The sequence below is a fragment of the Uloborus diversus genome, chromosome 7, assembly GCF_026930045.1.
Source record: "Uloborus diversus isolate 005 chromosome 7, Udiv.v.3.1, whole genome shotgun sequence".
NCBI classification, from domain to species: domain Eukaryota; kingdom Metazoa; phylum Arthropoda; class Arachnida; order Araneae; family Uloboridae; genus Uloborus; species Uloborus diversus.
This window is the reverse complement of record NC_072737.1, coordinates 2,852,390-2,996,568: the sequence shown is the minus strand read 5'-3', so window position 1 is coordinate 2,996,568 and position 144,179 is coordinate 2,852,390. Positions and strand designations below refer to the sequence as shown.

Sequence of the window (144,179 nt, the reverse complement as noted above, 5' to 3'; positions counted from 1 at the left end):
TATGCTTTCAAGGGCCTCTAAAATGCAATTCTAAAATAATTTTATCAAAAATATTTCTTTTACAAGCCGTTTTTATACTTTTGATGCCTTCACTTTGAGCATTGCGATCTCTTTGCATCCGCTATCGGAATCCGATTTTTCGAATTTTTGACATTTAGTACGCTTTATTAAGAGGTAAACAAATAAAATCTCTTTTTATTTTTGTTAAAACCATTGACTTTATAAGTTTTAAACGAAATTGCTATGGCTCTTTAAGAGTATTTTGGGCCAAAAAGTTAAATGCTGAACCCCTGCCTGAATTTTATTTTTATTTTTATTTATTTTTTTGTTACAATTATTTTAAATACTATACATATAACATTTCTAGAAAGATTTAACACAGAATGGTAAACAAATATTGATACTTGAGGGGTGCCCATCTCCTAGAGAGCGATGCCCCGCCCCCCAAATACCAGAAAATCACTCAATAATAATATCATCAACAGAAAAGAAGAAAACACTCAACTTATTGTTGAGTTTAACACTCAACAATACACTTCACACACAACTTTGACAACTAAACACTCAACCAAACACTCAACAACTAAACACACAACTAAACACTCAACTTTGTTTAGTTATATTGAGGAATGATTGCCGTTGTTCTTGGATATCGCATGGCATAGTTCTTGAAGAAAAGTTTCAATAGTGCAGTATTTGCGCCATCGAAATTCTGAAACTTCGTTTTTACACAAAAAAAAAAGGAAAACTTTTTGATTTTCACAAAATTAATTGCATTTTTCACAAAATTATTTGATTTTTCACAAAAAAAAACGGACCTTGGGAAAAATCCTGGGCAGACCCTTGATTCCTCGAGCTTGATCGACAACCGTGGCTTAAGATCTACCCCTTTCCTGTTGTGGAAAATCTCCATAAAAATCCTCGAGTATACCTGTGCTTGCAAGAGGGCGCTTTTCGATATGCAAATTTCCTACCTGTCGGTTCAATTTAGTGTGCTGTATTTCTGTTAATGTATCGTGGATTCGTGGCATTATAGCTTGGTTTTTGTTGATGTCAGTCGTCTCGTGGCAGTTCGAATAGCAAGGGCAATTTGGAAGCCCTTTCGTGTGTAGAATCCAAAAAAAGTTAATTTATGTTTCAGATAGTTGCCTTAGCATTTTCTTTACCTGTTTCCAGATATGCCTATTTCGGGAAAGATCAATGACTGCTTGCCCGACATAGCCCTGTGCCCCTTGAATGTTCCGAGCGACAGCCCCCAAGAGAGCCAGCCCCTCCTGAACAGGATGGACTCGGAGCCCTGCTGCAGCGTCAACGTCTTCCCGGAAGACATCCAGTTCACGTGCACCGTGCGAGAGGCAGAACACGCCATCCTGCACGGCGTCATCCCCGAGAGGATCTACCAGGTAGGAGGCCGGATCGCCATTTTTGTTGAAACTGTCTTTTTGAGTGGCAATTAGTTTAGTTATATCAAGGAATGATCGCCGTTGTGCTTGGACATCGCATGGTATAGTCCTTGAAGAAAATCGGCCACCGTAAACTAAATTTTAAGTGGTTCCAGCATAAGACACTAATACTCAGAGTCAACGAAAGACCATGTTAGCCTGGTCAGAAACCAGAAGCCAGTCTCTTGAGGATTGGAACCGGAGCAGTAGACATTTTATAATTTTTATGCTTTTGTGGGCGGGGACGGTAACGAATCTGACCAAGAGCCCTGCTGCAACGTCAATGTCTTCCCAGAGGACATCCAGTTCACGTGCACCGTGCGCGAGGCAGAACACGCCATCCTGCACGGCGTCATCCCCGAGAGGATCTACCAGGTAGGAGGCCGGATCGCCATTTTTGTTGAAACTGTCTTTTTGAGTGGCAATTAGTTTAGTTATATCAAGGAATGATCGCCGTTGTGCTTGGACATCGCATGGTATAGTCCTTGAAGAAAATCGGCCACCGTAAACTAAATTTTAAGTGGTTCCAGCATAAGACACTAATACTCAGAGTCAACGAAAGACCATGTTAGCCTGGTCAGAAACCAGAAGCCAGTCTCTTGAGGATTGGAACCGGAGCAGTAGACATTTTATAAGTTTTATGGTTTTGAGGGAGGGGGCGGTAACGAATCTGACCAGGAGCCCTGCTGCAACGTCAATGTCTTCCCAGAGGACATCCAGTTCACGTGCACCGTGCGAGAGGCAGAACACGCCATCCTGCACGGCGTCATCCCCGAGAGGATCTACCAGGTAGGAGGCCGGATCGCCATTTTTGTTGAAACTGTCTTTTTGAGTGGCAATTAGTTTAGTTATATCAAGGAATGATCGCCGTTGTGCTTGGACATCGCATGGTATAGTCCTTGAAGAAAATCGGCCACCGTAAACTAAATTTTAAGTGGTTCCAGCATAAGACACTAATACTCAGAGTCAACGAAAGACCATGTTAGCCTGGTCAGAAACCAGAAGCCAGTCTCTTGAGGATTGGAACCGGAGCAGTAGACATTTTATAATTTTTATGCTTTTGTGGGCGGGGACGGTAACGAATCTGACCAAGAGCCCTGCTGCAACGTCAATGTCTTCCCAGAGGACATCCAGTTCACGTGCACCGTGCGCGAGGCAGAACACGCCATCCTGCACGGCGTCATCCCCGAGAGGATCTACCAGGTAGGAGGCCGGATCGCCATTTTTGTTGAAACTGTCTTTTTGAGTGGCAATTAGTTTAGTTATATCAAGGAATGATCGCCGTTGTGCTTGGACATCGCATGGTATAGTCCTTGAAGAAAATCGGCCACCGTAAACTAAATTTTAAGTGGTTCCAGCATAAGACACTAATACTCAGAGTCAACGAAAGACCATGTTAGCCTGGTCAGAAACCAGAAGCCAGTCTCTTGAGGATTGGAACCGGAGCAGTAGACATTTTATAAGTTTTATGGTTTTGAGGGAGGGGGCGGTAACGAATCTGACCAGGAGCCCTGCTGCAACGTCAATGTCTTCCCAGAGGACATCCAGTTCACGTGCACCGTGCGAGAGGCAGAACACGCCATCCTGCACGGCGTCATCCCCGAGAGGATCTACCAGGTAGGAGGCCGGATCGCCATTTTTGTTGAAACTGTCTTTTTGAGTGGCAATTAGTTTAGTTATATCAAGGAATGATCGCCGTTGTGCTTGGACATCGCATGGTATAGTCCTTGAAGAAAATCGGCCACCGTAAACTAAATTTTAAGTGGTTCCAGCATAAGACACTAATACTCAGAGTCAACGAAAGACCATGTTAGCCTGGTCAGAAACCAGAAGCCAGTCTCTTGAGGATTGGAACCGGAGCAGTAGACATTTTATAATTTTTATGCTTTTGTGGGCGGGGACGGTAACGAATCTGACCAAGAGCCCTGCTGCAACGTCAATGTCTTCCCAGAGGACATCCAGTTCACGTGCACCGTGCGAGAGGCAGAACACGCCATCCTGCACGGCGTCATCCCCGAGAGGATCTACCAGGTAGGAGGCCGGATCGCCATTTTTGTTGAAACTGTCTTTTTGAGTGGCAATTAGTTTAGTTATATCAAGGAATGATCGCCGTTGTGCTTGGACATCGCATGGTATAGTCCTTGAAGAAAATCGGCCACCGTAAACTAAATTTTAAGTGGTTCCAGCATAAGACACTAATACTCAGAGTCAACGAAAGACCATGTTAGCCTGGTCAGAAACCAGAAGCCAGTCTCTTGAGGATTGGAACCGGAGCAGTAGACATTTTATAAGTTTTATGGTTTTGAGGGAGGGGGCGGTAACGAATCTGACCAGGAGCCCTGCTGCAACGTCAATGTCTTCCCAGAGGACATCCAGTTCACGTGCACCGTGCGCGAGGCAGAACACGCCATCCTGCACGGCGTCATCCCCGAGAGGATCTACCAGGTAGGAGGCCGGTTCACCGTTTTTGTTAAAACTGTCTTTTTGAGTGGCAATTAGTTTAGTTATATCAAGGAATGATCGCCGTTGTACTTGGACATCGCATGGTATAGTCCTTGAAGAAAATCGGCCACCGTAAACTAAATTTTAAGTGGTTCCAGCATAAGACACTAATACTCAGAGTCAACGAAAGACCATGTTAGCCTGGTCAGAAACCAGAAGCCAGTCTCTTGAGGATTGGAACCGGAGCAGTAGACATTTTATAATTTTTATGCTTTTGTGGGCGGGGACGGTAACGAATCTGACCAAGAGCCCTGCTGCAACGTCAATGTCTTCCCAGAGGACATCCAGTTCACGTGCACCGTGCGCGAGGCAGAACACGCCATCCTGCACGGCGTCATCCCCGAGAGGATCTACCAGGTAGGAGGCCGGTTCGCCGTTTTTGTTGAAACTGTCTTTTTGAGTGGCAATTAGTTTAGTTATATCAAGGAATGATCGCCGTTGTACTTGGACATCGCATGGTATAGTCCTTGAAGAAAATCGGCCACCGTAAACTAAATTTTAAGTGGTTCCAGCATAAGACACTAATACTCAGAGTCAACGAAAGACCATGTTAGCCTGGTCAGAAACCAGAAGCCAGTCTCTTGAGGATTGGAACCGGAGCAGTAGACATTTTATAATTTTTATGCTTTTGTGGGCGGGGACGGTAACGAATCTGACCAAGAGCCCTGCTGCAACGTCAATGTCTTCCCAGAGGACATCCAGTTCACGTGCACCGTGCGAGAGGCAGAACACGCCATCCTGCACGGCGTCATCCCCGAGAGGATCTACCAGGTAGGAGGCCGGATCGCCATTTTTGTTGAAACTGTCTTTTTGAGTGGCAATTAGTTTAGTTATATCAAGGAATGATCGCCGTTGTGCTTGGACATCGCATGGTATAGTCCTTGAAGAAAATCGGCCACCGTAAACTAAATTTTAAGTGGTTCCAGCATAAGACACTAATACTCAGAGTCAACGAAAGACCATGTTAGCCTGGTCAGAAACCAGAAGCCAGTCTCTTGAGGATTGGAACCGGAGCAGTAGACATTTTATAAGTTTTATGGTTTTGAGGGAGGGGGCGGTAACGAATCTGACCAGGAGCCCTGCTGCAACGTCAATGTCTTCCCAGAGGACATCCAGTTCACGTGCACCGTGCGCGAGGCAGAACACGCCATCCTGCACGGCGTCATCCCCGAGAGGATCTACCAGGTAGGAGGCCGGTTCACCGTTTTTGTTAAAACTGTCTTTTTGAGTGGCAATTAGTTTAGTTATATCAAGGAATGATCGCCGTTGTACTTGGACATCGCATGGTATAGTCGTTGAAGAAAATCGGCCACCGTAAACTAAATTTTAAGTGGTTCCAGCATAAGACACTAATACTCAGAGTCAACGAAAGACCATGTTAGCCTGGTCAGAAACCAGAAGCCAGTCTCTTGAGGATTGGAACCGGAGCAGTAGACATTTTATAATTTTTATGCTTTTGTGGGCGGGGACGGTAACGAATCTGACCAAGAGCCCTGCTGCAACGTCAATGTCTTCCCAGAGGACATCCAGTTCACGTGCACCGTGCGCGAGGCAGAACACGCCATCCTGCACTCCGTCATCCCCGAGAGGATCTACCAGGTAGGAGGCCGGTTCGCCGTTTTTGTTAAAACTGTCTTTTTGAGTGGTAATTAGTTTAGTTATATCAAGGAATGATCGCCGTTGTACTTGGACATCGCATGGTATAGTCCTTGAAGAAAATCGGCCACCGTAAACTAAATTTTAAGTGGTTCCAGCATAAGACACTAATACTCAGAGTCAACGAAAGACCATGTTAGCCTGGTCAGAAACCAGAAGCCAGTCTCTTGAGGATTGGAACCGGAGCAGTAGACATTTTATAATTTTTATGCTTTTGTGGGCGGGGACGGTAACGAATCTGACCAAGAGCCCTGCTGCAACGTCAATGTCTTCCCAGAGGACATCCAGTTCACGTGCACCGTGCGAGAGGCAGAACACGCCATCCTGCACGGCGTCATCCCCGAGAGGATCTACCAGGTAGGAGGCCGGATCGCCATTTTTGTTGAAACTGTCTTTTTGAGTGGCAATTAGTTTAGTTATATCAAGGAATGATCGCCGTTGTGCTTGGACATCGCATGGTATAGTCCTTGAAGAAAATCGGCCACCGTAAACTAAATTTTAAGTGGTTCCAGCATAAGACACTAATACTCAGAGTCAACGAAAGACCATGTTAGCCTGGTCAGAAACCAGAAGCCAGTCTCTTGAGGATTGGAACCGGAGCAGTAGACATTTTATAAGTTTTATGGTTTTGAGGGAGGGGGCGGTAACGAATCTGACCAGGAGCCCTGCTGCAACGTCAATGTCTTCCCAGAGGACATCCAGTTCACGTGCACCGTGCGCGAGGCAGAACACGCCATCCTGCACGGCGTCATCCCCGAGAGGATCTACCAGGTAGGAGGCCGGTTCACCGTTTTTGTTAAAACTGTCTTTTTGAGTGGCAATTAGTTTAGTTATATCAAGGAATGATCGCCGTTGTACTTGGACATCGCATGGTATAGTCCTTGAAGAAAATCGGCCACCGTAAACTAAATTTTAAGTGGTTCCAGCATAAGACACTAATACTCAGAGTCAACGAAAGACCATGTTAGCCTGGTCAGAAACCAGAAGCCAGTCTCTTGAGGATTGGAACCGGAGCAGTAGACATTTTATAATTTTTATGCTTTTGTGGGCGGGGACGGTAACGAATCTGACCAAGAGCCCTGCTGCAACGTCAATGTCTTCCCAGAGGACATCCAGTTCACGTGCACCGTGCGCGAGGCAGAACACGCCATCCTGCACGGCGTCATCCCCGAGAGGATCTACCAGGTAGGAGGCCGGTTCGCCGTTTTTGTTAAAACTGTCTTTTTGAGTGGTAATTAGTTTAGTTATATCAAGGAATGATCGCCGTTGTACTTGGACATCGCATGGTATAGTCCTTGAAGAAAATCGGCCACCGTAAACTAAATTTTAAGTGGTTCCAGCATAAGACACTAATACTCAGAGTCAACGAAAGACCATGTTAGCCTGGTCAGAAACCAGAAGCCAGTCTCTTGAGGATTGGAACCGGAGCAGTAGACATTTTATAATTTTTATGCTTTTGTGGGCGGGGACGGTAACGAATCTGACCAAGAGCCCTGCTGCAACGTCAATGTCTTCCCAGAGGACATCCAGTTCACGTGCACCGTGCGCGAGGCAGAACACGCCATCCTGCACGACGTCATCCCGGAGAGGATCTACCAGGTAGGAGGCCGGTTCACCGTTTTTGTTAAAACTGTCTTTTTGAGTGGCAATTAGTTTAGTCATATCAAGGAATGATCACCGTTGTGCTTGGACATCGCATGGTATAGTCCTTGAAGAAAATCGGCCACTGTATTAACTAAATAAGACACTGATACTCAGAGTCAACGAAAGGCCATGTTAGCCTGGTCAGAAACTAGAAGCCAGTGTCTTGAGGATTGTAACTGGAGCAGTAGACATTTTATAAGTTTTATGCTTTTGTGGGCGGGGACGGTAACGAATCTGACCAGGAGCCCTGCTGCAACGTCAATGTCTTCCAAGAGGGCATCCAGTTCACGTGCACCGTGCGCGAGGCAGAACACGCCATCCTGCACGGCGTCATCCCCGAGAGGATCTACCAGGTAGGATGCCGGTTCGCCGTTTTTGTTAAAACTGTCTTTTTGAGTGGCAATTAGTTTAGTTATATCAAGGAATGATCGCCGTTGTACTTGATCATCGCATGGTATAGTCCTTGAAGAAAATCGGCCACTGTAAACTAAATTTTAAGTGGTTCCAGCATAAGACACTGATACTCAGAGTCAACGAAAGGCCATGTTAGCCTGGTCAGAAACCAGAAGCCAGCCTCTTGAGGATTGGAACTGGAGCAGTTGACATTTTATAAGTTTTATGGTTTTGAGGGGGGGGGGCGGTAACGAAACTGACTAGGAGCCCGCTTTGGTTCTCGGCGGCCCTGCTGATACTTACTAAGTAAATAGCTAAATGTGACCGTAGCGTTCAGACTGCTTTATCTAGAATTATGACTGGCCATTTTAAGTGTCTTACCTTCGAAAGTGGCAGAAAAATCTACTCTACTTGTTAAAAATGCTGTGACCATCCTGCTTCACCAGGGCACATTCTGGGTTGCATCTGACTTTCCAAGGCAGACTTGACCTCAGATCAACCCCATGGTGATCAACTTTTTAGCAGTCTACAAACTGCTGGAGCTGATCTGACATATTTCAGATCTCTTCTCGAGGATGAGCAACAACAAGTAAATACGCTATTACAACCACCGAAAAGATAGAAAGGCGAGCACCCTGTTTTACGGGCGGATATGGACGCTTCTATTAGTTTTCAGGGGTGCCAGTTTGTTTTACAAATGTGTTTTAGCCTCTAAAGTAAATAAAGTTTGAAGTGAACTAAACACACGCATCATTTTTTTTTCCTCTCATTATGGTAGAATCGTCTAAACTGGCTGCTAAACATGGAAATAGTGGCCAGACAGTAACATGAAGGAACTATTCAATTAAATGAACTACCGATAAATTAGTGGTCAGTTAAAAATCGCCCCACTAGATCTGAAGATTCATACGCAAAGCAACAACGAAGAACAAGAAAAAGTTTTATGAAGATTCACTAGATTCAATTGCCTATGCGCTCTTTGCGTTTAAGCCGAACCAAGAAGACTATCATAGACGGATATTTTCCTGAGTTCTTATAATTTAATGTATTTTGTTTTAGTTCGTTTAATCGTTCAGTCAGATATATGCTTCAGCTCTTAATCACTTACATTTTATCAATGCAGGGATCCAGCGGGAGCTACTTCGTCAAGAACATCAACAACGTCAAGGTCGGCGTCTTCAAGCCCAAGGACGAGGAGCCCTACGGCCGCCTCAACCCCAAATGGACCAAGTGGATGCACAAGATCTGCTGCCCCTGCTGTTTCGGCAGGAGCTGCCTAGTACCCAACCAGGGCTACCTGTCCGAGGCCGGGGCCTCCCTGGTGGACCAGAAGCTGCAACTCAATATCGTGCCCAAGACGAAGGTCGTGAGACTGGTCAGCGAGTCCTTCAACTATTCCGCCATCGACAGGGCGAAGTCGAGGACTAAGAGGAACATCTGCGAGAAGTTCCCGCGGTACCGGTGCCATTTCAACCGGATCGGACTGCCGCCGAAGATGGGGTCCTTCCAGCTGTTCGTGGACGGATACAGAGACGCGGAGTCTTGGCTGAAGGTGTTCGAATCGGAACACCTGCCCGAAGACCTCCAGAAGGCGTTCCACCTGCAGTTCGAGAAACTGGTCGTGCTGGACTACATCATCCGGAACACGGACCGCGGGAACGACAACTGGCTTATCCGGTACGTGAGGCCGGGCGCCGCCGATGGAAGCAAACCCGAGATCAAGGTGGCCGCCATCGACAATGGCCTGGCCTTCCCGTTCAAGCATCCCGATTCGTGGAGGGCGTATCCGTTCCACTGGGCGTGGCTGCCCATGGCGCGAGTCCCTTTCTCCTCGGAGATCCGGGACCTGGTCCTGCCCCAGCTCTCCGACTTGAACTTTGTCCAGGAGCTCTGCGACGACCTGTACGAACTCTTCAGCGTGGACCGGGGCTTCGATAAGAACGTCTTCGAGAAGCAGATGTCGGTGCTCAGGGGTCAAGTCCTGAATCTAGTCCAGGCCCTCAAGGACGCGAAGAGCCCCCTCCAGTTGGTGCAGATGCCCGCCGTCGTCATCCAGAGGAGCAAGGGGAGGAGCAAAGGGAGGTCGAGGATAGCAGACGATCACTTCACTCAGACGTTCCAGAGCAAGGCGCCCTTCTTTTCCTGGTGTTAGTCAGAGCTTCGCAGATGAAAGAGAACACTTATTTTGTTATACTCGCTGTTGCGGACATTTACTCCTGTGTTCGCACCTTTTTTTAAGCAAAATGTTTTATTGTGTTACCGATAAGAATTTACTCAATGCCCTTGTGCACGTCTTTCTAGACCCCATTCCGGTTGTAAATCTGATTGGTTGTTGCTCTTTTGACCGTCTTTAGGTATTGGCGACCTGGGGGTTGCTAGCTTTAAATGTTTATCAGCTTTTTGGCATCGGATGGAAAATTTTGAACAATCCTGACGCAATTACTTCAACGCCAACCAACCCAGTAGTTTTGGCGAAAAAATAAGCACTTCAGCAGTTCGTATATATAGGTTTCTTTACCAATCTCATTTCACTGCCGGAGTGGTGTCTAATTAAAACTCCCCTGTGCAACGCAAATGAAAGCATTTAAATGTTAATTCATTAGTGAGAATTCTATGTATATATATTTTTTCGTTCTTTATTATACTTTTGTTATTTGAACCACGCCTCCAAATTCCTGATGGAAAATCAACATTGCATCATTCGCTCAAAAAAGTAAATGCGAGCTGACAAAATATATGGATGGAATCGGGCTTGGATCTACGTACGCGCAGTACGAGGGGGGGGTCACAACACTGAGGGGACCACAGCCCGATCCATTGGTAAGGGGTGCTGGGGATTTTTTGCAGGGAGGCCCAAAATTTGTAGATCCTGTCCTCGATGGAACAGTTATCTATCTGTGATCACTTTTCGTTAAATATCTTTGTTCAAATATTTCACATTTTAACATCCTATTAGTAGTAACGAACCTTTTGTTCTGCACTGTTTTGACGCAGTTCAATCTATTTCTAGAAAGAAATGTAATTATTATTGTTTCGAGCTACATTCAGTTTAAATCACGAGCATCATTATATTGGGCAAGTTCTCACTGCTGATGTGTTTATCAGTTTAAAGATGGCTCTACTATTGAGTATGAGATAACGAGAGGTATCGTTGGTTACATGTTGTTAAATTACGTATTTGTAACACACATCTGAGGTTTTTTATAGCTGCAAGTTAGCTTGAATATAATAAACTTTTCGTTTTTGAAAGTGCCATTTTACTTCTTCATTGCTTTTAGTGAAGTCAACCATTAGTAACGTGACCAAAATCATCAGCCATGCTGTATAACGGATTGTATCACTCCGAAAAGATTTTCCGTACTGCCTTGGGAACTGGCGATTTAAAGTCTGCATTTAGCAATTATTTTTTTAAATACATGGCTTTACACATAGAACAAAATGCGAAAAAAAAAAAGAAAGTTTTCGCTGGAATTGCTTTGACCCTTTATGTTGACGGGTGTTTTTGCTCCCCTCACATTTTTATGAAAAAATAATTATTTTCTTCACTGTAATGTGTACTTTGACCACAAATAAATGAATAAAACTCCTCAGTGCATTTTTCTGTCTAGTGTTTCATTATGCGTCTTGCTTTTGAGGTGACACAAATCGTAAGTTGAGCTAAGTGATAAGTCTGCCACTTGTCTAGATCCAATGAAAAGTGATTTTATTTTCTGCTATTTGAAGTATCCTGTCTTCTCTCTCTATCTACTATATCTATCCAGTGGCGTACAAAGGGGGTGGGCTGATAGGGCTACAGCCCCCCCCCCCCCGAAATTTTCAAAATTAATTATAAAAATTATAATAAAGAACAAGTTTTTTTTTTTATGATGTATTTTTGAAATCTTACATTCGTATTGATATCAGAAAAGCGATACATGAACTTTTCTTAGCTACAGTTCATAAGTATCCCCCCCCCAGCTCAAAGACTTTCGAGCTCAGCCCCCCCCCCCCCCCCGAACTGATTTGTCTGCGTACGCCGCTGTATCTATCTACTATCTCTATATCTTTGAATGATTACTTTTTAAAAATTTCTTTCATCAAAAATGTTAGTTTTTGATGTAAAGATTCAATTCAGACAAGGAGACCTTACGGTCTCGGAAATTCCGATCAGTATGAAAGTCAGCAGAGTAGTAGTACCCCTTGAGAGTATCCACGCAGTAAAGTAATAAAGAGCACTAGCCAGAACATTCCGAAAAACAGCCTCTAAAGTTTTATATGCAGCTTGTAGAGACAGGGTTCGTACGGGTCATGGAAATCCTGGAAAGTCATGGATAAAAAATAACAGAATTTCAGACCTAGAAAAGTCATGGAAAATTGAAATTTTCATTGAAAGTCATGGAAATTTATTTCAAGTCATGAAAAAATTTCCTGGACAAAGAGAAAAGAACAGCAGCTAAAGGAGCATTAGAAATCTTGAGTGATTTAACAGTATAGCACATAAAAGCTATTAAGAGTCGAAAATTGAACGATCCAAAAATCAAATCTGAATTTTGAAATCTCATTGCATCCACTCCTGTCGCAGCTGCTTGCCATTTTTTGCGATGTGATTTTACTGCCTGGACATCACTTATTTTGAATTTACTGTTATTTTAAACACTTCTTATGTTTCATATTCTGTAGTAGCAAAATTTCACGTTCTTAGTTTTGCCACGCCCACTCAAGAAAAAAGCAATTCAATTGCATGCGAGTTCGATTCCATCACTCGTAAGGACTTTATTATTAAATTTATCAGAGTTTATCTTAATTTGTTGAATGTTTTAAAAAATAAAGATCTTAAGTCAGGCGATAGAATACAGAAAAAGAGGAATTCTAATGCTCTAAAACAGTAGTGCCCAACATACGGCACACAAAACTAATCCAAACGACCCACTGCTACGTTCAATGTCGGGAATTAAACGTATTCTGGAATTTCTGAACCTATTAATTTATATGCATTTGAAAATATGCAAATTTGTAATTAAAACAAATATACTTTTGAATCAGAAGATTGATTCATTAATGAACGTTTTTTTTTCAAAAAAGTTCTAGTTTAGAAACATAAAGGACCAAACTATGTGGCTTTATTCAAAGAACCAAAATACTGTCAAGTTAAGTGGATGATTAAAGGCACTGTTGACACTAAAAGGTAACTTTTGAAGCAAATTTATTGAAACTTAGTGATGACTCATTCAACCTTTGTCCCATTCAATATCATTCTGCCTGTTTTTTTTTTTTTTTTTTTTAAATATCAGACATTTAAGCATCGTCATATTCGCCTCGCTGCATTTTTACTTTACTTAAATTTATATGATGAAGACAAATAAGAATAGTTTAGTTTTTTAAGTGTGCACTTATATTTTTCCCATTACGAGTAAGTGCTTCAATGAGGCTGTGGCATTCATATAGACGTTTTGCTAATGCTCATTTCCAAATATTACCAAGTTTGAGATTAAATAGTGCTATTCTCTTCGTATAACGAGGTCATGAAAATTTTCATTGAAGTCATGAAAAAGTCATGGAATTTTTTCATCCAAATAGAGTATGAACCCTGTAGAGATCTCTCACCAGCAGCAGCTCAGTGGCTAATGTGGTCAGCGTACTGGATTCCCGTACAATCCATCCCGGGTTCGATACCTCTCGAAGCATTATTTATATAAATTTATGAAGCGACTGTTACAGCTAATTGATATAGATGAGTTCAAGAAAACACTTTTATTTTTAAACTAGAAAGTCGCCCGTCACGGTATGACGGGTGAAAATTTGCTTCTATGTACATTTGAAAGCACCGATTGCCTGTGTGGTGACATTTTGGTAGTCTAAGTTAAATTTGGCAATTTAACCCTAACCCCAGTAGATGGCGGCCATTGTTGACCATTTTTACGTTTCTTTATTCTCCTAAAATGACAGTCTTACCAGTAAAACAGTTGAGGTCACCGGATCGAGTTTAGCCTTGTTACGATAAAGCATTTCATAAAGCAAATTATCATGCCAAGGCGCGAGATTCATTGTTGAAACACGCGGGTTACTTCCTCATCGGCTATTATTTAGATGAGGATACGTAATGTATTATTAATAGGGATAAATTCAATCGATTATAATTTGATTTACCACGGCAACAAAATTAGGGTAGGACGTGTTGATTTATGTATAAAATTTAACAATATAGTTTTTATTTAGGAATTAAATATTTATATACATACACCAGAATGTTAATTATCATAAAAAATAGAAAATAAAAACTATGTTGATATCTTACCCAATAGCCGCGTTCATAACGGACGTTATACCCGGTAAATCCCCGCTCTGGCTCCACAAAAAACAGATTGAAAAATTCCCCGTTTCCGTGTAAAAAGAGGTTCTCCCACCAGAGAAAGCGGTTTTTACCCAGCATCCTTAGCGGCTAGTAGACGAACTTGTTTTTGCGTAGTGCATTCTGGGTAAAAACACCGTTTTCACTCCAGAAGCTAGCAGGAGTAGAAAGATTCCACATAAACCCTGCAAATAACCGGAATGCGGTGAAAAGCAGGTTTTTTTCCTGGGGTCGAAAGTGTCCATGGAAACGGCCCTACTGTATAATGGAATATTCGTAGGAAAATATTCTTCGTTAATATTCATGAAAATTTCTCCTTTTGTCGGAAAGTTTGAAGCATACCAGGCATACCAAATGATTTTATTGAAAATTGGCGATGACAGTTGATGATGGACAGTTGAGTGTATTTTTATGCAGTTTTCACGGGTATTTATTTTTTTATTATTTTCAACGAGATACGCATAATTTTGTATACGCTATATTAGATTCTTTACCTGTCTATAAAAATAGACGTCGCAAGGTTGGACAAGTGAGGTACATTTTGGCGAAAAAGGGAATTTTTCAAGAGGTGTCGAACCCGGGATAGATTGCACGGGAATCCAGAATGCTGACCACAAAGCCACGGAGCTACTGCTGGCAAAAATCTCTACTAGCATATAAACTGCGCGTAAAATTTAAGAGGCTGATTTCTCGGAATGTTCTGGCTAGTGCGTTTTATTACTTTACTGTGTGGATACTCTCGAGGGGTACTATTAAATCTGCTGAATTTCATCCCGATCATGGGCGGATTTATAGGGGGTCAGAGGGGGGCAATGCCCCCCCCCCCAGTTTTGGAAGGACTTTATATAGTAACAACACATCTTCCAAAAATTTAAAAAAAAAAAATCATTATTTTTTCGTTTTTGAATAGTTCAGAAGAGAATGGGTGGATTTATAGGGGGGGAGGGGACAATGCCCCCAGTTTTGGGAGGAGTTTATAAAGTAACAACTTATCTTCCAAAATCTTAATAACAAAAAAAAAATCATGATTTTTTCTTTTTTGAATAGGAAATTAAAGTTTATTTTTTCTTTTAAACTTAAAACAGCCGTTTCTTACAAAGTTTGAACAATACTGTACAAGTGCATAATCTACTACTCAAGTGCAAATTATTGATAGGTTCTAAAATCCCAGAAAAGAATTGGCGTAGTATAGCCTACAAGGGCTCTTGAACCAAAAAACCAATCTAACCAACCAAATCTTGAAAATAATTAGACAAGTCTTTGAAACTCCTAAGCAAAGTGTGCTTCAATTTTATTTCTTATCAAGTGTATAAATTAAGAATTGTTCAAATTTGTAGTATGTACTCTCTTGATACCTATTCTCTAAATCTGTGCACCATTTCTTTTAAAGTATTAACTTGCATCACAAAGCACTTTTAAAGCGTAAAACTTAAAAAAAAAATTATTTGCCTATTATTTCCAATTAACCCTTATAAGACTTCAAAATGCAGAATTTTATATCCATTTTAGATAATTTCCTCCGGGGGAGTAACCCCCGGGCCCCCTAAAAACTGGAGATATTCTATATCCCACTTAAAAGGGAGCACTGCGTTACTCTCTTAATACCAGCCCCCTCTCTTTTAAGGTCAATTTAAAAAGGACAGCATGATTACACACAGTAATGAAAACGACACATAAAAAAGTAAAGAATGGCCTTATGCATCACAGAAAACAGACAAAAACATAGGAGGGGGGGGGCAATTAAAAATGTTGCTCCAAAAAAAAAAATCCTGCCCTCCCCCCCCCCCCCCCCCCCAGGAACTCAGTCCTAAATCCGCCTATGATCCCGATCGGAATTTCCGAGACCGTAAGGTCTAATTGTGATTGAATCTTTGTATCTATCTATCTCTAACTTTTCACCGATATCTTCATTTTCGCGAAAATAAAAATTTCTTCAGTAATTTAATTTATTGTTTAATAGGGGAAGAAAAATAAAATTTTGAGGAACATAGTTTTTTGCCTACTAAAGTGATCACTCGATGAAAATTACGTTTTATAACCTTTATTTTTACGGGGAACAGACGAAAAGCGCAAATGAACGACGGTTCACTGTATCACTAAAAACATAAGTTGAAGTTAAAATTTTAAAATTAATGACGAAACAAAAAAGAAATCAAGTTATAGCGTAAAGATATTGAAATCTGCGCCAGCGAGGAAAATGGATTTCCAGTTACTCCGAATGGTTGGAGAAGCTTTTCTTTTCTTTTGGAAAATACCTTCTCGCTAATACAACAAATTGGTTTTCCTCTTGACCATTTTCCTCATGAGTTATTTCATTGCTTTCAAGTTGTCATTTCTTCCTCGAAAATCGAAATATTACACCTCAATCAAAATAGTGCGCTGCTTTTTTACTTACTTTTACAAAAAACGAAGTACAGTAAAATCCCTCTAATACGGACACTATCGGGACAATTTTTTTTCGTCCGCAGTAGAGAGGTGTCCGCAGAACAGGGGTTTAATAATGTTATTTGCATTGGAACTGGGGAATTAAAAAATTGTCCGCATAAGAGAGGTGTCCGCCTTTGAGGAGTGTCCGTTAGGAGGGGTTTCACTGTATTGTATTCGCGAAAAAAAATTCACTCGAAATTCGGCCTTCATTTTCCATTTTGCTCACCCCCCGAATTGATGTTGAGTTTTTTTTTTAACCGGACCACACGCGGATAAGTGCTTAAGAACGTATAAAAACCCGAAATATCCATTTTGACATTCCCCGAGTTTAATTACAAACGACTTTTTTCGTGACGTTACGTATGTGCGAATGTGCGGAGGTGTGTATGTGCGTATGTATGTCGCATAACTCAAGAACGGTATGTCCAAGAAAGTTTGGTACGTAGACTCCTAGTGGGGTCTAGCTGTGCACCTCCCCCTTTTTTTTTGCATTCGGGGTGTTTCTAAAGGGGTCTTTTGCCCCTTTTTGGGGGGGAAAACCATTGTTAATTTCGTTGTATACTCAAGTGGTGTTATAATTTGGGGGGACACTTGGAAATATGTCGTCTTTTGGTCGCCAAGTTTTTGTCGCCAAGTTGGCGGGGTTTTTTTTTTTTTTTTTTTTTTGAGCAATCACGATTGTTTATTGTCCCTCACTTGACTGTCTTTGATGTCTGGTTCCTTTTTCGGCTTGGACCAGGGCCCTCTGCAGCACCAACCGCCCACCGTCCTCTGCAGGCGCGGCTCCTCTGGTCCTGAGTTATCCGCTTCTCCTGGTCAGAGGCGTCCATGTCCTACACACGCACGCTCACACACATACGCACACACGACTTCACACACGTCTACGTGCATACACACATGTCTGTGCACACACACACAAGCCTACACACACACAACTGTGCACACATAAACCGCCCAGGAGGAGGGACAGGAGCCGTTTCTAGAAACAATAACTCCAATGAGTAGGGTCCTATCGCAGTTCGTGGTTGCGAAATTCATAATTTGAATTCAAAATTTCAGAATTCTAATTAATTTTATTTTAATCTGGTTTCAATTTGTCCACTGTTGGTGATATTTAGAGAGTAAACAATTGAATCACATTAAAAATTGCCAGTAATGGGGAAATGACATTAAATTGGAGTAAAAGGAAGTCATGTGATGCACACATCTGCTCGTTTTTTTTTTTTTTTTTTTTGTGTGTGTGTGTGTGTGTGTGTGTGTGTGTGTGTGTGCGCAAATGTGATGGCGCATGTATTGTTGCTTATTTACTTTTTTGTGATTATTTAGGGCAGGGTTGACAAAAACCCGGGTTTTTTTTAAAAAAAGCCCATGGGACCCAGGGTTTTTTTGGGTTTTTTTTAAATAAAACCCAAAAAAAAACCCAACTAAAAGTTGGGTTTTTTAAAAGAAATGTGGGTTTTTTTGTCTTTTTTTTAGGGAAAATGTGGGGTACTTGTAGCATATTGTAGCGTAAGTATATGGACAAAGTGCAAAAATTTTCTTCGGGTAAAAAGCTGGAAAACTAGTTAAAATTCAGAGTTTTCTGAAGAAAAGTATAAAAGACGAAAAAAACCCAAGAATGTTAAAGTTTCAGATTTTTTAATTTTCATTATTACCAACAGTTAAGGCAAAGTTACTTCTCGAGTGATAAAAATCTATCGTTCGTTTTTTAATTACTACATTTTTTTTTTTGCATTTTACTTTATAGTATTTCATTTTGTTATGCAAAAACTACTGTAGAACCTCAATTAGTTTTTTAAATCCCTTTTTACTGAATTCCAGCTTAATCAAGACATTTCTTTGAATTTTATGTTGCCTGTTTTTCTATTTCTGTGTACAGGGTAAGAAATATTTAACTTTTTTTTTTGTAAAATAATGAAAATACTGTACCTGTTCTGTTTTCTGTCGACCGTTTGAAAAAATCTGTTTATTTCTAAAAAATTTACCTTGTGTTTATTCGAGATTTGTGACGTGTTGGTTAGCAGAAAATAATTTACATGAAAGCCTTTTAACTAGATTAGTTTCCCCCCCTCTGTACAATCTACAAATATTGAGAAAATCAGACGTGACAGGGACTTGGTCAAGATAATTTGAGTTATTTATTGACCAGTTAAAGAAAAAAGTTAAATACATTTATTTAAAAATCTTTCAAGTATATTTTTAATGCCGTTAAGAGTTAAGAAATACTATTAAAGCTCAAAATTCATTTTTATGTTCATTGTCTGTGGTGAAGAACAAATAAAAAAGAAGTTTAAATTGTGAAAGTATTTAAATTAATTAATTTTTTAAAAACTTCTCACAAAATTTTAAAAAAACCCAAAAGGTGGGCTAAATAATGGGTTTTTGTAAAACGGGTTTTTTCAAAAAAACCCATTGGGTCCAAACCCAATTGGGTCCAATTTGGCCAACCCCTGATTTAGGGAGGCTGTCCATAAATCTGCACTTCAGAGCCAGAGGGACCTAAGTCACATTATGGTAGTTTTATACAAGAGAGGGAAAAACTTTTTTCTGACTCATGAAAAGGATGGAACGCCCGCTCTTCTAACCCTGGTAGAAAAATTGAAAACGATTTCTTTTTAAAGAATTGCGTTAACATAGCGGAATAGGCTTCTACATACAATGCTCTAAAAAACAGAAAATCGCAATTTTTGGACTTACGTCACTCTGGCTCTGAGGTACAGGTCACACTTTTTTAAAGCTTATTCGACCCCCCTCCTCCCTTAATCACAAAGTGTCGCATTTCACCTGACCCCCTCATTTCCATTTGTCACTCGTCACACTTGATTACAGTAACATATTCTTATGAAGAATGCAGCCGAAATTTATTGCAGCCTGTATTACACATCGTTCAATTGGTCACGAAACCCACCCTGACGCCATTACGTTACTGGAAAAATTACGAAATCACTCCTCTATTTTATATACATACTACTGGTACCCTCACGGCTTTGCCCGTAATAGAAAAATTGAAAGGTCTTTTGGTTCGCCTGTGTATTTACAAATAATGTATGGTGAATTTTCTCGCCAATCGGCTTGTGCCCATGTTGCGGTTCCACGTTATGATCATTTCGTATCTCGCCGATTGGCTTGTGCCCATGTTACGGTTCCACGTTATGATCATTTCGTATCTCGCCAATTGGCTTGTGCCCATGTTACGGTTCCACGTTATGATCATTTCGTCATTTACTCGTCCACCTTATGATAGTTTTGTTCTTAAAATTGGAATAGAAAAAGAACCACATCGAATTTTCGAAAAATCGCATCAAGGTGCACACCCCCTTGCTACAAACTAACTTTGTGCCAAATTTCATGAAAATCGGCCGAACGGTTTAGGCGCTATGCGCGTCACAGAGATCCAGACATCCTACAGACATACAGGCATCCTCCGGACATCCAGACAGAGAGACTTTCAGCTTTATTATTAGTAAAGATTTGGTGGAGCTCATATTAGAGTTTGACCAGACTGAAACCAGTTTACATTTCATTTGCATTAATTTTACAATAAAACGTATTATTTACATTGAATAATAGTTTTGCAAAGACTTCTTTTCTCTCTCTCAAATGAGAAGCCTAGACTCATCCAAGATGAAAATCTTTGCTTTATAACTCAGTTTTTAGCACGCTTTTATTAGCTTCACCCGTATGTATGTATGTATGTATGTATGTATCTTGTAACGGAATCTTGCAGCTCAAATTTCGCCCACTTCCTGCGATCGGATTCTTTTGAAATTTGGCACGCGACCTCAGACCCGATGACAATGTAATATTCTATAATCAAATTAATTAATTAACTCTTTTAATTGTTAGTTTCCTCCAATTTTAATCAATATTTTTGCATAAATACAACAATGTGAAAAAGGAAAATTTTTTAAAAATGCATTAAAAAATGCTCGCAAAAATTATTGAAAAATATCTACAAAAAACCTTTAATTTTTCTGCATCAGACAAAATTTGTTCCAATGTTCCAAGGTAAGTAGAACATGAAATATGATTGTTTTTAACTCATTTCATGCCAAAATTTAGGGAAGCCTTCAATTGGAAATTCATTGCCGATCAGACCATTGTTGAACAAAACTTTTATTCAAATGCATCTCAAATTTTCAAAGTAATATAAATATGATTTTCGCAAACATACTCACCGTAGCTTCTCATCGGGGTGCCCTTGTCTTAACTTTAAGATATTACCTCGCACTCATTTTATAAATAATTTCGTCAATTAAGTCCCAATCTGATTAAAATTTTCATATACCGCACAAAAATAAATAAATAAATAAAACTTTGCCTGATCCAACATAGGACTAAAAAACAAAAACAATAAAATAATAGTTTAAAAAACTAAAAAAACACGCTTTCGTAGCAAAATGAACTAAAAAGTGAAAAATAATCTTTGGATGATAGTAGTTGACCAATCACTTCATTTTAATCTAATACAAAAAAGCGTGGGGTGCTGTCTATTTACATTTTTGCTTGGACAACAAAGGGAAGAAATTCAAGACATCTGATAAGAAGCCCCCCAAGCTTTTTTGTATTACATTAAAATGAAGTGATTGGTCAACTACTATCATCCAAAGATTATTTTTCACTCTTTAGTTCATTTTGCCACGAAAGCGTGTTTTTTTAGTTTTTTAAACTATTATTTTATTACTTCAAAATTCTGACATTTGGTACTTTCAAGCTCACTGAACCTGCGCGACATAACTTATCCCACCTGTCCACCATTTCTGCTAACTTTTCCTCCCTCTGCAACGCAAAGTGGCCCTCGAAAAGCAGAAAAGGATTCGTCAAAGAGTCCCATTTTCTTGATGGGCCGAGTCATCGGATCGTGTCCGTCTGTTGACCCACTCACTGACCCGATTCGATTGTGATACCCTTCGATCTCGCTCTTCCCCCCTCCTCAGACGATCATCTTCTAATTCTCCTCTCGAAGGGTAAGTCCAAGATATCTTTTCAATATCGATTCCTAAAAGATAACACTCTCTGTTGCACGTTTCGCTCTTTAACCCAACGGTCTCTAAACTTTTTATAAATGCAGGTCTTTATTTACGCATGAGCCAACTGGGTCCAGACACATGGACCTTCAGAGTATACTATACAGTATAATACCCTCATTCGTTTTCAAAGTTACATTACTTGTAGTAAAATGTACATATGTATTAGATTTTAAATATAATATTACTAAAAACTAGGGATGTGTCGTTCATAAACGAACGGGTCAAAAAGAACGAATCCTTAAAATGAACAAATCTGTTCGTTCACCAAAAAAATGAACGACCGTTCTTTTGAACGGTGAGCAGTTTGAAACCTTGCATTGATGCACTTGCGATAAAATCGCACTTTCTTTTTTTTTTTTTTTTTTTGAAAACATTCATCTTCAAATTTTTAACTATTTAATCAGTCATCCTTTTTCTCAGTGCAGTACAATTTATTCATTAGTAATGTTTGGTGCTTCTCACACTTTCTGTTGCGAAAATTGTTTCTAAAAGTATACCTTTTATCACTTTTCTGATGATCCTTTTTTCTTCTATAACATCCGTCCCGTCAACAACCATCTATGTTGATTTGACTTTACTTTTACTGTCTGACCACGGATTGTATGGAAAGATAAACATCCGTTTTACAACCGGAAATGGGCAAATCTATTATTTTCAGCGATGTCAGCTTTTGCAGAAGCAGAGTCTCATTCAAATAAGCGGAATACACGGATCAAATTTTTACTTTTCGCCCTCATTCAGATAGATTAGTCTCATCTGGACGTTTGAAAATTCCATACAATCCGTGGTTGGGCAGTAACTTGCCTGGCGACTTCCAAGTCGCTTAATTTTATATTCCATTTTCATTATCCAGAGGTTTTGAATAAGGATTATTACTTTTCAAGTTTCCCCCCATTTAAAAAAGTGTTGTGTGTGTGTTTTTACTTCCTTTTACAAAAAAGGAAGTATTGTATTCGCGAAAAAAATTTCACTCAAAAATCGGCCTTCATTTCCATTTTGCTCACCCCCGAATGAAGGTTTAGTTTTGTTTTCGACTCGACCACACGTGGGTAAGTGCCTAATAAGAACCTACAGACACGCGAAATACCCATTTTCACGATTTCCGAGTTAACTACAACGAGTTTTCTGTGAGTCTGTATGTACGTATGTATGTATGTGCGTACGTGCGTATGTGTGTATGCATGTCGCATAACTCAAGAACGGAATGTCCTAGAAAGTTGAAATTTGGTACGTAGACTCCTAGTGGGGTCTAGTTGTGCACCTCCTCTTTTGGTTGCATTCGGGTGCTTCCAAAGGGGTCTTTTGCCCCTTTTTTGGGGGGAAATCATTGTTAATTTCGATGTAAACTCAGGTGATGTTACAATTTGGCGGACACTTGGCGATATATCGCCAGTCTTTTGGCCGCCAAGTTTTGTCACCAACTTGGCGACAAAATTGGCGATTTTTTTTTTTTAAATCTGGTTTCAATTTGGCCACTGTTGGTGATATTTAGAGAGTAAACTATTGAATCACATTAAAATAGCCAATAATGAGAAAATGACATTAAATTGGAGTAAAAGGAAGTGATGTGATGCACACAACAGCTCGGTTTTTTCTGTTCTCATTAGTACTGTGGAATAATTTTGAAACTCCCTAATATTTAGGTGATACGTTTTTTTTTTTTTAAATTAAATTATCCGGTACTCCGGCTGATCTGCCAATTTATTTGTTGTTACTCTTTTTCGTTATACCTATTCGTTATACCTATACATAATACTATATGTATGTATAGTCCGTTCTCCACGAGAAGGCACTTCACCCCTCCTTCTCGAACGCAGAGTTCAATTTTATGCGGGGGCGTTCGGTAATTATATCCCTGTGTTTGTAAATGAGACAACTAGACAACATTAACTTTGGCGTGCATTTTAATGTGCAAAAAAGGTCTTAGTGTCCTTTACATCATTGCTTCACTACTATGTTGTTACTTTCGTAATTCTTACATTTAAACGAGCTGATGAACGAAAATCACGTGACTTCATTTTACTCCAATTTGATGTCATTTCCCCGTTACTGGCGATTTTAATGTGATTCAGTCATAGACTAATAATAAGAGTAGACCGAGCTTCCCCAGACTTGCTGATGAAAAAATGGGTTCATGGATGCATCATGTGACTGGTGGGAGGCTTGGCGAAAACTTTGGCGGCATGGTTGCTAGATGGCAACATTATCCATAGTTTGGCACTCGACATGTATTTTAAGACGTAATGTGTTTTCATTATAATTTTTTTACAGGTGCTGTGATTGAACTGTTTTTCTTTTAGTTATGCATTGTTTTGACATTAGTCATTAGTTTTTTGATCACAGTTTTCAGTAACTTTTATTTCATTCGGAACTGCTACGTCAGCGTTGGCGTAAAGGTAATGGCGTAAACGTTTTGCGTCAAGGCAAAAATGTACTAATCGGTATCTTGAATTGAAATTGCAGGTAAAAATCTTACCTTTTGCAGATTCTTTTTGGGCGCTTGCATCTTTAATTGCTTAGAGAGTTATTGATATTGAATAAAGAAAATGCACAATACTATCTAAACGAAAAACTCACTATATTAACAAAATATTTGCAACTTAGAATAACAAATTTAAAAATCACACACCATAAAAGATCATTCTTCCGTGTTCCATCAATTCTATTTATTTTATTTCTCGCGGACGTTGATCGTCTGCTATGATCGACGTCCGCTGTTGCTAGGATATCCACCAGTCACATGGTTTGGTTTATGAGCAGCAAAAGGGTTGCCATAGCTCGGTCTACTCTTATTATAAGTCTATGGATTCAGTAGTTTACTCTCTAAATATCACCAACAGTGGCCAATTTAAAACCAGATTTAAAAAAAATTAATTAATTTGAATTTTGTCATCTTGAATTCAAATTATGTTTTTCGCAATCACGAGTGTGTGTTTGTATGTGTGTGTGGAGGGGGGGTATGTGTATGTGTGTAGGCATGTGTGTTTGTGTCTGTGTGCAGTAATGAGTGTGAGGGTAGTTGTGTGTATTTGTGTGTATGTGTAAGTGTCTGTATGTATGCGTGTGTGTATGTGTTTTTGTATGTGTGTAGGGGTATGTGTGTGTATGGTGGTGTTTGTGTATGTGTGTGTATGTGTTTGTGTGTATTTGTGTGTATGTGTAGGTGTCTGTATGCATGCGTGTGTGTATGTGTTTTTGTATGTGTGTAGGGGTATGTGTGTGTGGGGGGGGGTATGTGTATGTGTGTAGGCATGTGTGTTTGTGTCTGTGTGTAGTAATGAGTGTGAGGGTAGTTGTGTGCATGTGTAGGTGTCTGTATGCATGCGTGTGTGTATGTGTTTTTGTATGTGTGTAGGGTTATGTGTGTGTATGGTGGTGTTTGTGTATGTGTGTGTATGTGTTTGTGTGTATTTGTGTGTATGTGTAGGTGTCTGTATGCATGCGTGTGTGTATGTGTTTTTGTATGTGTGTAGGGGTATGTGTGTATGGTGGTGTTTGTGTATGTGTTTGTGTGTGCGTTGGTGCGTGTGTGTATGTATGCGTGTGTGTGTAGGATATGGACGCAACCTGGAGACGGTTTTCGCTAGAGGAGCAGCATCGTGAGGCCGGCCGACGCGACGGTGGTGCTGGCAGAGGGTGGCGCCGCGCCGGTGGGAAAAATGATAGCACGCCAAAAACAATCAAATGAAAGCAATAAGCAATCGTGATTGCTCAAAAAATCGCCAAATTTGTCGCCAGGTTAAAACTTGGCAACCAAAAGACTGGCGATATATCGCCAAGTGTCCGACAAATTATAACACCACTTGAGTTTACATCGAAATTAACAATGATTTCCGCCCAAAAAGGGACAAAAGACCCCTTTAGAAACACCCGAATGCAACCAAAAGGGGAGGTGCACAACTAGACCTCACTAGGAGTCTACGTACCAAATTTCAACTTTCTAGCACATACCGTTCTTGATTTATGCGACATACATACACTCATACACACATACGCAAATACATATGATAATTCCATTTTGATATAGTGCACTGTTTTACGTAAGTTCAATTTTGCAAATTTTCTACAGTAACAAACAGTTTATTTTTTTATATAGTACTAGTGGTACCCGCACAGCTTTGCCTGTAATAGAATAATTAAAAAGTCTTTTGGTTCGCCTGTATATTTACAAATAATGTATGGTGAATTTTCTCGCCAGTTGGCTTGTGCCCATGTTACGGTTTCACGTTACGATAATTTCGTATCTAGCCAATTGGCTCGTACCCATGTTACGGTTCCACGTTATGATAATTTCGTAATTTACTCGTCCATCTTATGATATTTTTGTTCTTAAAATCGGAATAGAAAAAGAACCACATCGAATTTTCGAAAAATCGCTTCGAGGTGCACACTCCCATGCTACAAACTAACTTTGTGCCAAATTTCATGAAAATCGGCCGAACGGTCTAGGCGCTATGCGCGTCACAGAGATCCTGACAGACAGAGGGACTTTCAGCTTTATTATTAGTAAAGATAAAAGATAAAGAATACTTTTGTTAAGTTTATGTTATTTAAGGTACATAGTTTTAATAAACATTTCTTGATTCTCGTGTTTAATATTGTGACCTGTTTCTTTCTTTCTTTTTTTTTCTTCTTTTTTGAAGTTTTCTCTGTTATTTAATTCGTGATTTACATTTTTTTTTAATGTAACCTAAAGTTCAGATAAAAAATTATTTTTTGTTTTATTTTCACCTGTGACCTTACTACGCTTGGAGATATGATATTTCTATTTAGAATTAGTACACTGTTTCACGTAAGTTCAATTTTGCAAATTTTCTACCGTAACAAACAGTTTTTTTTTTATATAATAAAATTCAATAACTTAATTTTGTGACGTGATGAAATGGAACTTGCGGTTTTTTGAATGCAAAACATATTTTATTCTTATACCATTCGGCAATTGAGAAATATCTTACATAATGAACTTAGTTACTTTATACATCATAACCTGACTACAGTTTTTTTTTTATTCATTTTCATAGCCATGTTTTCCTACTTTTAGATGATTTTAGTTATTTTTCCTTCAAAAAATATTATACTGATCTAATGAAACATTTCGAATGTACGTGAGTATGTCATGAAATGAAACTAGATAAAAAAACAAACAATTAAAGTTGAGTTGGTTATTCATATTGATCAACCTAAGAACACGAATAAATAATTTGCTGATTCTAAATAGAAAATGTATTTATCGAAGTAAACTACATGGAAATTAAATTTCGATCTGGACTCATCCAATGATTATTTTCAAGAGTTTTTTGGTTTTACTAGTACCAACTTAATACCAGCTTTTATACATGTTATAAGCAAAGATCCCTAAAACTTATAAACATCGAATGTTTGTAAGTTTTTGGGAGAAGCCCACAAATACTCAACAACATCGAAAATCGCTCAGAATAGCGTTTTTGGAGCTCTAATTTAGAAAAATCACTGGCCTTAATATTACAAAATATGGCCTTACAATTTGCCTTTTAAGACTCGAGTTTAAAAAAATATTCGTGCAAGGGTCCCCGCCTTTCTTTAATCACCTTAAATTCCTTAATCACAAGCAATGGGATTTTTAAACGACACTTACAAAAAATTTAAGTTGAATAGCTCCTGAATGTAAAACATTGCTTAGATTTTTAGAACCATAATTTTAAACGATTTTCTTGGGAAATGCTCCAGATCCTCCTATCCATAAAGTCTTCAAAGTTTGTCTTAAGTTGCGTTTTTGAAACTTCAGTTTCGAAAACTTGCAGGGGGAGAAAGAATAGATTGAAATCTATTTAAAAAAATAATCGATCGGAAAGTCTCTGAGTCCCCTACCGTAACATCAATAAACATGGCCTATAATCGCACTTTTAAGGCTAAAACTGCGTTTTTAAAAACTAAAAGTTTCAAAATTTTGACCGGACAGCTTTTGATCTTTTTTCCTATCCGATCAAAAAGATTTTTTTTTTTTTTTTTTTTGAATGTGCTCCCTTAAAACTTTTTTATGGTTCACTGCACGTAGGGGCAGAATTCAAGCAAATTTCGTGAGAACTAGACAAAAGAGAAGTGCCATTTGTTTGATTTTAAACAGTTATATTCTCAGAAATTGTATCTGCTTCAATGATACAAAGGAAGCGAATGTTTTCGAGACTTAGAGAGAGGAATATTTTCGTGCCCTAGGAAAAAATAGAAAATTATTGCAATGACTCTCTATTTTGTGTGTCTATGACTGTATCTATGATATACGAAATGAGGGGGTGCCGCAAGGCACCCCTCGTGAAAATCTCGTTTTCGTGTGAATGTCGTCATGTTTCCCCTCATTTTGTGGTGCCCGGGGCGGTTGCCCCGCTCATCCCCCCCCTTGGGACGGCCCTGGTGCGCAACAGATTAGTATTAGTTGCATGGTTGAAGGATGCCTGCTGGCCATGTTTTGCATTGTGCCCCACGGTTAACAGAGCCTTGAAAAGAAACCAATTATAATAATATAAGAGTCGGCGCGGGGCCCTAGGCGTCTGCCCGGCCCTGGAGCCGCCCCTGCGCGAGACGGAACATATTTAAAATGGAAACACATTTCAATTTTGTTTTATAGACAACTGAGAAAGCACGGAAAAAGAAAGAAAGTTAAAAATCAAGGACTGTTGCCAGCATTACGAAGTTTCCATCTGTTTTCGAGAAACCAATTTAGCTTCAAATTTGCACCAATCGTTCGTAGTACCGAATGAAATCCAGTTTGGAAAGTTTCAGAACATATTTTTTGATTCATTACATTCAGGGGCGGACCGGGTCCCTCAAGAGGGTGCCAACATTCACTCGCAAAACTAAGGTGGGGGAGGCATACAAGTTCAAGAATACAAAAAAAAAAAAAAAAAAAAAAAAAAAACGAGGACGTAAAAACGAACGAATGAGCACAGATTTGAGGGAGGAAAAAAAAGGCGCACAGGTTTGCGGATGCAAAGAAAGTAAAATAATATAGAACTTAAAAAAAAAAGTTTGAGGGTAGAGAGAAAAAAAAAAAAAAGCAAGGCGCACACGCTTAAGTGCTTAAAAGAAAAGCCGACAAACCTCATGTTTGAGGGAGGGGGAAAAATCATAAAAAGAAGAAAAAGAAAAAAAAAATGTATGTGTTTGTGTATGTGTGTGTAGGTGTATGTGTTTGTGTATGTGTGTGTAGGTGTATGTGTGTGTTTGTGCGTGTATGTGTAGTTGTGTATGTATGCGCGTGTGTGTAGGACATGGATGCAACCTTGAGACGGCTTTTGCTAGAGGCATCGTGAGGAGCCCGTCGACGGTGATGGTGCGGAGGGTGGCGGTGGGAAAAATCAAAGGAACGTCAAAAACAGTCAAGTGAGAACAATAAGCAATCGTGCTTGCTCAAAAAAAAAGAAAAAAAAGAAAAAGAAAACGATGTAGCACAGGAGAGGGAGAAAAAAAAGTAAATAACGTAGGCGCACAGGTTTGAGGGCGCAAAAGGAAAAAAAAAAAACAGAAGGCGCACAGTTTGAGGGCACAAAAAACCAAAGATGCTTAGGATCAAGGGCAAAAAAAAAAAAAAAGAAAAAAGAAAAAAAAAGAGGGTGCATAGTTGAATTTTGGCACTATAGCTTGAGGACGAAAAAATAAGTAAATAAATTTATTTTAAGAAAAAAAAAACGAAGGCACACATGGATCATTTCCATATAAATATTTTAATATATAATTTCCATAATTATATAATTTCCATAAATATATATTTTTATATTTATTGTAAACATTCAAATGAAAAAATGATGTACAGTTGACTTCTAAATGTTAGTGAATGATGGATAATGTTACTAATATGAATTGAAAATCTGCAAAACTGCACGTATTTGGCGATGCAAAGAACCTCACCTTCTGCATACAAAAATACTTTCCTTGTATATTCAGTAAATTACCTCCTATTAGCCAGGGCTAAAGCAGAAATACGTGAAATACACTGCCGGATCAGTCATTTCAGCCGAGGACAACTTCGGTCACTCGTCTGGTCTGCTAATTCTATATTAGCTACCAGTTTGTTTCGCACTCTTGGCTTCCTTATTAAGAGGTTTTCCATCTCCACCTCAGTCACTCTCCTATGCTGGGCTGATAAGTGCTAGTAAGCACGAAACTGCAGTCCTCGGCTGGAAATGACTGAGCTGGCAGTGTATTTCACTTTCCGTATAGTCTCGAAACGCGTGTAAGTAAACTTACGGGCTTATGCCTTTATATAGTTGACTTTTTCATTAATTGTCTTGCCCGGCGCTTAATTTGCAGAGGAATTAGTATTTAAGGCGAATTTTAGGTTATTTAGATTTAAAAATAAGTTGTAGGGACTACTTTTTTTTGGTAGAAGTCTTGGTTTCTTAGTAGGCTTGGTTTTTGCACAGGTAACTGCTTTTCTTGCTTGCTTGAAATAGCTCAAAGATAAACATTTAGAGGAATTTTAATGAAGTGGGAACGAATTTCGGAAAAATGTGTCCCCCTCCCCATACCCCATGAGAATCGAGTGAGGCTATTTCATATTTAATACTATTGAACCTTCTTTAAACTTTCGTGTGGCATCAGTTTTTACCACGTGCGGACAAGAAGTTCGAGTTTGTTTATTTATGCACGAGTTTGACTTTACCTGTTGGTGAAAAGAAAGATTTGTCTCGTAGGTTATTTTATTTCTTTGATGAAAAGATAAAGTATTTGTCTTTACATATTCGCTGCGGAAAACGAAAATACTCGTGCAATAAAAGAAAACTTATATATCGTGGTACGAGAATTTTCGTTTAGTAATTATAACAAAACTCCGAATCGAGAATTTTCGTTTTGCGATACTTATGCGCTAGGTGATAAATTTTTGATAATAGTGTTTTGTTTTTGCATTCTCCCTTACATTTTTTAACACTCTATTTGAACAGACTGATTATTTGTTAAGTTCAACTCCCAAAACTTTTTTTTTCTCTTTAAAGAACCGCTGGTCCGAATGACATGAGTTGGACTTGAAATTCACTAAGGGGCAGTGCTTTTGCATAAAAAATACTCGAAAACAACTGAATAAACCAGAAAAGCTGTACTCCATGTAATGAAAATAGCATTGAATGGCTTTGTTGGCTACAGTCAAACACGAACTCGCTTAACGCGAAATTTCACTCGACCTTAAATCCCGGTTATCACAAATTTGCCATTTCAACTGCGCTTGCGCGCGGACTTAGCTGATTTCAAAAATCTTACTAAAATTAATTATAAACATTTTAAATTTGGTAATAAATATGGGATGGCAACAGACAAAAATTAGAAATCACTAAGTTTTCTCTGATTTAGTTTTTAGACCTCGGTAAAGATTGAATTTTGCATCTTAATTATTAATGGATTCGGTGTCTGATTTGTCTGTCCTTTTTCAGGACTAAATTTTTAACCTCAGAAGAGCGTACCAGAATTGTGGCATCACTTCTAATACAAAGCCAAACCCCATCCCAAATAAAAATGTATAATACTAAGTTGTTTAAAGCCTAACGCAAAATATCTGCAAAAGACAGATTTCTGTACTAATATTCCAATCATTTTTGAAGTACACAACGTGTTTTACATTTATTGTAAATAAATATTTCCAAGCTAATAAACATTGAAGTGTCATTTTTCTCTGAAGATTATCAGTTATTCATATCCGTAGTTTCATATTATTATCACGAATTCGCTGCGAAAATATTCTAATATCATTCATTAATTTGGTGGGACTTTCGCTCAGCCTAAATATAAACAAGCAACACGAAATCTTAAAACAAAGCACAAAAAACTAAGTCCGCGCACAAACGCAGTTGAAATGGCAAATTTATGACAACCGGGATTTAACGTCTAGTCGAAATTTTTGCTTAGCGCAAATGAAATGCCACTTCCCGTCAGATAAAACTACAAATTAGGGTTAAATCAATCCCTTAACACGAAGAGGATTTAGAAGAATACCTGCATAAGACGAAGAAAATTTTAAGGTCCTGAAGAAAAAAGGGAGAAGAAAAAATTAAAACTCCATCCTTTTACATGAAATTACTTTCAGAAGTTGAAAGATCTGCACTTAGACGCAAGCGACATAGATGGAAGCGTCAAAATTTCTCTCCTTGTTTAGGAAAATCGTGAAAATCTCGTTGCTTCAAGAAAAAACAAACTTTAGCTGTAGACTATGCTTACAGTAAAAAAATGTTCAATGAATGGTGAAATCTTTACCAAGTGGCTGATAAACCTAGATTTAAAATTTCATTGTGAAAAAAGAAAAATTTGTCTGATTTTGGGCAACTGTTCTGCCCATGTAGGTCTAAAAGCTATAAATTGTGTTTTTTTATCCTCCAACACTGCAGCGAAAATCCAGTTTTTCGATGAGATGCTTGAAAAAGCACTGTCGTAGAGAAATGCCCCGAATAGCCATTGCCTGCTTTGATTGCAGTAAAGTCTCAAAAATCCGAGTCTCGAAAGTTTGAGGTTCCGCTTAATCCGTGGTGCTCATGGTTGCCACACTTCCGTCTAAGGGACGGAATTCCGTCTTTCAAAAATTTCGGCCATCGGATTTTTTTTTCTATGTTCAAAATGTATTTTATAGATGAAACAAATCTTTACTTTTTAATCTCTCACTCTCAAAAAAGGTCTTATTCTTCTGAGGACAAAAAACCAGCCCATCTGCTAAAGTTAAAGAGATAAGCTGTTTTTTTTTTAATAATTAAATAAGTCACTCAATCTGTTGATTTCAACCATTCTTATCTTAATCTGGAAAATTTTATTAAAGTTTTTATCATAATGCATCTTATAGCCAAGAATCTCATACCTGAATTTTTTTAATTTCTATTTTTTTGTATGAAATATGAACTATTTATGTAACATGAACTATAAAATCTAAAGCCTTTTTTCTGCAATAGCAAATAGTAAGTTTTTTTACTGTATTTTATTAATAAGTTCTTTTTCTGCTTTTACCTCCTAAAAATCTTGGACAATGATGCGTTATTTTTTTATTTAGGTTTTAATTTTTACTTAATCTTACAATTTGGTTTTACTATATAGTTACAGCATCAAAAATTAGCATTATATAGTTATGTCTAAAACATCAAACAAACTAAGCGCTAACATTTTGGCTTCGCGAAATGGAGCCACGTGCATTTCAGTCCTGGCCAATTTTTAGAGTGGCACTCATGGTGGTGCTTCATTCATATTTTACATTTAATTTTTTAGTCACTCAAAAAATATTTTCCTTAAAATCTGAAAATAGGAATTTTGTTTCTGTAAAACTAATTAACTTCCAACAGGAAATAAGGAAAAGACATTGAGAAGTTTGTTTCAACAGCTCCCAAAAAGATACAATGTGTTTGACAAAAAAAAAGTACTACGACTACAAGATATGTATTCAAAGATGCCTGGTGATTATACGCAAAATTGAGATTGATTTTCGACAAAGAACGTGTTAACATCCCTTTTGGAGTATCTGTTTTGGACAGGGTTGGCAAGTTTTTGCAGGGGGCGGAAAAAACCATGGAAAAAACCACGGTTTTTACCGCCCGGCAAAAACCTATTTTTGCCAGTTTTTGCCAAAGTGGCAAAAATAGATTTTGTGTTAACAACTTACGGACAGTTTTTTTTCCTTTTATATAAAAGTAAAAGCAAGAAAAGATTTTGATAAAATTTTAATTTAATTATTTTTATAGTTTAAAAACATTTAAGGTTTAACTTACTTTTAAAGTTATGGAGCATTTTTACTTTTAAATTTTTAAATATTAACATAAAATTTCAGTTTGTAACATCTAAGACAAATAATTTACTTACAATGAAAATCTAATTAGCTTGTTTTACAGAATACTAAATATCTATATAAATTATACTTAATCAAGATGCAACTATAAAATAAAAGAAATAAAAGTAATTAAAAAGCAAAGTACACATTTCTTTAGATTGAAATATCATTAGATTGAATTTAATTTAGAATTTTAATTTAGATTGAATTAAATAGCTTAAAACTCTTAGTGGGATCAAAAAGAAAAGTGTTTAATTAAATATGTGTATATATATATATATATATAATTAGAATTCAAACTTTTTATTAATTTACTAAGCTTAAGTAAACGTTCTTTGTTTTAGCATTGAAGGAATTGGCTCATTCTGAAAAAATTGTTTTAGCAAACATTTAAAATCTTAAGTTTTGCAATCCCAACATTTATTTATTTTTCACATTATAAATTAGAAGTAACATGGAGAGACATAACTAAAATATTAAAGCGCATTATTTGTATTATATTGTCACTATTTCTTGATTAACACTATAATGCTACTTTATTTGCAATTAGGTTTTTGCCGTTTTTTCCATTTTTGCCATGGTTTTTTCCACTGTCCCGGCAAAAATACCTTTTTGCCGGCAAAAAACCCAACCCTGGTTTTGGAGTATAAAAAGTAGGTGCACAACTCGACGCCATATGAGTTTAAAAAAAAAAAAATAAATAAACCTTTCACAACTAACCGGTTTTGTATTATGCAGGATACATCTTGTACATACGCACTCTGATAGATACAGAAAACTCATTGAAATGGTATCGGGCGCAGTAAAAATGCATGTTTTGGTTGCTTAAAACAGGGGTGATTGTGTTCCGGTATTTTCATCTTGAATTCCGGTATCTTCATCTTCGAAAATACCGGAACTTCTATATTTTCAGAAAAACCCACTTCTGTAAAACTTAGGGCGATGTTTAATGAAACACCAAAAGACCAAATTGAAGACGTTTTGTTTGGTATAAAGCGTAAGCTACGGTCACATTTTGTGAACTCTATGGTAATTATCGAAGAACAGCTGGGTTGGGGGATGGAATAAAGGCTAGATAAGAAGAATCTTTGAAAAATTTCAAGAAATGAGAAAAATTAAAAGAATTTAACTCCCGCCATGCACATGGACGTATTAAGTCCAATTAAAGCTTCGAGTTTTAGCCCCAACAAATAATTATGTATATAAATTATTTATATACATAATATAATGTGTACATACACGTAATATGTATATATATATGCCCATCAAAACACTTTTTCTTCTTGGAAAAAAAAAGTTCAGGTATTTTTTCATGGAGTCACAATCACCCCTGTTAAAACTGCGCACATAAATAAGCACTGACATCGTGAAAAACTAAAATCATAATTCAGCTAATGACATCATTTGAAATTGAGTTGTGTACAGAAGTAAATATTTTAATTATTTTTTAATAGTTAAAATGATTAAAGCTTAAGTTCTTGATTAGAGAATAGCTGAATATGATTGGTTGTTGAAAGATTTCAATTTGTTTTACATAAATATGTCTATTCTGCTGTGTGCAGGTAAAAAGCAGTAACTGCACATTTTTCTTTTTTTTTTCTTCGCATTTTTGTCATATTGTACGTTATCTTTATTGTACATACCCGCTTATTTGGTTTCTGCTGAAAAAGACGCGCGAAAAAAACGTCTAATTCCAACATTTTCCCATTGTTAGTACTGAATCCACCACACATTTCTTCAAATATCTCGAAAACTAATTTCTGCAGATACTGCCGTTTACCTGCAAACGGCAGTATTTACGTAAGTAAAACTACATTACGTCCATACTTTAACTATCACTTGTTTGTTATTCTTGCAACAACAATTATACTGCTTGAAAATTCAGTTCAAAATTATTTCCATTATATTTTTTAGTTTTATTAATTATATTAGATATGTCTTTAAGAGAGGTTTTAAAAATTTCTTAGAATTCTTATATGTTATCTGGTTCCTTGTAGTAAAGTATTTGTTTTTGATTTCCTACAATATTTCTCTGTCGATAATTTAATATACTATTTTTACCAAAATAAAGGAGCATCTTTTCAAAATATATTTTTAATTAACAGCTTAAGCCGTTTTAAACGCTGCATTTTATTTAATATGCAATGCTATTCAGGTAGGGCAAAGAAAGGATACCATTATCATTGGTAACGTAAATCAGGGAAATTTGGCGAACTTAATCGGGGAAAAGTCGGGGAACTTTTTTTCCTAGTTTCTGTCGCCACCCTGAGGTATGATATCAATCTTTCAGACAACTTTTTAGGTTAGTATTTGCCCTGATAGTAGTTGCAATACTAATTGAATCATATACAGAATAACTTTGATTTATAACAATATCCTCAACTTAATGATACACTTCATTGGTCCAAATTTGACTGCATTCAATCAGTGGCGCACCCAGGATTTTTTCCTGGGAGGGGCTATAAGTTTCATAAGGAGCTCTCATTCGTGAAATGAGGGGCATATTTCGAGAAATTTTCCAAAATTGAAAGCCAAAAAAAGATATTTGATGCATTCTCTTTGGTCTGGTCCAAGGGGTTGATGACGCTTTATAAATTCCTTCTGGCTTCTGGGAGGGGCTTAAGCCCCTTAGCCCCCTCCGTGGGTGCGCCACTGCATTCAATGTCTATGTTCCACAATTTAACTCTATCCTTGATTTAACAATAACTTTTTCCAATCCCTTGGCAATTGATAAATCTGGGTTATATTGTATATCGAGATATTTTTTTATTTAACTCACTGCCACTTTTTAAAACTTTCTGCTATAAATATTCTATTTTTTGATCTGTTTAATTTTAGGTAGAATAATATAAATATATTTTCTGGGGTCTGCAAAATAGATTTTTATTCTTGAGTGGTAAACGTGTACAGTTATATACGGCATTAAATAATTCAAACTTTGGACAGATCTAACTTTTTCCCGTGAATCATCTAGTTCCACCGGTGTGCCCACCTAGGGGGGTCATGGCACATGCTGTGCCATTGAAAATTTTAGGGGGGGGGTTTAAGGGGTACTTTTCACTTTTTTTGGGGGGGTCTTTGCAATGTTTAGGTGGATGCGCCCTTGGTCTTGGGGGGGGGGCACCCCTGAATTCCAATTAACAAATGTCCACTGTAATAATTCTTCTATCTGTAATTGTTGGAGGCTCAAATGTTATAATTCTGTTGGAAATATTTTCAGGTGTTTGAAAGAATCCACGAAGGACATCATTGCTGTGTAACAATTATCTAAGAGCTTTGTATAACTTATAGGTAAGATTTAACTTTTGTCTATGTAATGTCGAATCCGGGTTGCAATAATTGCAAATTTTTTTCCTTGTAGTATTGAAACCGTGTGGTACGAGTACTGTGTTATTTGAGGGATGCCTGTACTATAGAACAATTTGAGAATTAATGTACCGTATTATCCGCGGGCGGCCTAGAATCTGCAGGTCCTAAAATCGGCCTGAAGAAAAAAAGCTGCGTATACTCCGCGGATAATACGATGTAAAAAAATAAAGTTCGAAATTCAAAAGTTCAAAAAAATTTAAGTTTGAATTTAACATACCATTTGAGCAACTAAACTAAAAACGTGAAAAGGTAATTACTTTAAAGGCAAAATCAAAATTAATCTGAAATATAATCTAAAATATAAAGATTTCTTCTTGAAATCTTGATTATAGTACGCTAATCAGTGAAACCTGTGTAAGTTGACCACTTGCGGTGCCTGAACAAAGCGGTCAACTTAGAGAGGTAGTCAACTTAAAAGGGTGGTCAACTTCACAGGTTTTACAAGAGTCAAGCAGTGGAGGTAAAGGTCTAATCTTGTGCAAATAGCTTCCTATTTCACTGTATTCTTGCTTATTTTACATGGCCTGAATCGCGTAAGAGGAACCTTCAAGCAACATAAAATAGCCAACATACAGGCAGGCAGCGAGAAAGAACTTGCAGGCATTGTAAAATAAACAACATTCAGTCGGCGTACGGCTCTATCGGTGAATCCTGTACTCTAAATATTGATGTTCAATGCGTTGGTGTTAAGAAAAAAAAAATCACAGATAATCTACGGCAGTGTATAATACGCACCTCATAAATTTTGCCTTTTTTAACAGATAATCCGCCAGGGTGGCGACAGATCAGGGAAACCAGGGAAAAGTCAGGGAACTTTATTAATCAGGGAAAAGTCAGGGAAATATCAGGGAATTTTGAAAGAATAACAAAAAATCAGGGAAAATTGATTTTATGAAGAAAAAAATTTTTTTTTGCTTTACAAAATTAAGTACTCTATTTCCCTACGCATTTCCCCCCAATTATCTGTTCAAAAAAAAAAGTAAAATTAATGAGGTGCGATTATACACTGCCGCATATTTGTGCATCTTTTTTCCTCAACGTCAAAGTATTGAATCTTAACTTATTAAACATAGGGTGAACCTCCCATGATTGCTTCTGTGTCTGTTAGGTTGTTTATTTTACCTAGCTTGAAATTTCCTTTTACGCTTTCAATGCTACGTAAAATAAACGTTCTTGCAACAATTATTATACTGTTTGAAAACTTAGTTCGAAATAATTTCAATTACCTTTTAGTTCTATCATAAATACACAAATGTTTTTAAGAGTAATTTTAATAGTTTCTTAAAATTCTTATGCTAAGTGGTTTCTGGAAGTAAAGTATTTTTAATTTTTTTTAATTTTCTATAATCTTTCCATTGTAGAAAAATTTAATATACTGTTTTGTAGACTTTTTCCCCCCAAAAATTGACTTGATATGTTTTTTTTAAAAACCATTTTATTAAAAAAGTAGCATCTTTTTAAAATATAGTTCAACAACTTTACACAACTTAAAACGTTTAAAATATACAATTTTAAAGAAAAATACAATAGATTTCAAGTAGAGCAAAGAAAGAAAACCATTATCATTGGTAACGTAAATCAGGGAAATTCGGTAAATTTAATCAGGGAAAAGTCAGGGAACATTTTTTCACAGTTCCTGTCGCCACCCTGTCCGCAGATTATATGCAGGAAAATACGGTAGTCCTTAATTTCAGTTTTGAGCTAAAAGTATTTCAAAGTGAGAAATAAATCAATTTTGTATTTGTTGCAGGCATGGCGGAATTGGTGCACTTGCGCCTGGAAGCAGCTCTGCCAGAGCTGGAAGAGATGGAGCGAATCGGACTCTTCGCTCGCAACGAAATCAGGCAAGAACGCTTTCTTGGTGGAATTTATGTCTTCCCATTGTTGTCATCTATATATATATAAAAATGAATGTTTGTATGTCATCCATGAACTCAAAAACTACCTGGCAGATTTGGCTGAAACTTTCACCGTTTGTTATTTTTGGTACTGGGAATGTTTATAGACCCGTTCGAAAAAAGTCCAATCGATAGTTCCTTTTTTATTCCAATTTAAGTCACAATCCATTGGATAAATACGAATAAAATTGCAGAAATGAATTCGCGTGAAAGATCTCATTGATAAGAAGTTGCCATTTTTCTTGAGTTTGAACAAATAAATTCTTTCTTTATTGTTTTCATGCAACGTCGGGATTTAAAACTTTTTCTATTTGATGTTTTTAGCGATGGATTGATCTTGCAAACTGCGTGAGTACAAAATTTGAGTAGAGTCACGGCTTCACTTGATACGTGTTTTTATAAGACTTGATAAGACGCGTATCGAGTGAAGCCTTGGTATAGTAAGCTAATCAGGACTTTTAGACACGCGATTTCGACACGTGTCACATGAATTTTGAAACAAAAAAAAAGCGAACGATATGTGCCATTTCGAGTCGAGAGTGAAGAATTTGTATAGATTGTGCGTATTTTTGACATTCTGAACGCATTTGCTGTGCAGTTTTTTTTTTTTGGTAGCATCGTATACCATCGGCAACTTGGCGACATCTTATAAATCATTGTCATGAAAATCAGTATAATGATGTATTTTTTTGTCGGCGTAGCAAAGCGCGTCGGGTACAGCTAATTGTTAATAAAAACTAATGATCAGAGAGCCTGTTTAGGTTATCAGGCAACCCAGGAGAAGGATTGTATGGGTTTTTTCCTCCCTGAAAAAACCTTGTCCAGTTTTTTCCAGTACATTCAAGTTTCTGTAAATTAAAAATGCTGAACTAAACAATAATGGGGTCATTTCCAAAATTTTAAAAGTATTTTTTTCTGAAAGAACATGCTAAAAACATAGGATTTAACTATTTTTTAAATAATTTAAGTTTAATATTTAAATAAAAAATACATAAATCTGTGCGCTTTTATTGTTTGCATTACTTGCCGATGACATCACAAATGATGGAATGCCATTCTGTGTTGCCATTCACAAAACAAAATATTTAATTCGCATCTTTGCTCACGTGTATTGGCAACGATATAGGGTTGATAGCAAGCATAGAGCGCAATTTTGATTCGCTTCTTGATTATCATAACGTGGAAACAAGGTACAAAGATGCGCCAAAGGGCATCATTTGTGACGTCATCAAGACCAGGCCTTGTTTGAAAAATCGGACAGTTTAGAAAATTAATTAAAAAATAATTGTTGGGAAAATGAAAAAAATTTCTGAGTCCATGTTGTTTTTTTTTTACTTATTCTATCAATTTCAGTGACTAAAAGTATTACTTTTGACCGAAGGAAACAACCCCATTGATAAAATATTCCTTTCATTTAAGAAACATTTTTTAAATCTAAATAGAACACATACATTTCTGATGTTTAGGATGTCAATACTCTACTTTTTGTTTTTGCTTATTAGAAATTGCTACTTGAAAATATCCTTTTTTTTTTGGCCCGCCCTACTATACAGACTTAACTTTAAAACTCAAATTTTTGTCTTGAAATTCGATCATGCGAAGTTTCCCCAAGTTTACACATTACGTGTGTCTAATTTTTAACTTTCAATGTTGGTTGCAATGACATAGTTTAAATCTCAACTACTCTTATATGCACACCTGTAACATGAGTGGAAGTTATCTGTCCATTGACATATTTCCATTTAAAAAGTTATTAGATAGAAAAATATCACCTCCCCCCACACACACCTTGAGCCCTTCTAAATATTTTAATTTGTAATACCCTGAACCAGGGCTCTCCAACCTGCGGGCCGGATCTGGCCCTCGAACAGATTTTGTCCGGCCTGCGGGAAGCTTGCAAACTTTTTTTTTTTCGGAACAGAGACAGTCTCACTGGAAATATAATTGAGATATTATTTTTAATTACAAATAATTATTTAAAATCTTTTTATTGTTAATTTGAATCGTTTTTTAATCATTTTTTACTGTTAGCTACAGGGTTGGCAAAAACCCGGGTTTTTTTTTAAAAAAGCCCATGGACCCAGGGTTTTTTGGTTTTTTTTAAATAAAACCCAAAAAAAACCCAACTAAAGCTGGGTTTTTTAAAAGAAATGTGGGTTTTTTTGTCTTTTTTTAGGGAAAATGTAGGGTACTTGTAGCATATTGTAGCGTAAGTATATGAACAAAGCACAAGAATTGTCTTGGGGTAAAAAAAGCTGGAAAACAGTTAAAATTCAGCGTTTTCTGAAGAAGAGTATGAAAGACGACGAAACCCAAGAATGGTGAAGTTTCAGATTTTTTAGTTTCCATGATTACCAACAGTTAAGGCAAAATTACTTCTTGAGTGATAAAATCTATTGTTCGTTTTTTAATTACTATTTTTTTTTTTTTTTTTGCATTTTACTTTATTGTATTTCATTTTTTTATGCAAAACTACCGTAGAACCTCAAGTAGTTTAAATCCCTTTTTACTGAATTCCAGCTTAATCAAGACATTTCTTTGAATTTTATGTTGCCTGTTTTTCTATTTCTGTGTACAGATTAAGAAATATTAAACTTTTTTGTAAGATAATGAAAATACCGTACATCCTATTCTGTTTTCTGTCCAACCATTTGTAAAACCTGTTAATTTCTAAAAAAAATATAACTTGTTAATTCGAAATTTGTGACGTGTTGGTTTGCAGAAAATAATTCACATGAAAGCCTTTTAGCTAGAGTAGATTGTTCCTCTGTACAATCTACAAATATTGAGAGAACCAGACGTGACAGGACTTAGTCAAGATAATTTGAGTTATTTATTGACCAGTTAAAGATAAAAGTTAAACATATATTTTTTAAATCTTTGAAGTATTTTTAATGCCGTTAAGAGTTAAGAAATACTATTAAAGTTCAGAATTCATTTTTTATGTCCATTGTCTGTGGTGAAGAACAAATAAAATAGAAGTTTAAATTGTGAAAGTATTTAAATTAATTACTTTTTTAAAAAACTTCTCAAAAAATTAAAAAAAACCCAAAAGTGGGCTAAATAATGGGTTTTTTTAAATGGGTTTTTTCAAAAAAACCCATTGGGTCCAACCCAATTGGGTCCAATCCGGCCAACCCTGGTTAGCTACGATTGCAGCACTCGTCTCTCTTTTTGCTCTTTCCGAGAACGAATCTCTTTTCTCTGTGCCCCATTCTCCCATTAGTCTCCTGGCACCAGGCGTTGTGAAAACATTTTACAGTTCTCTACCAGAAAAAAAAAACTTAAAGAACTTTAAAATTCATGTTAAAGCTATGTTTCCTCTTTTTGCATCCACTTACAAGTGTTGAACAGATGTTTTGAAAATTGAAGTATATTGAATCTAAGTGTATATCTTCTTTATTAGACGAACATTTAAAATCACTCTTACTGATCGGAACTACGAAGTTTGTCCCTGAATGGACTGAAATTTTATGAAACAAATGCAATCTTCTCATTAATTTTTTAACTTTTTATTTTTTTAAAAAAGCTTTACACGTGTTTATTCTTTTCCAACTTTTTAATCATCATTAATTGAATAAAAAAAATTTCTAGTACGTTGCAATAATTTTGTCTTGTATCACTCACTCATTAGCCTTTAAAAAGAAAAAAAAAAGAAACTTCACGTGATTTTTTGACACAGAAAACTTTTATTTCAGTTTCCTGAACTATTTTAAATTTTACAAGACTCCCCTATCGTTATATTATTAGCAGTTTATGGGCACTTAAAATATAATTTAATTTAGCGAACAGCAAATATGTATAAGGAAATATAGCAACATAGAAGCAAGCCAGAAATTTTCAAAACCCACCGCTGAGCACTTAATTAAAATATATATATATATTTGCGATGTATGGGTAGAGGAGGGGGGGGGGAATAGCGCTATATAGACCATCTGAACTATAAAAAATTTTTGAAAAAAAATAGAACCGACTTCAAAATTGCTCTAAAAAGTGAAAAATAATTTTATTCTTTAAACACCATCAATAATACTTTTAAAGATAATTTTTGAAGTTGGCGCAAAAACGATAAATAAAATCATTCACAGTCATAACTCAACTACAACTATAAATTTAACCAGGACCAGTTTCTTCACTATCACATACATTATGCATTGATGACGGCATATTTGAATAGCGATATAAATGTTTCGTTCGTAACTTTGGATGCTTTTCTGAAAAAAAAATATGAACGAAGCATGGTTACACTGGATTTTACGTTTTGTTTTTGCGCCAACTTCAAAAATTATGTTTAAAAGTATTATCGATGGTGTTTAAAGAATAAAATTATTTTTCACTTTTTAGAGCAATTTTGAAGTCGGTTCTATTTTTTTTCAAAATTTTTTTATTTCATTCTTTTTAGTGTAAATGTCGATATTTCAGTAAAAGTAAGAAGTTACCTAGTAAGAAGTTCGGTTCTATATCACTGTATTGCTTTAGAAAAGCCTTTATTCAAAATTATCATTACAATTACTATTAATGTTATATGGCACCAAACTTTTATAACAATGAGTTTCATATTGTCGCGTAGATGAAGATAGCGAAGACAATGTGAAAGCCAAATGAAGCGAATACTTGAGAAAGTGCTGGTACTTTCCAGACTTTGAAAGATACAGAAATTAATAGAACATTCGAGAAAATACGGGAAACAGTAGAAACGAAATTTTAGTAAAATTCACTTTGTCCTAGTCGGGATTTGAACCCGGGCCGCTCGTGTGGGAAGCGAGAATTCTACCACTGAGCCACCGTTATCCACGGATGAAAAGTGCGAACTTCGCTACAATATCATTTAATAGGGAAATTGCATAAAAATTACTGTTTTTTTGCCCATAACTTTTTTTCTAAAGGACAAATATGGTCAAACAAAGTAATGGGACTAAGTAGAGCCATCCCCTATCCATTAAAAAAAGAATCATCAAAATCGGTTCACTAGGTGAGACGCTATGAGTGGACAAACAAAAAAAAAAAACATACATACGGTATGAATTGATAACCGCCTCCTTTTTGAAGTCGGTTAAAAATACTGTTGAACTGGCCCCCCTCACCCCCAAAAATTTGCAATGTGGCCCGCGAGTGAAAAAGGTTGGAGACCCCTGCTCTGAACTTTACTTTCAACAGGAATTTAAATCTTATAAGTGTTTTTGATTTTGCTTCATTTCAAAATTTGAATCTTAAATGTGTGGCCCTGAGAAGTAAAGAAATGTAAGTGAACATTTTAAAGTTTTGAAAAAAAAAAAAAAAATTTCATGTTCAGATCCTAGACAAGCTTTCATTGATCCCCCCCCCCTAAATCCAGCTTATCTACCAGGGAAACTAGTACTATATCTTTCTCCAAGACATAGAAGAAGTTCTCCTACCATTTGTACTGGTTATCTCCAAATTTTTAATTTTGGCACTTACATTCCTTTGCTTCCCCCTGTCTCATTGTGATGGTTGCAAATGAAACTAAATTTAGTCATTTTTGTTGAATAAGTACCCACATTTTTTTTTCTAAATGTTCAATTTAAGTTCCTACCTTAATTAATGAATTTATCGTGACTAATATTTTTGGATGTATATAGACAAATATTTGGATAATATGGACAAAAATGTATTTTAGCTTCAATACATTTATACTCGTGCTTTTCCAAAATTACACCACTGATTGAACTTGTTACAAGTATTGTGATCACAACAGACAAATGACTCTATGGAAACTATTTGACCATTTTAGTATAGAAATACATATTTTTAGTGTCATACATCTAAGTTGTCATTTTCGGAATGAAAGTACGCCTTGAAGGAAAATTAGAGGCTCGAGCACTCCCAAAACCTTTAGTTTTCGTGCATGAATTGATCATGATTGTTATCATATTGTTGTGTGAATTAATTATTATTATTATTATTATTTTGCAGGCAAATTATCAAAAAGAGGGAACGTTATGAGTATAAGCTGCGCAAGAGGATGAAACGGAAAGAAGATTATCTACAGTACATTGATGTAATGATTTATTTTCATGGTCAAATATGTTCATTTTTATTTGTTTCCATTTGCTAGTACACCTAAACCTCTTTTTGTGTGGTGGATAGGGACTGCTTAAAAAGAATTGCATAAAAAAAGTTCGTTCATTTTATAAATACTATCATCAATTAAGTTCCAATCTGATTGAAATTTTCATACACTACACAAAAAGATATGCACAAAAAAAAAAAAAAAAAAAAAATCTCATAAAAAAGATTGCAGGAAAAGTATCTATTTTGTGCTGGGTGACTTTGATAGTTAACCGATGAAGCTTTTAAAATTTGCCAATTCTGAATAATTGGCAAATTGGTTGATTACCAATGACTGAGGATTAAGTAGTCATTTCCTAATTTTAACCTTTGAAAGTTAAGATATAGGTCCTTTTTCTCCCCAGGGACAAACTCGAAATCTGTTGGTAACCGTGCTTTTTTTTCATTGTTCTATTATTTTGAACTTCATGTGTAATTTCCTTTTCTAAAGAACTATTTTTAAGGATGTTTTTTTAACTCTCTTTTGAGCCATTTTGTTTTATGATTTTAAATAGCTCTTGGTGTATTATAGCTTTTTTTTTTAATAATTTTTTTTATTTATTTTTTTAAAAAATAATTACTTGCAAATTGAATTAAAGCAAATTTTTTATTAGTGTGATTTATGCAAATGTGTTGATTTTATCACAAGATGATAGCAAATAAATAAAATAAAAAGAAAACAAGTAAAATAAAATAACTTCCAGTACATCTTGTTTACCCACATTGCAAACAGCTTTTTTTGTAGAATTTTTATCCATCATTTATAATGACAAGCTCACAATTTTTTTTAAATAGAAAAAAGGGGTTCTTTGTTACCCCGAAACACATTTAATCTTATTTTATTGCTATTTTGCGTTTACGTTGATTTTGATGTTTAATATTCCAGCATGAATACTGCAATTTTTGTAGAATTAATTTTTTATCGATCATTTATAATGACAAACTCACAAGTTTTTTTTTAAATTAAAAAAGGGGTTCTTTGTTACCTTGAAACAAATTTAACCAATTTTTATTGCTATTTACATTTATTCTGATGTTTAATATTCCAGCATGAATACTGCACATAAAATTATTTAGCACTAAAATTTTAAGCTTTGTTCTGTTGTTCATGAATATGAAAGCTTTTTAATTGCATTTGTAAAATCCTCACAAATTGGTAATTATATCCCTGAAAATTATATCATGTAATTATATCCTCATTGAGTTTTTATCAAGTATTTTAATTATACTTCCATTTTAAAGTGTGTGGTTTAAAAAAAAAATGCTAAGCTTGTTTTGAAATACATGTTTTAGTAATGAGGGCAATCTATATTAATCTCTTTTCTTTTTATTTTCTCTGCAGTTTGAAGTAAACCTTCTGGCTCTCATAGAGAAACGTCGAGACGTATGTTGGTTCTCTCTCTTACTTTTATAAATTCTTTTCTTGAACAAAATTATGTTTTTGTATAAGCTTTTGTTTTGGTAAAATTGTGTTCTCTTTTTTTTCTAATTTTTGATGTATTTTATATCGAATAATATGGGGTGTTTGTTATTCTCAAAAGAAAAAATACTACTCCATCGAATATGAGTAGGTCTCAGTAAATGTTTCAAATGTTAATAGCTAGAATGTTGTCATATTCTTAATAACAAAAATAATTTTTGTCTTACAACAAAAAAATTATAATATTAGTAGCCATTTTTTAAAATTGCTTGTATTTAGTGATGTGCCGGATCGTTAAAAAAGTAGATCCGCGGATCCGGATCCGGATCATTAGTGTCAAGATCCGCGGATACAGATCCGGATCATTAGTGTCAAGATCCGCGGATACGGATCACAAAATGTTTTTGCACAATTTGACTATCCAAGTGTAAAATTTATTACGGAAGGTATTCCCGTCACTGTAATAACACTGTTTCTTCAAATAATGTCATCTATGGCGAAAATATAATAAAGACTATGATTTACTCTTTGAAGAAATCTCCATTAAAATTGATGGAGAGTTGGAAGGAACAGGTCAGTGCAGCATTTATGCTTAAATAGAATGTGAAATTTTTTTTCTATCTTGCTCGGTAGATGTAGGATACAGGAGCAAGAATGTAAAGCTGCTACTGGATAGGCTAGAAATAATTTTTTGCATTTTATTTCAGCATAAATGCAGCGCTGATCCATTCCACCCAAATGACTCCGACCGACGAAATAACAGAGCCGGGAACACCTTTACGAACAATAATTAGAGAATTTTGTCTCACCTTTTTTGAAGGATGCCGGAACAACCAAAATGAAGAAAAACAGAAACCCCATATATCAACAACAAAAACTAATATTAAACTAAAAATTAAAAAAAAAACATGTCTCAGAGGGCCGTTGGCTTCTGAAATGATACCTTATAATTTAAATAGGCAATAAAAACTAATTTCAACGGAATTTATGTCTTTTATTCAAATATTTAAAAAATTTTAGAATAGAAAAGATCCGTCAAAAAAGTAACGGATACAGATCTTTATTTTTCCTCGGATATCCATGGATACGGATATCCGGAACATCACTACTTGTATTATCGCTTGCTTTGATCTTCAAATATATTTTTTTTCTGACTGGAATACATTACATGTGTTAAGATATTATCGGATACGTGGTTCTAAAATAGAATAACTACGTATATTTCGCCATTTCACTTTGCCCCACATTCCCCAAAGGGCGGATACCGACTACTATTTTAGGGGGGGTCGCGCTGACCAATGCTCCCCCCCCCCACACACACATGAACAAACTTGCAGTTTTGGGCGGGAAAAATTTCTGAAACTGTTTAGGTGTTAATAAAAAGCACCAAATCGACTAGGAATGAGACATAAACGTTACAAATTAATTTCACAAGCAATGAAAAGAAGTAATATTTAAAATATTCATTAAAAAAATAATTGATAAATTGAAAGACAACTGAAAGGATTTCATTTTATACATAAAGTGTTTTAACATAAAGAGACGGATACCATTGTCGACTGTTTAGGGGGGGGGGTCATGACTCCCATGACCCTCCCCTTGTATCCGCCACTGCATTCCCCTATATTATTTTTCATTAGGAATTTAAAAAATTTAAATTTTTTCAAATTGCTTACAGCCTTTTTGAGAAATATTCAGAATAAAGCATTTTCCCTCCAAATCCCCCCCCCCACAACTACTCCTGTAGAAGACACATTTATATATTCTTTGTGTTGTAGTTGCCTTACATTTTCTTTTTTTGAATTGTTATTGTTTCCTGCAATAAATAAAATAAGATTAATTATGGACAGTTAAGACTTATTTAGGGGTTTGTATAGATGTTTTAGAAGCTTCGTAGTTTTAAAAATTGGTTAGTGAAATGCTTAGAAATAATTCCTTAAGGTAACAAAATTCTTAATTTTTTTTTCTTATTTTTAAATTTCTGAAAATGAAAAATTGATGTTGTTGCAATTCAAATATTTGATCTAATTTTGTTGCTGGAACGGAAAATAAGAACTGGAGAATCTTTTTTTCAAAAATGTATGACAGCAACAAGAACAAATTTCATTTTTCACATTCAAACTAATTTTTCTTATGTTTTTAATGTAATGACTCTATTGGTTTGCTTATCTATTCTAATTGGAGTATAGATATGATAAATTTTAATTTTTTCATTATTTTAGTTATTTTTATTAAATTTTAAGTTTGTGTTAGTTCTAGAACAATTTCAGTGGGGGGGGGGGGACATAATGAAAGTATATATAGTATGAAAGAGATTCACATTTGAAGGAAGGTCTGTAAAGATAATTATTCGTGTAAACAGGGGTCGAAGTGGTCCTATATATCCTATATTTTCAAAAAAAGTATGAAAATCGTCCTATATTTCCTATATTTTCGGAAAATGTCCTATATTTCCTATATTCCTGCTTTTTTATCCAATTTATTTCTTTAAAACAACAGTAAATAAACTATCTGACTTCGGATATTTCGTCAAAAGTACGTGTGCAAACGAATTTCAAATTAAAAAAACGCAACTCACTAAATCCTGCAACAGGCATCTTCTCTCATTGGCTACAGCAATATGACGTCACTGTAGTGGGTGGGGTTTCGAGAACGAATTCTGAAGTTGGTTTTAGAATTTTGCGTTTGGCAACAGCAGTTTGTTTTGTTTTCCAGCGTGATTTTCGGTTTTTGTTTTCGCAGGTATATTTGTGTTTAGTGCATTTTCTGATCGGAATGTTCTAATAGTCTTTTTGCAATTTTTTCTTTTTGTGAAATTTTATAGCACAAAATATCTATATTTGTGCTACAAAGCATTGGTTATTTCCTGTTAGTTCTCAACACAAAGACGGTTTTTATTTATTTATATAAGCTATGTTTGTGACACTTCTATCCCTGCAAAAATTGTGAGTTGCTGTGCTAATTATCAATAAATTTCACTTTGTTCTTTTTTTTTTTTTGTCTACAAAGTACACTTTTTTCAAAAATTATTCTTTCAACTACAGGAAAGTCATTTCAGGTGTAAGTTATAATTTTGTTTGAGGGTTTTTTTTAAATAAAATCATTGATGAGAATAAATAAATAATATATATGTATTATATCTTTTTTCATAGCAAAACTATTCATATAATTTGTCCTATATTTTTTGTGGAAAATGTCCTATATGTGACAAGTCGATCACTTCTACCCCTGGTGTAAAACCTTTTAAACCAGAGCTGTACTAAATCGAGGAATTTGTGAATTCTTCTGAATTTAAAATCGGATGTCACTAGCACTAATATAATTACTATACAAAGGTAGAATAAAAACTTCACAAATGACAAATGTGATTGGTTAAAAAGCTATTCAGCTATTTTTTATTAAAACTGAATGTGCTAATGTATTACACGTCAATATGTTATTCGTATTATATCTGAAATTTTTAGAGACTGCTATGTGATTCTAAGAAAAAGGAGATTGACTACTCTATTTCAAGGAGGATCAATTCTTTATTTAAGGTAATTTATTTGTTTTTTGTATTTGAAAAGTGAATGACTTTGAATTTTTTACATCATTGCAAATTATAGATGTCTAACTGCAAATTGTAGGTTATAAAAAGTCATAATTATTTTTAATGTTATGTGTGTTAATTACTTTATTTGAAGTGCTCCTTTAATTAAAAGATAATGTACTGCACATCATTGAAATTAAACTAATTTGTTATTGCAGTAGAAGACCGTTATAACGCACACCTCGGGACCAGAGCTTTTGCGTTATACAGGTTTTTGCGTTATATAGATCATTTCACAAATTTTGAAACGAATGTTCAGAATATGTCTCTATATTAGCACTTCAGAATGAGTTTTATCTGCAATGAGTATTAAAGCACTAATATTACAATGAGTTATTCACAAATAAATATGTTTCACAATCAAAAGAAAGTGCATTATCCTGCACTTCTGCTAGCTTCATGGTTTGCATAACAGCTGCATTTTCAAGAGCCATCTGGTATTTTCTACAGGGGCGTAGCTAAGGGGGGGGTTTTGGGGACAAACCCCCCCCCCCCCCCCGAAAAGTTAGTCTCAAAAAAAAAAAAAAAAAAAAGAAAAAGAAGAGAGAAGAGAAAGAAAAAAAAAGAAGAAAAGGGAAAAATTCCAAGCGATTATACATATATATATTATATATGTATATATATATTTTATATATATATATATATATATATATATATATATATATATATATATATATATATATATATATATATATATTATATATGTATATATATATTTTATATATATATATATATATATATATATATATATATATATATAAGAAGTAACCCCCCCCCCCCGAAAGTCAGGTCTAGCTACGCCACTGATTTTCTATTTACTGTAAGTACTAATTTTCTCTTAAAAGCTTTGAATTTAGATGGAAATATGAAAAACTTGTTTCAAAATTTAATTTGTCTTACAATTTTTAGGCTTGCAAAGCAAAACAGAGGGATTTTTTAAATTTCAAAACATATTGTTTACTTCTGAAAAGTTGTGCGTTTTATAGAGAATTGCGTTATATAGGTCGGCGTTACAACGATCTTCTACTGCAATTTTTTTTAATTAAAGGTTTTTTTCATATCTATTCCTTTTGGGGGTTGTTCCCCAAGAGGAATCGATGCAAAGTGCGATATCATTTAAAAAATGGTGTCGCACTTTTTTCGTCAAATTTGACCCTCTTCATTTGTCACAAGGGGTCACATGTCATCTAATCCCCTCTCCTTCCTTTCACATGTCATGCTGTTTTTCGTAACCACCTTTTTATTTAAAAACATGGCGTATGTATCTATGTATGTACCTGTGTATGTATGTCCAAGTTACTTTTCCCGAACGGCAGTGAACTTGTAGAGTATTCTTTCATGTTAAAAAAATAAATAAATAAATAAAATAAAATATATATTTAATTACTTATTAAAATTAACATAAAATTAGATTGAGTATTTATTAATTTTTCAGTATCTTAACTGTAGCCAACATGATTGGTCCATTGATATTTAAATTAGCTCCTGGCTGTTGACCAATCAGGTGTTGGCACACATGTAACTGCATTTCCAACTGTTAGTTTTCAGCAACATGTTTTTATTTTTCACCCTGTATTCAGTTGCCTTTTATCTTGCAAGAAGCAAGTGGTGTTCATGTTAAATAAAAGATTTTTATAGAAAGGTTTCTATTCTCATTTGAAACAGATAAGTAACTTTGAATTTTTATAACAGAACTGACCATTGAACCAGGTATCGATGGATTCTTAATTTTCTTTTGTTTATGTTGGGCTATTTAACATAATCCTCCGACAATAACTAACAGAGGTATCACTTAAAAACTATTAATTATGCTACTTAGATTTCAACTTAAATCCCTATTTTTTGAAGGCTTTCCTCTATTTAAATTATTATTCAGTGCTTCATTTCAACTTTCTGTAACAGTGTTTTTATTGAAATTTGTAGCGTGAAGAAAATCATTGAGATGAAAGATCTGTTGCCATTTTTTTCTCGAATATGAACAAGTAAAATTTTGGCTGTTTTAAAGGGTTTTCCTGTAATCAGGGGATTTAAAATATTTACTTTTTGGTTATTTTTCTGCAATCTGCCGCAAAATTGTACTGATTTTTTTTTTTTTTTTTTTGTTCTTTAGTTTAAGCCTTCTTGTTGAGCACGTCACTTGACCAGGGATGAGATTTTTCCGGCTTTTTCTGTTGACTTTTAAAACCTTTCCTCCTTTTCCTCCTTTTTTGCCTCTTTCAGGCCTTATTTTTCTCAAAACTTAGGGGAAAAAAACGATTTTTTTTAAAATTTTCAGTCCCCGATTTCTTATTCTTTCTATTTTTCTCCTTCGAATCTTCATCCTCCGCGATATCTCCCAAAAACGTATGTTTTGGAATCGTGCCAACGATGTCAAGCACGTGCTGCGCCGAAAGTTGCATGCCTCGTTTGAGATTTCAATCTTTTTGCATCCTGCAAGTATTTCAATTATTTCTAATGTTGGGTGTGTTTTTACTATATGCTACCCTATATCTGCTTATTTTATTCATCATTTCATTATTTTTATTGCTTTAATTTATTTTTGAAAAAATGCAAAAGTCAATCAAAAAAAGTGGCATATAGCACCCACAGCCTCGAATTTTATTGAAACTTGGCATGGTTACTTTTTTTGTGTATTTAAGAAAGTGTAAAAAGTATCTATAGTGAATCTCAAACCGTTTAGGCTTTACAGCCTGTTAAAAGTTTTGAGATTTCATGATTAAATGAGGCGACTGCAAGTTGTTCCTTTGATTCCGAAATTATATTAGGAAGTTTTTAAGGACAAATTTTGGATTCCAATGCAAGGAAAAAGATAACCAATCCTTTATATACATATATATTTACTTGTTTTCAATTCTTACTATGAAAAGTATATTCTACCACATAAAGAAATTTTCGATTTTTCTCTCTGTTGTGAATTTTGACTTTATAAACAGACCTAATTTTAAAATTTATGTTCTCACTCGTTTAACACTATAAACTCAAATGTTTTTATTGAAAAAAATGTATTTTTCTCTAAAAAATATGAAAAATTGCCACTATTGTGTGATGCAGCCAAGATGGACCTCTGACTCCCCCAACCCTTTGTTCAAGAACTCAAGGGTTAGAAAGTGTTGCCTCTTTTTCAAAATTTAATTTATTTAGGAATAAACACTCTTGCAAAAAATGTTACAAATTGTACAAAATTATTACTTTTAATTAATTAAATATGTATTACCTTTAAAACTGGTAAAAATTAGCCATTTTTTTTATTGAATATTTGAATATCATGGCTTCCAGGTTCTATTTTGATGCGGTTTTGGAAATCATCCCTTTCACAAAATTTCTTTGGATATCATCCCTTTTACGAAATTTTTTTGGATTTCCTCCTTTTTGCTCTTTGACCACTCTCATCCCTGCTTGACATAACTTTTATTTTCTAGGTAGACCGTGCAAAGCCGGGCAACGCAGCTAATATTGTTATAAAATGTGTGATGTCGCACTTCTTGTTACCCCTTCTCTTCCCCTTGTCACAAACACAATTTCGCAACCCCCCCCCCCATAAAGGGTGACATTTGTAGACAGCTCATTGTTCATCTATTCCCGCTGCAAATGATATTTTAATGTTTAGCTGCTCTGTATAAATATTGTTTTCTTTATGAATTTATTTTTATGTTTTTAAGTTTGTACATAAGTATTATTATCATCTTGTAGATAGCTATATCAAAGTTTCCCGAGGATGAAAAATTATATCTTGATCAGATCCAGTTCTGCAAAAAAAGAGTGAGTATTTTTTATTCCTCTATTAGGTAAATTCTTTTCTGATTTTGCAAGCACTACACTATGCATGATATAAAGTATGAACAAGAAGTTCTGTCTAGAACTAGACGAGCCTACTTTCCCGTATACCCATACTACTTTCTAGTACCTGATCAATATACTCAAAAATAGCTAAAATCGCGAATTTTTTCAAACATATTTTTAAAATACTTTAAGCTGATTTCTAGGAATAAAATATTCCTCACTCATCTAAAAAAAATCGATGCGTAAAAAAAAAAAAAGCAGCAATTTTTAAACAAAGCAGCTAATACACTTTTTTCCAATAAAAAAATCTTTAACAGCTTTCAAAACGAAAAAATAATAATTAAAATTCATAAGCTCATTAAAATAAATACATCATATCAAAATAATAAAAATATCGTTTCTTTTTACCCTGTTGCCAAAAACAATTTTTTAAATGAACTAATGCACTTACCAAAATAAATAAAAACAATAAAATGTCAACTTAAAGAAAAAAAACTGAGCGTATGTACCTATATATGTATGCAGGGCCCAATATAGGCTGATTTTGCTACCGTTTTTCGGTACCTTCACAAAAATCTTGTTTTGCAATCGGTACTTTCACAAAAATCAAGTAATAAAATCAGGTAGCTTCACAAAAACATCGAAAATTTCACAAAAATTTGCATTTTAAAATATAAAATTTGTTTCTCTGTTTAAAACAAAATTTACTTATAACATAAAATTTTAAGCAGATTTATATGAACAATCGCTTAAATAGCAACATTTTTGTGGTATTTTAACTCATTTTTAGCTGTTTCTCGCCAAAGTGTGTTTATGCAATATTATCGCAATTTTTTAACGTGTTTTGGGGAACCGTTTTTCTCATAATTTCCAATATTGTACACAGTACATAGCCCATTAAGCTGAAATTACGATGGTATTTTTGGTACTTCTTAGGCTTTTAGCTCCCCCCCTCCCCAAAAAACAAAACCTGTTAAAAATAATACTAGATGACATTTACACTTTTTCAAACTTAAGTTACACTTGTTCTACTTCTCTTTTACAAAAATTAGGATACCTCTAAAAGTTCACAAAAAATGCTGATAAAAAAAAAAAAAACTTTCACAAAAAATGGAATGATGCAATACTTTCACAAAAATAGGTAGCGAGAAAAAAATCCTGGATTCTCCCCTGCTCTATTAGGTAAATTCTTTTCTGATTTTGCAAGCACGACACTATGCGTGATATAAAATATGAAAAAGTAGTAAAATGCCAGTATTGGGAAAAAATGGAAAAATTTATAAATGTCATTACCAGCATTGTTGAAAATTGGAACTTCATTTTTTGATTTTAAGTTTGAAGAATTGGAAAGCTTTAAAACTAAAGACATTAATTTAGTAACTGGTGTATTTCATTTCTATTTCTTTCCTATTGTTACAAATCCTGTAAATAGTAATTATTGTAGTAACGTAACCTGTAAATAGTTTCCTGTAATGAATATACAACCCCTTTTCATATGGCTAAAGTATACGACCCCCTATTTCCTTTTTGTTCATTGATAAAATTTGATAACGGTCTACTATGTTCCAGAAGCGTGTGGAATATTTGAGAGATTTCTTTTCGGTGTGTATATAAACCGTTACGCTGGATAAAGAGTTGAGTTTCGATTGAGATTTCGAACTGAGAGCGTATTTGCTCTGTTTATTGCGAGGCATTTCGCTGTGTTGTTTTCGTATTTGGAAGTAAATACGTGTGTAAACGTTGAGTTTACGGTGTTGTGTGATAATTGCTTAATTGCTGATGATTCATTTAGCAGTTGTTGACGATCTTTCCTGTACATAGTGTAAATAAATTTCCTGTGTTTTTATCAAGAACTGTGTCTTCATTTCAAGAAAGTGGAAGTCGCACCGAATCCGTTACAATATTATTCAGGAGCATGAACGGGGGGGGGGGGGGGGGGACCTATTGGCCCGGGTCTGAGCGTGAAAGGGGCCCAATATTTTTAAAACTAGGGGTGAAATGTAGATGTAAACAATATGGAGGGGGCCCAGAAAAGTCATTTGTGATGGGCCCCAAAATTTCTGTACACGCCCCTGCCCATATTCCAAAACATATGCATGAGAAAAAGAAATTGCATCACTTATATATATATATAGTGTTCACTCTAGAAATAAAAAGGGCAGGGTGCTGGTCTTTGAAAGGGGCACTTTTTGTTATAAAAAGGGCACTTTTTCAGCGCGGTGTCCCCCCAGCCAAGAACAATGATGCACCCCTCAAAAAGTACCGAGTCCCCTCTTCTCCAAAAAAATAAAGAGGAGAAATAACATCTTGAAACACCTTGTAAAAATTCAACTAGTGTAGTCTGCACTGACCCCCCTCCCCTCCCCCCCCCCCCCCCCCCCGATCGTCGCCATCACCGTCTTCAGTATTAAATATCATTATTTCATACGGAAAATGTATTTGTCTTTAGAAAAGGATTAGTCCCCCCCCCCCAAACAAATGTTTTCCACACTGCATAGGAACATTTAGATAATGCTTAAACTTGGCTTTGTGTGTTTTTCAACACTTTTCAAGCCTTAATTTTGACTACCTATCCTATAAATTCTAGGCATTTTAAAACCCCATGAATTTTTCAATTTAAGAAGAACAGTATTTAATTACTGATCTCCACTTCCAACCTAAAAAAACTGCCTAGTAATGTGCATTGTGCCATTATGTATTTTAGTAGACATCAAAATCATGATGAATGTTAATTCTCCTTTTTAAATATATTACACTTCAAACAGAATAACTAAATTAAAATACTGTGAAGTGCTTCAAAAATGCAGTCGTAGCAAGGTGCAAAACAAAAATAAGCAGCTCTGGTCAATCCGAAATTTTTTATCTCAAACAATTTTTGTGGAAATTATGTCAATAAGTTTTTTAAATAATCTGTTATACGAATCATATTCAAAGATAATAAAAAATACTTAGAACGAAACAAATTATTATTTTGCAGCAGAAAATTTCCTTGGAAAAGCGATATGTTTCCATTTCAAACGCTTTTTTTTTTTTTTTAAGTAAGGGAGTTAAAAATCCAAGGGGCGAAAAAATACCCTTGTATTTTAGCTCTGTAAGCTTTGTATTATTTTCTATCTAGGAAACAATCAGAAAGTTAACTTTCCAGAAACAGATGTGAAAAGATTGCTACACAATCACTAGCAATGCGCTAAAATTGCTAAGCCTAATTTCCACGTGCAAACGAAAAACGGACACAAAGGGCTGAAATGCTAGGAAAATGTCCTATTCCCTCTCTCATTGTTGATTCTCAGAAGATAAAGGATGGGGATGAATGAAACAATGATCTCTTCCTTCCCAAAAAGAACCATACCCCTTCCCACACTGTCAAAAAACCCACCTTCAGTTGAAGGAAGAACATGCCTTTGTTTCCTACCTGATAAGCCTGTTAGAATTCCTAGAATCTCATCCCTTCCCCTCTTTGCCTTAGTGTTTGCTTCCCCTTTTATTTATGGGGCTGTTTTCAGGGTGAAATTCTGGGAATAATGATAAGAAATGATCGTTTTTGCGGACGTTCGCTGGACAAGTAAAATTGCCCAGATATCGTGTGAGTACAAACGATGTTTGAGGCATCTTTTTAAAAACACAGGGTGCAATTTCCTTTTTTCTTAAAGGGCGGGGCGCATTTTGCGATCTAAAAAAAAGGCAGGGCGCATTCTGCTGATGTGGAAAAGGGCAGGGCGCTGCGCCCTTCAAAAACGGTCTAGCGGGAACACTATATATATATATATATATATATATATATATATATATATATATATATATATATATATATATATATATATATATATATATATAAAACTTTTTGTTGCAAATTTCAGTTAGTACATTTATTAAGTATCATTAAAGTTCAATTTACTGAGATTTAAATTTAAATTTGCTCAGTAATTTATAAAGAACTTTAAGATAACAGTAGTAATAAATATTATTATTTGGCTTCAGTTTTTATAATTTAGCCCTAAATATTTTTAGCATTAAAAATGTTATTATCAAGGGGTTCTTAAAAACAACGATGATGTCTAAATAGATGAAAAGCAATAGTGTAAGATTAAAAATAATAATAATAAAAAATCATAACTATTCCTTGGCTGGCCATCATTTCATTAGATAGATAAATTTAATTTGATGTTTCATAGCACACACACACAATTTTTGTCTGATTTGATCTTGTAAAGTAAACCATATGAGTTGAGTAAAATGAGGAAACCATTTCTGATTGGTTTTCTCCTGAGCAGGCTTGTTATATATTAATACTATTATTAAAAAAAAAGAAAAAATTATAAAACACCTGCAAATAAAATAGAAATTGAAAATTTGCAAAATTCTTGCAACTATCTTCTGTTGGTTCTCAATAAGTTCTACTTTTCTGACACATATTCATATACTTTAAGTACACTACTTTTAGTAACTTATTTTCAATCTTCACATAAAAATTGTAAAAGTGTTTCAATATTTTGTCGAATGTAAATGTTAAGAATAAATTTAAATTCTAAGAGAGCAAGAATACCTTTTAAATTTTGTCTCTTACTGAGCTATTAGAGGGTTCGTATGTGATTTGTTTTAGAAAATTAATAATATAGTTTAAATAATGTTTTGTAACCCCAAAAACAACTGTCTGCAATTTATTTCTTTTTTGCAATTTGTGCTATTTTAATATTGTTCATTTTACTTTTTATTGAAAATCTATTTATTTCTTTTTTCTTAAATACTATTTGTTTATTAATAGTGTATATGAGGCAGTGAGAAGCAAAGGGATTTAAGTGAACATTTTCAAGTTTTGAGTAAAATATCTTTTAAGATAAGGTCCTAGGTAGGCTTTCATTTTTTTTTTTTTTTTTTTAAATCATGCTGTACAGCAGTACCTACCAGGGCAACTAGTACTATCTCTTGCCCCAAGACAGAAGAGGGGTTCCCCTACCATTTGTACTGGTTGTCTCCAAGTTTTAATTTAGTCACTTACTTCCTTTTGCTTCTCATGTGTGTATTTAGCAACTAGTTTTTTCAATTTTTTGGTTCATTATCATGTTCACGAATATTATCATTGCATTTTCAATTTCTTATTTCGATATCCCTATAATGAAATATTAATAAATTTATTAAAGCAATAATAGGGAAGTTTTCGATTTTTCAATTTTATTTTTATATGATAGAGTAACATGTATGAACATCATAGGTGAAAAAATTTTTGCGATATGATAAGTAGTTTTTTTTAATTAATTTTTAAAGTTCGAGCACTTGTGACGTCAAATGGCACAGGAAGTGACGGTCATGCGCTCTTCCGATAGGGGAGTAGCCGAAGGACGTACATTCCACTTCGAAGACGAAACGTAAAAGGCTTATCTCCTCGCATTTAACTCCCTCGCGTTTCTGGAATATGAAACCTCTCACCCTCTCGGAAATATTCGAATATCCTCACTGATGTTACTTGAGGAAGAATATTTAGATTGTGCTTTAACGAATCCGGCCTCCATAGTGTGTTCAAAAGGATTATTGAATTTCTAAAAAATAAAAATATCAGCTCGCTAAAATGTCCGTAGCGAAAACAAGGGATCTTCGGCGGAAGGCTGCCCATGAGTGCCCTGTGACGTTTCAGAAAAACGCACTTTTGCGCGTGGATTTTTAAAAATTCATTAAAAATCAATCACAGTGTTTTAAAATTCGGCGATGGTGAATTGTTTAGTTTTGAGGGTCAATTAACAATATCCAATAGCCAAAATATGAACATTTAATAGGTTGCAACTTCCCTATTAGGGGAGCAATCATGGCTGAATTTTTTTTCCCTCAAAAAAGCAGGCATAAATAATTACATTTTCATCTAAAACTGCAGTAAAATTATAAATTTTGATACATTTTACCAAAATTCTTCGTCAACCTGAGAATGACCCTGATTCCAACCGAAATTGCTTTGAAAATGGTTTGTGATTCCAATAATAGTCGCATAGGACGCAAGGACTTAACCAAAAATGTTTTAAGCAAATATTAAACAGCTTGTGTTTGCATCCAAAATCTGAAATAAGGTGAAACTAGGTGTCGTCACATCAGGGTTCAAAAATATCATGATATTTTCAAAAATTTTGAAAATATCGGACATTTTGTTATATATCAGATATTTTGATATCTATCTGATATTTTCAGTTAGCATAAACTAAATCCTGCAAAGTAGTAAATATATCCTCGAATCACTCTTAATTTTCTTACATTATAATTACAATATGTAGACTTAAAATTAAGGTTTCTTTCGTTGTTTATATCTAATATTTCATTTTACATTTTAATCAATTTTAATGGAGTTCATTTAGCATTGGATGTTTTGCTCATTTTTCTTTTCTTCTGTTAACTACTTTTACAGTTATATGATTCAGAAACAAATAATATGCATTAGTCGGTGGAAAGTCATGAGAAATTTTCTTTTTTTCTGAGCAACATTTGGTATTTAATTAGGCATTTTTAATAAGAATTAAAACTGGTACATTAGTAATAATTTTATGAACGTAAAATAAAAAGGAATATTGTACTACTTTGTTATATTAATTATGTATAACACATCATGAAAATATAGTACATAACTTATTGGTTATTTTTAATAATAAATAAATGAACAATATTACTATGATTAATATAATTTTTATATTGAAAGTACCGTAGTTCAAAAAAATAAATGTCGAAAATATCAAAATATCATGTTATTTTCAAAATAATTATGTGGTGATTACTTGTATCTTAATAACTCTGTTTTTGAACATTTATAATTGCAATCCTTTGTTGCTGTTTCAGCATATTTTATTCTTTCTTGAATGCAAATAAATTTTTAAAACTGGTGTAGCAAAAAGTATACTTTTTCTTTCATGTTACTTATTGTATTGCTATTACTCCACGAATTTTAAACAAATTCTTTTGTTTCTTTCAGAAAATGCATGAAACCATCAGTTCCTTGTACACCAAGCTGCTTCGAGTGCACAGCCAAAATCCCAGTAAGTTGTAGTTCAACTTTTTAAAAGAAATGTTTTAATATGAAATTGCCAAAGTGAATTTCAAATTGGGTTATTTAAGTCTTATATGATGTTCCTAAGTCTTAGCACAGCCCCATCCATGCTTGTTTCAGCTGTAAGAGTCAATAGAGAGCTGTTTCCTTTGAGTGAGGTTACTTGTTAGAGGGCAGAAGTTGAACATTTCTTGAAACGTTTTGTTGCTGCAGTTTTTGTTAACATTTAATCAGTGTCAGAAAAAAAAAAAAAACTTTCAAGTTTTCCATTTTTCTTTTTTTGCAACAAAATGCATTTTATTTCACCTAGTATTTTTGTTATCAATGTCTAAGATTTTAAAGATCTCTCAGACACAAGCACAGATACAAGGGAAGGATCATGGGGGTCATGACCCTCACCCAAACTGTCGACTATTGTTATCCATGCACACGTTGCTCAAATACTTAATAAATATAAAGCAATTGCAGTAATTATTTCAATAACTAACTTTTCAATTCTTTAATTGTTTTTAAAAGTAAATATTTAAAATACTACTTTCTTTCGTCGATTATCTATATATATAAAAATGAATGTTTGTCTGTATGTCATCCATGAACTCAGAAACTACCCGGCAGATTTGGCCGAAGCTTTCACCGTTTGTTATTTTTGGTACTGGGAATGTTTATGGACCCGTTCGAAAAAAATCTGATCTTTTTTATTCCAATTTAAGTCACAATCCATTGGATAAATACGAATAAAAAGAAATTAATTCGCGTGAAAGATCTCATTGATAAGAAGCCATTTTTCTTGAGTTTGAACAAATAGATTCATTCTTTATGGCTTTTCATGCAACGGGGGGATTTAAAACTTTTTGTATTTGATATTTTTAGCGATGGATTGATCTTGCAAACTGCGTGAGTACAAAATTTGAGTAGAGTCACTGGATACCTGGACTGATTATTATGAAAATGGCTATATATATGTATTTTTCCACGGAGAAAGTGCATCATAGGCTCATTGAAGCCACTCGGGACCAGGTGGCACTGCAGAGTAGCGACTTCTGCCCCGTTCAACCGATTGTTGTGAAAATCAGTATAATGATGTATTTTTTTGTTGGCGTAGCAACGCCCGTCGGGTACAGCTAGTAAATTAATAATAACTATATTTGGGACAAAGCTAACTTGGCAGTACACTGATCATCCTAATCATCCGATCCTAATCGTGGCATTACAGCTCTGTCCGGTTAGGCTTGCCCCAACTGTCCCGTAGCCTTATTCCCGGCCAGTTTGGTGCTTTTTATGGACACCCAAGCAGTTTCTGAAATTATTCGTACCTGAAACTCATATTCTTCGGCATGAGACCCCCTGAAATGGTAGTTTATTTCCACCCCTGCTCTGGTTACTTTATCTTATATCTTTAAACGAGCAATTCTTGTGGGTATGTATATATTTCTTATCTCGGAAACGGCTCTAACAATTTCGGTGAAATTTTGGATTTAATTGTAGTTTAGCATTCTAATTTCATCTACATCAGTGTTTTTTCTGTAAAAACGCGATTTTTTACAAAAAACAGTTTTTTAATATAAAGTTTAATTAAGTTAAGACTTGAAGTAAACTGTGAATTGACGCATCAGGCAGACGATTTGCAACCATAACAATTAAAATATGTCTCTTCTCGCTTTAAAATTTTAAACTTGCTTAGGGTTGCCAGGCTTGGCTGATATTAGCCACTTTGGCTCATCCACTGTGTAAGTCGATGTAAGGCTTTTTTTTAAATTTTTTTTTTTTAAGCAAAACTATTGCTTGGCCGTCTTATTTTATTTACTTATATCCTTTTTTTACACATCAAATAGTTTTATATGTTTTTTTTTTAAAATCACGCATCTAAATTTTATTTAGAAAAAACATATGTCTAGAGACTTGATGTTTTGTTAAGACAGTTGTTATCATTTGTTGGAATGGTTTGTGGGATCATCAGTTTTGATGGATATCATGCTGTATGTAGCATTTTCTGGCGTAAAGTGACCAACTACACTAAAAGTACTCATTCAAAAAGAAAATTTAGGATTGGGATAAAATCGTGAAACGCATCATAGCATGAAAGGAAGTATTAGGTTAAAAACCGATTTCACCATAGCAAAACTGGCTCCAAGGTCAAAATATTTTAATTACCGACAAGAAAATTGTATAGCGGAAACAAATGTAACAGATAGCGTAAAACAAAATGTTGATTTAATTACATTCAGAATCTTCTTTGTTTGGTACTTTAGTGTTATAAGAAGGTCGAGTGCTTAATATTTTGTTAACGTGAAGCTTTTCAAGAATATTTGGAAAAGTATTGAACCTTAAAGAAACACGAGTTTGACAAAAAAAAATAATTCTTTTAAAGCCGAGCGAGGCTCGGTCGTCCAGGTACTATAAAAGAAAGCAGATGGATTGGAGGCAAATAAATTATAGAATGATATTTTCCCCCTTTAGAACTTTGGGTGATGGCGGCCAAGTGGGAAATGGAGGAGAGCCACTCCCCGGATAATGCCCGCACCCTCCTCCAGAGGGCAGTGCTCATGCTTCCAAATTCTGACCTTCTGTGGCGAGAGGTGAGCCTTCTCTTTCCAAACTCTTTTCTGTGTCGCTCGTGTAATTTTTTTGATAGTATGCAAAAATCCATGAATTTCAGCTTTTGTAGTTATTGCTTTTGTTTCAAGTTAAGAAAAAATAAATGAAAAACCTCTTTGAATTTGTACAAAAGACCCATGTTTATAAAAAAATAACTTTGCCCTATTGCTGAGCTTGCTATTTATAATCTACTGTTTAGGAAATAATAAGCATTATAGTTAACCAATAGCAGATGTTTATAGATTGCTACTGAGTTTCAGAAAGGCTGTGAAATAACACAAGCTTACTTTTCTTCTTGCAAGCAAAAGAACACAACATTATTTTCAGTGCACTACCTATCTTACTGCATTTTTTTTTACACTAGTATTGGATTTTTTTTTTTTAAATTGCGATTATTTTTATGTTATAAAGTAAATTAAATTTTTCAAAAATGTCTTTAAAGTTTTAGTTTGAAAATATAGATGCTTTATGTAACACATTATAAGCTGCTAAATCATTGAAACAGCAAGTACTAAGACCAAGAGAAGGCAGTTGATATCAAATAATCTTGTTGATGATAAAACAAAATTTTGAAGAAAAAAAAAATTGCTTAATTTTCTATTCTTAAAGGTATAAGTAGTTGTTGGAGGCTTCATAGATACAGGCCATTCTTTTTTTTAAATACAGACCAGATCTGTAATAACAATAATTCAGCCAGAACCAGTCCCAACTGTAGTATTATTGAATAGTTGAATTCATCTGTTGAGTAAATTCAATTATTTGTTGTGTCATATTTTTTCTATTGTTTTTTTAAATCTTTGTTGGAGGGAGTTTTAAAACATTTATTCTGTAGTTACAAAAGTGGGATCTGAAGCATCAGTATGTCTTAATAAAATTCTTTAATCTTTGCAACTATACTTATACTGTGTACATAATTCTGAGTTTGAGTTCATACACTCATTGTTTTAATAATACAACTTTTGAGAAATACTTTTATGTTTTCAGTATTTCCGAATGGAACTGATGTACGTGGGACATGGTGAGTTGGTATCTTTATTCGCTTAGTGATTTTTCTATGTTCTGCCGTTCGTTCCATGACAAAAATCTCATTTTATGTTCCAGATTCATAAAAGAAGGGAAGTGTTGAATGTGCACCATATGAAAGTGAGTAGATATTTATCTTAAATTCAATAAAGTGATTACTTTTTCCTGTTCATTTACTGTCCTTGACTAGAGATGGAAATGGTCAGAAATTTTGGAAAACCATTTTTTTTTTCTAAAAAGGTTTTTTTTTTTTTTTTTTTTTTTTAACTCAAGGAAAAAAAAAATTGAAAATTTTAATATTTCTGGCTCAAAATAATGTGTACAGCAATTTACTATATTTAAATTTCAATGCTTTTTTCTGTTTTAAAAATTTATATTTAGTATCCTACATGAAAACATTTGATAATTGTCTTTGCAGTTTTGATTTGTTGATTATAATTTTTTTGGTACTCACAATGTTTTTTTTTGGGGGGGGGGGGGGGGGGGGGGGAGGGGGGAGGCCATGTCTGTTATTACGTTATATTTCTTGCATTTAGTTTCTGTTGTTTATTTTTGGGTCATTCTTTCTGCATTTTTACCTTCTTTCGTGTTCTCTAACATTTTAGTTGATTTAACATTTTTTGCTTATTTTGATAATTATTCATTGTTCTGTGTAAGTGACATGTTTATCAGAAGATTTTTAATGTGTTGTTTTGGTTGTGATGCATTGTTTCTATCTTCTGTTGCTTGTTTCAGGATTCTGAAGAAAATGATGCTGTGCTCAGTGGACAGGTTGCAATTGTCGTTTATGACAAAGCTGTGGAAGAAATTGATGGTATTACCCATGTTTTGCTTTACCTGTATTTACAATCTGTTCATTTTTATCCTTAAATATTTATGTGATGTCCAGAACCCTGATCTTCCTTCACTCTCTCTATGTGAATCGGTGTTCGCTTGGCAAATAATACAAAGGTTAGTCTCCGTTCTATGAAAAAGATTTCACCTGGTGAACTTCTCTTTCAGACCTTCCAACTGAACCTTCCCCAGCTGAATTCTCTTAGACCTTTCAAGTTAACGGAGACTAACTACCCTTTTTGTCAACAAGTGAGCACTGATCCACATGGAGTGAAGCAAATGGCACTAAATGGAGGAAAGTTGTTTTTTCCCCTCATTTTTATTCTTTTTGCTGCGTGTTGTTGTGAGGCACCCTTTCTGGGTCATCTGTTGTCAATCTTTGGGCCATGGTGGCCTGATTGGTAAGGAGTTAGACTCATAATAGGGAAGTTGCAACCTATTAAATGTTCATATTTTGACTATTGGATATTGTTAATGGACCCTCAAAACTAAAAAATTCACCATCGCCGAATTTCAAAACACCGTGATTGATTTTTAATGAATTTTTGAAAATCCATGCGCAAAAGTGCGTTCTTCTGAAATGCCACAGGGAACTAATGGGCAGCCTTCCGCCGAAGATCCCTTGTTTTCGCTAGGGACATTTTGAGCGCGCTGATATTTATATTTTTTAGAAATTCAATAATCCTTTTGAACACACTATGGAGGCCGGATTCGTTAAAGCACAATCTAAATAATGTTCCTCAAGTAACACCAATGAGGATATTCGAATATTTCCGAGAGGATGAGAGGTTTAATGTTCCAGAAACGCGAGGAGTTAAATGCGAGGAGATAAGCCTTTTACGTTTCGTCATCGAAGTCGAATGCGTGACCTTCGGCTTCTCCCCTATCGGAAGGGCGCATGACGTCACTTCCTGTGCCATTTGACGTCACAATCGCTTGAACTTTAAAAATTAATTTTAAAAAAAACTACTTATGGTATCGCAAAAAAATTTTCACCTATGATGTTCATACATGTTACTCTATCCTATAAAAATAAAATTGAAAAATTGAAAACTTCCCTATTGGAGGATCCCTGTTTCGAGGTCGACCTTTCGAAGATCCTCCTTGTTTGCTAATGGTGACCAGGGCACGTTAAATATGTGGCAGTCACTTTAAGTCCTCCAAGTTCCCATTGCAAAACTTCCTTAAGGGGGGTGCTGGGTTCAGTGTTGCTTAGTTCCCAGTCTGAACTAAAAACAGAACTGTCCTCAGGGCCCCATAAAACCACGCTTGTTTGTGTGTGTGTGCTCGAGCTGCTTTGTGAAAATATGTGTGGCACATCTTCCTTAAAATGCTAATGAAAAAGTCAGTATTTCAGAGCTGTGTAAGAAACAGAGCTTTCAGCAAAGGCAGCACTTCCAAATGTAAAGGGGCTTTGCCCCCTCACTTTTCAGAGTTAAAACTCAGTAATCAATTGAAAAATGAATTTTAAAAATTTAAGTGGCAAGTCTTCAGTGGCCATCCGTCCCTATTTATGATGCCATATTTCTCATATTGAGGAGTTATTTTATCAATAACATTAAAAACCACAGCTATAGCCTCATTTTTTGTGCACCAGCTGCCTATGGCTTTCAGCAATATAACACATAACCTGTCAGCCTTGTAAGACTAGTTAGGATCTGTATGGCCTTCACAATGCTGCCAGGTTAGGTTTGCCCTAATTATATACACAAAGCTCATTGGCACTGCTGGGAATGTGCTGGCAAACATTTCCTTCTCCCTTCAATTCCAAAACTTTCTTTTTTCTTGTTCAGGGTTCTTTTGGTGAACGGTTTATGGAGTTTGGGGTAGTTTGGTTAGTAGTTCTTCAAGTGAAGCTGTCGTGAGAAATTTGCAACCCTGATTCCTCAATCTAGACCTTGTTGACTTGCCTTAATATGCTGCAAATGTTATACAATCAATCACTTTACAATGTTGGATAATTGATGAATCACACCAATACCTGAATGTGCAGTATTGTGGGTTATTTGATATATTTGTTAGCAAATATTGTTTTTTTATCATCTTTTTTGAGCAATCACGATTGCTTGTTGTTCTCATTTGACTGTTTTGAATTCCTATCATTTCATTTTCCCATTAGCACCCGGCCTCACGATGCTGCTCCTCTTGCAAAAACAGTCTCCAGGTTACGTTCTTATCCTACACACACTCATGCCTGCACACAGACACATAAACACACTCCTGCATTCATACACACACATATGCCTGCATACACGCACACGAATGCCCACACACACACGCCTATACACACAGCACGCACACTCATGCATATATACATTAGGGTGTGTCTTATAATGCACTTTTTAAAAAAGTTTTGAATTTCTTATGGGGCACCCCTTTAATTGCTTCCTTTTGATGAAAAAATACACACATAAAAGTTTCATAGAATTTGAACATAATTTAGGGGGTGCTACTAGGGATTACATTCATTGTGAAAAAATGGTGTAAAAATCAACTCTTGACGTATTTTTAATCAACACGAAATTAGGTTGGTTGGATTTAACCTAACACAAATACCTATTTCCTATATATACCAGAAAATAATAAGCATTTCATGGTTGTCATTTTATGTAATAATGTCAAAGAAGCATTTGAAAGTTCGGTAATGCCATTCATATCACAGGTGTACACTTTCGGTCTTTTACATTCAGCAATATTGTAATTTTTCTCTTTGTTACCTCCATGTGACAATACAAACTTTTCACTGATTGCTACTTATTATCCAGACTAAATAAATAAATTAAAAAAAAAAAAAATAATAAAAAGAGAGAGTTGACAAATTTTTCAGCAGTGGTAGCACCCTCTAAATATTATTCAATTTTTATATTTCATATATGAGAATTTTTTTTTCATCCAAAGGAACAAAATGAGAGGGTGCCTCATGAAAAAATAACACCTTAAAAAATAAGACGCACCCTAATATACATACACACACACGCACCCACACACATGTGCCTACACAAACACACACATTCGTACACACATACGCTTGTGATTGCGAAAAACATAATTTGAATTCAAGATGCCAAAAATTCAAATATATATTTTTTTTTTTTTGCATTTTAAGTTCAGCTTTTTTTTTTTAATGAATAAATTGAGGCATATCTGATGTACCAGTTGAGTCAATTTTGCTTTCCTGACGACTTTGTTCTCTCACAGATGTGGACTTTGCATTGTCGTTCCTGCAGATTTGTTTTGATTTTGACTTCACTGCCAAGCATGTGGAGTACATTTTGAATGAGTAAGTTATGTGTTCAGCTTTTTTTTCTACTCTTGGTTTTTACTAAATATCAGTGTGGTTATCAGTCAAGTATTTAACTCATGTAGTTAATTAGGAAAATAAGGGATTATTCTGAATCAATTCAACTGTCAATAAATTTTTCAAAGTTTTTTTTTTTGCAAATTTTTAATTATTTTTCTGAAATTCTCTTTTTTTTTAAATTCATGAAAAATTTGATACATGAATGCACACAATGTTAGAAATATGAAATAAATGTTCTAACAATATGGAATTAAGCGAGTGAAAAAATGTACTATTGGATTTATAATATTTGAAAAGCGAACTGCTGCATTGAATGTTTTAAGGGGTGTTTTAATTTAATTTAATTTTGGGAGAAGGGTGCTCTATTGTTTTTTGGCTTATAAACACCCCTGTTTTGTTTGAAAGATTTTTAACACATTAAAATATCTCAACAGTAACAGCCCAAAACAGGGGTGCTCACCTTGGGGGGAGGGGTCATGTTGCAGACCGCGGCATTGAAATTTTTAGGGGGCTTCTTTTGAGAAATATTTTTATCTTTTTTGGGGGCTCTGGCTTTGAAGTGGGTCTTTGTAATATTGAGGGGGGGGGGGGGGTCTCTCTTGGCTGAAAAGCAATTTTTTAATGGAGCAATCATTAAATTTAGATTGATTTGATTCTTGAGGAATTTTTTTTTTTTTTTTAAATATGATTATAAGCTTTAATATTTTTGTATTTAAATTTATAATAAAAAAAAAAATGTTCTTATTGATTTTGAAACCAAAACTGTAATGCAATAAGAATAAAATTTTTACATTGAAGCAATTCATGAACATCTCCATTACAGCATTCTAATGCCTAAACATGCTAATGGAATGTATGCATGTGATTTTATGTTACAAGGGACCCATTTTTTAGCGCTGAAAATACCTTTTGAGTGCATTTTTCCTCTTCAGATGTATTTTCATCCTGGAACTTGCTTTTTTCTCTTTGAAAAGATGCTTTTGTATAACCCTAAAGCAGGTGTGTTGAATCATTTACAAGTTCACCCATGTTTTTTTTTATATATGGCTGCATAATGTTGTAATACATAAAAATTGTTAGATAAATTTCATTACAATGATTTTTGAGCGGAAGGAATCTTTTCCCTTTCATCCAAAATCATCGGAGCTTCCAACTTCCTTTAAGGGAGCTCTGAGATGTCAGTCATTGACATCATTGAGTACTTAAATAAAAAAAATTATGGAAACAACAGGATCACTTATCCCTCAAAGGGAAAAATTTAACTTTTAAAAGACAATATAATGCAAGATTTCTGAAGTAAGATATGTGTGGGGGGAAAACATTTGTTGGGGGAATATATTGTCTGTCTAATACACGTGTAATGCAGTGTTTTTAAAGTGTTTAAGGTTACAAATACAGTAGAAGACCGTTATAACGCACACCTTGGGACCAGCGCTTTTGCGTTATACAGGTTTTTGCATTATATATATCATTTCACAAATATTGAGACAAATATTCAGACTATATCTATATATTAGCACTTCAGAATGAGTTTTATCTGCAATGAGTATTAAAGCACCCATATTACAATTAGTTGTTCACAAATAAATATGTTTCACAATCAAAAGAAAGTGCATTATCCTGCACTTCTGCTATCTTCATGGTTTGCATAACAGCTGCATTTTCAAGAGCCATCTGGTATTTTCTGTTTAATATGAGTACTGATTTTTAAATTAAAAGCTTTGAAATAAGATGGAAAGATGAGAAACTATTTCAAAATTTAATTTGCCTAACCATTTTTATTTTTGCAAGAGCAAAACAGAGGGATTTTTTTAAACTTCAAAACCTATTGTTTACTTCTGAAAAGTAGTGCGGTTTATAGAGAATTGCGCTATGCAGGTCGGCGTTATATCGGTCTTCTACTGTAACTTATTTGATACCTGAATCTCATGTTATTTTATTTCCTTCCAGTGTTCAGCGGAGGTATCCAAACAAAGAAGAAACATTGGATGCCCTTGCAAAACGACCCCTCATCAATTTACAGGAACAGATTGAAAAAGGGAAAAAAGAAGGACTCAAAAAGAGTGAGTGTGATGTAGCTATCGATGTAGCTAGAGATGTGCTTGATGTAGAAACCAGGGGTGCAGAAAATTTTACAGGCCTGAAATTTTCAGGAGACACATAATTTGTCTGAGTTGCCCTTATCAATTAATAATGTTTCCACTCAATGATAATTTTTATTCTCTAGTAATGTATGAGGAAACACTTAATCCATATTTGTAATGCCTTTCAATTGTTGAATTTATTTATTTATTTCACTTTAACAAACTGCCAAATGGCAACACCTCATTGTTGAAATGTAGAAGACGCACGAGATCGTGTTCGATAGATTTTTAATTAAAGTTTAGCAGTGACTTCTGGAGGTGTAACAACATTATGTGTGATGTTAATTAAGTTTGATTGATTTTTATAATCAGGGGTGATTGTGTTCCGGTATTTTACCGAATTTCCGGTATTTTCGGACGCATTTCCTGTTTTTTTATGTCCGAAAATACCGGAATTACGTTTTTTTTTGTTATGCTTTTATCTCCCTACCTCCGCAATTTTTTAAAAAATTATATAATACTCATCAAATATACCTGCAAGAGCCTTAAGATGGCCACCTATCCCTTGAGATGGACAAATAAATGTGAAGATAATTTGTATAACACCAGCTCAAAAGTAACTTTGTAACCCCATTAAAAATTTAATCACATGTACACACAATATTTTGACTCAGAACTATTTAAAACTATGGCAAAGGTGCACTTAAGTAATAAGTGGTCAAAGATTTTTTGATGAACTCACAATCACCCCTATATAATGTAATGGAGTCTGATTTATACACGAAATTAGAGACTTGGTTTATACCTTCCCGACTCCCACATGCCCTAAAATTCCCTTTATAGCGATTCAGTCACTCAGCACTCCTGGGATTAACCTAAATTTTTTATTGCTTTAAAACACAGTGGTCACATATAACTACTAATCAAGGATGTTGTAGGTTTTGAACATCTTTCTCCTTTTTGTTTTAGAAGCTATCTTGCAAAAGATACACGATGAAATCTGCTCCAAATATGATGAAGCTGTGGAATCCCAGCCTACAGGTATGCTTCTTATTTTTGATTAAAATCATTTTCTTTTCTCATCCATTTCCATAGCTGACTGCTCTCCTGATTCATTGCCTTCTATGAATAAAGTAAATATCTCCCGAATTTTCATCAAAGCGTCAAAATTCTCCAAAAGAGGGATTTTTCTGAAGTTGAAATTTCAGGAAAAATCCCTATAGAAAAGCCATCCTTATTGCAAAAACAAAACCTTTTCATACACAAGTATGAAAATAGAAAATGTTTGATCATTTTTGCAATATTTTAAATTTTTGCAATATTATACTTGGGTTTTTCAATAGATGTATTTCAAATAAATCTAAAGAAGTTGTTCTGCCCTTATATAGAAGTTTGGTAAGACCTCATTTGGAGTATGCTGTTCAGTTTTGGTCTCCTTATCTTAAGAAAGACATTAATGTATTGGGAAGGGTTCAAAGGTGGGCTACAAGGCTAATAAATGGACTTTCCCACTTAGATTATGATTCCAGGCTTAGAAGGCTAAAAATGTACAGTCTCGAGCAAAGAAGAGACCGAGGGGACATGATTCAGCTGTTTAAATTTATTAAAACGAAAGATGTTATGGGGCTGAAGTTTAGCACTGAAAACAGGACAAGGGGTCATCGTCTTAACTATTCAAATCTCGGGCTAACATGGATATTAGGAAAAATGATTATTGTAGCAGGGTGGTGGAACTTTGGAACAGCTTGCCTGAAGAGGTGGTCATGAGCAAGGGAGTAGACAGTTTTAAGAGGGCCATTGATCTTCACTGGGGATTGTAAATGGACTAGGACCAGTCTAGCTGGGCCCAGAGCCTGTTGCTGGTCGTCACTTTTGTATTTGTATTATCCTCCTTATTATTATTTTTTTTAAATATAAACACAATGCTAAGCACATTTTTGTCTGCTAGTGCTAATAGATACTGCTATTGTATTTAAAAAAACCCTCTGCTTTGATACAAGGTATGCAAGGTCTCTATATTTAAAGTTCCTCTTCGAAAGGAAAGCTACTGAGCAAAATGTCATCAGACTAGGCAAAACAAACTCAATAATATGCTGAGAATGCTTTTCAGAATATGTTCTGCAGGAAAAAGATATTCTAGTAGTATTCCTCCGAATTCAAATTTTAGCTAATGATCGAAAACTTCCCCTTTTTTTTAAAAAGTAAATAGTTGACAAGTTGTTAATGACTTTCACACTCCCAAATTTTGAGACCTTCATCCTGAACTAATCAAGTATAAGTATCCTGATTTTTAATTAGAATCTGGAATTTACATTTAAAGAGAGTTGTGAATAATTAGATTCCTTTAAAAAATCTCCACTAAAGCAGGGGGGGGGGGGAGACGAAAGCTTGAAAATGAAGAAAAGTTGCTGAATTAGAAAAAGGGGAAAAAAAATAAATTAGGAACTCTGTTCCTTTAAAAATTGCATACACATCTACAAAATTTAATATTTAGATTGAAATTATTTGAAAAAAAAAAAGAAAAATAAAAAAGCTTTAACTTAAAATGTAAGCATGTTCATTTAATTTTCCTTTTTTCTGTTTTCACAGTAGTATATGGATGCGTTCCTTGCCAAATCGATTAACTCCTTCAGATTTCAATCCTTTTGCGTAATTTATTTATTATTATTTTTCTTAGATATTTCGAGGGACTTTTCTTTTCCGTTTTGTTTCAAAACTAAAGTAAAACTTCAGTTTCAAAGAAAGAACTTAAAAGTTTTTTCTTTTCAAAATTGAAATTATAATCCTTTTCTATCCTGCAAATATTTCGATTAGTTCTAAATGTGGAAGTTATTTTTATCATATTAGCTTAGAATGCTTTTTAGCCTACTTTCCCAGTAAAAGTCGGAAAAAGAAGAAAAAAGCATGAAAGAAGGCTAAATGCATCTTGAAAATATTACAAAAAACCAAGAAAAAGTCAAAAAAAAAAAAAAAAAAAAAAATAAATAAATAAATATCGAAAAATTAAAAATTGGAAAATAGGGTGTTGAGATGGGGGGAAATGTCTGTCTGTCTGTCCCCCCCTAATAACTTTTGAATGAATAGTCCGATTCGAACAAACTTTTTTTTGTTCGAAAGATATCGGCGAGGACACCTCATTCCCATATTTCACTTTTTGATTTGAACTATTTTTTGTTCAATTTTGAACAGTTCAAAAAAACTTAACATTAGCACCCACGGGGAAATTCAATGCAATTCCGAACTGTGAGCCGAATTTGCTTCAAACTTTGTAGGAAAACGCTTTTGATGAAAAACTTGTATATAAAATATCTTTTTGATCTGAACAATTTTCCGTTCAATTTTGAACAGTTCAAATTCCTTAACATCAGCGCTTACGGGGAAACTGAAAGTCAATGTAGATTCCGTACTTGAAGGCGGATTTACTTCAAACAAATTTTGTTGGAAATAGCTCTTGACGCCAAACTCCAGACTCCGACTAATGTGCCCGACAATTAATCAGACTCCGACTCCCCGACTTCGACTCCGACTTCATGGCTTTGTCAAAAATTTATACACGGAATACAAATGACTGACTGCGATTCGTGGATATTCGACTCCGACTCCTTTATCCCAAAATGAGATTGACTCCGACTCCGCAGCTATGGTTTTAACTGTGAAATATTTATTGTTGGTTTGACTTGTTTTTATTTTCACGCGAAAGTTTTAATTTAAGTATTCAGTTTTCGGTGGATAAACTCGGAAGTCATTTATGTTTCTACATAAAGATATGCGCAGACGATTTTTTTTTTTTTTGACAGTGAAAATTATTTCTTTAAGTTGACATTTTATTGTTTTTATTTATTTTGGTAAGTGCATTAAGTCATTTAAAAAAAATATTTTTGGCAACAGGGGAAAAAGAAATGATTTTTTTTTTGATATGATGTATTTATTTCAATGAGCTTATTAATTTTAATTATTATTTTTTCGTTTTGATCAGGTACTAGAAAGTAGTATGGGTGTACGGGAAAGTAGGCTCGTCTAGTTCTAGACGGAACTTCTTGTTTACTTTAATTTATTCTTAATGAATTATTAAGAAATCTTTTTTGCAGACTGAATTTGAATGAAATTAGCACTTTTGTTTGATCATCATTTGGAAAAAGAGAAAACATTAAGATTAAATATTTATTTCAAAATTTCTAATGAGATATTTGGATGCCTCACTTGGCAAATTGACTAATCCCATAAAATAAAATATCAAGAAAAGTGATGAAGAAGATGGTGTTAACCATGGGAGTAAATAGTACCTTGTGTTACATTTTCTGCAATCACGTGGGCAGAAATGTACTGAACCCAAACTTTAATATAAATTCACATGCTAAGCATTGATAGAGCGCTATTAAAACAGAAATGAGGATTTTTTTGAAAAGTGCCGTTAATCGATTTGGCAAATAAGACATCCATATGTGTATTTGCATTAACAGATGTGTGTAGTACATTGTTTTTATATTTTTTAAAATATATAATTTTCTCTTTTGTTATAATTTACTTAGTTTTTTTTTTAATGCTATTTTCTTTTGTGAGGGGAAGGAAAGGTGTGTCTTATCCCCACGTTCTCCCCCCCCTCCACCAAAAGCACTTGCTACATTTCATCATAATCAGGGTGGCGACAGATCAGGGAAAAGTCAGGGAACTTTATTGATCCGGGAAATAATCAGGAAATTTCGAAAAAATAATAAAAATTCAGGAAAAATTGATCAAATGAAAAAAAAAAATTTTCTTTATTGCTTTGCTAAATTAAATACCCCTTTTTTCCTGTGCATTTTCCACCAATTATTTGTTAAAAAAAGTAAAATTAGTGATGAGCGATTATACACTAATGCATATTTGTGCGCCTTTTTTCCTCAAGGTCAAAGTATTGAATCTTAAGTTATCAACCACAGGATGAACTTCCTAAGCTTCTGTGTCTGCAAAGTTGTTTATTTTACAAAGCCTGAAGTTTTCTGCCACACACTCCATGCTATGTAAAATAAACAACCCGTTAGGCAAAGAGGAAGCGGTCATTAATGACTTGCCTCCTTTGCTTTTACTCGTTGTCGTGAAGTTTTTAGCATACAGTAATCGCAATTTCAAGAAACAATCTTTGTCTTTCTAAATTGGTACTGCTAAAAGCTTAAAAGATATTACTTGGCCTTTTTTGATTTAATTGCTAAAATTGAACGTTAAATGAAAATCAACTTTGTTTTTTGCTATTGTATTATTCGCTGTCGCTCAGATTATAAGAAGGGTGTTTTTTTTTTTCAGGACTTTAAAAATTATTTTATTTTAAAACCAAGTTATGTACTATAGATTTTGAAATTAATAATTGTTTTTTGCATTTCAATGTTGATCGTTAGAAAATTTTTTTTTAGACGATTAATGAAATCATTTGAAATTGAGTTGTGTAGATAAGTAAATATTTTTACTATTTTTTAATAATTAAAATGTTGTATTCCTTCATTAAAACCTACGTTCCTGATTAGAGTATAGCACAATATGACTGTTTGTTAAAAGGTTTCAATTTGTTTTACATAAATATGTCTATTACTTATGTTCATTAAACTGCATTACTTGTATACTTTCACTATTATTTGTTATTCTCGCAGCAGCAATTATACTGCTTGAAATTTCAGTTCAAAATTATTTCCAAATAAACTTTTTAGTTTTATCATGATTAGTTATGTCTTTAAGAGTGGTTTTAATAACCACTGGAAGTAAAGTATTTGTGTTTTAGATTTCCTATAATATTTCTCTGTCGGTAATTTAATGTAGTATTTTTACTTTTTAAAAAAAAAGAGCTTCTTTCCAAAAAAATATTTTTAATTAACAGCTTAAAACGTTTTAAACACTGCATTTTATTTAATATGCAGTGGTTTTCAGGTAATGTAAAGGAAGGAAACCATCATCATTGGTAACGTAAATCAGGGAAATTCAGTGAACTTAATCAGGGAAAAGTCAGGGAACTTTTTCTCATAGTTCCTGTCGCCACCCTGATAATGAAATCTTATGAAAAAATTTTTTAGTAAATGACATTCCATAGGACGATGTTTCTGTTGTTTTAAAATGTCTTATAAGCATGATTTGTGGATTGAAGCAAAAGTTTTTGAAGGATTGTAAACAAATAGATACATTTATGCTCTCTTATGTTTCAGAAAAAATGTGGAGCTTTTACCTCGAATTTTTATTCAGCCTGGTAAAATCGGTAAAAGAAAACAAAAAGAGAAAAGTAAGTTCTATGAATCATTAAGTTCTTTGAGAGATCTCAGTGACTACTTCAAAATAAAATGAGCCATTTTTTTTATTACTGTGAAGTACAATGTTCATTATTAGTTTAAATTAGCTATTGATTGCAGGCACCTATTCTGGGGTTTCAGAAAATCCCATTTTCAATGCAAAAACAGGGCCCAATACAGGCTGATTTTGCTACCGTTTTTTGGTACCTTCACAAAAATCTTGTTTTGAAATCGGTACTTTCACAAAAATCAAGTTATAAAATCAGTGGCTTCACAAAAACATCAAAAATTCGCAAAATATAAAATTTGTTTCTCTGTTTAAAACAAAATTTACTCATAAAATAAAATTCTATCAGGTTTATATGAAGAATCGCTTAAATAGAAACCTTTCTGTAGTATTTTAACTCATTTTTAGCTGTTTCACGCCAAAGTGTATTTATGCAATATTATCGCAATCTTTCAACATCTGTTTTGGGAAACCGTTTTTCTCATAATTTCCTATATTGTACACAGTACATAGCCCATTAAGCTAAAACTAAGATGGTATTTTTTGTACTTCTAAGTTCCCCCCCCCCCTCCCCAAAAAACGAAACCTGTTAAAAATAATACTAGATGACATTTACACTTTTCGAACTAAAATTTCACTTGTTCTACTTCTCTTTTACAAAAATTAGGATGCCTCTAAAATTTCAAAAAAAGAAGAACAATGCTGATAAAAAAAACTTTCACAAAAATAAAATGATGCAATACTTTCACAAAAATAGGTAGCGAGAAAAAAATCCTGGATTGGCTCCTGAAAAAGTGTGAGCTCTACATTAGTGGTTGTCTCGCTAATGGGCGACCATTTCATTGAAAATGGCTACCGAAGAATCGAGTCCCGGCCGACAAAAGTGTCCATCATGTATTTATGCTGCAATATCTCGCTTCTAGTACTATTTGAGCCCTTTTCTTGGGTCTTTAGTAAGGGTTATCTTGATTTTGTACAAATTATTTTTTTCGTTGCTCATTTCCGACGGTATATTTTCCGTTAAAGTCTTTAAATCAATGATTCCTCACCGTTAGTCTGAGATACATGCTTCCAATTGCAAAAATGTTCAAAATCAGATGCAGAGTTAAGATATTGAAAGTTTGAAGCAAAAATAGAAATGAGCCAAAAAATACAAAATTTAACTTTTTATACGGGCCCCAAGTCCCCTATCTAATATTTAGGGAAATAATCTGCATTGAAAGATATTACTAACGCAAAAAATTTGACATTTGTGCGACCAATACTTAAGGAGGCATAGAGTTTAAAGTTTTAAGGGACCATATAAAAGTTGAGATTGGAACTTATCGCCCTTTCAGAAGAATGACAGGTTGTCGAAGCAAAAAAACAAAGTATTTATATTATTCATTGCCGTTCAAAAAGTCGATGCAAATGCTATGTTATGATACACAAAAATTCACTACAGAACCTCCAACAATTTGAAAAACCACACTCTATGCACAGGTATAATTTTAAACCTTTGTTTGTTGCTATATTTTCCCCCAAAAGGTGTTATTGATGGCGAGTGTAAAGAGGTGTAAGTCACAAAATGCTGCGTTTCATGCCACCATGAATGTTGGTGGTACTAATTTTAAACTTTGTGTTGGAATTATTTTTCAGTGGAGACTATTTCTCTGATTATAAGTTGAGGAATCTAGGGCCCGTATGGAAAGTTAAATTTTGTATTTTTTTTACTCATTTTTATTTTTGCTTCAAACTTTCAATATCTTAACCCTGCATCTGATTCTGAACAGTTTTTGCAACCGGAAGTATGCATTTAGGACTCACGATCGCAAAAATAGAGGTCTTGCAGGTTAAAACGGAACACCCTGTATATTTACATTTTGTATTAGCTTAAAAAGTTCGTTCTTGCGTTTGACTATTAAAATTCCAAATTTCTTGAAAAATAATCACAGATATTTTCTGACTAATAAATGAACCAAAGGCGGAATATGAGTTCTCACATTTGCATTTGTATTATGTCTAAAAATTTGTAAAATATTTCCTTTTGTTGTATGCTTATATCTTTATGTTTAAAAATACAGGTCATGGAAATCCTGGAAAGTCATGGGAAAAAATTAAACAAATTTCAGACCTGGAAAATTGAAATTTTCAGTCTTAAGTCATGGAAATTTATTTTCAGTCATGGAAAAATGTTATGGTAAAAAGTAACAGTAGCTAAAAAGAGCATTGGAAATCTTGAGTGATTTAGTATTGCACCATGAAAGCTAATTAAACTGGAAAATTGAACGATCTCAAAAAAACATTGCATCCAAGTTCGTTTCCATCGCTCCTAAATCTTTATTTTAAAATTTATCAGAGTTTATCTCAATTTGTTGAAGGTTTTGGACAGTCTTTAGTCATATGATAGAATACAGAAATAGGGGAATTGTAATGCTCAAAAACAGTAGTGCCCAATATACGGCCCGTAAAACTAGTCCATGCGACCCATTGGTACGTTCAGTGTCATTATTCAAACATGTTCTGGAATTTCTGAACCTATTAATTTATATGCATTTGAAAATGTACAAATAAGTAAACAAGTACATTTAAATCAAAAGATTTATTTATTATGAAATGTTTTTATTATTATTTTTTAGAAACATGAATTGACTAATCATTATCATTCTGCCTGTTTATAAAAAAAAAAAAATAGTCGACATTAAAGCATCATTCACTGTAGTTTTACTTAACTTAAACTTATGTGATTAATTATTCAGTTTTTTAAGTGTACACTGTTATTTTTTCAATCAGGTAGTGGCATTCACATAGAAGTTTTGCTAATGCTTCAAAAAAAAAAAAAAAAAAAAAAAATTGGCAAGTTTGATATTAAATAGTACTATTCTCTTCATGTAACAAGGTCATGAAAAAGTCCTGGAAAAGTCATGGAATTTTTTCATCCAGATAGAGTATGAACGCTGAAAATATATCCAGTGAAATTTTGCTAGCTGTTCTTGTAGAGTTCATAATCTTTTAATTTGTACTTAATATTACTAATAGTGAAAAGATTATTTACACTTTGCACTGCATGCATACTTTCTTTAAAAAGTTCCGTCTTTTCAAAAGTTTCGGCCATCGGATTTTTTTTTCCATGTTCAAAATGATTTTTATAGATGAAACAAATCTTTACTTTTGAATCTCTCACTCTCAGAAAAGGTCTTATTCTTCTGAGGACAAAAAACTGGGCCATCTGCTAAAGTTAAAAAGATAAGCTGTTTTTTTTTTTTTTTTTTTTTCAAAAAACAACTAAATAAGTTACTCAATCTGTTGATTTCAACCTTTCTTACCTTAATCTGGAAAGTTTTGTTAAAGTTTTTATCACAATGCATCTTATAGCCAAGAATCTGAGACCTGAATTTTTTTTAATTGCTATTTTTTGTGTGAAATATGAACTATTTTTTGTAACATGAACTATACAATCTGAAGCTTTTTTTCTGCAGTAGCATATAGTAAGTTTTTTTTTGGTATTTTATTATCAGGTTCTTTTTCTACTTTTACCTCCTAAAAATCTTGGACAATATGTTTTTTTTAATTTAGGTTTTAATTTTTACTTAACCTTACAATTTGGTTTTACTATATAGTTACAGCATCAAGAATTTTCATTATATATGTCTAAAACATCAAACAAACTAAGCGCTAACATTTTGGTGTCGGGAAATGGAGAATATTTTAAGTTTTTCCTGTCTTTAACATTCTTTTGGTACTTTTGTACCTTGATTTGTTTTCGTGTCATATTCACTCCTATATCCTAAATACTCTTATGTGTCTACTGCCATGTTAAGCGCAAAAGTCGTATCTGCATCCGAGTTCAAAATGAGAAATTGCCGTTTAAAGTTTTGTTCCTCGGTGCATTTGATTCAGATGCAACTTTTTCAGAATTTTTTTTTTAATATTCCTCGTTGACAAATGACCATTAAACATCTATTGAGCTCAAAAATCCAGAGAATAAATAAGTCATTGAAATATTTTGATGCATAAAAGTAGAGATGAATTTCAAAATCAAACTTTAAAATTTTTAGCAAAGGCTAAAATAAATCAAATGTTGCAGCTTGCAATCGATAAAAATATTGCTGGAGTAAGATTGCTATAAATTTGTTGCATTTTTTTTTTTTTTTTTTAATTTATTCAGCAAAATTGTTTAAAGTTTAAAGTATGCACCCAGTGGCAGGAAATATTAAATAAAAGGGGCCCATAGCGGGGTCTGGCAAGGGGCCCCCTGGTACATGTGCATGCCACTGTCATTCTCTTCTGTTTCAATTTCAACCCAAGTCAGACTTTGGCAGCTCAGTCAAGTCTGTCCGTTTTTGCCGATAGCTTTGACTTACTGCTCTTGACATGAATATCATAGCTCAGTATGTTTAACGTTTCATACTTTGACTTAGAATGTTCAGGGGTCGAAGTGGTCCTATATATCCTATATTTCCTATATTTTCAAAAAAAGTATGAAAATCGTCCTATATTTTTGGAAAATGTTCTATATTTCCTATATTCCTGTTTTTTTTATCCAATTTATTTCTTTAAAACAACAGTAAACAAACTATCTGACTTCGGATTTTTCGTCGAAAGTACGTGTGCAAACGAATTTCAAATTAAAAAACGCAACTCACTAAATCCTGCAACAAGCATCTTCTCTCATTGGCCACAGCAATATGACGTCACTGTAGTGGGTGGAGTTTCGAGAACGAATTCTAAAGTTGGTTTTAGAATTTTGCGTTTGGCAACAGCAGTTTGTTTTGTTTTCCAGCGTGGGTTTTTTCGGTTTTTGTTTTCGCGGGTATATTTTTGTGTGCACATTTTCTGATTGGAATGTTCTAAAAGTCTTTTTGCAATCTTTTCTTTTTGTGGAATTTTATAGAACAAAATATTTGTATATTTGTGCTACAAAGCATTGGTTATTTCCTGTTAGTTCTCAACACAAAGACGGTTTTTATTTATTTATATAAGCTGTGTTTGTGACACTTCTATCCCTGAAAAAATTGTGAGTTGCTGTGTTAATTATCAATAAATTTCACTTTGTTCTTTTTTTTTTGTCTGCAAATTACACTTTTTTCAAAAATTATTCTTTCAACAACTGCAGGAAAGTCATTTCAGGTGTAAGTTATAATTTTGTTTGAGAGGTTTTTTAAAACAAAATCATTGATAAAAATAAATTAATATGTATATATTATTTCTTTTTTCATAACGAAACTATTCATATAATGTGTCCTATATTTGTCCTATATTTTTTGTGGAAAATGTCCTATATGTGACAAATCGATCACTTCTACCCCTGAATGTTGGCTTCAGAAGTCATTTAAAGTATAATGAGCTACTTAGTATTGTAAAGAGCGTATTCTCAATATTTCCTTTAACTTGTCATTGTATATATCGTAGCCATAATAAACAAGTTACTTTTTAACTTTGGCTCGTCACAACATAAATATGTTTTTTCAAGAACTATCACACGTCCTGGTTGAGCTTCTACTAAAAGTTAATAAGCTGAGCACTTTCAAAAGCTCGCAGCGTAACATTTTATCATTCAGTTATTTATTCAGAATTTCATTTGGTAAATTAAAAATCCCCTCCCTCCCCCCCAATATTTGAGTTTGGGGTACCTCTGTCTTCAAGACTCTGGAGGAAGCATTTTTCAATTTTAAAAAGTTAACATGCAATTAAATATAAGCATACTTTTCCCAAAAAGGGGTGGGGGAGTTAAATTAATTTTGTTTAATAGTCTAAAGTACATAAAGGTGTGCTAAAACTACCTCTGTGAGGATATATTCAGCATCTGTATGAGGTTTTCAGGATCAAACTGCAGTCTCTGGATGCTGCAACTCAGCTGTTTGGTATTTGCTAGCAAATAATGGAATGTTCAATGTTAACTGTTTAACTTTTGCTTGTAAAAATGAGCTCTATGATGCTATTGTGACTCAGTTTTAGGGGACAATTCTTGATAAATCTCTTTAGTGAGAATGTTCCCCACCATTTATAATTTTTCCAAATAAATCATTTGTTTTTGCAGCTGCAAGACACTTTGTTGAGTAAATTTGAAGAAGCAGCGAATGCAGGCCATTTGTCCTTGGTTTATTACAGTCATTGGGTGAGAAATATTTTTCTTATTGTTAGTTATTTTTATTATGTAATGTTATTAGTTATTTATAATTACAAATGACTTCGTTTTTTTTTAAAACTACTATTACTATTTTGTTAATTTTTGTTGTTATTGGGAATTTCAGTTCGAATGAAAAAGTTCAAACATGTTCTGTTCAAATCATGCGATAAATACAAAATGATAGTTTAATTTAGGTATGGTTTACAGTCAAAAAACTACTCGCCAACATCGGGCTCCAACCGAAAAAACAACAAATAAATTACCGTCCAATGTACCCGAAACAGTGATAAAAATTGTAAAATTGCGGTACAATTTAAGTAGTAGGGAAATTCATTCATCATAGTACGAAAAGAAGTAATTTATGTATGCAGAAAAAAAAATCTATTTTTATTTTCTATTAGATGGGTGCATTTAGAAGTTTAAAATGGATTCAATAGCATCTTCAGTGAGTAGTTTCATGGTTATTGGCAGTTAGTTTCGATTTGGGCTTCTGTTATTTTTGGAGACAAAATTGGGTTATTGCCAAATGGCAACACGATGGACAGTCTTGCATAATATAGAGGAACGTGCGAATGGCGTTCGCAGAAAATTTTTGGCTCTGCCGAAATTTTTTTTCAAACTGCTAACGTTGATTTTTTTTAAGGGAATTTTTAAGAAAATCCCAGAGTTTATTTCTGTTAAAGCCTTTCTCCAAAAGCCTATTAAAGCACATGTGTAAAAAACGCCTACACACACACACTCGTGATTGCGAAAAACATAATTTGAATTCAAGATGTCAAAATTCAAATTAATTTTTTTTTTTTAATCATATTATTTTATTTTATTTATTTTTTTTTCATTTTTAGTTCAGCTTTTTTTAATGAATAAGTTAAGGCATATCCGATACGTACAGTGGCTCCCAAAAGTGTTCGTACACCTACGAAAAAAATAATGGTTTTGGCAGTTTTCTTCAGTTGGTGAAAAATAAGCAAAGTATACGTTATTGTAAAAACATTAAATGGCTTAAAGCACTTTCTTTGTCTCTTTCATATTTGAATACAAATTTAATTTTTTATTTAAGGGTGAGTTAGGCAAAATAACTATTTGCAGAAAATTTTCCAGTTAGGATTTGTGTTTGCAGAAAGCTTTTCATTTTATCTAAGTTTGACGATGGAGTGAAGGGTCAAGTTTTTATTATGAATATTATTGCATAAGGTAAAACCCCAGTTCTGGCCAGTGCTTTAGTAGTGGCCACAATGAAGTGCAGTTGAACTCGGTTAATACGAAATGTGAAAAATCTACAGATTTGTTTGTATTAGCCATTATTCGTAACAACCGTGAATGAGTGATACTGTGAAAAAACAAAGAAATGCTTAGTTTAAAAAAAAAAAACATTATTGCTAATGCACACATTGTAATCTTAACTTTTAGTACATTCAGAAAAAATCACTTATTTCTTATAAAAGAATGTATTTGGAAAATATTGAAAAAGGAAGATGATAATCGACAATCGCGGAATAGGTTGTAATACACAGTGGAAGGTTTTACTCCAAGTAAATTGAAATGTCCACGGGTAAACAAATGAACGGGCTTTATTTTCTATGAAAAATAATTAATATTTTCTTCTGGATACACAATGGGACATTTACTACCTAGCAAAATGATGAATAAATTCTAAAAAAGGAAATTACAGAATTCAAGCCCGAACATTTGAAGTAAAGAGGTCAGAAATTTTTGTTCGTCTTAGCTGACTGAGACTTTTATTTTAAAAGTACATATAATAGGTGAAATTTTTAATGCAATTAGATAGCAAACCAAACTTAACGAACAAAATGTTCGTTTTTAAAGTGTGGGTCTGCAATATTAATGACCTTTCTTGAAACTCAATGTACATATTACAGCCTAATTCTTCCATAATGGTCCCAATTTCTAAAAATGCCAGAATTTCAATGGGTTCAACTTTTTTCCATTTTTTCCCCAAATTCAAATTTGATCCAGTAAGGGTCACTCCAAATTCTGAACAAGTCAGTAGTGGCATTAAATCTGACATCGGAAGTAGTTAGATTCCTTACTTTAAATTCAAAAAAATGATGAATAAAACTGATTCAATACAGGGGTGCCTGGGAGGGGGAATTTTTTTTAAATTTATTATTTTAATTTATTTATTGTTTTATTTTCGATTTAAAATATTTATTCTATTTTAGTTTGTTTATATTTAATTTCAGTTATTTAGTTTGTGTTTGTGTGCGTTATTGGCATAGCACAGAACTTTTCTAATGACATAATTACAACAATAAAAATTAAATAAATAAATAAAAATGTTTTTAAAAAAATAAAAAAGGGAAGGAAGGTTGAGAATTTTTTTAAGGGGGGGGGGATGGGCACTCGAACGGCGTTTGCAGAAAATTTTTATGCTCTGCAGAAATTTTTTTTCAAACTGCTAACGTTGATTTAAATTTTTTTTAAAGGAATTTTTAAGAAAATCCCAGAGTTTATTTCTGTTAAAGTTCTGTTAAAGCCTTTTAAAGCACATGTGTAAAAAAAAAAATAATGGTTTTGGCAGTTTTCTTCAGTTGGTGAAAAATAAGCAAACTATATGTTATTGTAAAAAAAAAAAAAAAAAAAATTAAAAGATTTAAAGCGCTTTTTTTTGTCTCTTTCATATTTGAATATAAATTTAATTTTTTATTCAAGGGTGAGTTAGGCGAAATAATTATTTGCAGAAAATTTTCCAGTTAGGATTTGTGTTCGCAGAAAACTTTTCATTTTATCTAAGTTTGACGATGAAGTGAAGGGTCAAGTTTTTATTATGAATATTATTGCATAAGGTCCCAGTACTGCCCCAGTACTGGCCAGTGCTTTAGTAGTGGCCACCGTGAAGTATATTTTTAAACTGTGGGTTTACAATATTAATGGCCTTTCTTGAAACTCAATGAACGTATTACAGCCTAATTCTTCCTTAATTGTCCAAATTTCTAAAAATGCCAGAATTTTAATGGGTTCAACTTTTATCCATTTTCCCCCCCAACCTCAAATTTGATCCAGTTAGGGTCACTCCAAATTTTGAACAAGTCAGTAGTGGCATTAAATCTGACATCGGAAGTAGTTAGATTCCTTACTTTAAATTCAAAAAAATGATGAATAAAACTGATTCAATACAGGGGTGCCCGGGGGTGGGGGGGGGGGGGGTTAAATTTATTATTTTAATTTATTGTTTTATTTTCAATTTAAATTATTTATTTTATTTTATTTATTTTATTTTATTCTGTTTATATTTTATTTCATTTATTTAGTTTGTGTGTGTGTGTGTGTGTGCATATATGTCATTGGCATAGCACAGAACGTTTCTAATGAAATAATTACAACAATAAAAATTAAATAAATAAATAAAAATGTTTTCAAAAAAATAAGGGGAAACAAGGTTGAGGATTTTTTTTTAGGGGGGGGGGGATGGGCATTCTGATTCTATATCTGTGGTCAGATGGCAAAATGTTCTAAGACTTTTTTTTTTATTCAGTTTTTTACGTTATGAATTGTTTTTATGTGTTTGTCTGCAAATAATCTACAACCAAAATAATAATAATAATCATAATTTCTGAATCATTGCTGGAAAATTTGCTGGCGAAAAAAAAAATTCATGATTTTTCCGGATTTATTGAATTTTCAAACAGCTCTAATGAAAAATTTGAAAAAAGTGTTTTACTACATTTTGCCGTTTGATCACAGATATGATAGTTACCTTAAGTGCCGACAAAAAATCGCATTATTGTTGTTCATTTCTTTCTTCCAAGAACAAAAAAAGTAAACTTGAAGGGGTCACTACTGGTGTTTTACCTTATTTGTTTTAAATTGGACATCGTGTTTTTGTGACTGATTTTCCCTTCTCCCCCCCCCCCCAGTCTGACTTGCTGTTCGAGAGGGGCAGGGAGGACGATGCTCTAGCAGTGTCCCTTTCTGCCGCCCGCAAGGCTAATAGAGTGTCCCACTGGGTTCGTTGCATCACCCTCCACATCAGGGGGCTCAAGTCCAGCAAGACTGTCTACCTGCTGCTCATGGAGGCCCTCTCCACGCTCAAGGAAAAGGTCTGTATTCACACCTCTGTGCACGTTGCTGTTGTTATGAAAAAATTCAAAGTTACCTATCTGTTTCAAATCGGAGTGGAAACCTTTCTGTAAAAAATCTTTTATTTAACACTGGTGATACCCGCACGGCTTTGCCCGTAATAGAAAAATGAAAAGGTCTTTTGGTTCGCCTGTATATTTACAAATAATGTATGGTGAATCTTCTCGCCAAGTGGCTTGTGCCCATGTTACGGTTTCACGTTATGATAATTTCGTATCTCGCCAAATGGCTCGTGCCCATGTGACGGTTCCACGTTATGATAATTTCGTAATTTACTCGCCCGTCTTATGATAGTTTTTTTCTTAAAATTGGAATAGAAAAAGAACCACATCGAGTTTTCGAAACATCGCTTCGAGGTGCACACCCCCATGCTACAAACTAACCTTGTGCCAAATGTCATGAAAATCGGCCGAACGGTTTAGGCGCTATGCGCGTCACAGAGATCCTGACAGACATCCAGACATCCTCCGGACAGAGAGACTTTCAGCTTTATTATTAGTAAAGATGAACACCACTTGCTTCTTGCAAGATAAAAGGCAACTGAATACATGGTGAAAAAAGAACAAAAAAAAAAAAAAAATCAGTACAATTTTGTGGCAGATTGCAGAAAAATAACCAAAAAGTAAATATTTTAAATCCCCTGATTACAGGAAAACAATTTAAAACAGCCAGAATTTTACTTGTTCATATTTGAGAAAAAAAAAATTGGCAACAGATTTTTCATCTCAATGATTTTCTTCACGCTATGAATTTTAATAAAAGCATTGTTACGGAAAGTGGAGATGATGCACTGAATAATCATTTGAATGGAGGAAAGCCTTCGAAAAGTAGGGATTTATGACGAAATCTAAGTAGCCTAATTAATAGTTTTTAAGTGATACCTCTGTTAGTTATTCTCGGAGGATTATGTTAAATAGCCCAACATAAACAAAAGAAAATTAAGAATCCATCGATACCTGGTTCAATGGTCAGTTCTGTTATAAAAATTCAAAGTTACTTATCTGTTTCAAATGAGAGTAGAAACCTTTCTGTAAAAATCTTTTATTTAACATGAACACCACTTGCTTCTTGCAAGATAAAAGGCAACTGAATACATGGTGAAAAATAAAAACATGTTGCTGAAAACTAACAGTTGGAAATGCAGTTACATGTGTACATGCAGTTACATGTGTGCCAATACCTGATTGGTCAACAGCCAGGAGCTAATTTAAATATCAATGGACCAATCATGTTGACTACAGCTAAGATACTGAAAAATTAATAAATACTCAATCTAATTTTATGTTAATTTTAATAAGTAATTAAATATATATTTTATTTATTTATTTATTTTTTAACATGAAAAAATACTCAACAGCTGTGAACTAATGAGAAATAAGCGAATGGGGTGGTTTTGAAAATTTTAAAAGTATTTTTTTCTGAAAGAGCATGCTTAAAAACATAGGATCTCACCCTTTTTTAAATAATTTCTTTCAGTTTAATGTTTTTAAAAAATTGCTCAAATCTCTGCGCTTTTATTGTTTACACTTCTGTCGTGTGACATCACAAATGATGAAATGCCATTCAATGTTGCCATTCACAGAACAAAATATTTAATTTGCATCTTTACTCATGTGTATTGGCAACGATAAGGTTGATAGCAGGCGTAGAGCGCAATTTAAATTGGCTGCTTGATTATCATATCGTGGAACCGTGGTAGAAAGATGCGCCAAAGGACATTATTTGTGACGTCATCAAGACCACGTCTTGTTTGAAAAATCCGACATTTAAAAAAATTAATTTAAAAATAACTGTTGGGAAAATGAAAGTATTTTCTGGGTCCATGTCTTCATTCTATCCATTTCAATGACTAAATGTAGTACTTTTGACTGAAGGAAACCATCTCATTCTTTTGGTGAATTGTAAAAAATGACTCTACAATCAGGGTTCGTACGCTCCTCCAAAACTCCTCCAATACTCCTTCATTCAGGAAATTTTTTTGAAGGGCCCTTCAAGCTCCTTCGTTTTGGTTTTAACTCCTCCAAAACTCCTTCTTTTTTAGATCAAGACTACGTAATCGTCCTCTACGACAGCAATTCAAAATATTTCGATCGACAACTTAACTTTGTCACAGGGGCGAAGGTATAAGAGCGATTTTAATGTAGTAATTTGATATATTTTTTTTTCATAAAGTGATTTATAAATTGATGTGATTTATAAATTGGTTATCTTATACATATAAAATCTGAGTATCTATCTATCTATGTCCAAGCCTCTTCTCCCGAACGACAGTGAACTGACCATCGAACCAGGTATCGATGGATTCGTCATCTTCCCGTCTTCATGTTTGGCTATTTAACATAATCCTCCGATAATAATTAGCGGAGATATCAATTAAAAATTATTAATTATGACTCTTAGATTTCGACATCAAATCCCTATTTTTCGAAGGCTTTCCCCCATTCAAATTATTATTCAGTGCTTCATCTCCACTTTCCGTAACAATGCTTTTATTAAAATGTATAGTGGGTGAAGAAAATCATTGAGATGAAAGATCTGTTGCCATTTTTTTTCTCGAATATTCTTGTTTTTATTTTGAGGCTTTTCCTGTAATCAGGGGATTTAAAATGTTTACTTTTTGGGGTTTTCCGCAATCTGCCGCAAAATTTCAGTGACTTTTTTTTTTTTTTGGTTCAAGCCTGAGTGTTGAACTCGCGTCACTTGATATAACTTTTATTTTCGAGGTGGACCATGCAAAGCCGGGCGACGCAGCTAGTAGAAGTCATAAAAGTTGAATGTGAAAGTATTATTAGATGACTAAGACATTTCATAAGTGAATTAATGCTTGGATATTTTGTCAAGTATTATGATTATTGCTTTTAACTCCCGCCACACTCTCAGTAGCAAAAGTCGGATTGTTCAATATTTAAATATTGAAAAATGCATTAGTAGATGTACTATTTTAAGTGATTTTGTTAAGAAAGCAATTGTTCAGTTTTGACATTGTAAAAAGAGTCATCCACAAGGGATGTCATGCCTTGAGAGGGGAGACGGGTTCATGAAATTGTGACAAGGGGAAGAGAGAGGGTGACATCACACTGTTAATATAACTACAGTCGGACCTTCCTATATCGAAGTACCAAATTGCCGGAATATAATTCGATGTATAGAAATTTCGATAATTAGAAACGATTTTATTTTGTCCTAAAAATCACCTAAAACATTAAAGTTAAAGCTCATTTTCGTGAATGAAACCGAATTTCTAATTTATACGAGCATCGGATTAAATGAAAGTTAATAATTAGAAAAATAACAGAAATTACATTTTTGTGCCATTATACATCTTCGTTCTTCGGCAATTCAACTTGATTCGCAACATGAGGGGGATTTTCGTTTTGACAATGTAATCGAGAGAAAAGTAAAAAATCAATCTACTTAACTTTGATTTTTACTGCAACTAAAAAGACTAGGAATGATAATCAACAGACAAAAGGGATGACTTGAAACTGATTTTACAGTGTTACTTGTAACAACTAAGATTGGAAATAACTTGAGGGAATGTAAGAACTCCAGAACGGAACAACGACCTATCTACACACCCGTCAACATCAGATTCTTGATGAGTTTCGCAGCAACCTTCAGTAAACATAATTTTCTCCCCTAACCTTCATTTTTCATGAGATAAACAGTCTAAAGTGGGAAAAAAAATCTACGAATGTCTCGAAGAAAAATTCGATATATAGAGATTTTTTCGATATAGAGAAACAATTTTTCTATGTAATGAACGTATAAGTTTGCTGGGATTTCGATATATAGAAAATTTCGATATGTGGAAGTTCGATATATGGAGGTTCGACTGCATATGTTTATGAAAAATAGGACATGTGACAAGGGAAGGAGAAAGGTAAAGTGTGACGAAGGGGGAAGGGGTTCAAATCCGTTGAAAAAGAGTGACAAAATTTATATATATAAGGATAGCCCAAAAGTACTCCTTCAAAACTCCTTTATTTAATTTCTGAAATTCAGTACGAACCCTGGTTTAATGTTTTTAAAAAATTGCTCAAATCTCTGCGCTTTCAGTGTTTACACTTCTGTCGTGTGACATCACAGATGATGAAATGCCATTCAATGTTGCCATTCACAGAACAAAATATTTAATTCACATCTTTACTCACGTGCATTGGCAACGATAAGGTTGATAGCAAGCGTAGAGCGCGATTTTAATTCGCTGCTTGATTATCATGTCGTGGAAACGCAGTGGAAAGATGCGCCAAATTGCAATCATTTGTGACGTCATCAAGACCACGCCTTGTTTGAAAAATCGGACATTTTACAAAATTAATTTAAAAAAAAACTGTTGGGAAAATGAAAGTATTTTATGGGTCCATGTCATTTTTTTTTTTTGTTCATTCTATCCATTTCAATGACTAAAAGTAGTACTTTTGACTGAAGGGGAAACCATCTCATTCTTTTGGTGAAATGTAAAAGATGACTCTACAATGAAGTACACACATTTGAAAAAAAAAAGGACAACACTTGCCTCTTGGCTTCAAGAAACTCTTCGTTTCAGAAGAAGCAAGCTGATGGATGTAAAGACATCGGACAAAAGCCATCCATTTTCGTTGTAGCCATTTTCAACCATAAGCTCGCTTCTTTTTCACTGAGAAAAAGATTCCTTGCAGGGGGGTGGGGTCTAAGGGCCTCCCTCTCCCCCGAAAAGTTCGGTTTGGCATGTAAATGTTTGTTCATATTTAAAAATTTCCAAAAAATAGTGTTCCAAAACTCAAATATCTTTCATATGTACTGTCGTCCCTCGTTACTTCGCGCTTCGACTTTCGCGGCTTCACTACATCGCGGTTTTTTCTAGGATTTTTTTTTTTAAATATAGTAATTAACCTTTTTTAAGCACTTGTGTAAACTTTTTACTACAAAAAAAAAATAACAAAGTATGTCTTTTAAGCAGGGTTGGCAAAAACCCGGGTTTTTAAAAAAAAACCCCTCGGACCCAGGGTTTTTTGGGGTTTTTTAAATAAAACCCAAAAAAACCCAACTAAAGCTGGGTTTTTTAAAAGAAATGTGGGTTTTTTTGTCTTTTTTTAGGGGAAAGGTGGGGTACTCGTAGCATATTGTAGCATAAGTATATGGACAAAGCACAAAAATTGTCTTGATAAAAAAAGCTGGAAAATTCAGCGTTTTCTGAAGAAGGGTATAAAAGACGACAAAATTCAAGAATGGTGAAGTTTCAGATTTTTTTAGTTTCCATGATTACCAACAGTTAAGGCAAAGTTACTTCTTGAGTGATAAAATCTATTGTTTATTTGTTCGTTTTTAATTTCGACATTTTTTTTTTTTTTGTATTTTACTTTATTGTATTTCATTTTGTTATGCAAAACTACTGTAGAACCTAAAGTAGTTTAAATCCCTTTTTACTGAATTTCAGCTTAATCAAGACATTTCTTTGAATTTTATGTTGCCTGTTTTTCTATTTCTGTGTACAGAGTAAGAAATATTAAACTTTTTTGTAAGATAATGAAAATACTGTACATCCTATTCCGTTTTCTGTCCGACCATTTGTAAAACCTGTTAATTTCTAAAAAATATACCTTGTTTATTCGAGTTTTGTGACGTGTTGGTTTGCAGAAAATAATTCACATGAGAGCCTTTTAGCTAAAGTAGTATCCTTTGAACAATCTGCAAATATTGAGAAAATCTGACGTGACAGGACTTAGTCAAGATAATTTAAGTTCCTTATTGACCAGTTGAAGGAAAATGTTAAATATGTTTATGTGAAATCTTTGAAGCATTTTTTAATGCCCTTAAGAGTTAAAGTTCAAAATTCATTTTTTATGTCCATTGCCAATTGTGAAGAAGAAATAAAAAAGAAGTTTAAATTGTAAAAGTATTTAAATTAATTATTTTTTAAAAAACAGTTCTCAGAAAATTTTAAAAAACCCAAAAGTGGGCTAAATAATGAGTTTTTTTAAATGGGTTTTTTCAAAAAAACCCATTGGGTCCAACCCAATTGGGTCCAATCCGGCCAACCCTGCTTTTAAGTAAGGTGAGCTCTTTTGAGGGGCTGTAGTTGTACTAGTTGAGGAAATGGAGTTATAAAGTCTCCGAAGAAAGTGAAGGGAATCGCTATCTCATTTTAACCGCTAAGCACTAACTGGAAAGTATAAATTACTGTATTATTGCTAGGGCATAAATACATCTGTAGTGTAGATGGTGTTCAACAATGTACTAGCTTTTTAAGTTGTATATGTAATACCTTTAATGAGGATAAATGTAGAGAGGAAGAACGGGGGCTCATACGGTCACTAACTGTCAATTAATTCATCATCAAACAAGTTGAGCTTTTTTCATAGATTAGTAATAGTGTGTAAGAATTAAAAGTGTGTGTGTAGTTCATTTCCCAATAATTAACAGAGTGATATCTTTTTAGACTAGTGTATTATTTTGTATAATATATTGAATACTACAAATTTAATGGTGGCTGAAGGTGCTGTTTCATGTCTCTCTAGGGTGTTCTACCTTAAAAACACCTCCATATATCGAACTTCCATATATCGAAATCCCAGCACATTTCCATGTTCATTACATAGAAAATTTGTTTCTATATATCGAAAAAATCTCTATATATCGAAATTTTTCTTGAGACATTCGTAGATTTTTTTTTCACTTTAGACTATTTGTCTCATGAAAAATGAAGGTCAGGGAGAAAATTATGCTCACTAAGGTTGCTATGAAACTCATAAGGAATCTGGGGTTGAGGGGTGTGAAGAAAGGTCGTTGTTCCGTTCTGGAGTTCTTAAATTCCGTCAAGTTCATTTCAAATCTTAGTTGTAACCAGTAACACTGCAAAATCAGTTTCAAGTTATCCCTTTTGTCTGTTGATTATCATTTTTAATCTTTTTAGCTTCAGTAAAAATCATTCAGGTTAAGTAGATTGGTTTTTTACTTTTCTCTCGATTACATTGTCAAAACAAAAACCCCCTCATGTTGCAAATCAAGTTGAACTGCCGAAGAATGAAGATGTATGAAGGCGCAAAGGTGTAATTTCTGTTAATTTTTCAGTTATTAACTTTCGTTAAATCCGATGCTCGTATAAATTAGAAATTGGGTTTCATGCAAGAAAATTAGCTTTAATTTTAATGTTTTAGGAGATTTTTTTTGATAAAAACAGGTTGTTTCTATGTATCGAAATTTCTATATATCGAATTTTTCCCCGGCAATTTGCTACTTCGATATATGGAGGTCTGACTGTAGTCGTAAGTTTTCTGTACTCTAATCAGGAAAATATTCGGTTTATAAATACAGAATCCTACTACGTGGATATTCAGTTATCGCTGTAGTCTGGAGAGAATCAACCGCGATAAACGAGGGTTGACTGTATATTAATTGCATAAAACGCTTTCATAATAGATAACCCGACGACTCGAACATTAGCACAAATAGAGCAAAGCTCCGCAGGAAAGTTTTTGGACCATCCCGGAAATTATTTTCTAGTTACGGGCCTGATTCCTTGTTATCAAAGGCGAATACAGACTGCCACAATAGTCAGGGGCCAATCCAGGATTTTTTTCTCGCTACCTATTTTTGTGAAAGTATTGCATCATTCTATTTTTGTGAAAGTTTTTTTTTTAATCAGCATTTTTTCTGTGAAATTTTAGAAAGAGGCATCCTCATTTTTGTAAAAGAGAAGTAGAACAAGTGAAATTTTAGTTCCAAAAGTGTAAATGTCATCTAGTATTATTTTTAACAGGTTTCGTTTTTTTTTTTTTGGGGGGGGGGGGGGGAACTTAGAAGTACAAAAAATACCATCTTAGTTTTAGCTTAATGGGCTATGTACTGTGTACAATATAGGAAATTATGAGGAAAATGGTTTCCCAAAACAGATGTTGAAAGATTGTGATAATATTGCATAAATACACTTTGGCGTGAAACAGCTAAAAATGTGTTAAAATACCACAAAAAGGTTGCTATTTAAGCGATTCTTCATATAAACCCGCTTAGAATTTTATTTCATGAGTATGTTTTGTTTTAAATAAAGAAACAAATTTTATATTTTAAAATGCGAATTTTTGTGAAATTTTCGATGTTTTTGTGAAGCTACCTGATTTTATTACTTGATTTTTGTGAAAGCACCGATTTCAAAACAAGATTTTTGTGAAGGTACCGAAAAACGGTAGCAAAATCAGCCTGTATCGGGCCCTGTTAGTGGAGGTCATGCTGAAGAATGCCCCCCCCCCCCTCTCACCCAAACAAGCCTGCTTTTGAGTATAAAAAATTTCCGAAACTATTTGGGTGTCAAAAAAAAAAAAAAAAGCGCAAATTAGCCAGGAGTAAGGCACTTTATCGAACATATTTATTTTCAAAAATAGTAAATGAATTGAAAAGACTTCTGAAATCGTTTACATTTTATTCATAGTGTGTTTGAACACAATGTGGACGGATATTATTGTCGACGGTTTAGGGGGGGGGTAATGACCCCCATGATCCTCCCCTTGTATCCGCCTCTGCTTGTTATCTCAAAATATGTCTCGGGAATTTCATGCAAATTTATGTGTTTCGTAAGTTGTTTAGTCATCTTTTAAATTAACTAAAATGTATCTTTTTTTCACTGGTTTAAAATCATGTGCTTTCCCCTTAAATTTTATATAATTATAGCAACGAAGATTGATCATTCCCATTAGAAACTGAGAACCAATTGTAGAATGCATTACTAATCATTTTATAATTGGTTTATTTCTTCTGTGGATATGATAAACATTACTTAAGCCCAATAATTGGTCAGTGAACTTTCATAGCTGTAAGTTATTGATTGCTGATAAGTTGTAAACTATTAAGTTGTTAAGATTGTAAGATATTTATTGCTTCTAGTTTTTTCATCCCCCTCCCCTTCTCATGTGGTTATTATTATTTGTTTTGCTTGTTTCTCTCGAGTGTTCTGATGCATTCCACTGCCTTTTCAGGATACCATGCCTCTCTGGAAGTTGGGGGTTGAGTGGTTGTCCATCTGTGACCCAGAAAAGCTCATAGAGTTCTTTGAGGTAGCTATTTAGTTCAATTAATAAAGAAGTTGCTAATAATGAAGTTTTATCATAATATTTAACTTTTCAATCCTGCCTTATAATTGTAAAAATGATTTCAGTATGTGATATTTGGAACATTTCTTTTTCAACTTTTGCTAATGTTTGCGGGGCATTCCACGGTATTTTTGACATTTATGTAGAGTCCGTAACGTGACCTTTTTTTGCCATAACTTTATAATTTACTGTTTAATTAGCATATTATTCTATTTTGAGCTTTTCCTTCCAACACACCATCTCAAATTAAAATAATTTGCAAATCAAACGGTAAATTAAAAAGTTATGGTAAAAAAAAGGCCACATTACGGACTCTACATATATGTCAAAAATACCGTGAAATGCCCCTTGCACCAAATTTCTTGTTTTTCCTTATCAATCTCAATGAAAGCATACTTTGTTACGCTAAATAAACAAAGTTACAGATAGTTTTCAGCTGTGTATGATCCTTGGATGATTCTTTTGGTTACTATGCATGATATGATAGGCCCATTCAAGCAAGGAATAAATTGCATTTGTTATTTGTACTGAATACTAACTTTGTATTTTTGCGTAAAATGCTTTGTATTGTGTACTAAATTGACATGAAAAATTGTAACCGAACCAAAAATAGTTCGTTTAAAGACTGCACAATTGCAGACAAACACTAATATTATGCATGATATGTGGTATCAAAGAAACATAAAAATATGCTGTGAGTGCCCTTGTGTTAAGTAATAGTCGGACATTTACAATTTTGAGCCTTTAACATTGAAATTTTTAAATTATTGTTTTTAAATTACATCATACTTAAGTATACTTAGTATAAGTTGACCACCTGTTTAGTTGACCACTAAAGTAGTACACCATAAGTGGTCAACCTTCACAGGTTTCACTGTACCATGTGCAAAAAGAAAAAAAAGCATAAAAACAGGTTTGTGAGAGTATATATTATTTTTTATTTGGAAAGAAATATACCTTGAGCTTTTTTTCTTCAAAGTGCTGAAGTTAACCACTAGCAGCAATGAAAAATTCTTTTTTTTTTTCGCTTAAATTTGACATAAAATTGTTGTTTTCTTTCTTATTATTATTATTATTGTTATTTTTTGTCAATTGACACATTAGCAAAATATATCTTTTGTGATGATCACAATGATCTTTGCTTATTTCCAGAAGGGCATCCACCAGAGCAAAGAAGTGAGTCTGCCCCTGAAGGAAATGTACCTGGAAGCGACGATGCTTCGCAATGGCCCAGAAGCTGCCACAGAACTTTACAAAAAGTAAGCATCAGTGTAAACAGAGCTTTTAACTGGCTCCTTTTTCTCTGAAAGTGTCTTTTTAAATTTCAAGTCTTTAAATGTCTTTTTTCCAAAATCTGGTATGTTTTTTTTTCTCTGCGTTCAACTCCATTGGAATGTGTTCAAATGTAGACGAATTCATTTTGAAAAACTTCTAACTTATGAAACATTTTAAAGTTGAATTTGAATTAATGTTTTATAATGTTTTGGTTGACCTTTCCCATGTTTTAAGAAATTGCTTAAAAGATTTTTTCCTTTTTTGTCCTTTCACTCTTCTAGATTAAAGAAAATGGGACCTATCTCTCTGCAGCTGATAAGAAAAATTGTAGCCATCGAAAAAGGACAGGTATGCTTTGTTTTTTTTAATGATATCTATGTGTAGCCCTCTCCCCCTTCAGCAACTCTTTAATCCCCGATTTTTTAAGTTTTATTTAATTTTTTTTTTTTTGCTTTTATTTCTTGTTTAAATCATAGAGACAATCATGCCTTAATATAGACAATTATTACTTTAATTTAAGAGAATTAATGATGTTTTGAGGGAGGAGTGGGTTTTTGAAATTGTGACAGTTTGTGACAAAGGGTTCTTAAAAAGTGTGACATCACACATTTTATTCTGAATAACGCATTTTTAAAGTAATATGTTATATAGCGTGATATTTGACCAGAGGAGGGTTTTAAGCTGTAGTGTGGCACAGGGGAGAGGGAGTGAAAAATATTGAAAAAAAAGATGAGATTTATAGACAATCAATCCCCTACTGTAACTTATATTATTCACTTAGTACTTGGGGCTTTGATAGGTTTTTTATTTTTTTTCTAATCATGCGTATTAAAATGTAATTAGTATTATTTTATTTGAAAGATCAGTTTTCCTCTTTTTAAATAAGTAGGTAATTGAACAAATGCTGCGACAGTTTTTTTTCCCTTGTTGATGTTGAGTGAAAAAAGTTGTTCCAAAAAATCTTATATAAAAGTAACAATGTTTAGTATTTTTTTCTCAAATGACTTTTCAAATATGGGCGAGGATTTAGTTTTATGAAAAAAGAAACATAGCAAAAATTGTTTTGTCAGTGTTTTATGTTACTGTGAAAACTGATGTTGCTTCATGCCTTAAAATTCAGACTTTTGTGTTTGCATAATGCTTAAATAATCTGTCTGTTGGCAACATTTTTACCACCATTCAAGTATGCATCTGCTTATTTCCTCATTTTGTACGCTATAGTCATTACATAGCTTTTGACATTTTGTGATTCCACTTCAGTAATGTTGGACAGTTTGATCATGATGCATATCCTAATTTGTGAAACTCCTGTTTACAGCTAAAGCCCTCTTTGGAACTTTTAAGGAAGTATTTTGAAGATGGGGTAAAGGAGTTTGGTGCAACTCACATCGGTAAGATATGATAATTGTTCTTATTTTCCTTTCTGTTTTGTGAAAAGTTAAAAAATCTCATAAGTTGTATCATTGGCTGAGTACCACAATTAGGTAACTGCAAATTTGGAAAAAACAGCATGTTTGACTTCAGCTGAAACTTTCTGTTTAAAAAAGTTATAAATACTTCCAATGAAATAAAATTTAGAAATGACAGTTTAATAATATTTAAACCATACACAAGCGCTCATATTCCCCGAAAATGATCACAAAAATTTAATTTGTTGCATTTTCCGCAGCACGGTAGGAAAAACTGAATTGCAGCTACTTGCAGCATTCACCCCACAATTCAGTCGTCAGATTTGTAAGCCACAGATTTATTTTGAAACAAATTGTAAATGTAGGGCACTTCCGTCTTTACTACGTTATGCAAGTTTCGAGGATCTTAAGGTCTTTACATTTAGCATTATTCTTGCTTCTATCTCATGCTAATCCTTGCTAAACATATTGTTGCATGGGGTCCTCATGTTTGGTCACAAATTGAAAATGCTCCATGTACAGAAATGCTGAATGCAGATCAAAAGTGGTTTGAATTATTCTGCCATGTGCAGGTAAACGGCAGTATCTGCAGAAATGAGCTTTTGAGATATTTGAAGAAATGTGTGTAGAATTCAATACTAACAATAGCATACTTGCCAACTGTACTGTTTTTAACGGGAGACTCCCGTTTTTTGCTTCCATCTCCCGATTTCCCGTTTTTTACGATTTTCTCCCGTTTTTGCAGTTTTTTCAGTCAATCGTCAAAAAGCTTCACTTTCGTTTCAATAGGTGGCGCCCTTTTCTTGTCTACCAATACCAGTTAATAAAAATTTTTCCTATTAATTATTCATTTAGTAAAATTTATTTTTTGGAAGCTTTCCACGTTGCATGTTCAACAAAGCGTGTGTTTTGCCACAAAATTGCAGCAGATTTCAATCTTTTTGCATCTTGAAATTATTTCAATTATTTTGAAAGTTCGAAGTTATTTTAACATGTGCTGTCCTATACCTTCTTATTTTATATTTTATTTTCATTATATATTGATTTTTTTTTTTTTTTTTTTTGGATTTTTACCAGATTTTAGTAATTAAATTTTTGTAGATCCTTTTTGGTATGGGAAATGTACGAAACTTTAAGCAATTTCACTCTTTATTATTTGATTTTTCCTTTGCAGTATGTTTTTCTTGCTGCTACTAATTAGCTTAAATCTGCAAAAAATCCCCTTTTCACTTTAAATTTAGTATTCATGTTATTTAAAAGCACAATTTAATAATTCTGTTGCGAAGATATGTCGCTGGTGAATCATCTATATAGGTACCCCTAGTGGAATCTCCTGTTTTTTTCCCTTCGAAGGTTGGCAAGTATGTGAATAAATGTTTACTTTATTTTACTAACATTTTAATATTGGAATGAGATGTTTTTTTTTCGCTCCTTTTTTTCCAGTGGAAACCAATTAAGCAAGCTTGTACAATCAAGCTAACATACAATAGATAACAAAAATGCAAAAAAAGAAAAATTTGCAGTTCTGCAGCAGTATTGGGGTCGAGATGACCTCATCCCGGTTTCCAAATTGAAATGTGATTGCCTGACTCTGACAATCTTGGCCCAAATTTCCGTAACCAGAAGTTGCCCCCCGTTTCAGATATCTGGCTGGACTACATGAAGTTCGAGTCGGAACAGTCTGGCTGCGGACCGGCCAATCAGGGCCGCCTGTTCTGGAGGGCCATGAAGACCCTGAAGCCCGAACTGACCAAGGAGTTCCAGGAGAGGATCACGGAAGTCAGCACCGGTTGCCCCCTGGCCACCCACTGGGAGCTCATATCCTAGGATTCCCCTCTCTGTAATTAGCGCCTTTTAATTGATTTTGCATAAAAATACTATATACGAGGTGTGCGTTGGTTTTTTATTTTTGCTTCGGTTGATTTTGTGAGAATTGAGGGTTGGCGAAAACCCGGCTTTTTTTAAAAAAGCCCATGGACCCAGGATTTTTTGTTTTTTTTTTAAATAAAGCCCAAGAAAACCCAACTAAAGCTGGGTTTTTTAAAAAGAAATGTGGGTTTTTTTTGTCTTTTTACAGGGAAAATGTGGGGTACTTGTAGCATATTGTAGTGTAAGTATATGGACAAAGCACAAGAATTGTCTTGGGGTAGAAAAAGCTGGAAAATTCAGCATTTTCTGAAGAAAAGTATAAAAGACGACAAAACCCAAGAATGGTGAAGTTTCAGATATTTTAGTTTCCATGATTACCAACAGTTAAGGCAAAGTTACTTCTTGAGTGATAAAATCTATTGTTCGTTTTTAATTACTACTTTTTTTTTTTTTTTTTTGCATTTTACTTTACTGTATTTCATTTTGTTATGAAAAACTACTGTAGAACCTCAAGTAGTTTAAATCCTTTTTTACTGAATTCCAGCTTAATCAAGACATTTCTTTGAATTTTATGTTGCCTGTTTTTCTATTTCTGTGTACAGAGTAGGAAATATTAAGCTTTTTCCTAAAATAATGAAAATACTGTACATCCTATTCTGTTTTCTGTCCGATCGTTCGTAAAACCTGTTAATTTCTAAAAAATATACCTTGTTTATTCGAGATTGGTGACGTGTTGGTTTGCAGAAAGTAATTCACATGAAAGCCTTTTAGCTAGAGTAGTTTCCTCTGTACAATCTACAAATATTGAGAAAATCAGACGTGACAGGACTTGGTCAAGATAATTTGAGTTATTTATTGACCAGTTAAAGAAAAGAGTTAAATATATTTTTTTTAAAAATCTTTGAAGTATTTTTTAAATGCCGTTAAGAGTTAAGAAATACTATCAAAGTTCAAAATTCATTTTTTATGTCCATTGTCTGTGGTGAAGACTAAATAACAAAGAAGTTTAAATTGTCAAAGTCTTTAAATTAATTAATTTTCTTTTTAAACTTCTCAGAAAATTTTAAAAAACCGAAAAGTAGGCTAAATAATGATTTCTTTAAATGGATTTTTTCAAGAAAACCCATTTGGTCTAACCTAATTGGGTCCAATCTGGCCAACCCTGGAATTGTTACATGTGTATTTGTCGTGTCTTCCATTTTTAGATCATTTTCTCTCTTATTACTTACTAGTAGTACCCGCACAACTTTGCCTGTAGTAGAAAATGAAAAGTTCATTTGGTTCGCCTGTATACAGTTGACTCTCTGTTTAAGGACTTTCAAGGGGCCACAAGTAGAAAGTGTCCTTAAATAGAATGCTTTTAACACTATAGTGGACCATCTGGGATGTGAAAAGATGTCTTTAAATAGAGAAAGTCGTTGAATAGAGTGTCGTTAAACAGAGAGCCAACTGTATTTACAAATAATGGATGATGAATTTCTTGCCAATTTGCTATGCTTGCCCATGTTACGGTTCCACATTATGATAATTTGGTAATTTACTCGCCCACATTGTTATAATTTGCTTGGTGAAAAGTTCTTAAAATTGGAATAGAAAAAGAACAAAATCGAATTTTCGAAAAACTGTTTGGAGGTGCACACCCCCAAGCTGCGAACTAATTCTGTGCCAAATTTCATGAAAATCGGCCGAATGGTCTAGGTGCTATGCGCGGCACAGAGAGACTTTCAGCTTTATTATTAGTAAAGATTTCTATCTCTTGCATTTTTTTTCCCTATGTCACTTGGGAGAAATAATTTGCATCAAGTGATTTTAATTGTAACAAATTAACAATTTAATAGCTCTTTCAATAAAAACAACAGGAGATGAAATTTAATACTTAAAAAGAAAATTATAAAAACTTTAATGATTTTAAAATAAATATTATTTTTAATAAACCACAAAATAAACTACCACTATGGGTACCAAAATTTTAAAAATTACTTGTGCTATAATGTTTCTGGACATTCAGATTCATTTATTTTTTTAATGGTAACTGGACTGTTATTTCAATCTTTGTTTAATGTGGTGCAAAAAACAAAACTCTCTCTCTTTTCAATTAAGTATATGTAGGGTAAAGTGAAGTAGTAAAATATTTTGATAGTTTGCAGCACCACCTATCAATCAATTTTTTAACTAGATTCTTAAGCATGTACTTGATTCTACTCACAAAATAAATAACTCTAAAGATCAAGGAACATAATAGCACAAGTCATTTTAAAAGTTTGATAGCCATATTGTAATATTTTGTGGTTTATTAAAAATTATTTTTTGCTGAAAGATGATAAACGTTTTTATAATTATCATTTTAAGTATTAATTTAGAGCTACTGTACTTATATTTAGTTATTGTATGTTAGTACTAGGTATTTTTTGACTATTTAAGATATAGATATTATACATTATTATTTAAGATATTATACAATTCAACTGACCTCCAAAATTAAAAATTGTGTTTTTGTATCATGTAATGTAACATTTAAAAGCTCTTAATGTAAACTTTCAAAATATATGAAGTTCAAGTTTCTAACTTCATTAGTTCCAGAGTTACGGTCAGTCAAGTATGAGCCGAGGGGGGGGGGGGGGGCAAAACATTAAAATTACCTAAAAAATTATAACAGCGAGAGGGTTAAAATTTGATTTTTTTCATACCACATAGCAAATGAGAATGTACTGTATAGACAGCATTTGAAAAGAGGTTTTTTTTTTTTTTTTGAGACCAAATGAAAACTCCAAGATAAAGGAACATTCCAGTTATCAAAAGTGGACTGTATTATGAATCTTCCAGATATTTCTTCAGATAGTATGTTTTCCTTGGATGACGGTTATTTTCACAAATATGAGCTTGAAAGTAACTTAAGTATGTTTAAGTGCCTGTATCGATATATTACTAGTATGATATCGTTTCCTTTTAGTGGATGCCAATTTGCCATTTCCAATTTTTAAAATTATTTGAATTGATTGATAAGTAGCAGGGTTTGTGCACCTCCTGAAAAAACTCCTGAAATTTTATTTTTCCTTCTAAGGGCCTTGATTTTCCCCCTCTTCTTCTGAAAATAATTTTTACTAGTAAAAGTGCTTCATCAATCTCAAAATAAAACTTTAATAATCGCTAACTTTAATTCCATGTTGTTAAGCGGTCATATTGAAGGCCACTGCAGCTAGAGCCAATCAAAAATCTCGTATTATACAGAGCACCCAGTGTTTTTCGCAAAGACATGGGGTGTGTTTGAATCGACTGACCGGTTACTCCATTCAAACATGTCCATTACGTTTACTGATTGCAACGCCACTAGAGAACGAACCAAGAGCATGTGCTAGGTTTTGTGTTAACAGTAACAGCTACTAAGCATACAGTCGACTCCAGCTACAATGCGATCCGACTTACGCAAAATGGCTATAGTGCGATTTTTTTTCCCAGGTAAAGAATTTTATTCCCAACTCGAATTCTTCACCCGCAACACGAAAATTTTCCGAAAGGAATCGCGGTTTTTTCGTGAATGGACCTTCATCCCTTTGACATCGCTGAGGGTGGAAGTTCCCACACCGTACTAGTCTAAACATCGCTTATACAAATAACTACTCCTCATTTTTGAGCAATCACGATTGCTTATTGTTCTCACTTGACTGTTTTGATGTCCTTTGATTTTATTTTCCCTCCAGCAGCCTCTGTATAAACACCATCGACCTGCCTCACGATGCTGCTCCTAAGGCGAAAGCCGTCTCCAGGTTGCATCCATGTCCTACACACACGTGCATACATACACGCACACACATACACATACACACACATACACCTACACACACATACACACAACGACCCACACATTCATGCCTGCACACAGACACAAACACACATGCCTACACACACATACACATACCCCCCCCCACACACATTCATACACACAGCTACCCACACACTTATGCCAGCACACAGACATAAACACACATGCCTACACACACACACACAAACACATACACACACATACACACAACGACCCACACATTCATGCCTGCACACAGACACAAACACATACCCCCCCCACACATTCATACACACAACTACCCACACACTTATGCCTGCACACAGACACAAACACATATGCCTACACACTCATACACATACCCCTACACACAAACACACACACCTACATACACACACTCGTGATTGCGAAAAACATAATTTGAATTCAAGGTGTCAAAATTCAAATTAAGTTTTTTAATTTTCTTATTTTTTTCATTCTATATGGTAAAGTTGATGAAATAGAATGATACCTAAGAGCGCTGTTTCATTTAAAGTTTGTGTGAAGAAAGAAGAAAAAAGAGAAAGTTCAAATAACTATAGTGCATTTGTTTTTCTTACTACATAACGTACGTACCGTAGTGCTTTATTTTACGTCTTCCTTTCCCATTGATCATTGACTTTGTGCATCGTAGCAGTTTTTTATGTTAAATAAAACGGTTTTTTTTTCAAATACAATAAATAAAAATTCAATTTTTTGTTTAAGAAACGGTAATGTATAGTTACGAAATGGTTTTTAACAGTGTGAGGTGGTGTTTACAAGAGTCTTTAATCGTATGGGTATGTTTATAAAAGTTTTTACACAAACCCTTTTCCACAACGCGAAATTTCAACTTACGCAAAGGGTCTTGGAACGCACCCCTCGCATAAGTCGGGACTCAACTGTATTTTCAATATTTCTAATTAGTAGTGCTATGGCTATTTTGCAGTACATATTGATATTATGCCGATATATCTATCGGGACTTTGTTAAAATTTTGTGTATTCCTGTTATTTTCAAATATTTTGAATCATAAAAACATGATACATCTTTTATTTATTTTCTTTTTAAAATTTTGACAGCAATGTAGATTAAATGTTACTGAAACTAATTTTCTTGTAAAAAACCGCTCCTGTTATTACTCCTGAAAATTTGGCCTTTGACTCCTGAAAACTCCTGAAATTCATTTTGTCTGGAAGAGTATGAACCTTGAAGTAGGTAAAACAAGGGGAAATAACCTTACTGAATCTTGATTTCAGTAAGCGAATAATGAGGCTGTACTTTGTCGTTAAAAACGTTTTCGTCGATTTCATTCTATGTTCCACGATATAGAATAATGTGATCCAATCAGGAAATAAAGCTGTTGTCTTTGTCAAGGAAAAACACACACCCATTATCCAAAAAATATTTATTGCAATTTAAAAGTTCATACAAAAATGAAGTTTAAAAAATGAATTTATTTACAGTGCATGCATTTTGTACTTGATAAACAATGTGAATGAATATGAATTCATGCTTTTCGATGAATATCTATGATATGTAAACAAATGGATTTAGTTGATGACTTTTTTTCCAGAACACTCAAGGCTCCTTGAAGCTTTTAAGTGTTCTTATCAGTTCTTTACAGTTTCCACAGCTTTGTTATAGAGCGTATTTCTATGAGTTGATTTTTCGTCGCTTCATGTTGTTTTTTATTCTTTGTTCAGAGCTATAAAATTCTAGTAAGGTTTTTTTCGCTTCATGGGTCATTTTGCCTAAACAGCGCAAATTTGAACAGGGCAGGGAATGGCATACGCTGCGACAGGGGAATGACACTTAGAGGAAATAATGCATTTTACTGAAGATATTGTAGTCTCTCTGGGAAATAATCCAGCTCTTGGGAAATAATCCAATGGGGTGGTTTGCAAAAAGTATTATTTTTTTCCCCTTACATGGGACAGGGGAATGAGAAAAGTTAATTTTAAATTACATAGTGTCACAACTATGTACAACAAAAATCAATGCCACTTAAAGGAAGGTGGAAAATCTCCATACAAACAAGAATCAGTCGCTCATTGAGTTCTTATTACAGAATTAAATTGATTATTAGAGATAGGGTAATGACAGTCATCTAAGTACAAAACAAGATTTCAGCAAAGAGAAGCAATTAAGATTATTTCTATAATGAGGCAACAATTCAAAGACTAAGTAATGGGTACATATAACTATTACCACATGTGAGTCTCCTTAATTCAATTCTTCAACAGGGGAATGACAACAAAAATAAAAAGACTTTTTTTTTTAAATGCAGAATAATGCAAATTTTGGCAAATTTATAGATTCCTGACATTTTAGGACTACTATTGCTTTAAGGTGGGGATAGGGACATGCAGGGGAATGACACTTATTGTGTAAAAAAATTACTTGAATAATAATAAGAGGGAGTTTGTTTCAGCCAATTTTACAAACATCAGAACATGTTATGAAAGCTTTCTACCATCAGTTTGGATTTTTTAATCAAGTTAATTTGCCATTTTTGGAGCAAGGACAAGAATGTTGCAGTTTAGTTGAACCGAACCATTGCTTTGGTCACTCGTCTGGTCTGTGCTAATTCTGTATTAGTTACCAGTTTGTTTGGCACTCTTGGCTTCCTTAAGGGGTTTTCCACCTCCAGCTAATTTATATAAATTTTATATTTCTTAGAAACCATAACATGCATCCTTATTTCGTAATCAATAATCTATTTTCAAAATTTAAAAATATTGCCTACTTTTTTAAAAATACAAAAAATTGAGGAAATTTTCAATTTTTTAAAATCCCTAAGGCTTTTTTATTTTTGCACTAATTTAAAAAAAAGTTTTTTGCAAAACGATCACTATAATCATCTCTAAAAATCTGTGCATTCATTTGCTTATGAGTTCATTAGAAAATTTTCTATGATTAATTATGTAAAAAATCCAAGGTTTTTTTTTTTTAATTTGGTTTTTAGAGGTTTAACATGCTCTAAACATTAGAGTCATTTATAAAATGCTTATCCAATGCACAGTTTTGTCAAATATGTTATCCCAATTGCAAAAAGTATTACTTTAAAGCTGTATCTTTAAAAGAAAAAAATCCTTAGGGATTCTAATGACATGAAAACACAAAAAAACCATCATCGAGAAAAAGCAATTTGAAGTTTTTCTTTTGCATAAGAACACATAGGGAGCATGGCCTAAAACCACTCATAACTTGTTAAATATTTGAACTAAAGCAATGAAACTTTTCCCCTGTGTTCGGAATAGTTTTTTGTTTTGAATTATGCAATAAAATTTTTTTTGATTGTTTCATCATTTTCGAGGTACTGTAACCCCCTTAAGAGGTTTTCCACCTCCACTTCGGTCACTTCCTATGCCGAGCTGATGAGTGCTAATAAGCACGAAACTGCAGTCCTTGGCTCGAATTGACTGAGCTGGCCGTGTATTTTCATGAATGTGTAATTTCATGTGTTTTCCCTATTGTATTTATGCACTTTATTGATGCATACGTTTTTACTTTCTTCTAGCATATCTAATATATAAAAGAAAGTATTAGTTTCGTGCAAGTTTTCGAATTTTGACGAATTTGAATGTTTGAGGTGGGCTGAGTCCATCCTGACTATTTTTGGGAAATGTCTGTCTGTCTGTGTGTCACACCAGTTTTTTGTGCCGCTCTACAGCAAAAACTACTGCATGAAATCGAACGAAATTTGGTACGCATATGTGCCCTTATGTGAACTTTTACCCATTGGTTTTTGGCATGAATTCCGCCAAAGAGGGTGGAGCAATGGGACGTTTTTTGAGTTACGCGTGTTTGCTATTGATCGGGAAGTAACTGGCGGAATCAAACAAAATTTGGTCCATATGTTGCCCTTGACATGTGCAGGTGCTGATTCAATTTTGGTGCCAATAGCTGAAAGGGGGGCTGAGCTATAAAACAATTTTTGTCGTCACTTGTGACTGCTGTATCTCAAGAAATAATGAGCGAAATCAAACAAAAATTTATTGACAAGTAGTCCTTAGAGAGTACAAGAGCTGATTCTATTTTGACGTAAATAGCTGAAAAGGGGGTGGCGCAATCGAAAGTTCTTCCTTTTTCATTGCGAGCGCTATATCTCAAGAAGTAATGCTACGTTCTGGATGAAATTCGGAATATATGTGAATCCATATGTAAACAGGCTTTGGTTCAATTTTGACGCCAATCGCTCCAAAAGGTGTTGATTTTTTTTCTTTTTTTGCGAATAAAAATATTATTATTAATGCAACAATAAGAAAGATAAATCGTAATAGATTGTCGTCTGCGTATTTCTCGTGATTTTAATTGTATGGAAATGATCGGAAATATTATCTCAATGATTTAAAATTTTTAACTGTTGCCATCTTATGTTTGTTAACGAACAAAATATTTGTAATAAATTCAAGCAAGGCTTTTAAAATAACTTTGATTTTTCGCTCTTTGCTTTGCTTTTGAGATAATTTGGAAATAGGAACGATCATCAAATTTTTATATGCGTAATTTTGTTTTTACTGGGAATATTGCTTCCTCGTCAAACATGGGGAGGGATCGGAATTCATAAGAAAGATATAGAAGAAAGTTTCGTGATGGCCACAACATACTAGTTTATAGTATATTAAGGACAGATAGACATTAAGAAATGTTACTGGGAATGTCAAAAAATACACTTACCGGTAATGACTATATGTTTTGCATTTGAGCTAAGGTCAAGTTTCTGAGCGGTTTTAAAATGTCTGATGAAAGAAATAATTCCAAAAAATATATATACCTAATCTAGGAAAGATAAAATCGGGACGTGTGTTACAAAAGTTGTAGATTTCAGGGGTCTGTCCAGGATTTTTCACAGGGTCCGTTTTTTGTGAAAAATGAAAATGATTTTGTGAAAAAAGAATTAATTTTGTGAAAAATCAAATTATTTCGCAAAAAAAAAAAAAAAAAAAAAAAATGCTAAAACGAAATTTTTGAATTTAGAGATGGCACAAACTGCATCAATTAAACTTAAAATTAAGTGTTTTCCTCTTCTATGTCGAGAATATCATTCTGGAGTGTTTTTTATATAGTTCTGGACATTTAGTGAGGGGGGGGGGCATCGCTCTCTTAAGTATCAACATTTATCTACCATTCTACATTATGTTAAATTATACTAGAAACATTTCTGTACAGTATTTAAAACATTTGTAACAAAAAAAATAAATAAATAAATAAAATAAAATTCAGACAAGGGTCAGCATTTTTAACTTTTTGACCCAACACTCTTAAAAAGCACAGAATTTCGTTTAAAACTTATAAATTCTGTGATTTTTACAAAAATAAAAAGATATTTTAATTGTTTAACTCTTGACAAAGCGTAATAAACACCAAAAATTCGAAAAATTGGAATCCCATAGCAGATGCAAAGAGATCGCAATTCTTAAAGTGAAGGCATCAAAAGTATAAAAACGGCTTGTAAAAGAAATATTTTTGATAAAATTACTTTAAAATTGCAGTTTAGAGTCCTATCATAAACATTTCATTAATATCCGTGGACACAGTTGAAGCAAAAAATAAAAAGAATATAAAATAAACCATCTATATCTATCCTCTTAAAAGATATTGGAATTTTGCTTTAAAAACTTGAAATGAGAGTTCTAACAAAAATAAAAAGACTTTTCATTTATTTGCATCCTAATAAAGCGAAGTTAGTTTGAAAAAAGAACAAAATATAATTCTCATATCGGATGTTAAAAGATTGCGTTTTTCAAAGGGTAGACATCTTAAGAACAAAAAAAAAAAAACGGTAATTAAAAGAGTTTATTTAAAGTTGTTAATCATCCTTGTTAGCATTGAAAAATCAAAACTCATATAATTTTCTCCCAAAATAACAGTTAAACATCGCACCGCACCTTAAAAACGCAAATATTGACAAGCAGTAAAATGATGAGAATTTTTTCTAATCAATTCATTATAAAGGTTCAAAGCCAGACTCTAAGTGGTGATAATTTTGAAGTTGGTAACCCTATCTAAAGCGATCCGATCCGTATTTTTCCCCACCCTTACTATCCCTTTGCAGTTTTAAGTTCATTTCGCAGGCATATATTATTATTGTTTATTAAATCATGAGCGGGGAGAAAAGTGCTTACCAACGCCTTTTCAGAAAAGCTTACAACAACACCGCTGCTAATTAGCTGTGATAAAACAAACAAGCATTATATTTATTTGGCAGTAGCAATTATTTATCGTTTGCAGGAGCGCCCTTTTTTTTTTTCTTTTGCAAAATTAGGCGATTTTGTATAAGCTGATCCCTCTAATTTGACTTCAGAAAAGGTTCCAAAAATTATCGGTTTATACACAGAAATATGCGTTATTTTGCTTTCACATTTGCTCTCTCAATAAACAATTTGTGAAAGATCCGATCTTGTTTATCAGAATTTTGTGAAGGGTCCGTTTTGGTTGATCGAGATTTTGTGAAAGGTCCGTTTTGGTTGATTGGAATTTTGTGAAGGGACCGTTAACGGACCCAAATATCCTCTGGCCAGACCCCTGGATTTGTTCATAGTGTTTGTAAATCGTTTTGCACATGGCAGTGATGTCATTGGCCTCATACAGTGAAACCTGTGTATAACGATACTGTCTATAATGATAACCTGTCTATAACAATATTTTTTTTGGCCCCAGCAAAATGTCAGCATGAATAATCAAGCTGTCAATTATGATATTTATTTTAGGTCCCAATAGTATCATTGTAGACAGGTTTTACTGTATGAGGCAGTGAGAAGCAAAGGGATGTGATTAAAATTTTGGAAATAACCAGTACAAATGCTAGGGAATGCAGTAAAAATAATAGCGGAATTTTTCTGCTTCTTTGAGGCAAGAGAGGGTACTAGTAGCTCTATTGAGTGCTGCTATGCATGATTTAGAAAAAAATTTCAATGAAAGCATTCATAGGATCTGAACTTTAAACATGTTTTATAATACACTTACACACGGGTGCAAAATATGTCCGATCCAGCAATCTAGGATTGGGGAAAATTTGAACCATCTGGGGAAATTTTGCAGATTCGATTTTTTTTTTTAATTTTCCGATTTTTTTCGCAAGTGTCTTTTGAATGCCTTTTCTTTTGCATCACCACTCTTTATATTTTCATTAACTGTTTGTTGGATAATAATTTACATTTAATAATAGATATTAGATAGGATATTTTAATTAAAACTTAATTTAGTTTTTAGATACCTAGTTCTACATGTTACCAGTTCATTCTATTAGTTTTAAAGAGGCATTTTTTTTTTTTTTTTTCAAAATTGTCTATACCTATAGTAATGAATTAATTTTTATCTGAAACATAAAACATATTGTAAAATTTTGGGGAAATTTTCAAATAGATTGGGGGAAATGTTGGCAGTAAAAACATTTTCTGCACCCCTGCACTTACATCCTTTTGCTTCTCACTGCCTCATATGTCCCCGAAATCAAATGAGTAAATGCTGGGCCAATTAGACTGGCAATCAGTTCTCATTTTGGCCGAATCCGTTACAGCGAAACTTTCAGCGAAGACTTTGGTCATTCCCAAACCCAAATTTGCAATACAGTGAAACTTCTGTGAACGACCACACCTCTATATAGCGACCACCTCCATTAACGACCACTTTTCTGGGGCACCGATTTTCCCTCGTATATATATCTAATGTCGAAATACCAATCGTAAACCTCGGCATTAAAAAATATAGGAATTTCTGTTAGAGAAACCCTAAAAAAGAGAGAAACAACAAAAGAAAAGCAATAGGACATTTAGTTCGCACACAGGTCAGCTTTCACTTGTTAACCAGACTGGCAAGAAACCAGAATAAGGGATTAAAATCTATTCTCTTGTGGGCCGAAACATGTTCCTTTCTTGCCTTCTCTGTTTAGAGCCTCAAAAATGTCGCAAAAAGGAGGGAGTTATTTTTCGGACCCTTGGGAAGCTAACATGGCACATGCACATCTTGAGGCAAGTCAAGCGTGTGCCCCTGTCATTGAGCGAGGCTGATAAGAATAGAAGTTCTCTAAAAGATTGTTTCTTGGAATTTCTTGAAGCTTATTAAGTGGTCAAAATCTACTTTTAGCACATTTGAATAGCTCAAGAATTGGTTTCAGTGAAGTTGCATTCTGCATTTCATCACCATACATCGCAGTCGAAATGTCGGAAAAGCGAGTTATCTCATGCTCGAGAAAATTGTAGAAGTCATAAACTTACATAGGAAAGTTAGTACCGTATTTTCCTGCGTATAATCCGAGGATTATCTGCTAAAAAAGACAAAGTTTATGAGGTGCGGATTATACGCAGCCACGGATTATCTGTGTTTTTTTTTTCGCTTAACACCAACGCATTGAACCTCAATATTTTTACAGTAGGATTCACCGATCGAGATCGTACGCCGACGGAATGTTGTTTATTTTACAAAGCATGCATGTTCTTCTTCGCTGCCTGCCCGTATGTTGGTTATTTTACGTTGCTTGAATGTTCCTCTTTGCGATTCAGGTCATGTAAAATAAGCAAGATTACAGTGAAAGAGGAAGCCATTTGCACAAGATTAGACCGTTTGCTCCTTGACTCTTTGTTTTTCAAGCAATTAGCGAACTATAATCAAGATTTCAAAAAGAAATCATTATATTTTAGATTATCTTTCAGATTAATTTTGATTATGCCTTCAAAGTAATTACTTTTTCACGTTTTTAGTTTAGTTGCTCAAATGGTATGTTAAATTCAAACTTTATCTTTTTACATCGTATTATCCGCGGATTATACGCCGCCGCGGATTATACGAAGCTTTTTTTTCTTCAGGCCGATTTTAGGACCTGCGGATTATAGGCCGCCCGCGGATAATACGCAGGAAAATACGGTAAGTAGTTTTTTCAAACAGAAAAACTATCTAAGAATTATATTTAATATTGAAAAAAAAAAGTTTCTTGGTTTAAATGCATTCTTATCATAATGTCCTTGATTAATAGACTACAGGAAGAAGATAAATAAAAGCTATACTGCCGTGTACAGGTAAAGGGCAGTAACTGCAAATTTTTCATTTTTTAGCATTTTTGTCATCTATTGTACGTTATCTTTATTGTACAAGCTCGCTTATTTGGTTTCCGCTGAAAAAAAGGCGCAAAAAAGACGTCTAACTCCAACATTTCCCTATTGTTAGTATTAAATCCAAAACGCGTTTCTTCAAATATCTCGAAAACTCATTTCTGCAGATACTGCCGTTTACCTACACACGGCAGAATACTGGTGCTATATTTGCATGTTAGAAAATGGCCTCTAAGGAAGGGAGAGTGGTCGCTACAGGGAAGTTTCACTGTATTGGTATATAACGAACATTTAGCACGTTGCAGCGAAATGATTTCGCCCATCCCTTGTACTTCGTTAAACCGGGATTCGGTATAACATTTGTTCTCCATTGCATTGGTTGGCACTTTGGAACATCAAAGACTTTCTTATTCTTTATTCTCTGTGACTTGAAACTTTATCTTCTGTAACATCCACCCTCTGTAATGGAAATATTTACATCAGTAACTTCATTTGAGCTAAAATTTTAGAAATAGAGTGAAACCCCAATTTTGTGTTTCTCAAGGGACTTGGTTTAAAAATCCTAAAATACGACTACAGTCAAACCTTGATATCTCGAACCTCCTTATCTCGAAACCCTTGATGTCTCGAAACAAAAATTTTCCCCAGCATTTTTAATAAAAACCCTTATGTATTTTCCATAGTTATCTCGAAATTTATTTTTCGAAACCCTTGATATGTCGAAATTTTTACACAGAATCAAGTTTCAATTGTCGTTTTGCTTTGGCAATTTTTGTAGTAAAACCATTTCCAGAGACAATGGCTTAATGTTTTTCGTCCCTTTTCTTGGAAATTTTGTGAATAGGGGATTGGGGCAAGATAATAGGGGAGTGTTGGCATGAAGGGGGTGCAGTGTTTTCCCCAGAGTTTAGAATCTTTGTGCATTTCTCTCGAACATGTCGTCCACTTTGAGGAAAGGGGTTCGATTTTTCTTCCGTCAGTTTTCGAGCGAAAACGGAAAATGCGTTCCACATTTTCATCATTCGGCTTTTTTAACTCCAACAAAATGGCTGCTGAGAACTTTTTGAATGTGAGGTTACTGGTTAAAGATAAAATTGGAATTTTTAAATTTTTAGGTGAAAAAACCAAGTTGAAATTGTTGTTCATTTCAAAATCTCGTCCTGTGCACTTTCGACAATTAGAAAATTTTAAATCTCGTGAAATATTGAAGACTACTTTATTGATCGTAATTCGAAGTGGTCCTATAGTACATATATAAATGCATCTAGCGTACATGTGTGCAAATGTGAGAGTTACTACTGTATTTTTTTTTAAACCTTAATCACTCGAAAACTTGATGTCTCGAAATTTTCCCCCGTCCCGAGAGATTTGAGATATCGAGGTTGTACTGTATTTTAAAATCATTTTAACAATTTCGTGCAAACCCTGGAGTTAAGGTAAAAGTAGTCTGTAATATTGGATTGTTTTTTAGTCATTGATTTCAAAGTGAATGTAGCATATTCCAGGGTTGAAAGACTTTGATGAGACAGAAGTCCAGAGTCAGTTGAATGCATTTGCATAACTAACTTTCAAGAACGTGGATTAGCATTTAAAAAAGCATGAAAGGTAAGATATTGCTTATTTTAGAACATTTTCTTCTTTTTTTACTTTCCAGGAAAAGCCTAAAATGCAAGAAATTCCATAAAAAACAAACTTACAATCTGGGTTGAATTAACATCATTATTATAATATGAAAAAACTGGAACACCAGATGAGAAAAGTGTAAAATACAGGAAAAACGTAGATTCGAGGGACATAAAATCGGGGTTTCACTGTATCCCAATTTCTGCTAATATTTTTCATGAATAGTTCATACAGTAAAGCGAAATTCAAAGAATGGCCATCGAATTAAGACAAAGGTGCATTGAAGTTCCGCAGAGGCGGCGATTGGAACTGAAAATTGGTTGAAAGGGGGGGGGGGCAAAAAAATAATCTACAAACTAAAAGCTGTAGGATTTTTAGCGGCAGCAAAAAAAAAGTAATGAATTGAAAGGGGGGGAGAAAAAAGGTGCAAAATTTTTCTAAGGTTGGTTTTAAGAGCATGGTAATTGACACAAATCTAACAGCTTAACTCACGTTTTTCTTAAGATTTTGATGAATTTTGTACACAATATCTTTCCCCGAAGAAACACTTAGGCATGGATTAGGCTTACATTATTTACTCTAAAGTATTCTGAGGTATCTCAAACTCTTGGTAATAATTTCACTGAGCAAGTGTGGCTTGTTTAAGTAAAACAATTGATTCACTAATATCTAAACAATGAATGCATAAACTCAAAGTGACTGCTCCTGCTAAATAATGTTTCATAAACAAATAATTATACAAAGTAAAACAAATAATTATGATCTGATAATTTTGACACTTTTTTTAAATTTAATTCCTAGTTTTGGTTCCTAAATTGGAAAGTAAAATAAATAAATAAACCATAAAAAGTCAAATCACTGCCACTGAAGTTCCAGAATGCAGTTCTTTTACTGTTTTTTCCGGGAAAATAAAATTTTTCTTTCACTTAAAATATTTTAGTTTGTGCATTAAATTTTAACTCTGAGGAGTGATTTGGACATGTATCAGTTGTCCAATTTTTGACATGAAATTGTTATGTCTGATAAAAATGAACATTAAAATCATTCTTCTGTGCTTCTCACCAAGAAATTGGTTATGGGGGGTTGGTACCATTACTATAGGTTATGGGGACTATAGGTTATTGGTGTAAGATTTGTAAAAAATATTTTTTAGTTTTTATGTATTCACAATAGTCAAATCAAGAGATTTCAACTAACACCGAATTCATATTTCTATAAGAATTACAAGTAACCTCAATTTAAACATTAATGGGGCAGAAATGAATTAAAATGAACGTACAATTTTACTTTCTAGGGCGATTTTCTCAAAACGTCAATTTTAAAAATTCATGTTTCTTTTTTCTAGAAAATTACTTCACATATTACTTTAAAAATTTCACCACATTTTAGTAGTGTGTTCATAACTATACTGAAGCTAAACTTTTACTTTAGGACTTACACTTTACCCTAAACAGCTGTTTTTATGGTCAAAAACAATCTTTTTTTTTTTCATTAAAAAAGCGACTATTGGTTAACATTTCATAAATTATGAAGTGTACAGAATTGCCTTAAAATTTCATTACAGTAGATAGTAGACATCTCTTGAAAACACTGAAAATTGTAAGTTTCTATCGTCAGAAGCTTTTTGAGGAAAAGGTACAGAAGTTTTGAAGTAAGAAATAACAACGTCAAAAAGCATAAATTGCAGATGACTGCAGACACGTGTTTCGGCGTTACAAGGAACGCCTTTTCAGTGCAAAAAGTAATGAGCTTGTTAAAGAGTTCGTGATTCAATTTCAAACTTTCTCGAAATGACGACACAGTTCTCGAGAAAACACGGGTGATTTATTTACACTATGTAGAAGAAAGATTGTTAACAACTGCTATATTCACCATAGCAATTAGGCAAATATCAATCGACACCGTAAACTCAACTTTTACACACGTATTTACATCGAAATACGCAAAACAACACAGCGAAATGCCTCGCAACAAACAGAGATAATACACTCTCAGTACAACTTCTCAATCGAGACTGACTTTTTATCATGAGACACAACTATTTATAGACATCGAAAGTGAGCTCCTCAACTATTCCAGAAAATGCTACACCGTTCTACACTTTTCTTATTTCTTTCCATTCAGAAATGAGGGGACCGTATACTTCGGCCGAATGCACGGGGGCTGTATATTCATTACAAGAAACTATTTACAGGTTACGTTACTACAATAATTTTAGATGAAAAATAATTTAATAAACGCCAAATTTAGACAAATTAATCCCAAAAATAATTACTATTTATAGAATTTGTAACAAGCTTATAGATGAAAAGACATCCGACAAAAGCCATAGCTCTTGACTTTTGGCTGATGTCTTTTCATCTATTACTTTTTGCATCGAAAAAGGCGTTCCTTGTAACGCCGAAACACGTGTCTGTGGTAACCTGCTTTCTGACGTCGTTATTTCTTACTTTACTTTTCAGCACGAAGGTATTTATTTATCTTACAGAAATTTAACATTACGCATGTACACTCAGGGTACCGACCATTGAGATGATTTAAAATGGAGGGACTGAATCGGGATTCAAAGATCCCAAGTTACGTGGTAGATTTTAAAGCAAAGCGTTGGAAGAAATTAGTTTTCCTTCGCTAGTTTCACTCAAAACATGTCAACCATTCGTCGTTGTTGAAACACGTGACTCGGCGTCTTTGCCTCAGCTTTTGCTCCGATGATTGGACTTGCTCCCCTCCTGCTTTAAGGTACTGACTCCCCTTAAATGTAGCAAAATTTACCATCTTTTTGGTAGCTAGTTTCATCCATGTAATGCTACTTTTCTGAAATGGTGAATACCAAAAGCACCACAGAAAAAACTTATCCCCAACTAGAAGCTGCAGCTAAATTTTGCTAGATTAGACCGATTTCTTGGTGAGACACTGAAATTTATTTTTCAGAGCGTCAACTCTCCCGATTCGTTCGGGAAACTCCCGAACTCCCAAATAAATAAAAGTAAATATCTTTCCTAATTTTCATCAAAACAACAAAATTCCCCAAAAAAGATTTATCCGTGATGAATTTCGGAAAAAAATTCCTTCAGTGAAACAATTGCGATCAGAAAAGCGAAACCTTTTCAACCAGGGGTGATTGTATTCCGGTATTTTACCGGATTTCCGGTATTTTCATCTTGAATTCCGGTACCTTCATCTTCGAAAATACCGGAACTTCTACATTTTCAGAAAAACCCACTTTTGTAAAATTTAGGGCGATTAATGAAATGCCAAAAGTCCAAATTGAAGACGTTTTGTTTGGTATAAAGCTTAAGCTACGGTCATGGTTTGTAAACTCTATGGTAATTATCGAAGAACAGCTGGGGTGGGGGATTGAATAAAGGCTAGTTAAGAAGAATCCTGGAAAAATTTTAAGAAATGAGAAAAATTAAAAGAATTTAATTCCCACCATGCACATGGACGTATTAAATCCAATTAAAACTTCGAGTTTTAGCCCCAACAAATAATTATGTATATAAATGATTTATATACATAATATAATGTGTACATACACATAATGTATATATATGTACCCATCAAAACATTTTTTCTTCTTGGGCAAAAAAAGTTCAGGTATTTTTTCATGGAGTCACAATCACCCCTGTTTTCAACGCCTGCCTGTAAATTGTGGATGTCCGATTATTTTTGAATCATGTTTGTTTCATTTTAGCATCCTTTTGGCGCTTTTATTTCGAAAAAAATAGCGGTAAAACGTTCCCGATTTTTCTCTAAACTTTTTACACTTTTACTTACTGAATGAATATTTATTATCACTTTTGGGCAATTCCAATTTGATAAAAACATTTGGTGGTACACAAAACAACCTACAAAGAGTCCATATATTCTAGATCTTTGACTCATTTCATTAACTTTATGAAAAATAAAATAATGGTTTAAAAAACTAAAAAAACACGCTTTCGTAGCAAAATGAACTAAAAAGTGAAAAATAATCTTTGGATGATAGTAGTTGACCAATCACTTAATTTTAATGTAATACAAAAAAGCGTGGAGTGCTGTCTATTTACATTTTTGCTTGGACAACGAATGGAAGACATTCTAGACAACTGATAAGAAGCCCCCCCCAGGCTTTTTGTATTACATTAAAATTAAGTGACTACTATCATTCAAAGATTATTTTTCACTTTTTAGTTCATTTTGCTACGAAAGCGTGTTTTTTTAGTTTTTTAAACTATTATTTTATTTTCTTCTTTTTAGTTTAACTTGTTTTACGAAAAAATATTCATTTCAACATTATTCAAAATCTTTTATATTCATAAAATTTGCCCAAAAAAAGCTAATCCAGCTCAGTCATCGATGTATGTGTGCGGAAATCATATCTTCATTACTTTGAAAATTTGAGATGCATTTGAATAAAAGTTTTGTTCAACAATGGTCTGATCAGCAATGAATTTCCAATGGAAGGCTCACCTAAATTTTGGCATGAAATGAGTTAAAAACATTTATATTTCATGTTCTAATTACCTTGGAACATTGGAACAAATTTTGTCTGATGCAGAAAAATGAAAGGTTTTTGTAGATATTTTTAAATAATTTCTGCGAGCATTTTTTAATGTATTTTATTAAATTTTTCCTTTTTACATTGTTCGATTTATGCCAAAATATTGATTAAAATTGGAGGAAACTAACCATTAAAAGAGTTAATGAATTAATTTGATTATAGAATATTGCATTGTCATCGAGTCTGAGGTCGCGTGCCAAATTTCAAAAGAATCCGATCGCAGGAAGTGGGCGAAATTTGAGCTGCAAGATTCCGTTACAAGATACATACATACATACATACATACAGGTGAAGCTAATAAAAGCGTGTTAAAAACGACTGTATTTATATATAACGCGATAAGTTATTGATAAACTCTTCCAGAAATAAAAAAAAAGTATTTTGGTTATACATTACGGATATAAAAATTTTATTTTGATATTGTTTCTGGAAATGTTCGACATTTAAACTTTACTAATGATAAAGCTGAAAGTCTCTCAGTCTGGATCTCTGTGGCATGCATAGCACCTTGACATAGCCATTTTCATGAAATTTGGCACAAAATGAGTTTGTAGCATGGGGGTGCGCATCTCGAAGCGATTTTTTGAAAATTCGATTTTGTTCTTTTTCTATTCCAATTTCAGGAACATTTTACCCAGCAAATTATAACGTGAACGACCAAATTACCATTACATAGACCAGCAAATGAACATAGCCTATTGGCCAGAAATTCATCATCCTCTAATTGTCAATATACAGGCAACCCAAATGACCTTTTAATTTTCTACTACAGGCAATGCCGTCCGGATGCGGCTAGTTGCATCATATAGAAGTAGAACCCTTGTGCTTTAAAAAATTCATGAAATGAACCAAATATCTAACATATTTGGAGTTTTTGCGGGTGTTTTGCGTAAAGATGGTACGTCTGTTTCTGTGAAAATGCTCTTATAAGAGTGAAGAATCTTATGACTCTTTTAAAACTTTTTTTTTTCTTCCAAACCTGAGATCTGTAGATTTTTTTATTCTTTTTTAAATTTCAGAAAGGTAATAATAGCAATCTCAATTTCTAAATTTTTGGCTTCTGCCAAATTTCCAAACACCGAATTTTTTCTTCCTACTTTCCATCCTTCAATGTTGACAGTAATTAATCTTAATATATAAAAATCAATGTCCTGAGATAACATATATATATACTATATATCAACGCACAGCCAAAACCACTGAAGCTTCAGACTTGAAATTTGGCAGGCATGTCCCCATGATTACGAAAGTAACCACTAAGAAAGGATTTTTCGAAATCTCAATTAGTTTGGGAGATTAAAACCCATTAATTTCTGCGAAATTAAAACCTGTCATTGAAATTCAAATCCCTTATTTTCGAAGGTTTTCCTCCATTCAAATCATTATTCAGTACTTCATCTCAACTTTTGGTCGATAGCGAACTATAAATTTGATATTGTTTTTGTTTCTCACGTTATTCTTCGAGGCTTTTCTCAAGTCAAATCGTAATGTTTCTGTCTATTGCTTTCATTTTTTCAAAACTAGAAACGAAGTTTTTAAGAACATCATCACAGGCGGACTATCCTTTTGAATTTAGAAGAGTGCAGTTTCCTGTTAAAGTTTGCTTTGCAATAACCATTAATAAGTCACAAGGACAGACATTAAAAGTAGCAGTGATCCATTTAAGAGAAGACTTTTTTTCACGCGGTCAGTGTTATGTAGCTTGCTCCAAAGTCAGTTCATCAAGCAGTTTAATAATTTTAGCACCAGAAAAGAAACTAAAAATGTTGTATACAAAGAAGTTCTAGCTTAAACATCGGTATATCAATGAAATGTGGATGGCCTGTGTTTGCAAAGATACTTTAAAAGGATCGTTAATAACAGTTAAAGATCGGTTAAGGACAAGGGCATATATGTAAGGAGTCCAGGGTCCCCGGGATCCTCCCCAAATTAGGAAAAGTTATAGGTAATAAGTAATTATTATAGGGGATTTTCGAAACTAGGTGCACCAAGCACTGTTAACCCCTGCTAATTCCATTACCCGAGCAATGCCGGGTACGGGGATGCTAGTGACTTATAATAAGTGGTTTTGTATTTGACACCTTTCTGGGAGATGAAATTAAATTAGCGAGCCGTCCATAAACGCAATGTTACGCTTTATAGTGCACAGTGGACGAGGGATTGTAAAATTTTGCCTTTGTGACAGGAGGGGGGGAGGTAGGGGGTAACAAGATCAGTGACATCACATTTTGGTTGAAACAAAAGCATTTTTTCTAACAATATGTTGATGTAACATGGCGTGCCAGGGAGATGGATAAAGTAAAATGTGAGAAAGGCCGGGGGGCGGGGGATTTTGAATAGTTATCCTCAGATACACTAGCGAAGCCAGAAATACCTTCTGGAGGGGTTTTCTTTTGCAAAAATACCTTCTAGAAGAGTTTTTTGATCAAAAATAACTTCTGGAGAGATTGGTAAATTAAAAATACCTTCTGAAGGGGTTTTTTTGAGCGAAAATACCTACTGGAGGGGGTTTTTTTGACTGAAAATACCTTCTAGAAGAGTTTTTTGATCAAAAATAACTTCTGGAGAGATTGGTAAATTAAAAATACGTTCTGAAGGGGTTTTTTGAGCGAAAATTCCTACTGGAGGGTTTTTTTTTTTTTTTTTTTTTTGACCGAAAATACCTTCTAGAAGTTTTTTTTTTTAACCAAAAATACTTTCTGAAAGGGACTTTTTGATCAAAACAGCCCTTTCATATGCATAGACTACTGTATTAGAATTTGCATCTATGTTAAAACCAATGCCTTTAGGGGGTGTTTTCACCCCCAAAACCCCCCTTCGCTGCGCTACTGCTCTGATATATAATAGCATACGTGCCAGCTCTACTGTTTTTAACGGGAGACTCCCGTTTTTTGCTTCCATCTCCCGATTTCCCGTTTTTTCAGTCAATTATCAAAAAGTTTTACTTTCTTTTCAATAGATGGCGGCCCTTTCTAGGCTACCAATGTCAGGGAATAAGAATTTTTCCCATTAATAACTCTGTTGGTAAATATTAATTTTTTGGAAGCTTTCCACATTGCATGTGCAACGAAGCACGTGCTCTGCCGAAAATTGCAGCAGATTTCAATCTTTTTGCATCTTGAAAATATTTCAACTATTTCGAAAGTTTGAAGTTATTTTAACATGTGCTACCCTATACCTACTTATTATATATATTATTTTCATCATATATTGATTTTTTTTTCGGATTTTAGGAATTAAATTTTGGTAGCTACTTTTCTGGTTGAGACTGGAGAATGTACGAAACTTTAAGCAAATTCACTCATTATTTAGTTTTTCCTTTGCAGTATGTTTTTCTTGCTGCTACCAATTTGCTTACATCTGCGAAAAATCCCCATTTCACTTTAAATTTAGTATTTATGTTATTTAAAAGCACAATTAATAATTACGTTGTGAAGATATGCCGTTGGTGATGCCTCTAGTGGAATCTCCTGTTTTTTTTCTTCGAAGGTTGGCAAGTATGTAATAGGCAATGACCGAGTAACCCGCATGCTTCACCAATGAAACTCGCACCACAGCATGATCATTTGATATGTTTTGGTAATGTTTAACATGCATGGAAAGGCTTTATTATGACAAGGCTGAACTGGATCCGGTGCCTTAACTGTTTTACTGATAGAACTAGCATTTCAATAGAATGAAGAAACGAAGAAGCGGTCAACAATGAACGCACCCAACAGGCAATGAATTCGTTCAAATGTAGAAGCAATTTTCACCTGTCATACCTTGACGAGCGATTTTCTAATATGTTCATAATAATTGTGGATCATTTAGGGACAACCCAATGTATGTTTACGCTCTTGATTGATGGTAGTTGAAACCGCTTTCATGTAGAGAACAAAAAAATGAACCCTACAGCGTGCTCTAGCTCTCATCGTTGCTCTATGTATCTTACCTGTTGCGGAAACGTCCTCGCTCCTCTCGGAGGACACCCGGTCGTCGCTCTGCCACCGCTTGCCGCCCATGGAGGTGTGTCGGAGGGGGAGCGTGGCGTAGGGGGAGGGGTAGTCGTCGGAGGGCACGTGGGCCGGAGCGGGGGTGGAGCAATACATCAGGGGGCGGGAGTGGACGTCCACGTACCGGAAGGTGTGGCGGGAGAGGGGCGTGCTCCTCGAAGTCGACGCCCCCTCGCACAGTTCTGAGGAAAGAGAAAGAGTCGATGAATATAAAGAAATCAATTTGTTAAAATGTATTTATCTTACTGTATTATAAAAACCTAATGATAGAGACGCAGCGAATAACCAAATCGATGAAAAGCCATGACATTACAAAGTTATTGTTTAACAAAGACCATGTTAACCAATAAAGCTTTGATTCTAATTGAAATCTCATTTATACATATTAGTTTGAATTTAGTCAAAAGCGAAATTTGCACTCTAATTACCTTGCAAATTTCGACAGGGTGGCGACAGATCAGGGAAAAGTCAGGGAACTTTATTAATCAGGGAAAAGTCAGGGAAATATCAGGGAATTTTGAAAAAAAAAAAATCAGGGAAAATTGATTTTATGAAGAAAAAAAATTTTTTTTTTTTTTTTTTTTTGCTTTACAAAATTAAGTATTTTAATTCCTATGCATTTTCTGCCAATTATCTGTTCAAAAAAAAAAAAATAAATAAATAAAATTAATGAGGTGCGATTATACACTGCCACATATTTCTTAAGATTCTTATGCTAAGTGGTTTCTGGAAGTAAAGTATTTTTTTTTTTTTTACATTTTGTATAATTTTTCCATTGTAGAAAAATTTAATATACTGTTTTGTAGGGGTTTTTTTCCCAAAAAAATTGACTTGATATGTTTTTTTCAAACTATTTTATTAAAAAAGTAGCATTTTTTAAAAATATATCTTTACACAACTTAAAATGTTTAAAATACTGCGTTTTATACAAACATACTATGGATTTCAAGTAGAGCAAAGAAAGAAAACCATTATCATTGGTAACGTAAATCAGGGAAATTTGATGAACTTCATCAGGGAAAAGTCAGGGAACTTTTTTTCACAGTTCCTGTCGCCACCTTGTTCGAATAAATTTAATCACATGCAGAAAGATTAGAAATCAGGACTTTTTATTGATGCATAATGTATGAGTATTTTTAACACCTACATATTAGGGGATTCAAGTGGAATGTTTGCTTTAAATTGAAATAAACTAATTATGGGGTGATAAGTAACCAATCTGATTATACAGTGTTAAAATGTCACCAAGTATGAGCTCGCATACCAAATTTTAAGAATATATAATCAAAACTGGAGCACAGGGAGAGGGTGAAAATTGAGTTGAAAGATAGCAGAAATTCTGCTGAAAAGGAGATACTTCTATCGTTGGGGTTTTGGTGCTATCGCCAAATTTTGGACAAGAATTCCTCATCGAAACTCGCCAAGTTTTGCAACTTTTCTTAAAACGTGAACACTCTTTAAAACCTGATGTTTCGATAACAGGGACACGTGGGCAACTGATTTATGAGTCCGAAATCATGTTTTGCTATGCCTTTTGATTGCTACGTAGTTAGTTTTTTCTCATGATTACACAATCATACGGCTCCTGGTTAGAAACAGAATGAGCTAATGAATTTTAGCCATATACTAATAATAAGAGTAGACCGAGCTTTCTCATTCTTGCTGATGAAGAAAATTGGTTCATAGATGTATCATGTGACTGGTGGAAGGCTTGGCGAAGACTTTGGCAGCATGGTTGCTAGATGGCAACATTATCTATAGTTTGGCACTCGACATGTATTTTAAGACGTAATGTGTTTTCATTATAATTTTTTTCCAGGTGCTTAAATTGAACTGTTTTTCTTTTAGTTATGCATTATTTTGACATAAGTAATTAATTTTTGATCACAGTTTTCAGTAACTTTTATTTCATTCGGAACTGCTACGTCAGCGTTGGCGTGAACGTCATGGCGTAAACGTTTTGCGTCAGTGCAAAAATGTACTAATCGGTATCTTAAATTGAAATGGTAGGTAAAAATCTTACCGTTTGCCGATTCTTTTTGGGCGCTTGCATCTTTAATTGCTTAGAGAGTTATTGAAATTGAATAAAGAAAATGCACAGTACTATCTAAACGAAAAACTCACTATATTGACAAAATTTTTACAACTTAGAATAACAAATTTACAAATCGGACTCCATAAAAGATCATTCTTCCGTGTTCCATCAATTCAATTTATTTTATTTATTGTTGATCGTCTGCTACGATCAACGAACGCTGTTGCTGGGATATCCACCAGTCACGTGGTTTGGTTTATGAGCAGCAAAAGAATTGCCATAGCTCGGTTTATTCTTATTATTAGTCTATGATTTTAGCAGCAAACAATTACCAACAAAACCTACGGTTGCCGCGAAAGAAAATGGCAGATGAATTAAAATATAAATTAAATGAAAGCAATCAATGCTGCAGGCGATAAATATTGGCTGGTTCCTTACCGGTGGGATTGTGCACGACGCTCTTGATGGAATGCGTGGTGGTGAAGCGTGTGACGTAGACGCAGGAGGCGGCGATGATGCAGACGATGATGACGCAGGAGATGACGACGCTCAGGGAGATGACCAGGGTGGTGTGGGGGAGGCCGCCCTGGGAGGGGGGAGACAGCTGGCTGCGTAGGAGGGGCGAGCGGGCCGCCGGAGCTGCAAAAGAAATCGGTCTTAACTTTTCCTCTGAGTCTGAAATCTCATTACGACGAACTGCGAGAGACAGTAAATTCTGTTTATTGTCACGGGAGTTTCGTTATTGAAATTCAATCGAGACTGAAAATTTGTGTCGTTATTAGGATATTTCGGTGTTTTGGTGTTCGTTGTAACGTGATTTCACTGAAAATCGAAGGAAGTTTCGTAAAACGGGGGAACATCGCTCCTCTAGGGATAACATTGCTCCAAAAAGTGTAAAAGTTTTTTCGGGCTTGAATTGGCAACTTGCCCACCTGTTTACTGTTATCTTCTACCTAGTTGAAAGAAATTCCACATTGTCAACCACTTCGTCACTGAAGTCCTCGAAAATCAGTAAAAAAAACTTTTACACTTTTTGGAGCAACGTTCCCCCGTTTTACGGTATTGGATTCGTAAGAGTTCTCAAATTTCGAAAGATTTACACGTTTTGAGGTATGTTGAGTCCATTTGATCACATTAGGAAAATGTCTGTTTGTTGGGTGTGTCTATGTGCATGATCATTTTTTTTTCTGCAACCACTCTAGCGCAAAAACTACCGCTTGAAATCGAACAAGATTTGACGCGCATATGCACCTCTATGGCCCTGTTTATGCAACTAGATTCATCACGGCTTCGCGAAATAAGGCTGTTTTCTGCATCCAACCCGGCTTCAAGCCGCGTTCAATGCAGGAGCGAATTCCCTCCACCTACATTGAAGAATTATTGGCGGATTTTTCCCACAGTGCATTGCGTGGTCACGTGTCTCCTCCTCGTGTGTATTTATTTTGGTGTTGTTGTGCGTGTTCTTTTTGCGTTGGTGATTTTGCTTCGAAACTAATTTCTTCTAATTATGGAAAAATCCAACTGCAGCATTCTATGGGATAGCACCGAAACGAAAGCGTAAGGGAACGTAAAGGAGAATCCACGATTTGACAAAAACGGCTCTTCACATCAACCCGGCTGCAATCCCCCTTTTATCCACCTTCCGCTTCAACCCGGGGTGAAGCCGGAGTGTGCATAAACAGGGCCCATGTGTATTACTGCCCGTTAGGTTTTATAGCCAATTCCTTCAAGAAGGGTAGAGCAATCGAACGTTTCCTTCGCTATATGCGACTGCTATATCTCAAGAAGGAACGGACGGAATAAAAGAGAATTGGTCAAGAGGTAGCCCTCAAAGGGTACAGATACTGATTTTATTTTGGTGCCAACAGATGAGCGCCACCATTATAATGAAACAAAGGAAAGTAGAGAAAGCATTTGATTGACCCAGCCCCTTGAAACGATCATGGTCGTATAGTTTGAACTTAACCAAAATTTTTATTATCAGTTTTTGGAGATTTATTTTCTTCATGAGAATTTTTGGGTTAATAAAGTAGGTTTTGTTTTTGAAATTCCACGTTTGGCTGACCACCTAACCGAAACATCTGCCTTACCCTCCCAGAGCCATTGGTGACGAAAACTGAGATGAGCGCAGTAGGCCTTGGCTTGCCCCCATGGCTGTTGCGCCATTGATTTTAGTTTTGATTTTTTAAAATATAGTCCGTTAATAGAAGACTATGTATATTGACATCGATTAACCTGGAAACTTGGAGAATTTCGGTCTCTAATTTTGCTGGTAGCCCTGTATTTATACATAAGTAAAAAGAGATACGTCTAAGACGTATAGTAAGGAGTTTCTCTTTTGGTTTTGACTGTCCATCAAGGACGAATCCAGAAATGTTTCAAGGAGGGGGCGATTGATTTTTTAACTTACTTCTTACAATACATCTGGGTTTTTCATGCTTAGGGGTGTGGGGGGGGGGGGGAGGGGGAAATGCCACAGCATTTCATCATAACAGCTAGAATACAGAGTTTCGGCCAAGGAGACCCCCGTTTTTTTGCGTTGGACAAACTTTTTCCGTTGAAAGAGGTAGTATGTTCAAGAATTCGGTTTTAAAACTTCGATTTCGAATAATTCCGGGGAATTTTAGAAACCCCTCATCGAAATTCGCCTAAAAGAGGATTTCAGTTCAGAAAAATTGCCGGTGCAGGATCCCTCAAGAGAAGGGCGATGGATTTTTTAACTTACTTCTTACAACACATCTGGTTTTTTCATGCTTGGGGAAGGGGGGGGGGGGGAATGCCACAGCATTTCATCCATAACAACTAGAATACAGAGATTCAGACAAGGAGACCCCCGGTTTTTTGCGTTGGACGAACTTTTTCCGTTGAAAGAGGTAGTACGTTCAAAAATTTCGTTTTAAAACTTCAATTTCGAATAATTCTGGGGAATTTTAGAAACCCTCTCCCCTCATCGAAGTTCGCCTAAAAGAGGATTTCAGTTCAGAAAAATTGCCGGTGCGGGATCCCTCAAGCGAAGGGCGATCGCCCCTCCCTTGTTGGAAGCTTTTTGTTCTTCGTGCTCACCTGTCGTCTTAGCGCTCACAGTCTCCGAAGGCGGACTGTAGTCCTGTCCGCTGACTGCCTGCACGTACACTTCGTACAGGGTGTCCGGGCGGAGATCGGTCAGTGTGGTGCCGGATCCGTCCAGCGCCGTGCGCTCCCTCCAAACCCCGCCGGCCGGCCTGTAGTAGAGCAGGTAATCTGCAAAGCGAAGTATGATTTAGCATGTCATGCGCTAAATGCTAGATTACTTTCAAAATTTGAAAAAAAAAAAAAATTAAAAAAGGAAAATTAATTTGAATTTTGGCATCTTGAATTCAAATTATGTTTTTCGCAATCACGAGTGTGTGTATGTAGGCGTGTGTGTTTGTGTGTGGGGGGTATGTGTGTTTGTGTGTAGGCATGTGTGTTTGTGTCTGTGTGCAGGCATGAATGTGTGGATAGTTGTGTGTATGTGTGTATATGTTTTTGTGTGTATGTGTAGGTGTCTGTATGTATGCGTGTCTGTATGTGTTTGTGTATGAGTCTGTAGGTGTGTATGCGTGCGCGTGTGTGTATGTACGTCTGCGTGTGTAGTTGTGTATGTATGCGCGTGTGTAGTTGTGTATGTATGCGCGTGTGTGCAGGACATGGATGCAACCTGGAGACGGCTTTCGCTATAGGAGCAGCATCGTGAGGAGCCGGTCGACGGTGATGGTGCGGAGGGTGGCGGTGGGAAAATAAAATCAAAGGAACGTCAAACACAGTCAAATGAGAACAATAAGCAATCGTGATTGCTCAAAAAAAATAGATTGTTTCACTTTTTTTGAAAGTCTTTGTTCAAAAGAAAACGCAAATATTTCTACTTTAACAAAATTTAGAAATGGTAAACTGAGAAAAATGAAGTTTTCAAAAATGAGTACATCTATGCTTTCAAATTCTCATAACACCTTCAAATATAAATACTCAATATTTTCAAAAGCACCGAAATTGAACATCATACTCCAAATGAGATCTTAACATACTTCTACACAAAAGTAAAACCTTTTAGATTTGTTTTAAATGGATCTATTGATCAATCTAAACATCAAACGAAAATATATTAAAACTAATTTTTACTTAAAAATATTTCCACTAACTGACATTCATTCTGTTTCTATTCTGTGTATTCATTTAGTCTTGATGGCAAAAGTAGCAAATGATGCTTTTGCGTGCTGGGAATTAGATATCTTAGAATTACTGATTTCATCTGAGATACTGAACAAAAAAGAAACATTCAAACGAAAAAACAACATTGGAATATAAGTATTTTTATTTCTGAATGCATAATTTTGTACTAGAAATTTCCAATTTTTTGAAAGTGGGAAAAACCTTCTTGGGAAAAAAAAGTCTTCTCTTTCTCCCCCCCCCCCCCATGTCCTGTTTTTGTAGACCATGCTCATCTCTAAGTGGGACCAATAGGGAAGTTTTCAATTTTATTTTTATATGATAGAGTAACATGTATGAACATCATGGATGAAAAAATTTTTGCGATACGATAAGTAATTTTTTTTTAAATTAATTTTTAAAGTTCAAGCGCTTGTGACGTCAAATGGCATAGGAAGTGACGTCATGCACTCTTCCGATAGGGGAGAAGCCGAAGGTCACGCATTCGACTTCGAAGACGAAACATAAAAGGCTTATCTCCTCGCATTTAACTCCTCGCGTTTCTAGAACATTAAAGCTCTCATCCTCTCGGAAATATTAGAATATCATCATTGATGTTACGTGAGGAAGATTATTTAGATTGTGCTTTAACGAATCCGGTCTCCATAGTGTGTTCAAAAGGATTATTGAATTTCTAAAAAATAAAAATATCAGCGCGCTCAAAATGTCCCTAGCGAAAACAAGGGGTCTTCGGCGGAAGGCTGCCCATTCGCGCCCCGTGACGTAGACTCGTGACGTTTCAGAAGCGCGCACTTTTGCGCGTGGATTTTTAAAAATTCATTAAAAATCAACCACGGTGTTTTAAAATTCGGCGATGGTGAATTTTTTAGTTTTGAGGGTCAATTAACAATATCCAATAGCCAAAACATGAACATTTAATAGGTTGCAACTTCCCTATTGAAAGGCCAGACTGATGGAAAATGTTTGAATAGAGTTTCATGTCCCCAAATATCGACAGGATTCTTCAACTTACGTGCGTCTTGGACGTTTTCGTTTCCGGACCACGTGAGTGTCATGGTGCTCGCGCCGGTCGATTCCACTTTCAGCTTGGGAGTCGAGAGTTGACCTGAAAAAGTTGGAAGCGCTTATTGCTGTGTCAGCTTTAATCGCCAGATTGAAAATTGGGAGCCGGTTTGGCAACAGGGTCACAAACCATAAACTGTCGAGTTGTTCAACATGTTCAATCAGTGGACCGTGGTAGTCTGATCGGTAGAATGTCGGATTCGGGGCCGGAGGGTCCTGAGTTCGAACCTCGATGGTCGAAGACCCACCGTCGTCATTAAAGGGGACTGGGCGACGTTAAATAGGCTCGTGGTCTCAATGTCCTCCAAGTGAAACGATACCTCTGGGGGTGCTAGCACTAGGCAGCTATTAGCTCCTGCACTAGTTCTAAATTCTCATTAACTGTTCGATCCGGTGATGGTGCTGCCATCTATCGGTATATAAAATAATGGAGGCAAGGCACTTAGTATGCAGTCCTCGACATAAAATACAGTTGTAGTTAGTTGTGACTCGGAATCGAAATCGAATGTCCAATCAGTGGAACTATTGTGAGTCGGCTGGTCATATTTAAAACCCTAAATCGTAGCTTTAGTAGCGACGCGTCCGCCATATTGGGGTAAATGTCGATTTCTTCCTATATCTGCTATGTTGAAGTAGCTTGTTCTCGATTACGGATTAGCATGGAGTAAAAAAGAAACCACAAACAAGAAGCAAAACACAATACTTCACCTTAGCACACTATAGGGAGAAAGCGGCGTTTAGCCCAAAGATGGCGGACTTGTCGCTACTTGACACAGCTACTGCTAAAGGGTAGTTCACACTAGAGCCCCTATAACTGGAGAGGCCGACGCATCCGCCATTTTGGAGCAAGCGTATAACAGGGAAAACTACCTTTATTGGCAATGCTTCGCCAAACAGGGAACGAGAGAGTCGGAGAGCGAAGGTGAACATTGGCGAAATTTTGGAAACTGTTGGCGTCGTTTCCAAGCTGCCAGTCACTTCGCGTGCCATTATTTATACATTTCTTTTTTCTTTCTGCATCTACTAGAAATCTGAAGAGCCGAAATACTTTTTTGGAGCCGTTTACACAATTAACAGCCGAACAACCACCCATTTGTCTCAATTTAACACATGCTAAAGAAATGTTAACATCGACAGCAATGCTAACGCTACGAAGCTCTGGATCAAGTTCGCTCCAAAATGGCGGATGCGTCGGCTCCTCAACTATAGCGGCCTTAGTTCACACTACGGCCGTCTGTCCCGTTTTTGGCTGTGACGGACTGCCGACGAAAATAGAGTAGCATTCACATACGATCGCCGTACATGAATCACGAGGCTGAACTCGCCCACCAGAGAGAAGAGCGCGCTGCTTGGCGAGAACCAATGAAATGCTATCCTACTTTTGACGGCCGTCAGATATCAAGGTTCTTCTGATCGAAACCGGTGTACCGTTTCCACCTCTTGTGTAAAGATGACAAGAGAATGCATGGTCTTTTAGAGACGTTTAATGTGATGAATATTTACAGCTATATTACAAATTACAGATTATTTAATGTTACAAAGATATTTTGAACAGCGAGAGCCACTCCGGGACTCACCAGCTCTTTGCTCTACGAGTGTCTCCCCCTTTGACCTATTTACTTTCTCTTATATACGGGGATTCGTTTGGCGGGGAATGCACCCCTGTTTACAACAGTCAGACGATGTTGACAGGGTGGTTGAAAAATGTTCCCTATAGTGTCACAGACATCATATCACACCAAACGGAGAAAGTTTATGTGCACAACAAATGTCCAGCTTGGGATAAAATTCAGCTATTTTGAAGATCTCATTTCCAACATTTCTCAGAAAAGAGGAGCAGAAGCCGTATTTACGTATGGTCTTATACTTATCCAGCTCCCATACTGGTGACAGATATAAAACACCCGCGTAACATGTTTTTCTCACGATGAGTGGTCTGGGAAAGAATTTCTAGACCGACCCCACACATTGAATCAAAATAGAAAACAAGTGGAGGAATCGCATCGGTAGACCGGCTTGCCAAGATGGCTTGCTGTCATGGCAACCAGCAAATAAAACCTGTTTCGGGTGGGAAAACTCAGTACGGACGTGGCGGACGACCGATATGTGAACAGGCCCTTAGGTCTTCGCAATGAAGTCTACGAGCGATCTGAGCCTGATTGTTGAGTAAGACAATAAAAAAGCCGTGACCTAGCCCCCCCCCCCCCGGTCTTTAGGGACCCCGAAATGGCTGAAATTGCAAGGTTGCTGCGTGAGGCCCGAAAAAGCGTTCGGCCTAAAGCAGGATTTCTTAAATTGTGTTCCGCGGAAACCCAGGGGTTCCATGGAGATCAATCAAGGGTTCCGCCAAACTCTCAATCTTTGTTTTCCTTTTTTTTAATTACTTAAAAAGTCTTAAAATAATAAATTTCCAAAATTTAAGCCTTATTTTAAACTCTAACATTTTGTTTGCGTCTGCTTTTTTTTTTTTTCAAAGTTGTTTTCAGATTTTACTTTTTATTAGTTCGTGAAATTACGTTTTGGCATTAAAAAATTTTATTAATAATTTTCACTTTGACGGTAAATAAAACATTTCAAGAATATTACTTTAAACTATACTAGTTTTTTTTTTTTTTTTTTTTTTTTTTTTTCAAAGTTGTTTTCAGATTTTACTTTTTATTACTTCGTGAAATTACGTTTTGGCATTAAAAAATTTTATTAATAATTTTCACTTTAACGGTAAATAAAACATTTCAAGAAAATTACTTTAAACTATGCTAGTTTTTTTTTTTTTTTTTTTTTTTTTTTTTCAAAGTTGTTTTCAGATTTTATTTTTTTTTTACTTCGTGAAATTGCGTTTTGGTATTAAAAAATTTTATTAATAATTTTCACTTTGACGGTAAATAAAACATTTAAAGAATATTACTTTAAACTGTACTAGTTTTTTTTTTTTTTTTTTCAAAGTTGTTTTCAGATTTTACTTTTTATTACTTCGTGAAATTACGTTTTAGCATTAAAAAATTTTATTAATAATTTTCACTTTGACGGTAAATAAAACATTTCAAGAATATTTCTTTAAACTATACTAGTTTTTTTTTTTTTTTTCAAAGTTGTTTTCAGATTTTATTTATTTTTTACTTCGTGAAATTGCGTTTTGGTATTAAAAAATTTTATTAATAATTTTCACTTTGACGGTAAATAAAACATTTAAAGAATATTACTTTAAACTATACTTTTTTTTAAAGGTGTTCCACGATAAAAGAGGTTCCTTGAAAGGTTTCCACTGATTAAAAAAATTAAGAAACGCTGGCCTAGAGCTTCATGATTTCTTAATCGGGCCCTGCGAATGATATGCCTCACCACCCCGATACATATATGATAATAACTAGCACAATTTTATTCCAAATCTTTATTTGCAGATAAGACAGCACACAAGATAGGTTTACAATGCAAAGATGGGAAATCACAGGCATCGGTGGGATTCGAACTCACGAACTCCGGCGTACGAAGCGAAACATTTACCACAAAGCTTCGAAGTCTCTGGTAGGTTATACATACTTGCCAACCCTACTGTTTTTAACTGGAGACTCCCGTTTTTTGCTTCCATCTCCCGATTTCCCGCTTTTGCAGTTTTTTCAATCAATCATCAAAACGTTTCACTCTTTTCGCAATAGATGGCGCCCTTTTATAGTCATCCTTCAATGTCAGGGGAAAAGAATTTTCCCAATTAATAACTCTTCATTTAGTAAAAATTTATTTTTGGGAGCTTTCCTCATTGCATGTTTAACGAAACACGTGCTTCAATCAATCATCAAAACGTTTCGCTCTCTTCTCAATAGATGGCGCCCTTTTTTATAGTCATCCTTCAATGTCAGGGGAAAAGAATTTTCAAAATTAATGACTCTTCATTTAATAAAAATTTATTTTTGGGAGCTTTCCTCATTGCATGTTCAACGAAACACGTGCTTTAACGAAAATTGCAGTAGATTTCAATCTTTTTGCATCTTCAAAATATTTCAATTATTTCGAAAGTTTGAAGTTATTTTAACATGTGCTACCCTAGACCTACTTATCTTATATTTTATTTTCATAAAATATTGATTTTTTTTTAATTTTAGTAATTGCATTTTTTTAAGCGACTTTTTTGGTAGAAGCAGTGGAATGTACGAAATTTTAAGCAATTTCACTCATTATTTGGTTTTTCCTTTGCAGTATATTTTTCTTGCTGCTACCAATTAGTTTACATCTGCAAAAAATCCCCATTTCACTTTAAATTTAGTATTAATTTTATTTAAAAGCATAATTTAATAATTTTGTTGTGAAATATGTCGCTGGTGAACCACCTATATACCTTTAGTTGAATCTCCCTTTTTTTCCCTTCAAAGGTTGGCAAGTATGGTTATATTCCTATCCTATTCCTATTCAGAGTCACAACTGTATTTATGTCGAGGACTGCATACTAAGTGCCTTGCCTCCGTTATTTTATATACCGATAGATGGCAGCACCATCACCGAATCGAACAGTTAATGAGAATTTAGAACTAGTCCAGGAGCTAATAGCTACCTGGTGCTAGCACCCCTAAAGGTATCGTTTCACTTTTAGGACGTTGAGACCACGAGCCTATTTAACGTCGCCCAGTCCCCTTTAATGACGACGGTGGGTCTTCGACCATCGAGGTTCGAACCCAGGACCCTCCGGCCCCGAATCCGACACTCTACCGATCGGGCTCCCACGGCCCGTATGGATTTATGAAACAGTGGCGTAGCCATGGGGGGGGGATAGGGGGGTCAGAACCCCCCCATGAGCCCCCAAACAATATATATGTATATATATCTATATGTATATATATATATATATATATGTATATATACATACATATATATATATATATACATACATATATATATATATACATACATATATATATATATACATACATATATATATATACATACATATATATATATATATATATATATATATATATATACATACATATATATATATATATATATATATATATATATATATATACACAGTATAAGTCTGTAAACTTGAGGGCATGGCTTTACTTTAAACTTCAGAGAAAATTAACCCCCTCCAAGGATTTTTTCTCGCTACGCCACTGATATGAAACACGTTTATCGTTTATGATCATGTTGCCAAAACAGCCGAGAGAAATACTTTTTCTTTTTCATTTTATTGTTACTTTAATATAAACTTTTTCCGTTACCTCTTCTTCTGGTGCGTGCGAAAAGAGGCACGGAGGGCGGGCCCTGGCCGGCCTGGTTGTGCGCCCTCACCACCACTTCGTACTCGGTGTCCTCTCTCAGGTCCTGGAGGACGAACTCTTGGGCGGAGCCGGGAGAGAGGGGCGTGGCCCGGTACTCGTAGTGGGCCCCGCCCACCTCCCTGAACCCCAACTCGTAGCCGCGGATGGCCCCGTTCTGCTGATCAGGAGCCGGAGCCTGCACGGTTTGGAGAAAATTTGAGTGAGAATTTAATCAAAAAAGAGATGACATTAGTAATTTGAAATTATGTTATACCGTTATTGGTTACAGTTTTTTTCGGAAAGGCAGGATTTACAGGGTGTCCTGAAACAGACTAACTATTTTCAAACATTTTTAACAGGAAAACGTTGAATGATAAAAAAAAATTATTCTCACTGTTAAAAATTCAGGAAGATTTTCTGGTAATTGTTAACTGTAAAATGGCGGACTTACAGCATCGCTGATTTTTACGCTAATTTATACCGGAGAAATCCCCAGCGCCAATTGGTTGCTGTAGCCTACCGTGGAAACCGTAAAATTTTACAGTACTATTTGATTTTTACGGTAATAGTTACTGGCAACATGGATGTCCGTAACAATCACCGTAAATTTGCCGGAAAATTTTTAACAGTGTAGCAGAAAATTCATGCAAGGGGCCGTAAGTTTCGTCCAACAGAGTTCTAAATTTTAGTCCAAGAATTTTAAAATAGATGGCACTGCAGATCGTAAGACCGTAAATACCGAAAAGTAGAAAATTACATCATAGTTTTTCGTAAAATGTTTTTAATAAATAAAACTACACAACAATATTTTCAAAATGTCTACCGCCGGCTGCAACAACATGTCGCAATCAGAGGAAAAATTGGTGATTTTCAATCCTTCTTTTTTGACTAATAGGCTTACTATCTGCAGAGCCATCTATTGAAAAATTTTTGAACTAAAATTTGAAGTACTGTGCAAAAAAAAAAAAAAAGCGTCGTAAAAAAATAAATAAATAAAATAGTAATAACATGGAAGGAGAAAAAACTTTAATTTTTCCAACGCTTAATTTTTAATTAATTTTTTTAAATGCACGATTTTTAAAACAAGGAAAACAAATGATGTACTTTGGCGTATCTGCGTTGTCGCGTTGAATGCTTATGCTTGTTGTCTACCGCGTTTTCAGCTTATGATAATTCAATAGCGAATTAAATATTGCGCTCCACGCTTGCTATAAACCATATCTTTGCCAGTACATGTGAGTAAAGATGCGAATTAAATATTGCGCTCTGTGCTAATGACATCAGCGAATGGCATTTCATCGCTTGTGATGTCATGTGCAGAAGCGTAAAAAATGAAATTGCACCGTTTAAAATAATTGTTAGAAAATATTAAACTTCGTGAAATTTTAAAAAATGGTTGCATACTACATCTTTAAGCATGCTCTTTCAGAAAAAAAATATACTGTTACAAATTCTGTGAATAGTAATTATTTTTGTGATTAATTTGTTGTAATCTGGCTAAATTTGACGTTTATTCCATTATTTTTCATTTAAAATTATCTTAGCAACGTAACCTATAAATAGTTTCTTGTTATAAAAAATACAACCCCCCAACATTCGTATGATGTATATGGTCCCCGGATAACATTTGTGAAAATGGAATAAAAAGAAAACATCGTGAAGCATTTCGAATTTTTCGAAACTTCTCTAGGATTTATAAATAGCCTCCGCTCCGCGTGTGAAAGGGGAGTCAGTTTTGCTTTTTAAACTGTCTGAATTTCCTCTGAGCCGTTAGCTCTGTTATTGTGTGTATTAGCCTTTGCGTTGTGTGTTCGCGTATTTTGACGTAAATACGTGTGTAATCCTTGAGTTTACTGTATTAATGGGGTCGTTTCCAAAATTTCAAAAGTATTTTTTTCTGAAAGAACATGCTTAAAAGCATAGGATATGACCATTTTTTAAGTAAATTTTTTAAGTTTAATATTTTCAAAAAAAAAAAAAAAAAACTTAAGTCGTTGCGCTTTTATTGTTTACATTTCTGTCGTGTGACATCACAAAGGATGAAATGCCATTCAATGTTGCCATTCACAGAACAAAATATTTAATTCGCATCATTACTCACGCGTATTGGCCACGATATGGTTGATAGCAAGTGTAGAGCGCAATTTTGATTCGCTTCTTGATTATCATAACGTGGAAATGTGGTAGCAAGATACGCCAAAATGCATTATTTGTGACGTCATCAAGACCACGCCTTGTTTCCCAAATCGGACATTTTAAAAAAGTTATTAAAAAATAACTGTTGGGAAAATGAAAGTATTTTCTGGGTCCATGTTATTATTATTATTATTATTTTTTTTTTTTTTTTTGCTCATTCTATCCATTTCAATGACTAAAAGTAATACTTTTGACTGAAGGAAACCACCCCATTGATATTTGCCTAATTGCTATGGTTAATTTAGCAGTTGCTAACGATATTTCTTGCACATAGTTGTAAATAAATCTCCTGTGGTTTCTCAAGAACTGTGTCTTCATTTAAAGAAAGTTTCAAGTTGCGTCGAACGCGTAACAATACTTTTAAAATTTCGGAAGCAATCCCACTGTCAAAATTTAGAGTTTCATTTTAAAAGTGAGAACTTCAGTTCCACAGATTCGTGTCGGCGCATATTATAAAGTCTAATATTAAGGCATCGCTCCGCACCGTTCATTTTAAGGATTCGGTCTGCTATAAGCCGTAAATGAACTATTTTTCTTACCTTCCACCGTATTATCAGGTGGTTGAGTCCCCTGGAAAACACCATCAAATCCGTCGGGTATCCCGAAGGCCCTGAAAGGAAAATATTGAAGTGAGACGCAAGTTATTGGACTTTGATTCTTCTTCTCCTGAAACCTGATCCGCACGAATATGTATATTGATATTAGTTACTTCATAGTTCATAGAACAAGGCGCTATTGAATAAGAGTCGTTTTATTTTGTATTATATTATATTATACTAATAATAAAGCTAAAAGTCTCTCTGTCTGGATCTCTGTGACGCGCATAGCGCCTAGACCGTTCGGCCGATTTTCATGAAATTTGGCACAAAGTTAGTTTGTAGCATGGGGGTGCGCTCCTCGAAGAGATTTTTCGAAAATTCGATGTGGTTCTTTTTCTATTCCAATTTTAAGAACAAAATTATCATAAGATGGACGAGTAAATTACGAAATTATCATAACGTGGAACCGCAACATGGGCACAAGCCAATTGGCGAGATACGAAATTATCATAACGTGGAACCGTAACGTGGATACAAGCCAATTGGCGAGAAAATTCACCATACATTATTTGTAAGTATACAGGCGAACCAAAAGATCTTTTAATTTTTCTATTACGGGCAAAGCCGTGCGGGTACCACTAGTAAGAAATGAAGGGTGATCTGGATTTTTTTTTTTTTTTTTTTGGTCCGAGGATCATTTCTTAGGAGTACAATATGCTTTAAACACATTGAGCTAACAGGAAGGAAAAAAATGCATGAAATTAACAATTGTTAAGATTTTTTTCAGGGGGGGGAGGCTTTTATGGACATTACGTCCTTTTGCGTCTAATAAATGATAAGCATTTTTCAATGACCAAAAATGTCGGCTGGGTGAGGTTGTGGTAAACCTTCTGGCCTGTTATGCAGAAAGTCGTGGGTTCAAACACGGCTTCAGTCGGCAAATTTTCCAGATTCTGAACACCTATGTGACAAAATATCCATCACAATGATATTTTTTCCTCTCAATCTAAATTAACCATTCGCAAAATAGACCAGTGCCAATAGCTTTGAAAATGGTAAAAAGTCGAAAAAATTTAGAACAGGATAAAACCAGCTAGAAAGGTAAGAAAATCTAATAACATTAATAGGAAAAATAAATTACGGGCGAGCTGAGTTCGGGAAGGGGGGTGTAGGGGGGTTTAAGGGGGGGGGGGGAATGGTTTATCACGATTTCCGGAAAAACCAAGAGTCCTATTGAAAAAAACTAAATTGCAAAGTTGTTGGTAATAAAAAGATCTACAACTTTTGCATTTGCACTTTTTTTCTATAACCTCAAAATATATGCAAAAAATTCAAAAAACCGACTTTTTGGTTTTTTATTTTTATCTCCCACAAAAAAAATTCTTTTTCACTAAATTTAATGAAAAGTTACCTTATTATGTCTCAAATACACTCTAATTTTTTGGATTTAAAATATTTATTTTTTCTCCTTATTTTGACTCAGTAGTAAAAAATCATCAGAATTTTCAATCAAAAAATCTCACGTCAAAATATCTGATTTTTTTAAAAAATCGGAGCAAGTTTTTTTTGTTGGAATCTCTACTTTTTGATGGTATAAAAAACAATTTACAATACTATAGAAATTTTTCGCAAAAAATGAAAAAAATCAAAAAACTCGAATTTGAAAAAAAAAAAAAAGTCATAACTATATAAAAATTTTAAGCTCCTTATTAAAATGTACACTTTAATTACTCGAAAAATGAAATTTTTCATGTTACATTGACACAAACTGAAAATAAAAATATATTAAAATAATTAAAAATCAAGCTACAGCATGCACTTGTTTTATACCCTTCTCATCCACCATTAGACGGAGACTGCAGTGCCCCCTATAGTTTTTGGAGTTGCGAATAGCAAGCTACACTGTAGGATGGGATAAATGAGTAATTTCCGCAATTTCGAACTGTGTAACCTTGAATATTATGAAAAATAATCAGTTTTCCAATTGTGTTTGCTGTTAATTATTGTGTTTGCTGTTAATTTAATAAATAGCTTAAAATTTTACATAGTGATAATTTTTTTTTTTCAAATTCGAGTTTTTTTGATTTTCTTCATTTTTTGCGAAAAGTTTCCATAGTATTGTATATTGTTTTTTATACCATCAAAAAGTAGAGATTCCAACGAAAAAAACTTGCTCCGATTTTTAAAAAAAATCAGATATTTTGACGTGAGAATTTTTGATTGAAAATTCTGATGCTTTTTTACTTCTGAACCAAAATAAGGAGAAAAAATAAATATTTTAAATCCAAAAAATTACAGTGTATTTGGGACATAATAAGGTAACTTTTCATTAAATTTAGTGAAAAAAAAAATTTTTTTGTGGGAGATAAAAATAAAAAACCAAAAAGTCGTTTTTATGAATTTTTCGCATATATTTTGAGGTTATAGAAAAAAAGTGCAAATGCAAAAGTTGTAGATCTTTTTATTACCAACAACTTTGCAATTTAGTTTTTTTCGATAGGACTCTTCGTTTTTCCGGAAATCGTGATAAACCGTTTTCCCCCCCCTTAAACCCCCCTACATCCCCCCTTCCCGAACTCAGCTCGCCCGTAATTTATTTTTCCTATTAATGTTATTAGATTTTCTTACCTTTTGAACTGGTTTCATCCTGTTCTAAATTTTTTGGGTCTCAAACATTATTGGCACTGGCCTAAAACTAATAGAACACCTTTTAATAAAACTAAAGTGTGGAGTAATGTGGTTCAAAAATGCATGTAAAAAAAAAAAGGTTTCTCTTAGATAACAGAACACCGATTAATATTTTTAGACTTGTGGATAGTAATCAGTAGCACCCTATTTCAACTGAAAGAGAGTGCTCAACTCCCTCCCCCCAAACTTCATAAGTATAGGGAGAGGGGTTAAAATAATACATTGAACTGAAAAAACAATGCTACGTATTGTTACAAATTCTGTAAATAGTAATTATTGTAGTAACGTAACCTGTAAATAGTTTCCCGTAATGAATATACAACCCCTTTTCATATGGCTAAAGTATACGATCCCTTATTTTCTTTTCTTTTCATTGATAAAATTTGATAACGGTCTACGCATTTCGAGAAGAGGTAACAATGTTGTGGAAAATTCCTCGATGTTTATAAAAGCCGTTAGCAATGGATAAAGAGGGGAGTTTCGATTGAGAGTTCGAACGGAGAGCGTATTTGCTCTGTTTATAGCGAGGCATTTCGCTGTGTTGGTTTCGTATTTGGAAGTAAATACGTGTGTAAACGTTGAGTTTACGGTGTTGTGTGATAATTGCTTAATTGCTGATGAATAATTTAGCAGTTGTTGACGATCTTTCCTGTACATAGTGTAAATAAATTTCCTGTGTTTTTATCAAGAACTGTGTTTTCATTACAAGAAAGTGGAAGTCGCACCGAATCCGTTACAGTATTATAATATACACGAGTGTTATGCATACACATTGCAATAAAATAGCCATTTACAAAAATACAGCTGGGGAAATTGAATGTTTCTCAATGTGTGGCATTTTCTTTGCTACGGCTAATGTTAAATGGGGGGATCATTGAGCACCTTCTCAAAATTTGAGTAAGAAGCTAAAACTTTTAACGCACAATACTATTGGTACATCTAAAAAAAATAGAGGATGTCCTGGACTCTAGCTCTCTTTTTCGAACCACCCTAGTGACCATCTATACCGGGGGTTCCCATTCGCGGCACCCTTCGAAGAATTTATCCCCCATTATACATATACTCTATTATACATATACAGGCGAACCTCCATATATCGAATTTCCACATATCGAAATTTTCTTTATATCGAAATCCCAGCACATTTCTATGCTCGTTACATAAAAAAATTGTTTCTATATATCGAAAAAATCTCTACATATCGAATTTTTTTTCGAGACATTCGTAGATTTTTTATCCTCTTTAGACTGTTTGTCTCATGAAAAATGAAGGTTAGGGGAGAAAATTATGTTCGCTAGAGGTTGCTACGAAACTCATAAGGAATCTGGGGTTGAGGGATGTGTAGATAGGTCGTTGTTTCGTTCTAGAATTCTTATATTCCTTCAATTTACTTCAAATATCTTAGTTGAAACCAGTAACAGTGTAAACTCAGTTTCAATTCATCCCTTTTGTCTGTTGATTTTCGTTCCTAGTCGTTTTAGCTGCAGTAAAAACCGTTTAAGTAGATTAAATTTTTACTTTTCTCTATTTGTCAAAACGAAAATCCCCTAATGTTACAGATCAAATTGAATTGCCGAAGAATGAAGATGTATGATGGCGCAAAAATGTAATTTCTGTTATTTTTTTAATGATTAACTTTCATTTAATCCGATGCTCGTATAAATTAGAAATTCGGTTTCATTCACGAAAATGAGCTTTAACTTTAATGTTTTAGGAGATTTTTAGGACAAAATAAAATCGTTTCTATTTATCGAAATTTCTAAACATCGAATTTTTTTCCGGCAATTTGCTACTTCGATATATGGAGGTCCGACTGTACACACATTGAATTGGCGGCACCCCTTGACACCTCTCTCTGCGGTACCCTTAGGTACAGCGGCACCCACTTTGGGAACCCCTGTTCTATACAGTGCAGGAATGAGGGATGCCAAAACTTTTTTTTTATTTTCAATATGAGTCAGTGAATTTTCAAATCGCCCCCCCCCCCCGACCATCTCCGAATTTGGTGAAATTTTATAGAGGTGCAGGGATGCTTTTGAAACTGTCCTATGCAAATTTTCAGCTTCCGAGATTCAAATCTTGAGGGCCAGGATCCACCATATAGTATCCCCTATATATCATACTATTAGTAAGTGTGAAAAAAATACGGGGTGTGCTGGACCCTAGCTGGGAAAAAAAAGTGTTTTTGAACCACCCTACTGAGGAGATACACATACAGTAGACTCCCGATTATCCGCGAGCGGTTTATCCGCCCGCGAATCAATCAACAATCACGAACATGTATTTTCGCAGTAAAAAGCTAATACCAGTGGCTTTTTTTTTTTTGAAAAATTGTAACTTTACACTCGGTTGTTTTTGCTTGATTGATTGATTAATTCAATTTTATATTATTATTATTATTATTATTATTTTTGTGCGTTCTTCATCGTACATACACTTGTTAAGTTCGGTTGTGCAAAAATGCAAAACATTTGTACTGTACTCTATATATATTTTCACTGTTTGCAGAAAGTGTTATGCATCAATACAGTTAAGAATTAGAGATAGGACAATTTTTACCTGATTTGTCCCCCATTTTAGTCTTTTTGTGGTTATCCGCGATTTTTATTATCCGCGGCACTTGTGCCACCCAATTCAGCGGATAATCAGGAGTTTACTGTAGTTAAGTTCTACGCGAAATTGGAAAAAGTTCAACAACTGTTGCACTGTGGTGTCCCTTACTTTCTTCCTGTGTGGAGAATCGAACGGGGATGGAGGGTGGCGAGGCCCCGAATTCGTTCTCCGCGATGAGCCGGACGATGTAGGAGGTGCCGGGCTTCAGACCTTCCAGGACGTGTTCCCTCCTCTCCTCTCCCCGGATGCTCGCCTCCTCTAGTTTCGGAGGACCCCCTGAAAGCAAAAGAAATCCTTTGAAATCTCCTTTCTCAAAAATGGAATTGCAA

The 144,179-nt window shown here is 34.6% G+C and overlaps 3 protein-coding genes across 8 annotated transcripts in view; 2 read left to right on the top strand and 1 right to left on the bottom strand.

Annotated features, from left to right (window-relative positions):
* LOC129226601 (phosphatidylinositol 4-kinase type 2-beta-like) overlaps nucleotides 1-10,403 on the top strand; it is a 29,308-nt gene extending 18,905 nt beyond the window's left edge. For 2 of the 6 annotated variants that reach the window (XR_008580803.1, XR_008580802.1), the window contains one exon: nucleotides 1,177-1,398. Coding sequence is in view for 4 of the 6 variants with exons in the window: in XM_054861229.1 (XP_054717204.1) it covers nucleotides 1,177-1,403; nucleotides 8,761-9,789 (1,256 nt within the window). In the remaining 2 variants the exon portion in view is untranslated. Of the gene's footprint in view, nucleotides 1-1,176; nucleotides 1,404-5,899; nucleotides 5,958-7,108; nucleotides 7,200-7,486; nucleotides 7,598-8,760 lie in introns of those variants that run through there. The other 4 variants (XM_054861229.1, XM_054861228.1, XM_054861226.1 and 1 more) reach the window with 4 other exon arrangements.
* Nucleotides 10,404-36,398: 25,995 nt separating this feature from the next.
* On the top strand, nucleotides 36,399-100,252 carry LOC129226105 (U3 small nucleolar RNA-associated protein 6 homolog). The gene is made up of 22 exons (XM_054860701.1): nucleotides 36,399-36,477; nucleotides 38,306-38,399; nucleotides 44,388-44,472; nucleotides 45,865-45,906; nucleotides 49,407-49,478; nucleotides 53,222-53,290; nucleotides 60,255-60,318; nucleotides 62,787-62,905; nucleotides 63,909-63,950; nucleotides 64,026-64,067; nucleotides 64,683-64,761; nucleotides 67,980-68,061; nucleotides 70,033-70,145; nucleotides 71,136-71,207; nucleotides 76,334-76,407; nucleotides 82,441-82,518; nucleotides 86,409-86,591; nucleotides 95,583-95,660; nucleotides 96,849-96,955; nucleotides 97,253-97,319; nucleotides 98,290-98,362; nucleotides 100,023-100,252. Exons 2-22 carry the CDS (start codon nucleotides 38,308-38,310, stop codon nucleotides 100,205-100,207), a joined length of 1,818 nt encoding a protein of 605 aa, XP_054716676.1. The 5' UTR covers nucleotides 36,399-36,477; nucleotides 38,306-38,307; the 3' UTR covers nucleotides 100,208-100,252.
* Nucleotides 100,253-111,379: 11,127 nt separating this feature from the next.
* The window catches only part of LOC129226171 (cell adhesion molecule DSCAM-like), a 134,745-nt gene continuing 101,945 nt past the window's right edge, over nucleotides 111,380-144,179 (bottom strand). The window contains exons 10-15 of the mRNA XM_054860772.1: nucleotides 135,776-136,010; nucleotides 130,513-130,605; nucleotides 128,379-128,555; nucleotides 125,754-125,954; nucleotides 123,220-123,462; nucleotides 111,380-111,390 (exon numbers count right to left, since the gene is read on the bottom strand). Of these exons, the coding sequence (XP_054716747.1) occupies nucleotides 111,380-111,390; nucleotides 123,220-123,462; nucleotides 125,754-125,954; nucleotides 128,379-128,555; nucleotides 130,513-130,605; nucleotides 135,776-136,010 (960 nt within the window). The remainder of the gene's footprint in view (nucleotides 111,391-123,219; nucleotides 123,463-125,753; nucleotides 125,955-128,378; nucleotides 128,556-130,512; nucleotides 130,606-135,775; nucleotides 136,011-144,179) is intronic.

Coding starts and splice junctions, on each gene's coding strand:
- LOC129226105 (XM_054860701.1), top strand. CDS start 38,308: ATGGCGGAATTGGTGCACTTGCGCCTGGAAGCAGCTCTGCCAGAGCTG. Junction 49,479..53,221: donor GGATCAATTCTTTATTTAAG/GTAATTTATTTG, acceptor ATCATCTTGTAG/ATAGCTATATCAAAGTTTCC. Junction 70,146..71,135: donor AAAAGAAGGACTCAAAAAGA/GTGAGTGTGATG, acceptor TTTTTGTTTTAG/AAGCTATCTTGCAAAAGATA.